The 144,179-nt window shown below is 40.0% G+C and overlaps 2 protein-coding genes across 10 annotated transcripts; both read right to left on the bottom strand.

Moving 5' to 3' along the window:
* Window positions 1-31,572: 31,572 nt before the first annotated feature.
* Sdhaf4 (succinate dehydrogenase complex assembly factor 4) lies at window positions 31,573-42,129 on the bottom strand. Its single transcript, XM_059281735.1, has 3 exons — window positions 42,026-42,129; window positions 39,349-39,498; window positions 31,573-31,956 (listed from the first exon to the last, which is right to left on the bottom strand). Exons 1-3 carry the CDS (start codon window positions 42,078-42,080, stop codon window positions 31,847-31,849), a joined length of 315 nt encoding a protein of 104 aa, XP_059137718.1. The 5' UTR covers window positions 42,081-42,129; the 3' UTR covers window positions 31,573-31,846.
* A 7,989-nt stretch (window positions 42,130-50,118) lies between these two features.
* Window positions 50,119-130,089, bottom strand: Fam135a (family with sequence similarity 135 member A). 9 transcript variants are annotated; one of them, XM_059282254.1, is made up of 23 exons: window positions 129,923-130,089; window positions 128,321-128,409; window positions 114,470-114,561; window positions 113,207-113,322; window positions 103,327-103,406; window positions 93,535-93,674; window positions 93,373-93,443; window positions 91,677-91,850; window positions 90,177-90,303; window positions 89,307-89,460; window positions 84,917-84,994; window positions 81,559-81,608; window positions 79,327-79,482; window positions 73,552-73,625; window positions 71,724-71,878; window positions 69,160-71,506; window positions 67,589-67,749; window positions 65,493-65,584; window positions 64,957-65,054; window positions 62,641-62,792; window positions 58,833-58,943; window positions 53,646-53,759; window positions 50,119-51,534 (listed from the first exon to the last, which is right to left on the bottom strand). In XM_059282254.1, exons 4-23 carry the CDS (start codon window positions 113,281-113,283, stop codon window positions 51,329-51,331), a joined length of 4,617 nt encoding a protein of 1,538 aa, XP_059138237.1. In that variant the 5' UTR covers window positions 113,284-113,322; window positions 114,470-114,561; window positions 128,321-128,409; window positions 129,923-130,089; the 3' UTR covers window positions 50,119-51,328. The 9 variants fall into 9 exon arrangements, with proteins under 9 accessions (XP_059138237.1, XP_059138236.1, XP_059138240.1 ...); XM_059282253.1 differs by lacking the exon at window positions 129,923-130,089 and adding an exon at window positions 129,609-129,717; XM_059282257.1 differs by lacking the exon at window positions 129,923-130,089 and adding an exon at window positions 129,609-129,717 and having other exon boundaries at window positions 69,160-70,918.
* Between the last annotated feature and the right edge of the window lie 14,090 nt (window positions 130,090-144,179).

The following is a 144,179-nucleotide window of genomic DNA, read 5'->3' as shown; positions in this document are numbered from 1 at the left end:
ACAACAACAAAAACCCACTATGATCAAAAGCAAGTTGGGGAAGAAAGGGTTTTGTTTTTTATTTTTGTTTGTTTGTTTATTTTTGTTTTGTTGTTGTTGTTGTTGTTCGTTTGGGACTTAAAAGTTGCAGTCCATCATTAAGGGCAACCAAAGCAGGAACTCAAGGATGGAGGCATGAACTGAAAGGTCAGACCAATGAGGAAAGACGCATACTGGTTTGCCCCCTTCCTTTCTTCTACCTTGCACATACAGTTCAGGTAGATGGCTTAGGGATGCTACTTCCCACAGTGGTCTGAGCCCTTTTCTATCAATTAAGACAAATTCCGAAAGGGAGGCTCTCCACCCCAGGTGATTCTAATTTGCGGCAAGTTGGAATTAAAATCAACCATCACATTAATCAAACCAAAAGAGAGGGTGGTGGGAATTCAGACTTAAAGGTTGGTAGATCCGAAACACAAGCAAACCATCCTAGGGCTTGCAGCTGGCATTTGAGGTGTTTGTGAAGCAGTCTTGGGACCTGACACTATTTCCAACTACATAGTATTAGAACTGAGTAGGACAGCTGGTGTCCATGGCAGAATTGCTTGCTTCCTGGTGCAGAAACCCTTTGCTTTTAAGGTCATGGACATCTTCTTTGCTGGCTGTTGTAAGAACAGAGGAAATGCATGCATTTTGTTTTTCCCAACATGCTTATTTATCCCCACAGTAGAATATAATTCCCAGCCAAACACGGACGGTGCTTTCTCTACTACATTCTGACCCATTTCTCAGTTATAAATAGTTGCTAAATAACAGTTATTAAAAACTGGGTACGGTGGCACCCTGTAATCCCAGCATGCAGTGGGTGGAGACAGGAGGATCAGAAGCTTAAGGTTTGATTTTTGGATCTCCAGAACCCACATAAATGCTAGGTAGGTATGTCAACTAGCCTGTAATTCCAGCCTCAGAAGGCAGAGACAGGGGATCCCCAGAGTAAGTTAGTTACAGCAAGACTAACCATATCACTGACATGATTTAATTGAAAGACCTTGCCTGTAAGAATAAGATAGGAGAGCCATAGAGAATGAATTTTCTGTCAACCTCAAATTCCACACATGTGCACATACACAAGTACACCCATGCACATGCAGAACACGCATGCATACCACACACATAAAATGGACAAAGAAAAGGCAGTTATTGAATAAGTAGCTGATTATTGAATAAAATGAAAGAATACTTAAATGAGGAAGAAACACAACAAAGCAGCGGTAGACCCTGGCCTTCAGAGCTGGCATGACACCCAATGTCTGAGCCTCAGACTAGGTTACTCTGAGATAAGACTAAAATGAAATGCAAAGGACACTTTACAATCTTGTCTAAGAACAGACAAGAGTAGGCTGTGGTGAAACTGTCTGGGAGAGTGCTTGATGAGCTTGCACTGAGTCCCTGGGTTTTATCACTACCAACACAAAGGAAGAGGGAAGAAGAAGAAGAGAGGAGGAGACATGAAGACAGGGAGGAGAGGAGGAGGAACAGCAGGAGGAGAAAGGGAGGAGGAAGATGAGAAGGAGGTAGAGAAAACAAACACAGAGTTAATGTACTACGCCAAACACTTCTCTTGAACATGATGACATAATGTTTTTCTTTTCAAGTTATTACTTCATTCTCACTCCAGCCTGGCCTTCCTTTGAATAAGATTGACATAGATACCAATTACAAGAACTGCCCTGCTCTTGGACAGCAGCCAACATGGACCAAAACCCCTTCCATTCATCCTTCAGTTCTCTCTTAGAGCATTCAACCAAGGTGCAAAGTCTACACCTCTCTCTCTCCATATATATATATATATATATATAATTTATTTAACTTTATTTTATGTGTGTTGATATGAAGGTGTCAGATCCCCTGGAACTGGAGTTACAGTCAGTCGTGAGCTGTCATGTGGGTGCTGGGAATTGAACCAGGGTCCTCTGGAAGAGCAGCCAGTGCTCTTAACCACTGAGCCATCTCTCCAGCCCCCATCTACCACACATTCTTACTAAGTCCCTCTTACCTAGAGACCCCATGATTCTCCATGGTACATGATTTCCCTCGTAGCAATGAGTACCACACCCACCTTGGTCATGGATCTTGGTGGTCCTGGGTAGATTGCATCGTTAGCATAATGATGCACCAACTAATCTTTGAATTGGAAATAACGATGATCTTTTCTGTATATGCCCCTGCACGTCTGTCTTTTCCAAGGTTTCTATAAAAAGCAAGAATTAAATTGGAATCTGAATATTAACATATATTTAAGCCCACTGTAGTAGTGCCTACCTGTAATTCTAGCCTGAGGGGGTGGAGGCAGGGGCATTAGGAATTCAAGGTCTAACCTTGACTATCTAGCAAATTGGAGACCAGCTTAGGCCACATCAGACCCTGTCTTAAAACAAACAAAAAGAATATTAACACATATTTATGTTACAACTGAAATTTGTATTTAATTGAAATTACAATGAAAAGAATTTAAGAGATGCATAAATTTTTGTTTGTTTGTTTGTTGAGACAGAGTTTCTCTGTAATAGTCCTAGCTGTCCTGGTGTCCTGGAACTCACTTTGTAGACCAGGCTGGACTTGAACTCACTGAGATCCACCTGCCCCTGCCTCCCAAGTGCTGGGATTAAAGGCATGCGCCACCACCACCCTGCTGAGATACATGAATTCTTAATAAATAAGAGACCTGGTTTCAAAGTCAACAGTTACATGTTGTAGAAGTACACTTAGGCGAATTATTTTTCTGTTTTGAATCACTCTGCTAAAAGGCAGAAGGGCATTTTTTAGGCTGATTTCAGCTTTAGGAGCTTTAATTAATACTAGGTCATAGTATAAATGCATCAATTTTACTATAAGATGCCATAATTTTTTTCAGTGTTATATTGATGTACGCTCCCAACAGCCATGTGAAATTTTTCACATATTCCACACCACGTTTTGCATTTAACAACTATTCCATTAATTCTTGCCCATCTGATAGCTCACTTTAACTTTAATTTGTATGCCACTGAATTCTCGTATGTTTAAGTCATTAATGTTTTTAATTCTTTCCCTTTCTGACCTTTGCCTATTATCTACTGAGTGGTCTTTTTGTCATTGTCACAAATATTTTTTTATTAAACACATATTCTGGTAACCAAAAAAAAAGTTTTAATTAAACTTCTTCCAAATAATGTACTTAACCTGACATAATACTATTCAGGAATGGGACAGTAAGTCGCATATTAAAATACTGTGTATGCTAACTTTTCTTACTTTTTTCCATAGTGTTGGACAAATTATTTTGAAACCTTGATTCCTTCATCCTTATGAATAAATTGTGAGTTGTGAAATTTCCCCTAACAAAGCTTTCCTTGGAATTACTTTGTAAATACACATGTCAGTGTTAAGCACGTTTAACCTGTTTCTGTCCACAGCTGCTACTATGGGAGCCAGTTAGTGTGTGTGTGTCAGTTAGTTTTCTCATTGTCGTGACAAAGTTCCTGACAGATGCCAGTTAAGGAAGTGACAGGCTTATTCAGTTTCACAGTTTAAGGGTACAAGTCCATCAGGGCAGGGAGGCACAGCGGCAGGAGCATGAGGCAGCTGGTCACAATGTATCCACAGTCAGGAAGCAGAGAGAGGGGAAGGCTGGCTATTCAGTCCAGGACTTCACCCCATCCAAGGCGCCACCCACATTTGTGATGGGTCTTCACCCTTCACTTGAACACATCCAATCCGGTGATAGTGAAGATCAACCACAACTCTACCCCTTGTCAACTTGACATTCAAGCACATCACTTTAATGTGTGCTCTACAGTAGCCACTGCCTCTAGACTTTTAAATCGCAACAGCACTTAGTAAACATTGCATTTGCAAAGGGAAGCATGAGCGTAGCAAAGAACTATCTGCTGTGGGATGGTCTGTATGTGCTCTGATTGGTCAATAAATAAAACACTGATTGGCCAGTGGCCAGGCAGGAAGTATAGGCAGGACTAACAAAGAGGAGAATTGAGAGAACAGGAAGGAAGAGGGAGACACTGCCAGCCGCCGCCATGACAAGCAGCATGTGAAGATGCCGGTAAGCCGTAGACATGGAATAGAGCTGGTCCAAGAGAAGAACTGTGGGTGGCAAAGCAGGAGGATGGGACTGCCTAAGCTCTTTGGAGCCCAGGTGATTCCATTACAAGCTCAGGCAGTCCCATCCTCCTGCTTTGCCACGCACAGTTCTTCTCTTGGACCAGCTCTATTCCATGTCTACGGCTTTCCTCAGCAGGTGTCTAGTGGTCCCAGCAGCTTCAGTATCATGGCCTTCACCTTTATGGCTTCACACAACGGCCTTTCAGAGAATTTGATTCTACCACACATTGTCCCACACGGGTGGCTTTCTGGAACTTCAGGGCAAATCTCCATGTCCTTGGTCTTCTTGCTTTAGTCTGATCATTCCTTGTTGAGCCTGTATTTCTCCCTTTTAGAACCAGCATGTGTACTCTGTGCCATTATATAATGGAAGTGGTTTTTTTTTTTTTTTAATTTTAAATAGGCTCACAGTTAAGAGGTTGCTTTGAGTCTCAGAAGAGACTTCGGGCTTCAGAACGCCACCGTTGGCCCTATTATAGATATGGACTACATGTATTTTGCATTATGAGATGGAAATGAGACTTTAGGTATGGACTGTTATAACTTAAAATGATGTGTCAGGTGTCAAGTTGACAAATTATAGAGTTACAATGTTATCTTGATTGTCAACTTGACTGGATTTAGCATCACTATGGAAACATAAACATACCTCTGGGTGTGTCTACAAGGGCAGTTCCAAAAAGGTTTAACGGAGGAGGTGAACCCCACTCTAATTGTGGGCAGCAATATTTCACAAGCTGGGGTCCTAAAGGAGAAAGCAAGTCTAACATCATCATTCATCACTCTGCTTCTTGACTAAGGCACAATGTGAGAAGGGCCATTATAGTCTCAGCCATCATGCCTTCTCTGCCATAAGGGGCTGTATTCTTTTTTGTTGTTGTTTTTGTTTTTTTTCAGAGCTGAGGACTGAACCCAGGGCCTTGCGCTTGCTTGGCACCACTCTACCACTGAGCTAAATCTCCAACCCCATGGAGCTGTATTCTTAAACTGAGACAAAACAAACTGTTTTGTCCTTTAAGAAAAGAAACTAGCCGGGCGGTGGTGGCGCACGCCTTTAATCCCAGCACTCGGGAGGCAGAACCAGGCGGATCTCTGTGAGTTCGAGGCCAGCCTGGGCTACCAAGTGAGTTCCAGGAAAGGCGCAAAGCTACACAGAGAAACCCTGTCTCGAAAAACCAAAAAAAAAAAAAAAAGAAAAAAAAAAGAAAAGAAAAGAAACTAAAATGTAAGCAATTAGTATTACTGGAGTGAGTTACCAGAGGGTAAGGAAGCAAGATGAGAGGTGTTACTTGGAGGGAAGGTAAGAAAAATTCTTAGGGGCTGGAAAGAAGGCTCCATGGTAAAGAGCTCTAGCTGCTCTTGTAAAGGACCCAAGTTCAATTCCCAGTAATAGGTTGTCTACCTTCAGATGCTTCATTTGTCTGGTGGTCTCTGGGATGCTGTCCTGGTTGGATGCATCCGAGCAGGAGCCATCTGGGATTTTGTTCATTTACTGGAAAGACATAAGCATAACCTCGCCTTGATGTTAGACTGTCAGGCTCTTTCCATTGGTCAGTTTCTAGATCTTTCCTTTAACACACACTTGAAGTCATGCCTCCTTTAGGACAAAATGCTTTTGGGCAGCAGAAAAAGCATTATCCTTTAAAGTGAAAAAAAATTAAAAAATTTAAAGTTAGCATAGGTAAATGCAGCAGAGAATATGGGGATTTAGGTGGGTACATATAACCCCCTTTTTAATTTTTAAAATTGGTCATTTAAGTATCTGACTGTGTTGTTTCACAACAGCTTGATCCTATGGATAGTAAGGAATTTTAGTAACATGATTAATATTTCATAAATTCTTTAAAGCATTTGTTAGTATACACAGGATCATTATCGGTTTTTAGTTGTAATAGGAGTTCTTAAAAGGACACACAGAAAGAGCTATTTGACAAAGTCAAGATTCTGATATGACACCTGATATTTTTCTGGAGTCTCCGGGGCCCCACACCACGCCTGGGGCTGTGCTCTGACTAGTTAAGGAGAGGCACTCTGCATGCCTGTAGTGCATTCCAGCACAGATTTCTACATACCTGACCGTAGAGAAGGCCCCAAACACAGACAGCCCTACTTCCAGATGTCAAGCTGATGTGAGAATCACTCACTAGTAATTTCACACTAGGAGCTTGGAATAAAAATCGTCTTTTTACTGGAGGATAGGCACCTCATGAGCTTCCTCTAGCTTCCTCCCTTGTCAGAGTCTGATCATTTATCAGACCGGGCCGAGCACAAAACTAAGAAGCAAACAAAATCCACTTAATTAACAACGGCCATTAACTTTTAAAGATTTAAACTTAAGGCTATAGGATTTGAGATCTTTAAAATTCAGGGCAGTTTTAATTCTGTGCTCAAGAAGACACAATCTTTTTTGTGAAGCATGTGGAATTTTATATAAAACATATGCTCCCTGTCCTTCTGAAGAGCCATCTGAAAAAGCATTAAAAGCAATCTCTGTAGGATTTTTAGATGTAATTTTAGGCACTACTCATGGGATATCTTCAAAAAAATCTTAAAAGGGGATCTTTAGGATGGTGGCTAGCTATTACCCCCAGTAACATGCTAATGCAACCTGCCAATTACTATCAGTGTGGAAGAAATAATCAACATGCATTTTATTTCATGGAACAATTATTTCTACAGGCTCCTTACCACTAAGTGGTTTAAGATGTGCCCTTCCTATCATTATTAGGTCTACAATTTCCTGTAAATAAGGGTTGCAGACTATTGTGGAGAATTATGACTTGCATAAATTTCTGTAATACCATTATTTTTGTTGATACATAATTCCAGTGGGTGATGAGGAGGAAGGAAGGATAATTGATGTGGAAGGGAGAGATTAATTCTATGAGCTACAGATTTAGCAGCATCATGATTTAATATGCTAATAACCCACTCTGCTTCAGATGTTATATTTCTTATAGAATTTAACTGAGGATCTCTAGAGGGCAACTTAAAGGGTGGAACTAAATCCTTAGTAGTGATAGGCAGATAAAAGTATACCCAACTGACATGCCCCAAACTTATAAATTTTGCTCTTTTAGTTTATTTACCATCAAGCAATCATTTAAGTATCGATTAGATGAGCAGGAGAATGTCATCCATATAATGAATAACCAATACCTCAGGACATTTAAACAACACCAGCTCAGGTGCTTTATGTTTTAATTACAACTGTTCCTGTATTAGAAGTGGGGCCTGCTTTAATTTTTCCCCAGGAAGGGACCGTTGATCAGTTTATACTGAGTCATTCGTGCTGGGAGGGAAAACAAACAGAAACATAAAAACATACAAACAAAACCTCAGCTCTGGGCAGCCATGGCAGCAGAGTCCCATCTTCCATCCCCTGGAACTCAAGTGTTTTGCTACTCCAAGCCTGGTTTGGGCAGGAAGCCAGAGCATCCACAACGCCCACTCAGCCTGCCTTGACAACTCCAGCAGAAAATTCTGTCTGTCTGTCTGTCTCTCTCCTTTCTGAGAGGGTCCAAATAATATATTACTGCACTCCAGCTTGCAAAATAATTGACAGGGATTTTATCCTCCTTTTCATGGGCTCTATTTACATTAGTTCCTATGCATTTCCAATGATTAACATCTATGGTTCCTTGTTCAGGAAAGCAAGGATTATGTTTTATAGTCACTTGTATAAAGCCTCAGAGCTGTTGCTCTGAATGTCCTGCTCCTTTGGATCTTAACAAATATCTCAATAGTTATATAAAATGCTTAGTCTCAGAGGACTGATTAGAATCCGTGTTTATTTCCACTCTCTCTCTTGTGGTCACAAACCCTTGGGTAAGAGAACTGAATTCTGGGTCTCGGCAAACACCGTGGCCAGCAGGGTAACGATCCACATGAGGCAAGAGGAAATTTGGTTTAACATGACTCAGTAGCAAGCAGTGTTGGTTCAGACTTCTAGAGTCTGACACTGGGCAGTTTATTTGAGGCATTTTTTAAGTATGGTACAACTTGGAAAAAGATTTCTTGGTGTAGCACAATCCCATATGCACCAGGAGGCATAATTACATTGAAACTTTTCTCAAAGTACATGCCACTTCTTCCATGAAGATGAGTTCTTAACGTAGGCTACATGTGTTATCTTGAGGGCCTGGGAAAGGATCTGGTGTGGTCTCCATTATACAGACAGCACAGGGGTCACCTAAGCTATTAGCCACCTCCATTCTCAGCCTTCTGGGTAGAAAATGGGTTATATACATCTATCTCTTCCATTGAAGAGACAACCCTGCATGTTTAACATCCCTGGTTTTCCTTGTGCTTGTCTGTGGGCATTAAGGCCTCTGCGCTTCCAACAAGAAGGACAGGTAGAAAAGAAACAAAGGTGCTCACACCTGGAACCCCACCTTAGTAAGATTTCTTCAGCATCAGCGAGCGGATACATCCCTGAAGAACAGCACATGGCATTCATGGAAATTACTGCTTTTCACACTAAAAAAAGGAAAACAACCCCCAAGTCAAATGAAACCTGACACATTTGACCAAACACACATGCCAATTCTAGTTTCTAGATTATTTCATAAAATATCTACCTTTATTTTATAAATACTTAATAAAATATCCACCCACATAATAGCTCCTAGGAACTATTTCAGGCAAACGTTCTTTCAATTCACGCATGAATCCATTACACTGTTTAAAGAGTTGTTGCTAATAAGCTTTCTTCTTCTTAAATAGAAAAAGAAAAAAGCTTCGCTTACAGGTCTCACTGAGAGCAAGTACACATCCTCAAGTAACCTACACAGATGTGTTGGAGCTAAAGAGAGTGGCCCATCACTGAAACTTCATACAGAATGATGCTCTCCAAGCATTACAGTCAGATGCTTATCATCACTTCACAAGTATTGTATTTATTTCTATTCCTAAAGATTACATTTGTTTTTAATTGTGTGTGTGTGTGTGTGTGTGTGTGTGTGTGTGTGTGTGTGTTGAGTTGCCTGAAGCGTGTGCTACAGGCAGTTGTCAGTCATTTAACATCAGTGCTAGGAACTGAACTCAGTGTTGCCAAATATTCCTTTACACTGTGTGAAGATATGTCACTGTGATTGGTTTAATAAAGAGCTGAATGGCCAATAGCTAGGCAGGAAGAGGTTAGGCGGGACTTTGGGGGGACAGAGAGGTCTTAGGGAAGAAAAAAGGCAGAGTCACCAGCCAGACAAGCAGAAGAGATAAAAGCCACAAGTCCTGTGACAGCACATAGATTAATGGAAATGGGTTGATATAAATTATAAGAGCTAGTTAGAAACAAGTCTAAGCTAAGGCCAAGCTTTCAAAATTAATAATAAGTCTCTGTGTTGTTTTTTGTGAGCTGGTGACCCAAAGAAAAATCCATCTACAACTCCGATTCTCTTCAAGAGACATATGTGCTCTTAACTCTGAGCCATCTCTCCAGTCCCTGCCACTTCACTCTAAAGAAAGTATTTGTACTTGAACTCTTAATCAAAACAAGTCTGGTTCCACCTCAGTGTAGAAAAGAGCAACCTAGCCCCTCTGGACAGTGCTGGATGCCACTGACCAGGTGTGGCTGCCATTGAGAAAGACATGCACCTCAATGAGCAACACTCAGGGGGTCTGACTGGACTCAGTAGAGCCCAAAGTGCTGCCAGGTGTGACAAAGTTCCCATGATTCTCAAGATTCTCCAATGACAGGGACTGGAGGGATGGCTCAGTGGTTAAGAGCACTGGCTGCTCTTCCAGAGGATCTGGGTTCATTTCCCAGAACCCACATGGCAGCTCACGGCTGTCTGTTCCAGAGGATCTGACACCTTCACACCAATGCACATAAATTAAAAAAAAAAAAAAGATTCTGCAATGACATTCCACCACCTCCAGCAGAGACCAAGCATCTTCCTACATCTTACAGCATGTTCCAAACAACGTCAGTAAGGACTACAGGGGCAAAGACCTCACTGACGGTCAGCAACCCTCCTCTGTGACTCTGGAGAACACTACTGCTGGAGAGCTGCCCTTCTAGAATGAAGGAAATCTGTCCTCCAGACCAAAGAGTGATGAAGTGCCTTGACTGCAGCTCATGGATAAGCCTTTGGGGCATCATCAAAGGGTCTGCATGGTCTCTCTGAAGAGGGGCCATCATGGTGCTGTGCCTGCCAAGTGGTATTTCTCAAAGTGTATAAAGTGGACAAGAACTCAAAACTCATAAAGCTATGCAGTTCCTGGGAGATGAAGAGGCTGTGCATGATGCCACTGAAGCCATGCCTCTCAGGGCAAGGCTAAGAATTGAAGAGAGGCAGGAAGGTCACTACCCCAAGGAACACTTTCTGTATTATTAAGTTTTTTGTCAACTTGATATAAATTAGGGTCATCTAGAACTAGGGACTCTCACGTGAGGAAATGCCTCCATAACACTGGCCTGTGGAGGCATTTTCTTGATTAATGGTTGATGTGGGAGGACCCAGCCCATTATAGACAGTTCCACCCCTGACTTCCATAAGAAAGCAGGCTGAGTGAGCCATGGTGAGCAGGCCAGTAAGCAATATTCCTCCATGTTCGCTGCTTCAGTTCCTGCCTCCAGTTTCCTGCTTTGGCTTCCCTCAATGGGGTGTCCAGTGGTAGTTGTAGTAGAGTCTCATATATGTCACCAGAGTAAGCCACTGCTCTTACCAGCCCAGGTTAGGCTCCTTGGCTTCCTAGGACCGGATGCATCTCCTGGTAAGCATCTTCCAGTCAATCCTCTGCCTTGTTTGTGACAAGGAATTGCCCTTTGACCATGCACAAGTGTCTTCCACTGTATCTTATTCATGAATCAGGGTCCAGTGGCTTGATGCTGCTCAGTACTGATTTTGAGCCTAACTGTACTGCTGTGAATATGTGTTGCTCTGATTGGTTGACACATAAAGCGGCATTGGTCTATGGCAAGGCAGCTTAGAAGCAGGTAGGAAGTCTAAGTGGAGACAGAAAGAGAAGAAGGTCGAAGAGAGAGAGACGCCAGCCCACAGCCCAAGGAGCAACAAGACGCCAGCAGACCGGTGATGCCACGGCCACGTGGCAACTTATAGATGAATAGAAATGGGATAAGTTATAAGAGCTAGCTATCAAGAAGCCTGCCATAGGGCATACAATTGGTAATTTATATAAGCCTCTGAATGATTATTTTATAAATGGCTGCTGGACTGCAGGGATGGGCAGGACTGGAGAAAACTTAGGCTACGCTGTATTAAGTCATTTTCCAGCTCAATATAATAAAGGAGTGTTGTACAATTTAAAAAAAAAACAATAGAAAGTTTCTCTTTGTAAAATACTTGTGTAAACATAAATGTATTTATCTGTCCAAGATGGTTTGAGTACGTGTATTACATATTACAGTTATATTACCGGTAGTGCGAAGTTACTAAAATGTTGTGATTCTAAGAACAAAACTGAGAGGTATAAACTGTGTGAAAGCAGTAGTCAGTTTTTTTTGTTTTTGTTTTGTTTTTTGGGTTTTGTTTTGTTTTCAAATTCATTTGAGCACCCTCACACAATAAGGCTAGAATCTGCCTGGAGCAGATGAGGCAACGAATGTGGGTGTGGACTGGTGACCTGTCACTCATTTTGAAATGGTCATTAAAGCACCAGGGCCAGCAGTTTGAAAGTTCTGTGCTAGTCTCCATAGCAGCCCATCAAATACATACACGAGGGCCCAAAAGGTGGCTCAGCCGGTAAAGGCCCTTGCCACCAAGCCTGACAACCTGAATTCCATCCCTAGGACACACGTGGTGGAAGGAGAAAACTGATTTCTCAGAGTTCTGCTCTGACTTCCACAGGTGCACCATAGCATGAAACTTTCCCCTGCCCCCTACACACACACACACACACACACACACACACACACACACACACATTAATTAATTAATTAATTAATTAAATCATTTACTTGGAAGGGGTTATTTGATGATTACTTATGTAAAGTCAACAACACTGTAGCAATCTAGAATCCAGTCCAGTTTGTGGAAACGCCCTGGAATATGGACCTTGCGTCCTTTGGTAGGTGATCAGCCCCTGTCTCCCAACTTCCTCACCCCTGTGATGGACGCTCCAAAGGTGGAAAGCCCAACAAGCCCTTGGATGGGTGTCACACTTGTCCCTCCCTGGAGGCTGGGAGGATTAGGTGGTCTTGTGCTTGCCTTATTTTCCTAGAGTCTCATTCTCCCATCTGTGAGGCAGGACTGTGAGGGGACTAGACATGTTCATCCTCAGGTTTCCTCTATATGCAAAGCTCTACGATTCTTCTACCAATAGGATCATTTATTGTCTCAGGTAAGCTCTTGCACCTCATCAGAAGGCCTCCCTGCTGAAATGAGTTGATAAACCCAAGTTTCTGGTTTGAAGCGACTGACCAGAGAAGTCATGAGTAGCACATTACTTAGTTACAGCTGATTGTCAAAAACCTGTAAAGCTTCAAGTCCCAAACAGACTTAAAACACTAATTATTTTCTTCTGCTCTGGATATACCTAGAATTTAAAAAGAATGAGCAGAGCCCTGTTCTGCCTTCAGAACCCATTTTAGGGAGGGTGGGACCTTTCTCTCCTATCTTTTTTCCTCCTTTCCCAGGGAAGCCTTGTGCCTGCTGAGTGAGAATCTGGAGCTGATGGTGATGTTACCATCTGCCAGAAGGAGTTGGTGCCTCTGAGGTCTCAGTGGCTCCAGGAGCTCTGGTTACCGCTTCCCCTCCTCACCATGCCGCAAAGCTCCAAATGCTCCCCAAATATAGCCACTCCTTCTGCTAACATCTGCACGCCCAACTTCCACCAACCAGAAGTCCCCAAAGTTGTCATTAAGATGGAAACAGATTAACTTCAGTTGCTGTATTTTTTTTTTATATACTGCATTCTCCTTGCTTTGCGTATATATTGTGCAATCTATATTTTTCATGTCCTTTGTAGACACGGTCAAATTTTAAACTATTTAACATGTTAATCATAGTTGTTTATAATCTATCTCTGAGTGTTGGACAGTTGAAGTAAGTGTGAGTCAGTTCTGGTTATCATCTTTACTGGGGTTTATGACCTTGGGTCTTGGTCATCTTTGCTAGTCATTGCTTAAGGAATATTATTTGTGGGAGATCTGGGGATAAACATGTCACTTTAGTGGAGATTTTTCTTTGCTTCTACAAGTATATGAAGGAATCAGCCATTGGGAAACCACATCATACTAATTCATGGCCTAAAGTTCCATAGCCCATGCAGTATTCCTTTTTTTTTTTTTTAAGATTTATTTATTTAATGTATACAATGTTCTGTCCACATGTATGCCTGCAGGCCAGAAGAGGGCACCAGATCTCATTATAGATGGTTGTGAGCCACCACATGGTTGCTGGGAATTGAACTCAGGACCTTTGGAAGAGCAGCCAGTGCTCTTAACCGCTGAGCCATCTCTCCAGCCCCCCATTCGGTATTCCTAATCTCTAATATTTGACCTATGGTCCTATCCAATTGACATAAAAGAAAGTCTCTTTAAATCCTGAAAGAACCTGGTTTGCACAGAAAATTATTTCATTCTCCTTAAAGGCCTTTCACCTGGTACAGATATTAGGTACTATTTTAGTTAGAATTTCTACTGCTGTGAAGAGACACTATGACCACAACAATTCTCATCAAGGAAAAACATTTCATTGGGGTTAGCTTACAGGTTCAGAGGTTTAGCCCATTATTGTCATGGTGGGAAGTATGGTGGCACACAGGCAGACATGGTGCTGGAGAAGGAGCTAAGAGTTCTACGTCCAGATCACAGGCAGCAAGAAGAGAGAGAGAGAGAGAGAGCAACTGGGCCTGGCTTAAGCACTTGATACCTCAAAGCCCACCCCCAGTGACACACTTTCTCTAACAAAGCTACACCTTCTAATAATGCCACTCCCTATGAGCCTCTAGGGCCATTTTCATTCAAACCACCCCAGGCACTGATAACAGCTTCAGGGGACAGTGGACTCCCTGCCCTTTATCCCATTTCTTAGTCCAGTCATTCTCCAGGACACTCACGGCAGTTTGAAATTTTGGGGGCAGCTACCTATGGGAATATGCGTGTTACATTTTTTTTTTTTTTGATTTTTCAAGACAGGGTTTCTCTGTGTAGCTTTGCACCTTTCCTGGAACTCACTTTGGAGACCAGGCTGGCCTTGAACTCACAGAGATCCGCCTGCCTCTGCCTCCCGAGTGCTGGGATTAAAGGCGTGCGCCACCACCGCCAGGCGTGCGCCACCACCACCCGGCGCGTGTTGTGTTACATTTTTACCTAGAGGTGTCTGTCTTTCTGCTGCTTTGAGTGGATAAGTAAAGGGAAAAACCAAAACCCCAAAGCAAACTCAAGCTGGTTAATACAACTATAGACATGTCTATGTAACTCTGAGCTGGAACTGGGAACCAATCTTCTCATAGGAAAAACAATGCTACAAATAGATCCTCAGGCTCTATCTACAAGTAAAATTCTCTTACATGTTAAAAAGTTTAGTTTTTTTCTGGCCACTGATTCTTCATGCTGTCTCAGTGGCAAAACAAAAAAATCAACTTAATTATTATTAATTAAATTATCAACTTAAAAATAAAATGATTCTCATCAGAGGTAACCCCTACATACAGTTTCATCTTTTAGGCTTGTCCTACCTCATGTTTTCTTAAGAAATTTCCTTTTAAAGTTAGTTGATACTTATGTATTTATTTGTTTGTTTATTTTGACCAATTGTGTTTGGTTTTACCCTAGGTCTTGGGCTTCCTAGTCTCTGGTTCTTGGTTACCCAAACAGTGTCGCATCTGATTCCTTCTCATGGAGTGGGCCTTAAGTAAAACCAGACGTTGGTTGGCTACTCCCTAGCATATTTTGCAGGCAGGACAGGTTGTCAAAGGTTTTGTGGCTGGGTTTGTTCCGTGCTTCTCATTTGGGAGCCTGCAGAGGGCCTTCCTTCAGCAAAGAGACTAGAATGTAGGGGTGAAGGCTCCATGTAGGCACCAGCTCCACTTCTCCATGTTCAATGAGTTGTGTGGACGTTGTCCTTGGCAATGGGGCCTCTCTGTCTGTTTGTGGTGAGTAACCTTTTGTCTTAGCCTTAGCCTGGGCCGTTAAGGGATTTCTATGGGATTGCCTTGGCCAACAATTCATTTGAATACAACACAGACTGGAAGCTTTGCCTGGCTACAGAGATGGCCAGTTGAGACTCCGTATCCCCCATTACTAGAAGTCCTCACCAGGCTCACTTCATAGATTCCAGAAAGTTTCCACTGCACTAAGTTTCCACACACACACCCAAATGCACCCCAATTCCAGCTATCTCTTCTCTCACTTTCTTCTTCAATCCCACTCCCCCAACACCTAATCACTCCCACCCCACCCCCACCACTCCCAGTCTACTAGTAAAATCTATTCTATTTCCCCTTTCAGGGAAATCCATGCATCCTCTGCTAGACCACTCTTTACCTAACCTCTCTGTGTCTACAGATTGTAGCTTGGTTATCATTTACTTAATGGCTAATATCCACTTATAAGTGAATACTGTATTTGTCTTTTTGTGTCTGGGTTACCTCACTCAGGATGATTTTTTCTAGTTTCATCCATTTGCCTGAAAATTTCATGATGTCATTTTTTTTAATAGTTGAGTAATACTCCTTTGTGTAAATGTACCACATTTTCTTTATCCATTCTTCTGTTGAGAGACATCTAGCTTGTTTCCAGTTTATGACTATATGAATAAGGCCATTATGAACATAGTTAAGCAAGAGTCTTTATGGTAGGATGGAGCATCCTTTGGGTATATGCCCAAGAGTGGGGTATAGCTGGGTCTTGAGGTAGATTGATTCCCAATTTTCTGAGGAACCACTGTATTGATTTCCATAGTGGCTGTCTATTAGAGTTTCTATTGCTGTGAAGAGGCGCAATGATCACAACAACACTTACAAAGGAAAACATTTAATTGGGGTGGTTACAGTTTGAGAGGTTTAGTCCATTATTATCAAAGTGGGACATGGTGGTTTGTAGACAGACATGGTGCTGGAGAAGGAGCTGAGAGTTCTACATCTTGATCCGCAGGCAACAGGAAGTGAACTGTGTCACTGGGCATATGTTGAGCATAGGGGACCTCAAAGCCCATCCCCACAGTGACACACTTCCTCTAATGCCACACCTACCCCGACAATGCCACACCTCCTAATAGTGCCACTCTTTGGGGGGCCATTTTCTTTCAAACCACCACATTCAAATCCCTGGTCCCCAGAGGCTTGCAGCCATATCATAATGCAAAAATGCATTCAGTCCAACTTCAAAAGTCCCCATAGTCTGTAACAGTCTCAAACTTATTTAAAAGTCTCTTCTGAGATTCATGCAATTTCTTAACTGTAATCTCTTGTAAAATCAAAATAAAAAAGCAGGTCACATATTTCCAACATATAGTGACACAAGGTATATATTGCCATTCCAAAAGGTAGGGAAGGGAGCATAGTGAGGAAATACTGGACCAAACGGGACTGAAAACCAGCTGGGCAAACTCCAAACTCTGCATCTCCATGTCTGATCTCTTCAGATCTCCAACTCCTTTCAGCTTTGTTGACTGCAACACACTTCTTTCTCAATTTCTAAAACTGACTAATGGATTTCTATTTGATGTGGCTATAGAGATCATTTTCCTACAGCCTTATTGCTTTGTTTTAAAGGGGATTTTTTTTTTTTTAAAAAAAAAGTGGTTTGACAATAATTTGATAATTAGTTACATTGTGAAATGTGTAACATGTATAGATACAGTTTGCCTATTCTGTCTTGTTTCTTGGGCTTTTTCATCTGTGCATCTGTGTCAAAATGGCTTGGCGACAGAGCAGTATACACAGGTTTCCATTTGGGATCTAGGTGGGAGGATGCTATTTAGGGAACTTAAAAATTATAGACAGATTTTAGCTTTAAGTCTAAGAAAACCTTGTGATAGCAAGTGAATTTTAGCAGAAATGGAGCATTTAAAAATGACTTTTGCGTAACTGGGAAGAAAAAATATCCATTTTTGCCTAGCCTTAGCCCCCCCTTAGGGAGTTACGCACGAGAGTGTTTTTCTAGCCCTCCCTTACTGACTGTGGAGACCAGAAAGGAGGTAATTTCTTCCCAAAAACTGTAAATAGGGGGACTGGAAAGATGGCTCAGTGGTTAAAAAATGCACTTATGGTGTAATTACGAGGACTGGAGTTCAGATCCCAAGAAACCCTTGTGTGTGTGTGTGTGTGTGTGTGTGTGTGTGTGTGTGTGTGTGTGTGTGTCTGTGTGTGGTAGCGGTGGTAATCCATCTGTAATTCCAGCCTCTGAAGGCAGAGACTGAGGATAACAAGCTGGGCTAGAAAGACTAGTCATATCCATGAGTTCTGGGTTTGATTGACATACCCTGCCCCAGTAAAAAAGAGAGTGATCCGAAGATTATTCTGGATAGCAACTTTGGGCTTCCATATGCATACACACACACACACACACACACACACACACACACACGTACCCACCAACTTGCAAACATGCATACATATACATATACACACCACACATACAAAAACAGAAAGAAATATACCGGATGCATTAGTGAAAACTTACAAGTGCAGTTTATTTAATTTGTAAGCCTGATGATTAGTGGCATTTTGAATGATAGCTTTGACCTTACTCTTTTGGGGGGACTATGCACATATATTTCAGAAGTGTTTAAGCACAGAAAATAAAAGGAATGTGACTGTAAAACATTAGCAACTCAGAAAAGTAAGAGTGATGTACTGCAGAGAGAAAGTAGCCTGTAAGTAATGGCTGGATATATGAATGAAGATACTAAATGTAATTGACTAAAAACACCCTCATGCACTCAGGTATCCATCAATCCCCCGGCTCATGGAGGCCTATTCCCCTCTTTGAGTTAGTTAAGACTCTACAAAATTTTTGGAAAGGACCTCTGCTCTTTAGTTGATTGCTACTGATAATAGAAAATAACCAAGCCTACCCAACCTGAGAAAAGACCCCTCACTATCATGTTTATGACAGTGATTTTGTGCTTTATTGTGAGTTGAAATAATCCAATTCTGGAACCTTAGAATGGGACAGTAAAGGTTAGTCTTGATGGAATTGAGAATTATTATGGAAACAAACCTCTAGGCTTGTCTGTGAGGAATTATCTGGATTAGATTAACTGAGGGGGAATGACCCTCAGGACTCTTCCATGGCCTGTAAATCTGGAATGAATATAGAAGAAAAAGTGAGCTGAACACAAGACTTGCATAGCTCCCTGCCTTCTGGTTCTGAGTCTGATGTGACCAGCAGCTTCCTGCTGTTGCTGCCATCCTGTGCTGGTTAGGTTTTGTCAATTTGACACAAGTTAGGGTCATCTGGGAAGAGAAAACCGTAACTGAGAAAAACTTCCCTCACATTGGTCTGTAGACAAACCTGTGGAGGCACTGTCTTGATTAATGATAGAGGTGGAAGGGCCAAGCCCACTGTGGGTGGTGTCACCCCTAGGCAGGTGATCCTGGGTTGTATGAAATAATAGTGCAGACCAAGCTAGAAGAAGCAAGCCAGTTAAGCAGCATTTCATCACAGTGTCTGCTTGAGTTTCTGTCTCCAGGTTCCTGCCCTGCTCCAGTTCCCTTCTGGGCTTCCCCCAGTGATGGACTATGACTGAGACTTTATAAGCCACATAATCCCTCTCCTCCCCAAGTTGCTTTTGGTCATGGTGTTTATCACAGCAACAGAAAAACAAGCTAACACACATACTTTTCCCACCACACTGGCCTATATATATCTTCTGACACTGTGGAGCCAAACAAACCCTCCCTTCCTTATGTTACTTCACCAAAAAGATTTACTTTTGTGTATATGTGTGTCTATGTATTTTATGTGTGTGGGTGCCTGTCAGGATAGAAGGGGGGTGTTAGGTCACCTGGAGCTGTAGTTACAGGTAGTTGTGATCTACTTAATGTGGGTGCTGGGAACTAAACCCAGGTCCTCTGGAAGACCAACTCACGCTGACTCCAGCCGCTCCTTAAATGACTTTTGTCAGCCGGGTGGTGGCAGCGGCAGCGGGGGCGGCACATGCCTTTAATCCCAGTTGGGAGGCAGAGGCAGGCGGATCTCTGTGAGTTCGAGGCCAGCCTGGGCTACAGAGTGAGTTCCAGGTTCTAGGAAAGACACAAAGCTACACAGAGAAACCCTGTCTCAGAAACAACAACAACAACAACAACAACAACTTTTGTCAGGTATTTTGACAATACAAGGAGACAAGTAACCAATGCAGTAACTTATATAGAAATAGGGTGGATGCACACTGTACTGGGGTGTGTTCCTATGTTAGTCAACCTTTTATTACTGTAATAAAGTACCCAGGAGCGGTGGAATCACAGATGAGTGGTTATGGGGGGGTGTTTATTTTATCTCTTGCCATCACAAGGCTCATTGCAAGTTTGGCTGGCTCCATTTCTTTGGGCCTGACGTCCCACGGACTATCACGGTGGTAGGAACGTGTAGTGAGGGAAGCTGTTTCATGGAACCGAGGAGGCAGTCAAGAGCCAAGGACAAGATCTACCCTGCAAGCCACGGCTCCACGCGCCAAACCTTCGGATGTGAAGAAACAACCTGGAGTAATCATGTGAACGAGGAAAGTAAAAAGGGGCCATGGAGGGAGGGAGAAGGAGCGGTAGGGACGGGAACAGCAGGATACAGGTGAAGGAAGAAATGGGAAAACAAGAGGGGCGCTTTAACTGGGAAGGAGGAGGGAAGTCAGTAGAAAAGAAGAGGAAGCCAGGGGATAAATACTAAGGGTGCTTGCAAAGAGTCGTAAGGAATATGTGTGTGTGTGTGTGTGTGTGGAGAGAGAGAGAGAGAGAGAGAGAGAGAGAGAGAGAGAGAGAGAGAGAGAGAGAGAGAGGAGGGAGAGAGAGAGAAGTGGGAGTCTCTGGGTCTCTCTTTGTAGCCCTGGCTGTCCTGGAACTCACTCTGTAGACAAAAACTGGCCTGGAAATCACAGAGATCCACCCGTCCCTGCCTCCTGAGTGCTGGAATTAAAGACATGCACCACTACACCCAGCTTCATATTATCTTATATTTACCAAAATAATGCATATAAATTTATGAATATACACACATATATATATTACACATATATACCCTATAAACATATGTGTATATACACATATACATATATACACACCCATATATATAGGGTATATATATGTAGGGGTTATGTATATGTAGGGTGTATATATATATATATATATATATATATATATATATGTATATGGTTTAAATGAAATTATAAATTATGCCACTTAGGGTAATCATATTCCCCCCAAGAGCCATAGAGTATCTAACAAAATCTATAGTACCAGCCATGAGAAACGGGATTCTAAGAGATTCCAAAAACAATATAGGCTATCAGTTGTCACCGAGAAGTTGAAGGTAAGTCCCTGTTGCTGAAGACACCATGCACTTCAGACCCAGGATGCAGAGGAACAGAGCTGGATCTTACCCCAAAGCCTCCTCACTCATAATACTGGAAGGGTCCATGCAAGCTGCCTGGGGGGGGAAAGCATTCAATATCCCTACCCATCTGTAGTGCCTCTGAAGCGCAACAATGGTCTGCAGGTGAGATATTCCTAAAGGTTCACAACTAGTGAACATTTAGAGAACAACTGACTATGGGCTGCCCAGCTTCAGTTGTTACATCAATACACAACTCGTACTGGTTCTTGGATCATCGGGGACGATGAGAATTGTAAGAGCCAGAGGAACAGGAAGTCTGTCGAAAGACTGAGTCTTCTAGATATGACAGGGGAGTTATACCCCATTTCTACCTGCCCAAGGGAAAATAACCAGATATATACAGATATATGGTACAGAGAGAACGAAACTGATAATAATGTTTCTGATGCAAAAGATGACAAAAATGTGAGTGTATTTCTTTCTTTCTTCCATTTTGTTTCTGGTTTTTGGAGAAAGGATTTCTATGTGTAGTTCTGGCTGTCCTGGAACTCACTCTGTATAGCAGGCTGGTTTTGAACTCACAGAGATCTGCCTGTCTCTGCCTCCTGAGTGCTGGGTTGAGTGTATTTCTTAAACTTCATGAAACCCCTCACCATGGTCTTAGGCACAATGCTCTTCACTTAAGATGACTCAAAACTAGCAGGCAGTAAGAACATTTAGGAAGCTTGCTGTCACATTTAATACTGTTTGTAGTAGCATGTATTAATTATACATAATAGGTTTCATTATTATGTTTTTTACAATGTGTTTAGATGATATTCACCCGAGACCCCTTTCTACTTCTGTGTTGCGTCTTATGCGTGTGTGTGTGTGTGTGTGTGTGTGTGTGTGTGTGTGTGTGTTGTATGCATGTATGTGTAATCTAATGAGTTTCATTAGGGTTTTCTTATGGAAGCATGGACACCTTACCAGTGTCTGTGGTATAACCACAGAAGGAAATATCAACTAGTGACTGTGTATTAATACTAAGGGCAGGACCCTGTGAGTCTCTTCCCCTTCAATCAGTTTTTTTTAATTAAAATCTAATTAACTTATTTTTTGTGCATGTACTTACATGTGCACATGCCACAACACGTTGTTTGGAGATCAGAGTTGGTTCTGGTCTTTCACCATGTGGGTCCTGGGGATTGAATTCATGATGTCAGGCTTGGCTGCAGATGTCTTTACCTGCTGAGCTATCTCACTGGCCCCACTTTGCTTCCTCATAAAATAATACATTTCCACGATGCAACGCATTACTTTGTATGCTAACCTAAAAAGCTAAATAAATAAAATATCACATAAAATGTAATTCCTCCATGATAACGATCACCTCTTTTCACCTTCTACCCCAGACAGCCTGCCCAGGCAGGAACTCATCTCTAGACATGTGTTAACTCCTCTGTATCAAAACATAGAGAAAAAGTATAAGAACATGAATGAACCAAGATTAACAGCTTGATGAATACCCATATTTCTTACACGTGGGTAAATACATAGAGTGGGGCATGTATTATGTTCTTTTCTATTTTGTGTATTTATAATTTCCATAGTAAAAGCTTAATTAATAACACAAAGATGATATTCAGGAACTTGCTTAATTTCAAGTGGTAATGAATCTATTGATATAATTAGCAGTCTATTGAGTTACTACACATTAACATGCACCTTAATGTCACAATGAATCTATTAGGTCAGTGGGCAGGAACTCTGGTATGATGGATATTATGCAGTTAGAGGAGGAAAGAAAGTTTTATGAAAGAGTTGGGGTCATGATTTGAGCCTTGAACTGGTTCTCAGCATGTCCTAAAAATGTACCTTCACACATTTTGAAGGGAGAGTAAGGAAAGCCTTGGCTCCTGGTTACGGAAATATTCAATCCATTTCACACATCAGCATCTCTGCGGGGGCCTGTCCTTGACGTGGTTCCTCAGCTCCTGCCGTGGGGACAAGTGGAGTGGCGTGGGAGGCCTGACAGGAACCAGGGGCAGCTCTTTGTGTCACGGTGATCCTCTCAGGCAACTGAGCCATGCCAGAACACCAGAAAAAGCCAATCTACCTCCTCTCTAACTATTTTAGCTTTTCACATTTTTGTTATTCTAAACTTTGGAAACTATCTGAACATGGGAAAGAGTTCAGAATCTTTTTTCTTCATTCTGTTACTTTGGCACTTAATGTACTTATAGAGCCGTTCCTATCTCTAGTAAATTTGCTTCAGATTTCTCAGTAAAAATGAAACAGAAATAATTTAGGATATTCTAAGAAAACTGAATGGTTCTCAGAAGTAAGTTCAGGGACAGAAAGATGGCTCAGCAGTTAAGAGTACTTGCTGCTTTTCCAGGGGACCTGGGTTTAGTTCCCAGCACCCAATTTACCCAGCTCACAACTGTCTGTGACTCCAGTCTCAGGAGATCCGATGCCCTCTTCTGGATTCTATAAGTACCAGGTACAAGTATGTTATACATACATACGTGTGGCAAACACTCATACACATAAAATAATTTTTTAAGTAAGTGGTCTCAGCTTCAGATAGTGTGAAATTCTTGACACACTTAAAGAAAACGTGGGTAAAGGTTTTGTGACAATTTACGTACTTAGAACAATGTAGAGTCCAGTTAGTCTCAGGCATCCCCACATGTCACCTCCCTGTCCCCTGCAGAGCTTTCTACTTCCCTCACACAGGACATTAGCCTGACCTGGCCCAGCCTTATCTTCCTTAACTATCTCCTATACCTATTTATTTGTTGGTTCATTTGAGACAGAGCCTTATGATATCATCCAGGCCATTCTCAAACCTCCGTCTCCCAAGCAGGGAGACCACAGGTGCACATCCTGTGACTTGGCTGACCATTAGTCACTTGCCACCTCTGACCCCAGGTAGAACTTGATTTTTTCATTCTTAGAAGATCCCAAGGCCAATGAGGTGGCTCAGCAGTTAAAGACATTGCAAATAAGCCCGACGACCTCATTGGTGGAAGGAGAGAAACTATTCCCGAAAGTTGTCCTCTGACCTCCACATACATCTCGTGGTATGCATGCCTTTCCAACCCCGCCCCCCAGAAATAGAGTAATAAAAATTCTAGAAAAGATTCTGAATCCTTTCGTATTTTTGAAAAACACTCATTGTACAAAAAATAATTTCATTAGTAAATTTGTAAAAGAATTAAGACAACACATATGTAGGGCAATTTAAAAAATGGTAAGCTACTGATGTTTCTAAATCAAAGCAAGGAGCAATACACATGTTGTCAAAATGTTCTGTGAGTGACAGGATTATCTGATATTATTGACAGGTCCAATGGCTCAGCTCTAAGGAACCAAGCTCAGGTCAGGCCGTGGGGAGACAAGGAAGTTCAGCCCAGTAGACTTAATCACTATGTACAAAACCATAATAGTAAATAAATAGGCATTAGCTCACAGACATGGGAGGCTACATAGGGGAGGAATCCTCTCTAAAGCAATAGGTAGTGGGTGGGATTCCTATTATAAATCAAGATAGCAGGAGTCTGGCCATATTTCAGAGGGAATTTTGTATGAGCACGCGCGCGCGCGCGCACACACACACACACACACACACGCACGCACACACACACATTCAGTTTACAAGGAAAATGTGGTGGATGCTGGGTAGAACACAAGCACTTAAGGCTAACCCAGACATTTATCTAGAGATTTGAGGTCAAGGTGCCAGTGGTAACAACTTGGATTCTCTACTAGTTTTCATTGTTGCCTAAGAAATTAGTAGCATGGAGTAATAGAAATTATTACTTTCCATTTTTCTTGAGTCAGGAGATCAGATACTGGTCAACTGAGCTGCTTCCCCTGGCCTCACCAAGCTAAACACAAAGTATTGGATGGGCTGTGACCCCGTCTGAGGCCTAAAGGCCTTCACAACATTATACAGATTAACAGAGATGACGGGGATGGAGGTACATCTCCAACCTGTTGCCTGCACCATCCTGAGGAGGTCCTGTCATCTCTTAGGAGCTTGGACTCAGGTAAAGCCAGATTTCAAGACCAACCAGTATGAAGGAGAATTAAAGTTTATTAAAGACATTTTTAAGCACCGGGTTAAAATAAAGAAAGGCACTTGGAAAGAAGAGCATGGGTGTGGGCTTCTCAGAGAACAGTCACAATGATGGTTGCCATTGTTGAGGTTTTGGGGGCTTCTGAAGTTACATCTTGAAGGGGTTTGAAGGAACCTGAACAAGATCACAGGAGGTTCCTATGCACTGGACAGAACTGCAGCCCACCAGGTCAACACACCCTAGAATACAGAGCATGCGGGGAAAGTTAAGATTTTTTTTTTTTCTATAAACAGAATTTTAGTTTTGTGAGAGTCCCAGAAAACATCTGTGAAAGAAGAAAGGTCATAATGGGGAGGGACAGAAAGACAGGAGCCTGCAGGAAAACCTGGGAGGAAGAGCATTAGAAGGAAGCCCTGAGGACACATGCCCGTCCTGCTGCTGAAGTCAGGAATTCAAGGCACCACTGATTAAGCCAGCCTTGTCCCCGTGGAGACATCTGGTCAAAGACAGTAAGTAAACTGCGCCCTCTGAGGGCCAAATGGTGTATAACCTTGAGTTTCTAGCATGCCTCTTCCTCATAAATCCACCTCACAAAAAAAGGATTCTTCAACTTTTTTTTTTTTTTTTTTTGAGACACAGTCACACTATGAAACCCTGTCTGTCTTGGAACTCAGTTTGTAGACCAGGCTGACCTCAAACGCAGGTATCCATCTGCCTCTGCCTTCCAAGTGCAGGATTCTTTAATTTTATTTATTTATTTATTTATTTATTTATTTATTTATTTGGTTTTTTTGAGACAGGGTTTCTCTGCATAGCTTTGGTGCCTGTCCTGGATCTCACTCTGTAGACCAGGCTGGCCTCAAACTCACAGAGATCCACCTGGCTCTGCCTCCTGAGCGCTGGGATTAAAGGTGTGCACCACCACTGCCCAGCAAGATTCTTTAATTTTTAAGCTTGTTATATCATGCATTCTGTAAGCTATGTAAAGGGGGATAAAATTCTTAGAAACCTGTGGTTTACTTTTCTTCTATTTGATCAGTCAGAATGGTTGAACTAACAGCTTGTGCCGTTCTTGTCCTGCACTTGGAAAATTCCAGTCCTACTATAAAACTACCATTCAATGCTAATAAATGGTTAGTAATTGCTGTCACAAACTTTTCTTTCCCTGCAAACTAATAATTTAAAAAATTCTTTAGGTACAGTGTTGTATAGTATAGTCTATTATTTAGTTGTGGTATGTGTGTGCAGACAGATGTATGCCATGATGTGTGTAGAGGTCAGAGGACAGCTTTTGGGAGTCAGTTCTCTCTTTTTACTTTTACGTGAATTCTGAGATTTGAACTCAAGACATCAGATTTACATGGCATGCGCTTTTACTCCCTAAGCCATCTCACCGGCCCAAAACCAATCTGTAGCTAGAGTTTTCCTGCCTGGCCCACAGTCAGGACAAATCTCTTTCACCTGCCAGTCCCACAGCCATCAGACCCAACCTAGTAAACACAGAGACTTATATTGGTTACAAACTGTATGGCCATGGCAGGCTTCTTGCTAACTGTTCTTACAGCTTAAATTAATCCATTTCCATTAATCTATACCTTGCCACGTGGCTCGTGGCTTACCAGCATCTTCACATGCTGTTTCTCATCATGGCGGCTGGCAGTGTCTCTCTGACTCAGCCTTCCACTTCCCAGCTTTATTCTCCTCCTTGTCCCGCCTATACTTCCTGCCTAGCTAATGGCCAAACAGTGTTTTATTTATTGACCAATCAGCAACACATTTGCCATACAGAACATCCCACAGCACCAATCTTTTCATGCAATGAACATTTGTTTTTTACTAAAAGAGCATGATCTGAGGCTTATTGTCACAAGTTCAATAATAGGTATATTTGGACCCACGGTAAGTCCAGCAACAGATATCAAAGTAAATAAAAATGCTGGTCATAATTCAGTTCAACCAAAGCCAATGAAAACATGCCCTGGTTTAAGCCTTAACCTAAAACCTCAGCTTATAACTTTCCAGAGATCCTGCAAGTCACCTAAAATTATTTGAATTATGATTATGCTACAAATAGCCACATGCTTTGTGCCACATTTTCTGACTGTCTATTATCAGTTGTTCTTTTTAACTTACTCACGTTCATTTGGATTCTCTAAGAAACAGATGGCAAGACAGGATTGAATCCTAAAGAGTTTCATTGGGGGAGACATCTGTGAGCTGTCACAGGGGGACAAGTTGTAGGGGTCTATGCGATCTCCACAGTGGCAGAGTGATGGCCAATCCACCGGAGAAAAGAAGACCATGTCTGTTCACCATACTCAGTAGCTGGTGTCGATTCAAACTTCCAGAGTCTGATCCAGAGTGCCTTGTTTTAGGCGTATTTAAGCATAGCAAAATTTGGTGAACACTTCTGGTGATAACTCAATCCCAGGTGCACAATAAAGCATACATAAACTGAGAGGTGGTGGTGCATGCCTTTAATCCCAGCACTTGGGAGGCAGAGGCAGGTGAGTCTCTGTGAGTTCCAGAAGAGCCAGACCTGTTACACAGAGAAGCCCTGTCTCGAAAAAACCAAACCAAACCAAACAAGCATACATAAATCTCTTTGAGGAACAAAGTAAACTAAATATAGAAACTACATCAAAATTATTTGTAAAGCACGTGTGACAGCTAAAAGATGGGTTCTCTAGACTGACTACGTATGACAGCTTCCATAAAGATGAGTTCTACAGATGGACTGAGAAAAACTAGCTTAGGATAAGGGTCTTGGGGCGGGTCTGGTGTGGTCTCCCACCAGGCTAGAATGCACATTCATTCCCGGCCCTCTGGGCAGATAACAAGCATAGCATTTCTTCCCTTGAAGGAACAAGCCTGTGTACTAACAATCCAGTGTCCCCTAGTGCAGTGGTTCTCAACCTGTGGGTTGTAACCCTTTGGGGTCGAACAACCCTTTTACATGGGTTACCTAAAACCATCAGAAAACACAGATATTTACATTACAATTCATAACAGTAGCAAAATTACAGGTATGAAGTAGCAACGGAAATAATTTTGTAGTTGCGGTCATCACAACATGAGGAACTGTATTAAAGGGTCACAGCATTAGGAAGGTTGAGAACCACTGCCCCAGTGCTTACCCAGAAGGATCTTCATACCTCCTACAGCAGGAATGACCTGACACCAGTGAACAGAAGAGTAAGGGCATGGAGGATTGGGTACAAAGGACCTCAGGGAGGAGCATAGTATCAAGAAATCTGGGCAGTCAATGCGGTAGCCTAATAGAGATTCTGCTAAAGAGAGTAGAAGAGAGAGCTGTATTAACTACCCTATGTATTTGTTACTTTTCCTCTTGAGGTGTTAAAATATCCTGATAAAAGCAACTTCTGGGAGAAAGGGTTTATTTAGAGTCACGTTCATAGTCCATCATGGTGGAAATCATAGCGGCAGCAGCTTGGGGCAGCTGGTCACATTGCAACCACAGTCAGGAGGCAGGAGAGCAAAAACGATGAATGCCCATTCTACTAGCTAGTTTTATGTCAACTTGACACAAGCTAGAGTTATCTGAAAGGAGGGAGCCTCCGTTGAGAAAAATGCCTCGGTAATATTGGGCTGTAGGCAAGCCTGTAGGGCATTTTCTTAATTAGTGATTGATGGGAGAGGGTCCAGCCCATTGTGGGTGGGGCCACCACTGGGCTGGTGGTCCTGGGGTCTATAAGAAAGCAGGCTGAGCAAGCCACGAGGAGTCAGCCAGCAAGCAGCACTCCTCCGTGGCTTCTGCATCAGCTCCTGCCTCCAGGTCCCTGCCCTGTTTGAGTTCCTGTCCTGACTTCCTTTGATGATACACTATGATGTGGAAGCATAAGATGAATAAATCATTTCCTCCCCAAGTTTCTTTGATCATGGTGTTTTATCACACAGCAAGACACCCACGCAGTCAGGACCCAAGCCCACGTGACGGGGCTGCCCTCTTTCAGAGTGAGACTTCTACCTCAATTGACCCAATCTAAGTGGTCCCTCCAGGTGTGCCTGAGAGTGCGTTTCCTAGGTGATCCAGATCCTGTCAGGTTGACATCACCCTGCATGCTCATTCGCTGGCTGGAAAGAAGGATCACAATGGCGGATCCCATGGAGTGGCAGAGGGGTCTGTGTCAACTCTGCTTCCTTTTTGATATTGAGAGCTGTTATTTTCATGGCTGCCACATCATCTTCAACAAACATCAACCTGATAAGTCTTTAAGTTTTCTCATTAATGTTTGATGGATGTGAATGCAAATATTTTCATGCCATCACTATTACCTGATAGCTGACATAAGCTATGTTACTTAAAACAAAAACTTGTATACTCCTTTATTTTGTGTGTGCATGTGGAGGTCAGAGGACAACTTGGGGTGGTTGGTCCTTTCCTTTTACCATGTGGGTCCAGGGTATTGAACTAAGGTCATTAAGTTTGGCAAGTGCCTCTAGCTGCTGAGCCATTTCACTGGCCTGAAATATGTTATTAGCAAAGGGTTTTTGTTTTTTTTTGGTTTTTTTTTTTTTTTTTTGGTTTTTCGAGACAGGGTTTCTCTGTGTAGTTTTGCGCCTTTCCTGGGACTCACTTGGTAGCCCAGGCTGGCCTCGAACTCACAGAGATCCACCTGGCTCTGCCTCCCAAGTGCTGGGATTAAAGGCGTGCGCATAGCCAGGAGGGCTGAAGGCCGAACCTCTGCAACAGAGGAAACAGAGCAAAAGCTGTTTCCGGTGAGCCCAGAGGCTTGGACCCTGTTATCAGAGAGCTCTGGGGCAGAAGCTTTGAGTTATCGGCTCACCTGAAGAGAATCTTCTATCCCCCGCTTTTCTACATCTTAATTTTATGTCTCACTGACTAATATGCATTTCATTCCACCTACCCATATTATCACTATCTTTAACTAATGCTTCTTTAGTGCATTCACATAAAAGTATTTTAATTCAAATATTTCAAATTTTGCTTTTCTTAATCATTCCCACAAGAAGCCACTAGGATTTGGAAAAATACATTCATGGTTAAGAATAGTGAACACAATGAATGGCGTGTGTTATGTTCTGCAGAAAATGGAATACATGCTGAAATAATTGCCCTTGGACAGACATCTATTAGGTTGCTTTGAAAGAAATGACCTCTTCTTGCTGGTTTTTGTTCAGTTTTTGTTTTTTCTTTAAGGGAGTAGACTCTTACTGTGCTTCCCAGGCTGTTTTCAAATTCAGTCTTAGGGCTGCCAAGATGGCTGAGTGGCTAAAGGTGCTTGTCGCCAAGTGTGACAACCTGAGTTCAATCCCAGGAATCTACATAGTGGAGAGATGACCTATTCCTGTACTAATTCCTCATAATCTCTTTATGTGTGTGCACGCGCGCACACACACACACTTCTCCCCCCAGTGGATCTGTTTCTTTCAGAAACCCTAATGCACACCTATTCATTTAATCTGTCCTGTCAACTACTATTATCTCCAATTAACACAAAAGGATACAGAAGTACCAGGACATTTTTTTTTAAGATTTATTTATCATATATGCAGAGGGCACCAGATCAAATTACAGATGGTTGTGAGCCACCATGTGGTTGCTGGGAATTGAACTCAGAACCTCTGAAAGATCAGCCGATGCTCTTAACCTCTGAGCCATCTCTCCAGCCCATACAAGGACATTTTTAATAACAGGTTCAGGGTTATATAAACAACAAGAAGTGCAGCCAGGACTGAACTCTTAATTCATTTGACTCCAAATGAAATATTCTGTGTCATTACTGCATTCTTCATTATTAGTTAACCCACATTTTAAAAGCAACCATTGGGCCGGTGAGGTAGGTGGCTTACTGTGGTCAAGGCTTACTGCATAAGCTCGATGGCCTGAGTGGTTGATTCCTGGAACCATGACTAACTCCCAAAGTTGTCTGACCTCCTCACATATGCCCACATACACTCTCTCTTTTGTGCGCGCGCGCACACGCGCACACGCACGCACGCGCGCACACACACACACACACACACACACACACACACACACACTTTTTAAAAGCTACTATTCTAATGTCTTAATTTGGTTTCTGTTGCTTTAATAAACCACTGACTACAAGCAACCTGGAGAGGAAAGAGTTTATTTCATCTTACAGTTTATAGTCCATCACGAAGGGAAAACAGGGTAAGCGGATCAGGAACTGAAGCAGAGGGAAGAAGTTTGGCAACTTGCTCTCTATGGCTAGCTCAAGTTGCTTTCTCCTACAATCCAGGACCACCTGTCCAATGGTAGCACTGTCCAAAGTAGGCTGGGCCCTCCCACATCAGTCAATAAGCAAAAAACAAAAAAACAAAAAATGTTTCACAGATTTGCCCACAGGTCAATCTGATGGAAACATTTTCTTAACTGAGGTTCCCTCTTCCAAAATGACTCCAGCTTACGCAAAATTGACAAAAACTAATCAGCACACGTAGTCATAGCAACAGTCATGGAAAAGTTATTTTCTTGGGGCTGGAAAGATGGCCCTGCGGTTAAGAGAGAGTACCGCTTTTGCAGAGAAAGTGAGTTTGGTTCCCAGCGCTCAGGTCAGGAGGCTCACAACAGCCTGTAACTACAGCTCCAGAAAATCTGACGCCCTCTTCTGGCTTCTTAGGGCAACTGCACTCACATGCACATATACACAGACATACATATATAAACATAGTTAAAAATAACACACATAAATGTCAGGGGCTGGAAAGATGGCTCAGAGGTTTAGAGCACTTGCTCTTGCACAGGACCTGGGTTCAGTTTCCAGCACCCACACGGTGACTCACAACAACCCATAACTCCAGTACCAGGGGATCTGATGCCTTCTTCTGGCCTTCATGGACACAAAGCTCATACTTACATGCATGAGAAACACTCACACATACAAAATAAAATACCAATCTAAAGACAATCTTCAAAAATTATTTATTTACATGTGCATTTTATAAGCAACTGATTGAATCGATAAAGATCACGGCAAAGGCTTGCAGCTCTCTCTACCCCAATACACTTAAAGTTAACATGTGCAAACGGACAAGTGTTTCCACTTCCTAGATATAGCTTCACAGCTGTCATGTAATTTAAAACACACGATGAACATCACATGGCTTAAAGGATACAGAGAAAGAACAATGTGAAGTAAACCATTCAGAAAATGATTCTGCAGTTAAAGAATGTGACTTAAAAGTCGATACAGCGTCCTTTCCGTTCCCAGTCCCCATAGCGTGTGGGCTCCGGGCCCCTGGGTCCACCTTTTTCTTTGGTAACTGGATTAACATCATCTGGAAACTCTAAGGAAGACAAAAGATAAGAACAAGGCAGTCAGCAGAGATGGAAGAAAACCGTACGGTCAGTTTTGGGGACAGGATTGCACAAGCTGGTTATGAGTGCCTGGCTTATCATACAGTCTTTGAATGAGTCATGCATGTGGTTCTTCCCCTTTCATCCCCAGAACTTGAGATATGCATTTTTCATATTCAATCAACTTCACTAACACTGATGACTTCCAACCCTTGGAGTGCTTTCAGGTCTAGAAACTACTAAAAGGCAGTTTCATATGTGGTGCTGGACCCAACAGGAGGGAAGGAGTGAGAACAGAGTACAGCTTCACTGAACTTGAAGGGTTTAGAGACAAGTTCAGTGTCTCCGTTTTCTTTCCAGTAAGAAGTGTGTGGTGTGTGCATATGGGGGGGGGGTCATACTTGCCTTATAGCATTGAACTGAACAAGGCAATGTATGTGAAGGGTCTAGCACAGTGACAGGTATGTACAGGTGCTGACTGGTTTTACTTGTGAGCACTATTTCTCCTTAACACAGGCTTTGGCTTCAGCAGATGGGTTTTACGATCATAAGTGAAATCATTGGTCTTAACACTGTGTTCATGGGCTGGGGATACAACTCGGTAATAGAATGCTTGTTTTAGCACGAGTGAAGTTCAGTCTCCAGTAACAAACATGTGCACATTCAATGCATGCATGCACACGCACACACACACACACACACACACACACACACACACACACAAATGTGCTGAGGAACAATCCTTTTCTATACTATGAATAGGCATTACCTTCATTGGTTAATAAAAAGTTGACAGGCTGGTAGCTGGGCAGGAAGTTAGGTGGGAAAGCAGAACTGAGAATGATGGGAAGAAGGAGGGTGGAGTCAGGAGAGACACCAGCAGCTATCCAGGAAGCAAAACATGCTAGAGGACAAGTAAAGCCTTGAGCTGAGTGGCAATACAAAGATTAATAGAAATGGTTTAATTGAAATGTAAGAGTTAGCTAGTAACAAGCCTGAGTTATCAGCCGAGCATTTATAATTCATATAAGCCTCTCTGTGTTTATTTGGGACCGGGTGATCAGGACAGGAAATGTCTGAATACAAAAATGCGCTACATTTTCCTGATAGGAGTCCTCACTGTGAACTAAGCCACATTCTGAGGATTTTAATTTTTAATTAATCAATTAATTTGATTGATTACTGTTTGATGGTAGGTGTCACTAATACTGCCTGGGTTGGTGTTAAATGCTGAGGGTCAAATGATCCTTCTATTATAACCTGATACTGGGCTTTCAATTCTCAGCACTTTACACACGTTAACTCACTCAGTCCACATAATAACTCTATGAGTCAGGAAACAATACTGCCCCCATGTTACAGGTGTACAAAGTCGTTCAGTGGCACGCAGTGAGTGAACTGAAACCCACATGCTGTAGTGCTTTGTGTATAGAGAGAACAGATGAGGAACCAGCTGTTAGAAAGAACCTCCAATCTTAAGTGGTGTATTTTTGGAAAACTAAAAGATCATTGCTCCAAATTATGCAGCCCCTCTACAGACTAACCAAAGAAGATACAGAACTTCACCTTGAAACTTTGCACATATTTCTTCAATCTTTATCTTTGCTGCCCTGTGCCTAACTCTCCCATACCCATGTTATCATTCTGTTTTCAGGGAACTTCTGTGATCCCCCTGAAAGCTGGTAATGGACACTCTTATTTGCACCCCCCCATTCCTGGGACTCTGGGTGTGGTAGTTAGCTGGGAATGCTGAGACAAAACAGACTTCGTGGCTTATGCAATGGAAGTCTCAATGGGGTGTGGTTGGTTGGAGTGAGGGCCCTCTTCCTGACTGTGGATGTCCCTTCTTTATGAATTGTCACATGGAAAAGAGGGAGGCAGCGAGGTTTCCAGTGTCTCTCTCATAAGGATACTAGTCCCACCATGAAGTCCTCACCCATATGATCCGAACTTAATTATCTCCAAATACCCTCCATCTGGGGTCAGGGCTTTAACAGTACCAGGAAAAAAGAATATGCTGAGCCAGATTCAGTTGTATGCTTGTAGACCCAGTTATTCAGGAAATGAAGGCAGGAGAAGTTCCTGAGCCCAGTAGTTCCAGGTTAGTCTAGAACATGAGATCCTTACCACACACACACAGACTCTTACTACACACACACACACACACACACACACACACACACAGTGAGACCCTTAACATATACACACACAAGGCCCTCACTACACACACAAATACACACACATTTACTACACACACACACACACACTATACACACAGTGAGACCCTTTAACACATGCACACACAAGACCCTTACTACACACACACACACACACACACACACACACACACACTTATTATACACACACATAGTGAGACCTTTAACACATGCACACACAAGACCCTTACTACACACACACAAACATACAACATACACACATATTTGCACACACATACACACATGACTGTATGCACACATTGAGATGCTCCTTCTCATTGCTGACCAAACCTTGATACACTTTCCTCTGCTGACTCCCACTCCACTACTCTGTCCCATTCTTGCCTCTAGTTTGTAATAACTCATAGACTTTTCTATCTTGCTCTGGAAAGATGAATATCAGATTATACTGTCATCCCTCCCAACCCCATTCTCCATCATCTCAATATCCACGTCAGGGACCATCAAACACAGAGGTCACAGAGGTCCCTAAACCTCCTTATAAGGAGGCTCCTCTCACTTGGGTCTCCCCCTGGACTTTCTTATCCCCGGAATGCTTCTTCTTCAGATCTCACTCTTGAGCTCTCCTCCCTGACCACACGTCCCATCTTCCCTTTCTCCTCTCCTTTGTTATACCCGGAAGTATCCTGACTCTTCCTCCTTGTGTTACCACCAGCCTGACACTCTCAGCAGCTCACTCTTAACACTGCGGTGACGTGCTGTACCATCTGTGCTCTGTCTCTTACATCTCCAGCCATGTGTGCACGGAAGCAAAGCATCTTTCTAACCGATCTCTTCCGCAGTAGACTGAGTGAAGGATGCCAGGCACGAAAGACTATGTATTCTCTCATTTACATAAAATCCTATAAGAAGCGAAACTACAGGGATTGAGAATGGATCAATGGTTGTGGGAAGAGGTGGGGATAGGGTTGATTAAAAATAAGCAAAAGATAACTCTGTAGGGAGTAAGAAAACTTATACTTAATGTTGTTTACATGACCGCAAACATTTGTGAAAACTCACAGAACTGTATATTTAAATCACACTTTAATAGAGCTGGCTAGACAATCTCCAGCCCAATATATTTTTTAAAATTTGCCTATATGTGGTGGTGTATGCCTCTAATCCAAACACTTGGGAGACAGAGTCAGGAGGATCTCTGAAAGTTGGAGGCCAGCCTGGTCTACATAGGGAATTTTAGGCCAGCTAGGGCTACACAGTGAGATCATCTAAAAAAGAAAAAAAACAAAAAACAAAAAACAAGACTAAACAAGACAGACAAACAAACAAAAACCTCACCAAAACATCTTTATTTACTTCCTGAGACAGGACCTCATGTAGCCCAGGCTGCCTGCCTTCAACTTCTAACCCTCCTGTCTCACTAGCGCTGGAATTACAGGCATGTGCCGCCATGTTGGATTTATGGACTTAGAACGAGGCCAGGGCTCCATGCCTGTTAAGCCAGCGCTCTTCCAATGAGCTACCCTCAGTTCCCTTACTGACCACTCCCAGATTTTTTTTTTTTCTTCTCTGAGCTGAGGACTGAACCCAGGGCCTTGCACTTGCTAGGAAAGTGCTCTACCACTGAGCTAAATCCCCAACCCCACTCCCAGGTTTTTTGTTTGTTTGGTTGGTTGTTTTTTTTTTTTGAGACAGGTTTTCTCTGTGTAGTTTTGGTGCCTGTCCTGGATCTCGCTCTGTAGACCAGGCTGGCCTCGAACTCATGGAGGTCCACCTGCCTCTGCCTCCCGAGTAGCCCACTCCCAGATTTAAAAATGGTTCTAATTACGTTTATTGCTTGTGTGCATGTGTATACGTGTGTTGTGTTTTGTGTAGGTGCTGTGATGTAAGTGCTGAGGTCAGATGGAAATATTCAGGAACTCTTCTCTCCTACAGTGGAGTCCCTGGGACTGAAGTCAGGAGGCTGTCGGGCTCAGCATAAGCATCTTTATCTGCTGAGCTAGCTTGCTGGCCTTTAACGCTCAGATCTGACATGAAAGAGCCTGACATTCTATTAATCTACTATTTTCACTTTATGCTGAGGCCACTCAGCTGTGCCTGACATGTGCCATGTTCTCTAATCTCTTCTTCTATGGCCATACCTTTCTCTCTCTTAAACATCTCCCTAGCATATTTACTTGTTACAGTTTTATTTTTCCTTTAAATTTCATTTGCCCCACCTTTTATGCTAATTCCCATCAGATGCTCATAGACAGCTATGTATCTCATCTTCCATTTACCCTGTCTATCTATCTACCTACCATCCACCATCCATCCATCCAACCATCCATCATCTATCCATCCATCCATTCATCTATCAATTATCTATCTATCATCCACCTATCCATCATCCATCCATTCATCTATCTATCTATCTATCTATCTATCTACCATCCACCCATCCATCATCCATCCATCCATCCACCCATCCATCATCCATCCATCTATCCATCCATCCATCTATTCATCCATCCATTCATCCATCCATTCATCCATCCATCCATCCATCCATCCATCCATCTATCTATCTATCATGAGACAGAGTCTGGTAATGTATCCTATGTTGACTATCCTACTGTGGCAGCCTCCTGGAATCCAGGAAGAAATGGCAGAAACAATGGATGAGAAGACGAAGAAAGCAAAACAGAAGCTGAACTGGAAACTTCTAGAAGCAGTAGTTAACACTGCCTAAGGTCGCTGACTGTTCAGGTCAGGTTGAACGGTGTCTACTGGCACCGGGTTGTTAGCATTTTCTAAGGAACAGTGGTTTTTAATGTGATCACAAGGCATTAAAAAATGAAGATGCGTATTTACTGACGCACACTGTCCAGGCAGCTTTGTCTTCTGACCTCTATCTAACTGGGTTATGCTGAAGCCCAGATGCCAGCACTAGGCTTTGAGCATTTCGGCCTCCAGAATCGTAGGCGAGAATGAACTCCTTTCCTGCTTTTGATTGGTACATATTACTGTAAGTAGCCCCATGTGATCGCTTATCTCAACCATCAACTGGACAAGATGGAAAGTGACCCAGGAGACATTTCTGGTTGTTTCTGTGTGAGAGCTTCCAGAGAGGAGGAGGGACCCACCCTGAACATCCAACCCATCCTATGCCTGGGATCCTGAAAACCAGAAAGCAAGCTGAGCACCAGCACTTGCCTCTCTCTGCTTCCTGACAACAGACACGATGTGACTGTCACCTCACGCTCCTGCCACCATGCCTTCCTGTCACGACGGGCTGAACCCCCTCTTAAGCTGTGAGCCAAAACAGACCCTCTCTTCCCTTAGTCGCCTTTGTCAAGAATTTTGTCACTGCAGTAAGAAAAGGTAACCAGTACATCCCCTTTCCCATGCTCCTGTCGGGAACCCCAATAAATTCATTGACTTGGCAATTAGACAGAATCACTCTTTTGGCCTACTGGTGCCCCATCTGGGATGAACTGATTTCTTAAATGTCTGCCCATGAAAAGTCACCCAATACAATGAACATAGGCACTAGGCTGGAGCCAAGGCTTAAAGAACCACAATTTGGTTCCTAGTGTCCATGCAGGTGACTCACAACTGTCATAACTCCAACTCCAGGAAATCCAATGGTTCTGGCTGCATGCATAGACCCATACACAAAGAAACATACACAAACACATATGCATAAAATTATAAAATAAAAAAACAAACAATGATAATTGTATTTAGTCTATTACCTCCCTCAAAAAAAGAAAAAGTACCAGCTCAGGACCTCCAAGACCAAGTTCTCAGCACAAAGGAGATTTATTTGCCCCAGGGGACAGAGGTTAGGGAATAAGAGACAAAGTCAGGAGACAGAGGACGAGGGAGAAGGGAAAGGTTACAAGGGAGAGGGGGAAGGGTATTTGTCCTAGAGGACCAAGGACTGCCTTTGGATAGAGGGGAGACAGATGTGGCACATAGGAAAATGGCAGTTTATATAGGTACAAGGGAAACCCGTGTTAGGATGAGGTGTTTAACTTTAATTGGGCAGGTTAATTAGGGCAGCCAAAGGGGGCTTTTGACAGTTGGACTTCAATACTTTGATAACTGGACCTTAGTAGTCAGCCTCAGGAGGAGGAAGTGGCCAAATAAGGGAATAGACCTTGGGGGCCAGCTTCAGGAATGCAAGGCTTTTATCAAGGCAGAGGTAATGGGGAAGAAGGGCGAGGCCGGCCAGAGGCACGTGCTCCAGTGTCTCTTCAGATGCCACTTTCTGTCCAGTGGACAGATGACAGGGAGCTAGGAAGGAAGGTTATTAGAGTTGAGAGAATGAGAGATGTCTTCTCTTCACTATGCAGTCCTGTGTTCCATCCTTTTCTAAGGCCCAGCATCTTCACTGTGCCCTGACTCCTCGGCTTTACCCCGTACATTCAGGACGATCTACTGCATGCTGAAGCTGATCTTTTCACAGCAGATAGTTTCATCAACAAACAAAGCCTTGTTATTTGTATCACAGAGGATACCGATTTCTATGTCTTACCTTTTGAATGATGAAAGTATAGTAAAAACAAACAACCCCCCCGCCAATAACTAAGTAAGTACTAAAACTCAGAAACCCTTCCTTTGAGACAGTCTATGTTGCTCAGGCTGGCCTCACGTTCCTGATTCTCTGGCATCAGTTTCCAGAGTGCTGGTATTCCAGACATGGGCCACCATTTCTAGCTTTAGAAACACCTTTTTGGTGGGGCTTGCATGTGTATGTGTGTATGCTTATGTGAATGCACGTGTGATGTACATGTGCTCGTGTGTGCGTGTGCATGCAGAGGTCAGAGAATGACTTCAGGTCTCTCCCTTGATTGCTCTCCATCTTACATATTGAAGCAAGGTCTTTCATTTGAGCCCAGAGACTGTCAATTCAGATGGTCTAGGTAGCCAGCTGGCCCCAGGGATTCCCTGTATCTTCTGTGGGCTGCCATGGCTGTCAGCACAAGAGTGCTGGAATCTACACTCTGGGAGGCATCTCACCAACCCAAAACCTTTTTAAGGAAGTTAACAACCACACATACAGGTAGTCCACGTGGTATTTTTACTTACTGAAATATCCTTTATAACTGGTAATAACACTGAAGAGCACATTTCACTTCTTGCATCCATTTTCTAGTAACGGACATTTTCTTTGCTATGTTAGGCACCCACCCACCGACAGCGGTTGAGTCTACTCACTCTTGAGTGGCTCCCTCTCTAAGTGCGAGTCCTCGGGCGCATCAAAACGACCCACTGGCAACTTGGACTTCTTAAGAGGTTGCTTCCCAAGTTCAGATTTTCCTTCTCCATAACTCACCTTCCTCAAAGAATGATTCAGAAGGGAGGATCCTAATGGAGAAAAAAAAAAATTTTACTTTTAGAAAATTGACTAATTTTGCCTACTTGCGTTTTTGACCATTTAGCATTAATTCAAAAGGGACAAATGGCATTCAGCGAAATCCTTTCCTGAATGCCCACATTCTACACAGCTATTTCCCTTCCTTCGAGATAACCAGTGCTACAAGTCTGCAAAGAGCTATAAAGTAAGGGGGTGGGCAAATACAGGGAATAGTTTAGTAACCTAGGACTCCGTCTGGTTTGGAATATGCACACGGTCCTCTTCCAATAATGCACTTGGCAGCCTAATTTCCTCACCTCTACACTATGCACACAAATCTTTCTCCAAGAGATGCACCTAGCAACATAAGCCCCCCTTTCCCCCAGCACCAACAGCACCAGGATGCATGCACGTACATCCCTCTCTGAAGCATGGGATTTTCCTCCTTTCTCAACAGGAAACTTATACAGATTCTATTTAGTTGTACTCTCCTCATGTTCCAGTACAGGACCAGAAAGGCCCATTGGTCCTACACTGGGTTTGGGTGCTTCCCCAGTAAGGTAAAACTGTGCCCTATAAGTGATAGATTTTAAAAAGGAAAATCTTCTATTTATCATCTTATGTTTATTTTGGCAAGCATGACTGAAGTAAGATGCATTGTAAGAAGGAACATATACAGAAAATGATTGTGCTACCTAGTATAGTATATCAATTTAAATGAGAACCACCCCAACTCCTTAGTAACCAGCCCCCTCTTCCCTGTACACCCCATTAAAGAGACCCTAGGCAACACACTCTGGCCCTTCTTCATTGTGGCTTGTGTTGTTGGAGGTTTTTCTTCTTTTTGCTCTTTTGGGGGGGCCTGCCACTCAGCTCCCAAATAAATTTACACACAGAGGCTTATTATTAATTATGAATGCCCGGCCTTAGCTTGGCTTAGTTTCTAGCCAGCTTTTCTTAACTTATCCTGACTACCTGTTGCCTCCGGGCTTTTCCTTTTCTATTCCTGTATATCTTTTTTTATTTCTTAATCCATGGCTGGCTGTGTAGCTGGGTGGCTGGTCCCTGGAGTCCCCCTCCTTCTCTGGCTGCTAGACCTAGCCCTCCTCCCAGATTTCTCCCTCTATAAATTCTCTCTGCCTGCCAGCCCCCCCCCCCAATCCTTTCTCCTGACTTGCTATTGGCCAGTTCTTTATTAGACCATCAGGTGTTTTAGACAGGCACAGTAACACATCTTCACAGAGTTAAACAAATGCAACATAAACAAAAGTAACAGACCTTAAAATAACATTCTACTACAGGCCTTCTGCTCTCTGCAGTGTAAGAATTCAAACAAAGTTTCATTGCTCTTCTGCAATCTGTGTGGGCTTTAATTTCAATTCCTTGGATAAGGAAGCGGTTGGCTTGCCCCAACCCTGACAGGAAAATCAATAAAACAGCATCCTTTAGGAACTTACATCTTGTGCTGGGGCATGGGGAATACAAACCAGAAGGTGTAGCACTCTATGCTAGTGTTTCTAGTACTGCCCAAGCATCCATAAGGAGAATGGAAAATTTGTCATACACAGGTAAAAGATACCACCTCACATTTCTGTATGGAGTGAAATACGAGTAGTTGAAAAAAAAAAAAGCAATGATTGCAAACTGCATGGAACCATTTCCATGGGAAAATGGGTTCATTGATGTTCCTTTTGCTTTATACTTCATACATGGGTCATGTGTGTCTATACATAATTTCTGGTATCAAACATAACATAGTTGTTTAAAAACAGCAGAATGCTGGATAAACACTAAAGTTATCACCTAAGGGTTTGGAGCGAGCCTTTCGTTTTCTATAATATTTACTGTATAGATCATTTAAGATTTGAACAACCAACAGGTATCAAGTATTTGAAGGGAAAAACTAGAAAGTTTAATAAAAAAAATGGGGCCACTTGTTAAGAAAGCAGTAATTCTGTCTTCAGTTCACGTAACATCTCAGGGATGTCATCAATTAAACTTACATTCTGCACCCTCTTTGGGATGCTAACTGAGGAATATACTGAGAAATAATGCAACAGTTTTGAAAAACGTTAGTTTCTACAGAAAGCACGCAGGCATCTCTTCTAACGGCTCTTGGCTTCGTGTACTTTTCGTTTCATGTACTCATCTATCTGACTTTCGCTTACGGAACATTTAGACCAGGCTGACCTTGAACTCAAAAGATCCTCCTGCCTCTGCAGATGCTTAGTGCTGGACTAAAGGCATGCACCCTCTGCCGGGTACAAATTATTCTTGATGTAAGCAAACAAGTAAATGAATGACACTCATCCCCGAAGGGTCCTTCTTCTCCATACGTTCCCAGCGGCATCGAAGTGCGAGCCGCTCCACGCAAACCACCCGCAAAGTCCGCGTCCCTCCTCCAAGCACACCCAAAGGCTCGGAATCCCGCGGTCCTAGTGCACCGCGGTCGGGTCTCCGCACCGGCGTCTTCCCCTATCAGAAGCCGGCTTCCCCCGCGGGTTTCCGAGTCTCGGGACCCCGGGCGGATCGCCTTACTTGTTGCTCTCCAGAGGGAGGCCACCGAAGACCCCGAAAGCACCGTGGAGCTCATACCGCCGCCTGCCGCAGCGTCTGCGCACGCGCAGCTAAGTGGGCGGGGCTACCACCGACCCCACCGGGAACCCGCGCGGTCTGCGCAGGCGTCAGCGAAAGCAGAGTTGGGCGGAGCTTCGCTGTGTCCGCCAGATTGACTGGCCCGTTATGGGTGCTTCCTGTGATTTGGACAGGCATAGCCTCTTCCTCAACCTTTATCCCGCGGAGTCCCTGGCGATCGCTCCTAGCTATTCCGATGGACTTAAGGACAAAACTGAAAGTCTGCCCGGAAGTAACAAGTTCTATCTAGAAGAGGGAAGTTCCAAGTCCAGCAAGGAGATGGACACATGAATCACCCCAATCTGATCATTACGTTTTTTAGACATGTATTAATATTGATAACTAGATACTAGGGTTTTTTGTTGTTGTTGTTGTTGTTTTGGTTTTGGTTTTTGGTTTTTCGAGACAGGTTTTTCTCTGTGTAGTTTTGGTGCCTCTCCTGGATCTCGCTCTGTAAACTAGGCTGGCCTTGAACTCAGAGATCCACCTGGCTCTGCCTCCGAAGTGCTGGGATTAAAGGCGTGTGCCACCGCCGCCCGGCTGATACTAGTGATTTTTAAAAGTTTCATCATCACATGCCACATAGGTGTGCCAAAATATTACTCCATAAATCTGTAGTTAAAAATACCAAACACATTTAATTACATTGAATGTTCCCATATTTTGAAAATAAAATTTTAGTAAGTTCAAAATATCCAGTCATGCAAATTGTTATTGAGACTGTTCCACGTCAGGGATCTTTTTAAAAAAAAATTAAAAATACTGAGGGACTAGAGAGATGGCTTCTCTTTCAGAGGACCTGGGTTCTAGTCCCAGCACCCACAGGGCAACTCACAAGTTTGTAACTCCAGTTCCAGAGTGTCTGACAGCCTCTTCTGGACTTTGTTGGCAGTAGGCATGCACATGACATGCATACATATATACATACATGCCAGCAAAACACTCATACAAAAAAATCTTTTTAAAAATATTGAGGTAAAAACCTTTATACATGACAAATAATGCAAAGTGTCCCCTCCCCCACCCCATTCTTAGAAAACAAACCAAATCCATGGCTGGTTAGATGAGTTACTGCATTAAACCCTGTCTTGGAGTCAAAAGCATTGCCACCAAGAAGAGCTTACCACAGCGACTTTCTCTTCCCCCAGCTGTGTTTGCTCTGTGGATCCACTAATACAGTAGCCATGGTGATAAGAACAAAGACACACATGTACACTTAACTGTCTTGCCCTTCCCAGGACTGATTGGTTAGCACTACTGCTTAGTAATTCTAATGGCTGACTTGACCTGTGCTATAGTATTAAGCAGCCCAAAAGACTGTTCTGATTACAAGGGCATCAATCCAACTATCACGAAGAAGGTAGCAATTTGCTCTTAAATAATTATTGTGTTTGGACTGCTTTCCCTGAATTATCTGTCATACACTTCACTTCATCTGTGGCCTTCCTGAATGCAGTGTCCCACACAACAGTTCTTATCAGAACCTTTTCCCTGTGAATGTGAACCTGATACCAATCCTATCAAGTATTCTTTTTTTTTTTTTTTTTTTTTTTTTTTGGTTTTTTGAGACAGGGTTTCTCTGTGTAGCTTTGCGCCTTTCCTGGAACTCACTTGGTAGCCCAGGCTGGCCTCGAGTTCACAGAGATCCGCCTGGCTCTGCCTCCCGAGTGCTGGGATTAAAGGCTTGCGCCACCACCGCCCGGCTCCTATCAAGTATTCTATCTTCCAGACTCTGGCCTTGTAGGATGATGGACAGTTCTACTGCTTTGGTTTTGGACTGGGTGATGAAATACTTTGCTATGCTGTCCCTAAAAGATGTCATATGCTCCAAATAAGTTAACAGTCTTGAGATCACGTGTGTCGACAGGAGTCCAGAGCGTAGAAGAGGGCGACACCCATTTACTTCTACACGCTGCCTATGTTTTGCTTCCCACTTGAGGAGACATTCTACCATAACCTGTCACTGCCTATTATTTCCTAGTGTACCAGTGTTGCAGAACGTTGTCCACTAAGAGAACAGGTGTGATTACCTCAAGTACAAAACACCCCCACCCTACACAGCTAGGGCTTTTGAGGCTCTCCTAAGATTCTAGTCACTCCCTCTGATGCCTCTCCCAGATGCCCGTAATTCTGCCCCAGCTACACAAGGTCTTGGAAAATGTTAAGAGAATACAGAAATAGAATGATAACTAGATGGGGAGTCCATTCATGCAGCTATGGGAACATTGTCATCCATGCTCGTGTGGGGCATTTCAGGGATGTAGCTGTTTGGGGGTTACCCATGCTCCGTTGGGCGCCAATGTTGTGATATTGTATGCTAGGCGGCAGGTAGAGAGCCAAGGTGCCCCATGGCGGGTGAGAGACAGAGATGTCATGCAGACAGAGCTCAGTGAAGAGTTTTATTTGGTGGTGGTGGTGAGGGAGAAGGGAGAAAGGAGAGAGAGAGAGAGAGAGAGGGAGAGGGAGAGGGAGAGGGAGAGGGAGAGGGAGAGGGAGAGGGAGAGGGAGAGGGAGAGGGAGAGGGAGAGGGAGAGGGAGAGGGAGAGGGAGAGGGAGAGGGAGAGGGAGAGGGAGAAAGGAGAGAGAGAGAGGGAGAGGGAGAGGGAGAGGGAGAGGGAGAGGGAGAGGGAGAGGGAGAGGGAGAGGGAGAGGGAGAGGGAGAGGGAGAGGGAGAGGGAGAGGGAGAGGGAGAAAGGAGAGAGAGAGAGGGAGAGGGAGAGGGGGAGGGGGAGGGGGAGGGGGAGGGGGAGGGGGAGGGGGAGGGGGAGGGGGAGGGGGAGGGGGAGGGAGAGGGAGAGGGAGAGGGAGAGGGAGAGAGAGAGGAGAGAGAATGAGGGTGCACACCTTATGGGAGGAAAGCAGAAGAGAGAGAAGGGACGGAGTTTTTCCTTTTGCACGCAGGGCGGAGCCAAGGGGCGGATCAGAATATTAACACCTGGTTCACCAGTCTTGACAGGAGTGGAATCATTCCTTTGGTCTCTCATTGATGTATGTATAATGCCTGGCCAGAATTTGTATTTTTTAATAGTTTCTCATCAAGGAAGATGGCAAAACACCATACTATATTTCCTTTTCTACTGGCTCATGCTGTGGGATGGTCTGTATGTCAAATGTGTTGCTGATTGGTCAGTAAATAAATCACTGATTGGCCATTGGCTAGGCAGGAAGTATAGGCGGGACAAAGAGAAGAATTCTGGGAAGTGGAAGGCTGAGTGAGGGAGACACTGCCAGCCGCCATCAGGACAAGGAAGATGTAAAGTACCGGTAAGCCACAAGCCATGTGGCAAAGTAAAGATTAATAGAAATGGGCTAAATATAAGAGTAAGAGCTAGACAATGACAGGCCTGAGCTAATGGCCAAGCAGTTTAAATAATATAAGAGTTTGTGTGTTTATTTTATAAGTGGGCTCTGGGACTGGCGGGACTTGGTGGCGGGAGCTGGAGAGAAATTCTCCAGCTACAGGCTCATACATGTTTACAGATTTTTTTTCATTTTTCCTACCATAGTCATTTGTGGCATTTGAATGAGAACACCCCCATAGGCTCTTCTATATGAATGTCTAGTGCCAAGTTGGTGGATTGTTTTGGGAAGGGTTAGGAGGTGTGGCCTTGTTGGAGGAGGTTGTCACTGGCAAGTGGACTTTGAGGTTTCATGAGCCCATGCCAGGCTCAGTGCCATCCTCTGCTTGTGGATCAGGACGTAAAGAGAAATACAAAATGTACAGTTTGGGGAGCAAAAGAGCACCAGGGAATGTCTTGTTACAGCCAAGCCCTGTGCTCAAGGACATAAAAGGTTTAAAGGCCTGATTCAAATGGAATGATGGGAATGCCTTATTGCCTCAGGGCAAGACTCCATCCAGCTAAGCTTCCAACTCCTGAAAAGTAACTAAAGCAAAGTTTAAGGAACAAAGAAAATCATCAACAATGGAAAGTTTATGCAAATATAATTCAAGGAGGGACCAGGTTCCAGTCCCAGAAAACAGAATTTGGCAGTTTGGGTCATGTGTTTTTGGTATTGGTGTCCAGGATACAGAAAAGAGATTATGGAATCTTCCTCCACAGCTGAGAAAGCCACTGAGGCCATGCTTGTGGCAGGGGAGTCCCTGCATGGAGGCCTACCTAGAAAGACCAGCCATTTCATGAAGCTGTGAAGGTGAAGCCTAGATTGCCTTGGAGATGCCTGAGCTGTGGGAAACCTGTCAAGGAAAACTGTAGAATCAGCCCAAGAGAGGGAATGTTGTAGTCAGCAAAGATGAGGGAAGAAGACCTAAGTCCTTTGCCATAGGACACAGAGAGACAGGATTTGGAGTTTGCTCTGCCGATTCTTCGTTATGTTCCCTTGCCTCCCTTGAAGAACAGTAATGTATATTCTGGGCCATTGTATGTTGGACTATGTGATTTGCTTATTGCTTTTACATGGGGTTACAGTTGAGAGACTTCCTTGAGGCCCAAGAGACATGGACTTTGCATAGTATTGAGACTCAAAGACTATGGAGGATTTTGAAGCTGGACTGAATAGATTCTGCATTTTGATATGGCTATAAGCCTTTGGAGGCCAGGGCCTGGGATGCGGTGGTTTGAATGAGAATGGCTTCTATAGGCTCACATATCTGAATGCCTAGTCTGAAACTGGTAGACTGTTTGGGGGAGGACTAGGAGGTGTGGCCTTGTTGGAGGAGGTGTGTTGCTGGGGTGAGCTTTGAGGCTTTGAAAGCTCATGCCAGATTCAGTGCAACCCTGAGACCCATGGATCAGGATATAAATCTCTCAGCTGCTCCTCCACCACGTCTGTATGCTTCCTGTCATGATGATCATGGACTCACTCTCTAAAACTGTTAAACAACTCCCCAAGTAAATGCTTTCTTTTCTAAGAGTTGCTTTGGTCATAGTGTCTCTTCAAAGCAAACAACAACAACAACAAAAAACCAAAAAAAAAAAAAAAAAAAAACCACCCAGTAACTAAGACTATTATTGTACATAAAGTGATGGTTAGATGGTTAGGGTCCTAACTTTATGAGGTCCAGTTTGTTGTTTTAGACTGATCACTAAAGAAAGTGGATGAGAACAGTGGATGTGAAAGACAAAAGAGGGGCCACAAATCTGATACTATTTTTAGTGATCTTAGTAGTTGAACCCAGGGCTTCACACATGCTTTTGAGACAGGATTTCGAGTATTTCAGGAAGGCCTGTTTACCCTATCTCAGCCTCCTTGGCAACTAGGATTATAGGCATGCATATTTGGCTGATGCTTTATAATTGGTGCTATTACCAAACTCATTTTATATGGTTGGTGAATCTTAGTATTAATGGCTCCCTTTTCAACTTCAATTATAATAACAATTCAATATATTTAAATGTTACTTCAATGTGATCAGCACAAAATTATTAAATACAGTTGTTACTAAGCCTTGTGGTTAGTGGTGTACAGTGTGATCACTAGCACCAAAACCTATGTACATGTCTACATGCGGTTCTTTAGAATAGTTGTTCTCAACCTGTAGGTCACGACGCCCACGTTACATATTAGATATTTACATTATGATTATGATTCATGACATTATAATTCATGACAGTAGCAACATTACAGTTATGAAATAGTAACAATAATTTTATGTTCGGGGGTCACCACAACATGAGGAATTGTTTTAAAGGGTCGCATTAGGAAGGTTGAGAATCACTACTCTAGAACTAAAATATAATCTAACAGGATTTAGCACTAATATAAGGAAAAGGGAAACTGGTATTTAACATGCAGAGTTCTTATGAAGGTAATTTCAAGTAAGTCTTGGCATTCTATATGCACTGGATTATTTATTGGCTAGCTGTTAAGCATACCAAGCCTTCCTAAAATACATCATTTGTGATGGAACTTTTCCAGTTTAAGATTGAGCCTGGATTGGGATGAACCCTGATGGGCGTGTTCCTGCTCGTCTCATACTGGTTGGCACAGCTCTGCTTCTTGGTAGAGCTTCCCGTCTACTGAGACACTGTGGCTCTCTTCTCATGGTACCTATCTCATCCTCTTGCAGGCTAACACGGGACAGTTTCAGGCAATGGCAGAGGTGGGCTGGGGGGCAGGTATTCAAGATCTTTGATTAGGTCCACAGGGAGAGATGGCTCAGCAATTAAGGGCACTATTGGCTGCTGTCCCAGAGAACCCAGGTTTGATTCACAGTACCCCCAAAGCCATTCACAAACATCTGTAACTCCAGTTCCTCAGACTGTACACCCTCTTCTGGCCTCTGCAGGCACCAGGCACACAAGTAGTGCACAGATATACACATAAATTAATTTAAACAAACAAAAAAACTAGGCCCATAACTTGTACAGTGTCATATTCACTGATTTTTTTTTTTTTTTTAAAGTCTAGGTCTCATATATCCCAGGCTGGCTTCAAACTGACTATCTAGGGATGGCCATGAACTTGTCTCTGGCTTCTGAGAGCTGAGATCAAACCGGCATGTGTCACCATGCCTGTTAGGCAGGCACACTTCCAGCTGAGCTACATCCCCAGGCCCCTACTCACTTTTTCTATTCATACTAGAATATAACGACAACCTAGTTGTTTTTGGACAACTTAGTCCTAAGACTTAGGAAACTGATTCTGTCTCTCCCTGAGAGCAGTTTGTGGTGGTATTTTGTTTGTGCTCTAACAAATAAAGCTTGCCTGGAGATCAGAGTGCAGAGCTGGCCACTAGAGGCCAGGCAGTGGTGGCACACACCTTTAATCCCATCACTTGGGATCTAATGCCTTTGATCCCAGTACTTGGGAGGCACATGCCTTTAATCCCAGCACTAGGGAGGTGGAGACAGGAGCTCATCCCTTTCAATCTGAGGATTCCTAGAGGTAAGAAGTCTTTCTAGTGGCTGGCTGCTCTGTTTCTCTGATCTTTCAGCTTTCACCCTGATAGGACTCTTGAGTTTTTATTAAGACCAATTAGAATTCACACTACAGTAGTTGGCAAGGCTCACTGGCAAGGTCACATTTACAAGGGAAAGATCAAACTTTGGGTTTTAGCCTGGTGGCAGTGGCGCATGCCTTCAATCCCCACACTTGGGAGGCAAAGGTAGGCGGATCTCAGTGAGTCTGAGGCCAGCCTGGTTACAAAGTGAGTTCTAGAACAGCCAGAATATACACAGAGAAACCCTGTCTCAAAACCCACCCCTGCACCACAAAATAAATAAATAAAATAAAAAATAAAAATTGTGTTTTGTGCGCAATCAGTATCATTCTGTTTTTTCTTAGAGATGAGGTTTAAATGACTGTTTTAAATTAAAGAATTTGTCCAAGGTCCTCCAGACACAGAGACATCTGTTTATGCTATGGCTCAGGACCAACTTTTGTTTCAAAAGCTTAAACACCTTCAATGGGCCACAATACTCACACAGTCCCTATAGGTCTTGACACAGCTAAAAGGTGACACTTTGTAAGAAAAGCAGGATTCTCTTTAGAATTGCCCGTTTCCTACTTTGGAAACTCAGAGGGTCAGATACACTTGCCATCCTTCATGACCCTAGCACTGGCACAAAACAACCCTGGTCAGCGGGTTTTCAGTACTTGATATATATGATTAGAATATCTACTAACGGATGAAAGCATGGGCAGCCACTTATCACTTAACGATGGGGACACATTCTAAGAAGAGATCTGAGTGCTGCACAGTACCAGGGCATTCTTTTTTTTTTTTTTTTTTTGGTTTTTCGAGACAGGGTTTCTCTGTGTAGCTTTGTGCCTTTCCTGGAACTCACTTGGTAGCCCAGGCTGGCCTTGAACTCACAGAGATCCGCCTGGCTCTACCTCCCGAGTGCTGGGATTAAAGGCGTGCGCCACCACCGCCCGGCTGGGGCATTCTTATATAAACCGAGATGGTATTAGCCTATGACACACCAAGGCTGAATGGATTTGCCACTGTACAACTCATCCATTGTTGACAGAATATTATACAAGACACTGCTGCATATCCAAACATTCTAAGAGTAAGCAAAGCATTACAAATGTTACTGCTATTCCTCCAGAAAGGCATTTGCTCATTTATTAACATCAGAGGCAGTTAACATACTAAAAATAAACATGCACCAATTATACATAATACAGACTTAACAAAAACCTTTGTCCACTACAATTGGTGAATGTAAACAGACCTTCCATCCACCCATAGAACATTATTATTTTCACAAGTAAAACAGGAGGGGAAAATAGTGAAGTGAATGCTGTTCAGCACCGTTTGTAAAGTCAAAAGACTCAACATCTCCATATATCAAAAAACATCTGCATCAATATCACCAAACATGTAAAGTTAATCATCTCTCAATTTTAAGTCTATTTACATGACTCTGTAGCTCGATAAACTTTAATAGTATGTAAAAATTATCTGAATTCATAAAAGTATTTCATAAATTTCAACATTTAATTATTACATACAAGGAACTCTATGAAAAGGGTTAAAGACCTGCTGTGAGAAAATTCAAGCAACATTACTAAATTTAACAAAATTCCAACCAAATCAAGGCAGAGGGCATTCAAAAATCTTTATAAGCTCCTAATGAACAAGAAAAGTTCCAGTAATAAAAGTCAGTATGAGAAATAATGTTGAAATCACCAGTAAAAATATTTTAATAAGCACGACACATGTTAAATAGCAACAATAATGACTTCATAGAAAACTTTTAAAACATTGGCATGGATGAACCACCCGGTCTGAGCAAATGTAAAGTTAGTATTTTAGGATTAAAGAAGTTGATTTCAAAAATACATTTTAGCAGCCATTATTTTACTTCCAGTTAAAACAGAATGAAGTGTTAAAAGTAAAATTTATTATTCATTAAAAGCCCCAAACTAGAAAAATTAAAATACTATACTATTCTAGCAATAACGGTCTTTGATGTGATGTAGTCTGAATAAGGATTGTGGAAGCCAATAATAAATGATCAGACACATATACGGGCTCAAAGTTTCACTGAAATACTTAGGTAGCAAAATATATGAAAAATAGAAAAGTAAAAAGATAAAATTAAAAAAATATTGCACAGCCACATTACCTAGAAAGTAAAGTTGATGTTTAAAAGGCTCTATACATGGATGATATAAATTATCTTCCATATAAAAAGGTATAAATATGTCTTGGAACTTAACATCTACACACTATAATACATTATTTCAATCGCTGCTGAATGAGGTAATTGGTAAGTCTCTAATGATGCCTCTGCCCTACTGGAAATATTTGAGGGCAGCAACCAGGAAAAACTTCTCTAAAAATATTTCCGAATCCAGAACAGCTATGTGCGCAGCCCTTCCGATGAGGGAATCAGCCGTGTTGGGCAAAGCATTAATGACATTGTATCGAACCAAGTTACAGCCTTTGCTTTGCAGAACTGGGCGAAGCAAGTTGTGGATCATTTCTGAATAGATTTGTCCTATAAAGCAGACAAAAAGGAAAATTATTTGCATAACTGAAAAAGCCTGTCAACTTTCCTCTAATTTATAAAATTTATATTTTTTCCACATAAGACAAAAAAAAAAAATCAGTAGATTTTCTTTTCTTCAGCTATTATTTTGAGATTGTTTTACAGGAAATATTAGTAATCATAATACCTTACCTGGCCAGTTCAAATTTATTATACACTATTTTTGTCAATTTTTAACTCAGAACAATGCATATAACGCAGTTTTCTTTAAATTTAGTCACTTATAATTTGCTAAGCAAAGAAAATAAGCTCATAATGATAAAATATTTTGATAAGGTAAAATAAAACACGTTATATTGTAGCAAATACTTTAGAAATAATTGTATGGCAGATAACATTTCTACAATATTTTGACAAAGAACAGCAGCTTCCTCTTGTCAGCACAACATGAGCTGGCCTGAAGAGTGCTTTTGTGGTCTGACTGGTTATTTAGGGTTTTTCATGCTCTACACCATATATTTAAACTTAAAACTTGATTCCTCCTCTTTTCTTGCTCTCTATCTTATATTTAAATGGAAGTTTGACCCCTCATGAGAGGAAAACATGGTGCTTTTCTGTTTGAACCGGCTTATTTCACTTACATGGATGTCATTCTTTTTTATAGTTGAATATGCACCATATTTCCTTACTCTCCTTTTCAGAAAGGGGACTGTGAGAGGTGAGAAGAGGTCAGAAGAGGAGGGGAGAGAATGAGAGTAATGGAGTAAGTCTTTCACAGAAAGAGAAGGGGGTCCTGTTTGGAGGGGAGGAAGGGGCCCATAAAGGGTGGAGAGGAGGGAGGGAGAGGGTATGTGCGGGATAGATAAGAACGAAGCATAATGTATATGTAAGAAAATGTCACAGCAAAATCCACTTCTTTGTATGCAAAACAGACAAACCCCAAATATGCTTTAATACAAAGCTCTACTCTCTTTCTCCCTTCCTTTTTTAGTTAATTCTTACAATGGACTTAGAAGGTCATGTTAAGCAAAAAAGATAAAGATTAGATATATCACGTTTGTACACATATAAGTATACTAGTATAAGGTGTAAAATATTGCTTATAATGCTTATGTACTCCTTATCACTAATGGGTAGGTAGCTAATGTGTCCAGGGAGGCAGGAGACTTCGTGTTTCAGTAGGATGCAGTCCTGAGGAATGACAAGCAGGAAAGAGTATACAGAAGAATAAAGACAAAGAGACAGGCATTTGGGGAGACTAATAACACATAAGTTAACCAAAGGAAAGCAAAACCAACAACAGGAAACTACAACCAAACCTCTTCCCTCCTTCTTTCCTCTTAGTTCACTGGGAGCCAAACTGGCTTTCTGAGTCCTTGCTATTTCTCAAAGTATGTTTAAAAAGGGAGACTTTTAGCACAGAATCTCAGTTAAAAGACATTTATATCACTCTGACTACCCATCTGAACATCTTCTGTACGTTTCCCTTATGTAGGCTCAACTTATTCTGATGTCACAATAAGTGTGAAATGGAGTACCTTTGCTAGACTCCGCCAATACACGTGTAACATTAAAAGCCCCTACTTTAAGGAGCTGTTTGCTGTCACAGTGTGCAACAAGAAAAGGACCAAGTGTTTAAAAAAGGAGCCGAGACAATCCTGGGAGGTAGAAGACCCAGATTCTTGCTTTAAGCCTGTATTTGTCAACAGTGACTTTGTAAAAACCACGAAATGTCTTTGGGCTTTAGTTGCCTAGCAGCTTCAACTAGCTTCGACTTAAACGTTAACAAGCAGCAAAGGAACCAAGACCACTGGCTGGCATTACAAAGGGGCGGTCCTTGCTGCCATCCTCACCTAAGTGATACACAGACAAGCATGAAGCACAGGCCCCACCCTAACAACCAAGCCCAGCAATGCAGAGGGAACCAAAGCTCAGGGTCCATCCCAGAAAGCGGAATGCAGAAGCATTCATCACACAAAAGACAGCTCACGCAGCAGGAGAGGGAACCAGCCTTAGATAACAGGAGGAAAAGGAAGGAAAGGGAAAGACGTGACTGCGTGACATATTTTGGGACTAGTTCACTCAGACACCATTCGCTGAAATATCTGTTTCCTCATTACCTGACTGCTTGTCCTTTAAAGCTGTTTTACACATTTCGATGCGGGCAGAATGATAAGGAACATAGCGATCCTGCAGAGATCCCACCAGCACAACGTTCTTGAAATAATGCAGCCCTAAAGGTGGAAAATAATTAATTATAATGCAAAACTTAACCAGTTTCAAATTTACTAGTATCATAATAAATAAAATTAAATTTCCTCAGCAGTACTAATTTCACGACTTTTAAAATACACCATGAATCTATCCTTCAAATTTCTAGGTACTCTGTAGAAAAGCGAGCTTCAGCATACGCAACTGCTGTGTTAAAGGAGAAGTATTTGTTTGCACTTCATGACAGCCAAAGGACTCTGGCATGGTGGCATGAGGAGACTGAGAAATCAGATGTGGGCATCTACATTCTTTGGGTAGATGTTGGCCTTACCTTCCAGAAGGTAATAGTCATGGATCATCCAAAGAAACAAAATAACATCTGTCCATAAAAACAGCCCGCTCCATTTAAAATCACTTCAAGACTTTTCTTAAGTTTTTCCTTGTAACATGTGTCCATCATCACTCATACATTCTGCTTATTTGACTTTGTGAAAGGGACATATGCTTTGGTTTTCTTTCTTTAAAACTTTTTTAGACAGGGTTTCTCTGTGTACCCTTGGCTGTCCCTGAACTCAGAGAGCTGCCTGCTTCTGCCTCCCAAGTGCTGGGATTAAAGATGTGCACCACTGCCAGCTGCTTTGATTTTTAGTGACAATAATAACGGATACCGTGATCCACTCACAATTTGTCACTCCCACACACTTTTTCTTTATAAAGAAGGTGAGTTCAGGCTAATTCCATGGGATATTTCTGTAATTGAACTCTATAATACTTAACATCATTAATATTCAAATTTGCTATTTGGCTTGATTAATAAGTAAAAATGTATGTGCTTATTAAATAAAATAATGGCAATATATTACAACTGGGGTATGCAGACATGGTGCTTTCTTCTAGACTATTTCACAGTAAAATTTTGGTACTCTATGCTGAGTTGGAGTCTCAGGACAAGCTAATTGTGAAGGTAACTGTTGACTCTGAATGGAGTTCTTTGGAGACACCTCTTTTTCTCTTGGAACTCAAAGACCATGATTCTGAAGAGGATAGACCTATATAATGGCCAGCAACACTCATGGCAGATATCATGTTTACCAAAAATAGAGCCATTCTTCCCCTTTCCTCATGAAATGCTATCACCTGTTTTGAAGGACAAGTTGAAAAAGAACAGAATACTCAAGTAGTAATGTTAAACAATCAAATTATCTATAAAGGAATTAATCACACACATATATTTCATAAAAATAGAGACAAAAATGATTCCCTTCTTCATTGTCACATACGATGAATCCAATTTGTTCCACCTTTGGCATCATATGATGAGAAAATATACCAATGCCCAGGTCTGTAGACCGACTACAGTCACTCCTTGGATAACCCCAGTCTCTTCATGGGCATGCAGAGCATTATAAACACTCATTTCCAGATCTCAACCTTTTCTAAGGATAATCTGTTCTTTTCCCACTTTAAAAAAAAAAAAAAAGAATTTGTTTTTATTTGCTGCGTGTAACTATCCCAGCACATGTATATATCTACAACACATTTATGTCTGGTGCCCCTAGAGGTCAGAAGGGAGTACAGATTCCCTGGAACTAGCCTTACAAATGTCTATAAGCTGACATGCTGGTGCTAGGAACTGAAAACCAGGATCTACAAGACCCTTGACCCTTAACTGGTGAGGTGTCTCTCTCCAGCCCTGTCATGTTCTTTGCCTACTCTGTAAGGGCAAGGTATTTATCAGTTTTAGATTTTTTTTTTTTGGTTTTGAGACAAGGTTTCGCTATGTAGCCCTGGTTGTCCTGGAACTATCTCTGTAGGGCAGGCTGGCCTTGAACTCACAGAGATCCACCTGCTTCTGCTTCTCAAGTGTGAGGATTAAAGGTGTGCTCCACCACCGTCTTGCTCAGTTTTAGATCTAAATATTGTAGACGACTCTAGGGTATAGGTCTCTGGAGATTCCAGTACAATGTGAAATTTTCTTTCAAAATTAAGTTTGATTTGACTTTGACAATGAAAAAGGGCTTCGCCAATTGATATTTTGGGGGCACATTTTCCATAAATTGAATGAGTACTAGACCTGTTAACTCCAATAGAATAAGTGGAAACATTGTATTTTTACTAATACATAGGTAAGGTAACACATACCACCTTAAAGCCAGAAAATATATCATGTACATTTACTTCTGGAAAAAAGGTTAGTTGTTTTTCTACAATTATACATGAGCATATCCACTTTCCAATTCTTTTTAAAAAGAGGCAAACAAAAATATAAAAATTAATATCTTAAATGTATCACTCATATGTGGAAGCACTTGTAGAGACCATTCATTTTGAATATAAAAACATTACTGAGAAGTTATTCCAAGCTACAAAGACACTGTCATGTACCATCAGAACAGTTTACTTTGTTAACTTATCTAAAGGTTTTCCACACAGGGTTACAAAACAAGGTACAAGTACTAATGATTTTATGTGTAATCCACAGGGACATCATTCTCGGAGCTGTGCATTACACAGCTTGTGGCAGGCTCCAGTCAGCCACGCTCACTTCTGTGGTTTGTCTCAATGGCTATTACATTAGGAAGTACAAACAGGACGGGAAGAAGTCAAAGTGTCTTTCTCTGCAGATGACACGATTTGATATATATAAGCCTCTAAAAACACCACCAGACAATTTCTACAGCTGATAAACACTTTCAGCAAAGTAGTAGAATATAAAATTAACACACATACACAAAACAAACAAACAAATCAGTAGAAAGAAATTGGGGAAACAGTACCTTCCACAAAAGCATAAAAAATAAATTCTTGGGATTATTAACTAAACCAATCAAAGAATTTTATAATAAAAACTTTGAGACACTGAAGAAGAATCTGAGAAAGACACCAGAAGAAGGAAAGCTCCTCCAAGTTCATGGATCAACAGGATTAATATAGGAAAGATGGCCAGCCATCTACCCAAAGCAATCTACAGATCCAATGCAATCCCCATCAAAGTTCTAACACAATTCCTTAGAGAACTGAAAAGAAAAATGTCAACTTCATATAAAAACACAAAAAACTCAAGATAGCTAAAACAATCCTGAAAATAATAAAAGAATTGCTGGAGGTACCACAACCGCTGACTTTAAGTTGTACTACAGAGCTATAGTAGTAGTAGCAGTAGTAGTAGCAGTAGCAGTAGCAGTAGCAGTAGCAGTAGCAGTAGCAGTAGCAGTAGTAGTAGTAGTAATAAACATGGTATTAGCATAAAAACAGACACATTGATTAATGGGATTAAACTGAGGACCCAGACGTTAAGTCCACACACCTATGGAAGCTTGATTTGTGAGAAAGAAGTCAGAAATAAACACTGGAGAGCCCAGTGTCTTTATCAAGTGGTGCTGACCAAACTCAACAGCTGCATCTAGAAGAACCCAAACAGAACCCTAATTTTCACCTGTACAAAACTCAACTCTGAAAAGATCAAGGGCCTCAGCATAAGAGCAGATACCCAGAATCTACTGGAAGACAAACTGGGGAATAGGCTTGGATTCATTGGCACAGGGGAGGACATTTTGAACAGAACACTGACAGCACATGCACTAAGACCAACAGTTAATAAATGGGATCTCATGAAACTGAAAAGCTGCTATATGGCAAAGAACACCACCATTTGGACAAAGTAACAGGCTATGGAATGGAAAAAGATTTTTACCAATACGCATCCGTAGAGGGCTAATATCTAAACTGTATAAAGAACTAAAAAGCGACTATCCAGAAGACAAGTAACTCAATTAAAAATGGGGTTCAGAACTAAATATAGAGTTCTCAAAAGATGAAACACAAATGCTGAGAAAAACACTTAAAGAAATGTTCAGCATCCTTAGTCAACAGGGAAATGCCAAGTCAAAACTACTTTGAGATTTCATCTTACCCCAGTTAGAATGGCCAAGATCAATCAAGCACATGACAGCACAAGCGTGGGGGATGCGGGCAAAGCAGAACACTCATCCACTGTGGCGGGACTGCAAACTTGTGCAGCAGTTCCTCCGGAAGCTGGGAACAGATCTACATCAGGATCTAGCTACACCACTCCTGGGAATACACCCAAAGGGTGCTTCATCCCACTTCACAGGCATTTGCTTAACCATGTTCACTGCTGCTCTATTCATAACAGCCAGAAAATTTAAACAGTCTAGATGTCCATCAACAGATGCATGGATAAATAAAATGTGGTCCATTTACATGAAGGAGTATTATTCAGTTCTTAAGAAAAATTAGCAGGTAAATGGATGGAGCTATTGAAAAAAAAATCCTAGGTGAAGTAACCCAGTCCCCAAAAGACAAATATTGTATGTTTTCTCTTATATGTGAATGCTAGCGTTTAAGCTTTCAATGTGTGCTGTAATCCACATAAACACAGAGGTTAGGTACTTAGTACGGAAGATCTTCAAAGAAGGAGAAATAGAATAAATATATTGTCATGGAGGGATAAAGGAGAAACTATAACGGAGAATTAAATAGGAAGGGGTTGGAAGAGAAGACAAAGAGTGGAATATGGGGAAGAATAACGAACACTGACCATTAAAAAGCCCTATGTAGAAGCTTTGTAAAATATATACATATATAAAAAGAGTCCTAATAAAGTGACCAAAGAACACCCCAGGAAATATCTTTTGCTACCAGGTAAAACCTCCAGTGCCGAGAAGGAGTTAAATATTGTTGAATCACTGACCAAAGGAGACTCATGGAAGCCCTACACATCATAGACTATTGCCAAGGGTACTGGATGCTCTCCATAATCCAATGGTAAAGCCCTACTGTTGAAGACAATACTTATATATGTCATCAAACACAGAGAAGTCAAGCTGGTGCCTTTCTAGAGCCTTCACCTCCACTGATTAGTGTTCATGGTACTTTAAGGTACTCTGCACACTACCAGAGGAGAAAGGTGATCATCAATATCTCCTGTTAAGAAATTAAAAACTAACAGCTTAGCATCAGATTCTGCTATTTCTTTCCAAAGTTATAGCTGAATGATATATGTTCATCAACAGAAAGACCTGATAATCTGTTCGCTTACAAGCCCATCTTCCAAACTGTTGCTACATACTTACCCGCTTTATTACTAAGCTTATATAAAAATGTTTGGCGAGGGTCTGAATGATCTCGGCATGTCAATTGTAAAAGAGAGCCTGATTTTTTCCATTTCTGCATAAACCAGAGACCTAGAAAGTTGAATATGATACATTAGCATATATAGAAAGATAGTAATACAGGCTAAAGTTATTAATGCTCATATATATTCATTTAAGAACAACACTTCATACATTAACCTCCTGTTGGCTAATAAAAATTTATTTGCAAAGTACTTCCACTCTCTGATAAACATATTTACAAGTAAGTTTAACCACAGTTTAATGGTGGTTCACAAAGGCTTGGTATTTAAATTATGTCAGTAACAAAATCCAGCATAATATACAAAGAACAAACTTGGGGACACTGTATCATTAGATATCTACTTAAAATGATAAGAAAGCAGAGGGAGCGCTGGGCAGTGGTGGCGCACGCCTTTAATCCCAGCACTCAGGAGGCAGAGCCAGATGGATCTCTGTGAGTTCGAGGCCAGCCTGGTCTACAGAGGGAGTTCCAGGAAAGGCACAAAGCTATACAGAGAAACCCTGTCTCGAAAAACGAAAAAAAAAAAAAAAAGAAAGAAAGAAAGCAGAGGGAGCAAAACCTGAACCACAGCAGATCCAAGGCCTATGAACTGAGTTTTCAGTCCGTTGGTCATTATAGGGAAGGTACGGGAGACTAATTTAAACAGCACTTGGAATGAACAACTTGTCAACATTTTCGAATAACAATTCAATTTTATTTAAATCCCATATTTAATTGTACTTTCTATTACAAATAAGACATTTTTACATATTTTGAAAGATTTATCTTTATTTAATGTGTATGAGTATTTGACTGCATATATATATGTGCATTACATGTGTGCTTGGTACATAAGCCAGAAGGGGGCGTTAGATCTCGACACTGGGAGTGTCAGACAGTTGTGAACTGCCATGCTGGTGCTGGGAACAGAACCTAGGTCCTCCACAGGAGCAGCCCTTGCTCTTTAACTGGTAAGACATCCCTTTTGTCCCAATAACCCGTATTTAATGAATCTTCACCACAATGCAAATTAAATAAAATCACAATCATTTCAAGATTGTGCTATTCACTTCCAAATTCTTTGTTTCCTGTTTTATACAAGGAATAGTGAAAAAAAATGAAGGGAAAACATTCTTTGATTAAATCTGATAGACACAGGAAGCTGGGAGAAAGTATAGAGAAGAAAGAAATCCAACATATCACATCCTATTCATGTGGAGTTGTCTCTCATGTTATTTAATAATTTATCTCCCTTTCTCTTTCCCTCCATGACAGGGTCTTACTATGAAGGCCAGGCTATCCTCAAACTCTCAAATTCATCATCGTCCTGCTTCACTTCTTTTTTTTTTTTTTTTTTTTTTTTTAAAGTTTTTTGAGACAGTTTCTGTGTGTATCCCTGGCTGTCCTGGAACTCACTCTGCAGACCAGGCTGGCCTCAAACTTGCAGAGATCCGCCTGCCTCTGCCTCCCTAGTGCTGGGATTAGAGGCATGTGCCACCATGTCCAGCTCTGCTTCAGCTTCTTAAATGCTGGGATCACAGGCACATACTACCTTGCTTGGCTTCATAAGTATTTATTTATTTATTTATTTATTTATTTATTTATTTATTTATTTATTTATTTAAAGTGTGTGTGTGTGTGTGTGTGTTTGTCAGTCTGTCAGTCTGTGTGTATGTGTGTATACACATATGTATGTGTACACATGTCAGTACAAGAGCCCATGGAGTCCAGGAAAGGGCATTAGATCCCCAGGAGCTGAAGTTACAGGTGGTTGTGAGCTGCCAGACAAAGGTGCTGGGAACTGACCTATGGGTTCTCTGCAAGAGCAGCTCCACAGTCTTAACCACTGAGCCATCTGCAGCCTCCCTCTTTTTCTTTTTGAAACTATAAATAAAGAACTGGCTGTGCTTCGAAATCATTGGTTGGAAATGGGACATAAAAGAAACTGGAATAATTTATCAATAAAAGGAGGTAGAGATTAGATTTTTTTTAAAAGTTTTAAATTTATTTTTGCAGTGGGGAATCTAACTAAACTATCACTATAAAAAAAAAACAAACAAAAATAAATAAATAAGGGAAGAATAAAAGCAGCCAGTAGGCATACTAAGGTCCTGTCAGATCTCAATAAAATGTTTATACAGGTTGGGCACTGTGGCACATAGCCTTTAATCCTAATCCTAAGAACACACAGACAGTCAAGGCCAGCCTAGTCTATATAGCAAGTTCTAGGCTAGATACAGCTACACAATGGCACCTGTTTCAAAGAAAACAAAGAATTAAAAATTAGTGTCTTTATCATTCATTTTAACATCTATAGAAAATTTCTTACAAATAGCTTTCTTTTGTAATTTCTTACAAATAATTTTCTCTTAATCATTATCAAACCAAAAACAAAGAGTTAACCGTCTACAGAAAGTTCTTTAATAACTTTATACTAAACATATTGACCTTTTCAACCAACAGAATGATTAGAGCAGTTATTTATATGATAAAAATGTAATGAAAATAGAGTTTAATGAGGGAAACTTCTGGGGCCTCTGACAAACATGACCTCAACTATTTTCTGAAATAATTTTTCTGTTTGAAGCTTGAAGACCATTTTATTAGAATCTGAGAAAAAAAAAAAAAAAACAGGGTAGGTAAGCTATAAATCTCAGCAGCTTCTGGAAAGAGGGAGGAAGCCATGTCTTTTGAGTTAGGATCTGTGACGGTTTTGACTGACATTTGACATGATATAGAACTGCAGGGAAAAGAATATAAATGAGGGATGGTCTAGAATAGGCTGAACTGGGGCGCTGTCTAGTTAATTCTTTATTGCATTTGTTTGTTTGTTTGCTTGTTTATATGTCTGTGCATGCCATGCTGTATGTGTGTGTGGGGGGGGTGAGGGTGGGGTCAAAACATAGCCTGAGGGAGTGAGCTTTCTCCTTCCACCATGTAGGTCCCTGCTGAGCCCTCTCCTTGGACTGTTCTTCTCCTAAGTGGGTCAGCTGAGGTGGAAAGAGCCACCCTGAATGTGGGCAGTGCCATTTGATGAGCCAGGCCTTGACTGAGTGAAAGGGAGGGAGCTCAGCAGAGGTATGCTGTGCGAACTGACTGTGGACGGCAGCTGCCCAGTGGTTTCCAGTTCCTGCTGCCCTGATCCAGGCAGTGACAGACTGCCAGTGATGGACTGTAACCTGGAACAATGAGCTAGTGAAGCCCTTCTCCCTTAAGCTGCTTTTGTCAGGGTATTTTATTGCAGCAATAGGAAAAGACAGAGCCCAAGACAGCAGGCACACTCAGCAATGCCATACAGAGTCAGGGTGGACAATGGGAAAGGCAGGAACAGCGGAGAAACATTTGGGTTTCTGACTGGAATTCAAAGATCAAGAATGGGAAAGAGGTAAAGTTATGCTTCTTGAAATTTTTTAAAATTTATTTAATTTTATGAGTATGAATGTTTGCCTGCATGTAGGTATGTGCAAGAGCAGAGTACCCTTATTAACTGTTGAGCCGTTTCTCCAGTCCCTAACTTATGCTTCTTGAATTAGAACTCAGAAAAGTGGCCAGGCTAGCTAGCAGGTAAGATCTGTAAGCAACCATTGAAATGATGTTTTATAACTTATTTCATATACATAACAAAATAGACTAGCTTTATCTTCTACGTTATGAGACTTCAAGTGTGGGGCAAACTGGCTCTAAAAATAAATACAAGAACTTCTAAAACTGTCTTTAAAGTATCTGCCCAGGTCCTATTTTTTGATACAGAACAAACCTTTTTACCTGTATTGACAAGGGCACTGCTGTTGTAGAGTGTGCCGAGGTGAGGTCCAGAGAGAGAGAGAAAAGTATGAAGTTTGCTGAGGTAATATTTAAACCTTGGCCTTGTGAGCACTGAACGGATTATTAAATTGCCCAATGAATGTCCAATAAAGCTGCAAGAAAGAAACAGAAACATTTATTTCTCCCACAATGTTTGTTTTAAAAGAGAGAAACAAACCAACAACAACAAAAAACTCACAAAACCCTCCAAACCTGACACACCAGAGATTATTCTGAAATACTAAGAACAAATTTGAAATGTTCTGTTTTTTAAATGATAGTTTAATATCTGAAATACTAACTTATAAAGAAAAAAAGTAAGAATATGGATCTCAATGACTGTTATTTAAATCACTTTAAAAATAACTTTTAACAACACCTATCATAATTAGTAACTGTGTAGAAATAAATATATTTAAAAACATTTGTAGCAGCTGAATAGATGACATATGGCTCAGCAGTTAAGAGTACTTGCTGCTCTTACAGAGGACCTGGTTCAGATCCCAGCAACTTCACAGCTGCTCACAACTGACTTTAACTCCTGTTCTTGGGGATCTGGTGACCTCTTCCAGCCTCCATGGACATAGGCATATACATGACTCACATATATTCATGTAGAAAAACATTTGTATACATGATATAAAGTCAAATAATGACTAGGTCATAATTTTGCTTCTTGAAGTACACATCCAAATTATTTACTTGTTAAACCTCAAATGTAACAATGAAATTATACATATAAGACAACGTTTAAGAAATTATCTATTTGCTGGTCTTATGCTGTTGACAGTCTAAAAGTAAGGGGATGGGGAAATAGTGCAGGTGATAAAGTACTTGCCTAGGACTCATGAGGACTTGAGTTAAATTATCAAAGCCCACAGTTTAAAAAAAAAAGCTCGAACCCACCGGGTAATTAACTTGTAAAGGCAAGTTAGCTGGTCTGAGTTTAATCCCTGGACCCCACATGATGGAAGGGAGAACTGCTGATTCCAGCTAAGTGTCTTCCTACCACATTGGAAGACACACACATACACACACACCCCAAACATTATTTAAAAAAAAAAAAAAGATGGGCATGTGGGTACTCGCTTGTAATCTCAGTGCTGGACAGGTAGACAGGTGGATTTCTGGGTGTTTGCCAGCTAACCAGTCTGGTCTACTTGGTAAAGTGAAGAGAGCCCGTCTCAAAAACAGGGTAGACAGAGCCCGAGGAGGACTGACACTTACAGTTGTCCTCTGGTCTCCTGTGTGTGTGAATACACATGCATGTGCATCTGCACGCACATATACAGACCAAAAAATTTAAGAAAAATAATTTGTACGTGTTAGCTGACATATATTATTTATATGTATCTGTGGGTTGAAATGTGGTGGTTCAATACATATATGTAATGTATTATCATCAAATCAGGGTAATTAGCATTTGCATCTTTTCAAACACTTATCATTTCAATCTTTTGGAAACTTCTGACTCTTCTAGTTATTATATATGAAACTAGACTGTTTCAGAAAGGCATAGGTATAATATCTGTCTTTAATAATATAATTAATCTAGTTTCTGTTTCTAAAGCTTATTCGGAACACTCTATACAATAAGACAATACAATCTTTCCTAAATGGTAAACGCATGTATAAGTGTTTGTACGCATGCACACAGAGGTAATATGTGTGCATATATGTGTAAAGGTCAGAGACTGACATCAACTATCTTCTTTTATTGTTCTCTACTTTATTTCTTGAGACAGGATTTCTCACTGAACCCAGAGTTCACAAACTGGCTAGACAGACTGACCAGCAAGTTCCAGCATCCACTCACTGTCTCTGGTCCCCCAGCACTAGACTGTGCAACACCACCTGGCTTTTACATGGTGTTGGGAATCTGGCCTTAGATCCTCACTCTTGCATAGCAAGCATTTGACCTGGAGCCAATCTCCCTAGCTCTAAAATATTCCCTCCTCCCTTTCTTTAGAGTTACAGCTCCCTAGATTTCATTATATGAAAATGAACTCTTTTGTGTGGACATCTATGTGTGTATGTGTGTGCACAGTGTGCATGTGGACATCAGAGGACGACACGTGGATGTCAGTTCTCGCTCTCAATCGTGTGGGTCCTACATACTGAACACACGGGGTCCCACTTGGTTGAAGGCACTGTTATTAGCTGAGTTGTCTCTCCAGCCCCAGTTCCTATACCTCAGATTAGGTTAACAGCACCACAGACAGGTTAACTCTATTAAGTCAAAGAAATATAAAAACAGACTGTGTAATAACATGTTACCTTATTTTTGAGACTGTTAAACTATATATCTGAATATACTGTATGATCTCATCCAAAAGGCGATCAGTCATAGAGTCAAAATCAGCAAAAGTATCATTCTAAACAAAAGGAAAACAGATTATATACTAAAATGCGTACCATAAAACGAAAACCCAAATTAAAGTCATATTATTCTTTACTTAGGTATTATCAATATAGTTAAGTTCATTTTTTAGGCAAGTTAGTGACAGTAGCATTCATTGTATTAAAATGTATAAAAAAGTTCCTAGGGAAAGGAGTCTCGGTATCTGTAACAGTTCTTGCTTCATTTAGTTATGTTTTAGGCCAGCAGTATATAATGGCTTAGTTAATGCAATTTGTGTACAGAAATGTGAACTCTGAATGTTTCAGATACAAAAGAGAACTCCTAAGTCAAATCTGTCATTTGTACGTCCTCAGCATATAAACTGGTGGTAAACTTCACAAAAGTCACAACAAGCCAATGCAGGAACTGGCACAAGAACGTTTGCTACCACTGAAAACACTGCCTTATTTACCTGGTTTCTCTCAGACATGAGAAAATCAACTCTTCCCCCAGGCAGTCCAAGTTCAATGTATGTTTTCACTAGTCGGAGATCTGCACTGTTTCCTAGAAAATGAAGAATGATGTTTAAAGGAAGAGCTGAAGAAAACGGTGCCACATACACTATCATGCACTTTTAGAGTTTTTGGAGACAGGAAGTTCATGTCTTAATCCACTTGCTGATAGACAGTAAGCTATGTAAAAGAGTTCCCAGGCAATGACTTTGCAAGTTCATTAAAGTTTCTTGCTTAAGAAGTTTTGGTTCACTTATCTACGTGACAGCACACTACTGCAGAGACCAAGTGGACACAGCAGCCATCAGTGACTGACTTGCTCTCTGTCACTGCCCTAGGGCTCATCTAACAAATCTTGAAGGTAGTTTAGATTTAGATTGAGTCTGGTGACTTTTCTCTGGTGGTTACGATAGTTTAATAACTGTTAACTGAAAATACACTGTAAGCATATTTATAAGACAGATATAAAACAACAAATAGGTATAAAATATAGAACATCTTAAAAAAACTAGTGTATTTTTCTGATTCCTTTGGTTTACTAGCAATATATACACACTATTATCAGGTGTTCAATTTTATTTTACCCCTTTAATATTTATCATTTAGATATCATATAATTGAGATATTGTATTTTTTTATTCTTAATTAAGATGAACACCTCTTCTGTTCACTATTAAGTATAAGTTTTACATGGCTTAGAAATAGATCTGATTAGTCACATTTATGGGTTAGAGAGTAGATCTACTTACTAACTAATGTTTGGTGCATACACATTGACTGGGAAAGGCTACTGAATCTCAATCAATTTTTTTTTTTTTTTTTTTTTTTTTTTTTTTTTTTTTTTTTTTTTTTTTTTTTTTTTTTTTTTTTTGAGCTGAGGACTGAACCCAGGTCCTTGAGCTTGCTAGGCAAGCGCTCTACCACTGAGCTAAATCTCCAACCCTTTTTTTGGTTTTTCGAGACAGGGTTTCTCTGTGTAGTTTTGGTGCCTGTCCTAGAACTCACTCTGTAGACCAGGCTGGACTCAAACTCACAGAGATCCGCCTGGCTCTGCCTCCCAAGTGCTGAGATTAAAAGCGTGCGCCACCACTGCCCGGCTCATCAATTATTCTTATTAATTTACTTAATGTAGTACACTTTAAAGAAATGTCTTTATATTTATTTTTGTATTCTAGAAATTTAAATTTTGTTATAGTAATACTAGCTAGAATATAGTAATATATTAGTAGAATATAGTAACTACTAGCTAGAGTTTTATTCACCATGTCAAATAGTCTTTGTAGGGAAGTGCTGGTATGTCGTTGTTACCAGATTTGGTACCACAGTTGGGGTACCTAAAGGATGGGCCACATTCTATCTTTTCCTTTTTGTTCTGAACCAAGGTATGTGACAGAAGGACAATCTGCAGTTTGAAAATTTCAATGAAGGAAGGAAATCTGCCAGGAAATTCTACTATCAAGAAGTCTTATTTAGGAGATAATTCTTTGACATCACATTATTTGAGGATAGGGCTAAAAGGTTGGTATTGAAGGTATTTTATTTCTTGAAGGGCCTTTAAAGAATATCTTTGTTTAATATTTTTATATCTCATACAATTGTTTACTGTGGAATTACAGTAATCTATCATGCTGATCTAGAAACTGTTGGCTTTTTCTAATCAACCCAGAAAGACGAATCTGCTGAGGAGCCGTGGCTGCTGCTGTGAAGCTACAGCATGAAGTTAGCGATGCCTTCAATTAGTAAGGGTATCCATCTTTTTTAGTCTGCAAGGTTTAAGAAGCAAGGTAAAAAGACTCAGTCCTGAGGTTATAGCTGATAAAACCAATGAGAATACAGAAAAATTAAAAATTAAAACCTTTACATCTAAGTGTCAGATCCATGGCAAATTTACTTAAAAACCAACAACAAAAAAAGAAAATCTAATATTACATTTGGTAAAGTAAAGCATGTTTCTGTTTCAAAATGTAATATACAACTAATTTATCAACTCCCCATCTTTCAAGTTCAACAGAAAACTCAATGTTCTATTAGGAAAAGCCACTGAGCTGCTACATACCATCTAAGCCATGGACACAGACTATGAGATGCACGCCGTCCTCAGAGCCAGCCTCCTCTTCCATGCTGAAGTAAGGCGCTGAGGGTGCCAGCAGAGGAACGTCACTGTACATGAAGCCAGGCAGCTTAAGCTGCTTCAGCTCTTCTTTGGCCTGAAGGAAGCTGAGGTGGAATGTTAGAGAAAATCTCCATTACTAAGACAGTAGAAAGCGAGAGAGAACACGACGACTTTAGACAAGAGCAGGGGGAAGACGAACAGTATCTGTAAAATCCATGGAACCACTGGGGTCATCTGGATGGCTCTATCCGAGGACAGCTTTTCCGCTACTCTTAGAGCATGTTCTCATTACACAGAGACCACTTCAAGCCTCAAGCAGCTTATGTCAGAAGTGGTTACACTTTATGGATAATTTGATATTGCATGCACAGAAAACTAAAACAAATACTGCAAAGTGGCAATCTGGCATTTATCATGTAATCACAGTCTTTCTTCTTTGCTCTATTACAATTTAAAAGAAGCTCTCATAGAAAAGCAGTGAGCATGGTATTCAAGCAGGGTGGGTTACTTGGAATTTTCTCTCCAAGTACCAAAAGGAGCAGCACCAAGAGAAGCATGTGACTGTAACTGGCAGCATACAGTATTTGGCATGCTAACAAATCTAACTTGAATACTGTAAACATCAAAACTGCTATTTAACATGACACCCATTTGGCTTAGAAAGCTGGACATGAAGGAGACGGTGAACAGTGGTCTGTGTGGTATACACTGGGTGAAGACACACAAGACTTTGCTTTCTGGTACCTCAGAAAAAGTGAGAAGAACCCAAAAGGTGGTAGCAGTTTTTGTTTATTTGTTTATATGTGGTCATGATACTCCCTAGTAGGGCAAGCTGGCCTTGAACTCACAAAGATCCCCTGCCTCTGACTCCTGAGTGATGTGATTAAAGGCATAGACTATCAATCTATGCTAGTATATAAGTTTTCAAATCAGTAACTATTACCACATTTTAGCTTTAGGTTTTATAGATAAACTTTATATATAAACCAGATAATCTGTGAACTTTAAAAATCTACTGTACACAACGCTCAGACTTCTCACCTCACAGACCATGATTTGGTCTAGGTTGAAGTAGATTTTAAGAACCAGTGCACACAGATCAATCTGCTACTGCAAACAAGTGACTCAAGCAAGGCGACTAGGGTTTGGTGGGTTTAGGAGTTTCTATAAAAGTGTCATTCATTTACTTAACATTACCCTCATTTCCCATATGCACTCATGAAGCCCAGCTCTTTTCCGAAGTTATAGGGGAGAAATGATGTCCTAACGAATACACAGTTCTACCCTTAGCTTTTGCGCACTTCTAACATAAAACTGCTGAAAGAAAATGTCTAACCTACACAACAGACCATTTGGAAGCAGTTTGCCCATATTGTACCCATTTCACCATTTTAACAATTCATCAAAGGAGCATGTTTTATTAGAGGAAACAACGAAAAAGGTTCCACCTTTTGGCTCTATATTTGCTGTTCTAGATATACACTTAGCACACAATATTGAGTTCCATCACTTACGCATGTATTTGAGGCTTTGGTGAATTTTCATACCAGGAAGCTGAAGAGGTGAAGTTGTAAGAAATGCTGCTTGGTTGCTTTGTAATGGCATCAAATTTACTTCTAGAATATTTACCAGCACAAGGAGACTCTCGTGGAGCAGATGGGAAAGACAAACAACCAGAAGTACAAACAGCAGGAACGGTCACACCAGCCCTCAGATAGTCACTGCTTCCTTTTTCCAACTGTGTGTGTCTCTCTTCTCCTAGCACATCTCCACTTGTATAGTGAACACTGACTGTTCCGTCTGTTTCTTCGTAATACCCATTTTGAATCATCTGTTGATCCTGCTCCTCCTCCTCCTCCTCCTCTTCGCCTTGCTCCTGCTGAAGATCACTCATTCCTTTTTCACAGGTTTCCTTCTGAGAGCTAACTGAGCTGTGGTAGCTAACAGCACATCTGTCAGAAATATCTGGATTGCTCTGAGACCCAAAATAATCTTCCACAAGCCCTTGTTTGACCACATCAGTACTATTGGAAATGGAGTCACCTGTACTCAGATGGGGGTCATTTTCAGTAACAGGGGCTTCTGAACACACTGGATTGTGATTCAATGGCTCACTATTTGTTCTTTCCACAGTTCTATCTTTACTACGCTCTGCGTTAGTAGAAACGGAACCTGAAACAACACAAGGAGTACCTAAGCAAATCAGTCTTGAATTTAGTGTTGTTGCTGTTTCTGCAGAGTAGTTATTGGATGTATCGTAGCTCGGGGAGCCTTTAAGCACAGTATCCAAATTAGGTTTGGAGTCACAACTACTTTTCGCATCACTGGAAGTATCTTCTTCACCTGTGAAAACAAGTTGTAAAAGGTCCTTACCACTTGGATTTAAGGAATGCACTGCTAAAGTGTCATTGTCCAAATGCCCTGAAAATACAACACATTGCTGTTGCAAAATAATACTTGACTTTCTGGAATCATCACACTTGGGCAGGTCCATCGTTCCCAGATTGCACACAGTTTTACTGTCACTCAGATGGCCCTCAGGTCCCACGGACTTCTTACAGCTGTCATCAGGTGACAGCTCATCGTCAGAAGGCAGCGAGTTTATGGACGTCAAAGATGACTGGATTTCACTGAGAGCACTTGTGCTCTCCGTGTGATGACTTCCTAGTGAGAACTTGACATTGTGCTCAGGCTTCATCAAAAGCTGAGGAAACAATCTTTCGTTAGTGTAAGGACTTGGTCCTTGGAGAGTTTCAAAGGGTATTTCTGGATTGGGATGTGTTGCAAAAGAACTTGGTTCACTTTCCACACCTGAATCTGAAAATCTAGAGGAGGCATATGTGGCATTAGTGTCTGGTAACTTAATCGTGTCACCACTTACGACAACATGATATTCTTTTGTAGAGGGAGCAGGTAGATTACTTCTTAATTTAGTTGATGATTCTTCAGTGGAATGACACTGTGCTTCCTGTAAAGCATCCTTTCCTGTTGTTTCTACAGACCTGGATTTACCATTAGATTCCGAGGACTCAAAACTGGGTAGTAAATTATCCACAAATCGTTCAGCCTCTCGGAGCTCTGTCCAAGGTCCTATTTGAACAGTTATTTTCTCTCCACTGAAAGGCTCTTTACTGCTGGACTTAACTTCAAGTGTTCTAACTCCCGAAGACGGAGTTCTGTGATAGTCACCGCAATCACCTGATGAACTTCTAGATGCCAGATTGTGCTCCATATGTGAGATATCACTATCGTCTTGGGAGATAGCAAGTTTACCTGAAATGGACAAATTTGCACAAAGATTTAGGCTGCCAGAGCTCAAGAGATCGAACTGGTCTGGTTGCATATGTTCAGTATCTGGAGCCTTGTGTTCAGTTCTGTCTGCATTTGCTGGCAAAGAGCTAGCTTCCTTTTCACTTGTCTGTCTGATGTAGGTCTTTGGGTCAAAATTATGTCCACATATTGTGGGATCCAGACCTTCTTCCTGACTATGTGAAGGATTGCCTTCAGAGCATTTAGTGAGATCACTGGATGCTGTATTTTTCAAACATTTGTAGCTCACTAAAACCACAGAATCTTTAGAGTTCTGTTTTATTAGCTTTTTTGTGTTTTCTGGTTTCATTGTTTTCATGAGCTTAGTGACCTTAACCTTGGATTTATTTGCTTCTTCATTCTTTCCTTTTAGAGATTTTGTTAGCTGCTTTTCACCTTCTGTATGGCAAATACTGGAGGCAACAGCAGGTCTGACCTTCAGCTCTGGGCTGGAAAGTCCTGCTAGAGAGCTTTCTTCAGTCTCATGTTTATCCACTCTACTGGCCTCTGATAGCTGAAGACTCTGAAGTCCCATCCAGGGCGCATCTAAGTCTTTTAGCCAAAGAAAAAAAGATTCAAGTTTATCACAAGTGTGAGAACTCGAAGGATGGAGACTACTTTTTCTAACTACAACTTTCTAATTTCCTCAAAAGTAAATGGAACTAGAGGGGGCAATGATTTAATATTAAGGAATGGCTTTATGTACAGTTGGAAGACTATGCTGAAATTGACATACATAGTTTACGTATTTTAGTTAGATTATACTTACCTTCAATAACTGAATCTAAATACCTATCTTCAAAGATTATAGGTAATGAATTGAGATCTCCATCTAATTCACTACATTCAATAGGTAGGGGTGGAAGAGAACTGCAGAAGGAAGTATTTTTGATAGCGGTGCACATCTGTAGATGACTCTGAGCACTGAAAAATATTCTTAAGTCAGATTGTAGTGAAAAAATAATTACGCCCACCTCTACTTTAAAATCTACCCTGTTCTCTTCCCCCACCAGTCCTAGCCCCTTTCCTCAAGAACCAATGTCCTTGGGAAAAGCTTCTTGGTCAGAGATAAAAACTGGCAAGATGAAAATTATGGCTTACTGATAACAAATTATTGACATGAAATTATAGTTTGTTGACAAGCTAATTCCTATTCTATGGTATGAATGTCAAAGCACAATGTTTGAAGTTCTAAATTTGCTATAAATAGCACACAGAAGTAGTATCAAAAGTTCAATGCTTACTAATTATTTAATGAGAACACAGGAAAAGTGTGTTTCACATGGCTGCTTTACTAATACATATTGATAAACACATTGAACAGCTATTTAAAACAAGATATACAAATTTCTAATATAAAATAGTGATCAGAAAGATTTTCTAGGGCCTGGACAGAAGGCTTTATGGTTAAGACCATTTAGTGCTCTGGCAAAAGGACCAGTTGGATTCCTAGCACCTCCATGGTGGCTCTCAACCATGTAACTAGTCTATAACTAATCTACCATAGTTCTAGGAGACTCCTTTTTCTGATCTTCAATAGCACCAGGCCCACACATGGCAAACATACATGCATTCAGACAAAACATTCAGACACATAAAAAAAAAAAATCCAAACATTTTTTAAAGAAAAAATTTTCTAATAAGAATTTCAAAAGAATCAAACTAGTGTAGTTAACTGCATTTACTTATTACCCAGTCTGAACAGCTAATATCTGCCCTTTTTTCATACTTCAGTACTGACTACCCCCTATGCCCACAGTTATTGTTTATAGTTTTTATGAGGCAAAATATATATGAGCTGAAATATATCCTGTATGATTTGGCAAACGAATACATGACACAGAATAAATATATCCATCTACTCACATTTTCCCTAATTTCCCAGCCCTGTCAACCTCAAGAGGACCACTGTTCAGACTTCCTTCACCTTAGTTTTGCTTCTTCAAAACTTCACATATATAAACTCATACAGCATTCACTTCTTTGTGTATGCTTTATTTTTCTCAGTGAAATGACTTCAAGCAACTCTTTAGAGCCAAATAAAATCTTTAAAGCCAAATAAAACAAGTCCGAACCACATTCAGTAGGAATGATGGAAAGCAATTGTTTTGGATTTTTTGTTTTAAGAATTGTTCTGAAATTCTCTCTGTAGACCAGCTGGCCTCAAACAGAGAGATTCATTTGCCTCTGCTTCTCGGGTGCTAGAATTAAAGGTGCACCACTACTGCCCAGCTATTTTAACTGTGTATCTTTCTGTCATGGAAGGTAGTACCAATCACATCTAGACTGTGAAAATATGCTATGAAAATGATGACTGTGAGCTATTCTGACCCGAGGAAGCAAAGACAGAAGAAGATGGTATATGAACAACAGAGCTGCTCAGTGTTATTAAAGTGGGACAAAGCTTACATCGGGGGACACAATGCAAGTCTATTATATTTTCCTTTGAACAGAAACAGACTGTTTCAAAAGATAATTTCTAAAATTAAACCTCTTCTTCTGCTTTACACACTATGAAGTCCATCATTAATAAATTCTGATAGACATCTGATGTAAAGGAACTAGAATGATCTGCATTTTGGATTTGTGCTACTTACTGAAGTTCCTGGTATGCAATGGCAGCTTCTCTTGGATGTTCAAAACAAAAGAATGCCTCCGAAAATCTGCGAACCTAAATAATTTCAAAAAGGAACATTGGTAACATAGTGTGTTTCATTAGTCAATCTGGCACACGAGGAAGTAGAGATGCTGATTCCACTAGGCATTCAAAACCCATTCCTGTGAGAAATTAAACTGCTTTCCTTCAGTGTTCCTAAATCACTGTATTTCTATATGGTGTAGAATAAAAAAAGAAAGAACTGAGAAATTCAAGTTTACATTTGGATCTCATTTTTTCCTCCTTAAAGGTAGAGATGTACTTGTACCATTTGCTTTGTCTGCAGTACCCAGAATAGTGCCCAACACATGGGAAATGAGGGGGCAATCCCAGGTGGCTAACTTCATCTGCGTTACTGGTCAGACATTCAAGCATATGACCATGAACGAAGTGATTTATTAGCATTGTGACTTTGGGCATTTGACTATGAGCTTCAGGTGATGCATTTTTCAAACTGCACTCAGTACCTGTGCATATGGCATTGCATGTGCATATGTGAATTGTGGAGAACACAGCAAACATGCAACAGTAGTTTCTAGTCTGGACAGACAAACACACACTTTTCTAACTGCTGTCCTAGCAGTCACTGCATTCTGCCTCAGCAGAACCATGCACAAATCACACCCCTTCCTAGTATATGGCGTTCTTTAGAACAGGAACTAGGTTTTATTTTCCTTCTTGAGACTGGGTCTCACTGTTTAGCTCTGGTTGGCCTGGAACTTGCTATGTAAACCAGGCTGACCTTTAACTCACCAAGATCCACCTGCCTCTGCCTCCCAAGTGCTAGGATTAAAGGTTATATGTTATGATGCCAGAGGAGGTATGTTTTGATCGACTTTTAATATATTTTATATAATATATAATAATAGATCGGCTGTCTAATATATTTTGGCAAGTTTAAAAGAATGTACTTGATAAGTATATATTGAGTTTGTTGACTACTTCTTCCATTGTGTTTGTATTTTGACAATATTTTTAATAATGAAAAGAAAGGTTTTGTTAGGTAATGGAACACCAGTAAACCAATTAAGAGAGGGAAAAGATATTTTGTTTGGGTATACAGAGGGAAAAGAAATATGTCACATGTTCAAGTCATATTATGTTGAGGACACTTTTCGTGTGTGTGTGTGTGTGTGTGTACCTGTATGTGCCAGAGCACATGTGTGGAAGTCAGAGGACAATTCTGTGGTGTCAGTTCCCATGGTCCATCCTTACATGGATTCCAGACATGAACAGGAAGCTCTTTTACCCACTGAACCATCTCTCTGGACTAAGGACACTTTTCTAAGGGAAATATGATCTAAGATTCTTTGCTTTTTAAATAGAGAATTTTAGTAAACCAGACAGAATTTAATGGTGAGTAAAACAGATATCTAATCCAGACCTAGAGACAGGTGTGAGGTACTGATGAGAAGGATGTACTGTGTTCTTTACTTTCAAATGTGGTCGAATTACCCAATTACCTCCTGTTTCTCTCAGCACTAAAGGAAGGATGAAGAAAAATTCTGCCTGTCTGGAGTTTGTTTTCCCTGGTGACTATAAAGTATAAACATGCACTTTTATCATATTAAGTGCACAAGTAAAGAGGTTTCATTAGGTCATTTCCATACTGCATTTTCATAACATCCACCCTTTTCCTGAACCCCCTTCTCCCTTCTCTGCCTGTTCCCCAAAGACCCCCTTTCATGTCCTGCAACCTTCCTTTCTTTGGCTTCCACTGGATTTCTGGAGTCAGCGAGCTGCTTCCCTTCTCTCCTTAACTGTCCTGACTCTTACAGTGACTAGCATTTCTTGCCAGTCTCCTACCTAGGAAGCTCTGTGCCAAGACTAAGGTTGATTTCAACCTCAAGAGTGCTATGGAGAAGCTATCTTCCGTAGTCAGTGAGGAACTGTGGCGAAAGGAGTCAAGGAGACACAGCCAGTGGGTGATGAACCCAGGAGTCAAGGACAGATTTGGGAAGCGAAAGCTTATGCTCTGAAGTTCTTATTTCGCTCTTTCTACACCAAGACTCTGTAATTAGAAATCTTTCTAAGCCTCTATGTACTCATGTGAGGTTCTTTTTATAATTCTCTTTCAATTATTAGCACACTCAAATGATATGCTAGGAATGAGACTATTCACTGTATTGTGTCACCGTAACTAATGAATGACTGCCACCTGATGGCAACACATAATATTAAGATTTGTTAGGTTTACAAATTTAAATTTAGAGGATACAAGAAATACATATCATTACTTTGTTACAGTTGCTTATAAAAGTGAGTTTGGTTATATACTCTAATTTCAAAATCATTTACTTGGCAATATCACAACTATGAAAATTTTAGCAAATAGAAAAACGCTGAACTTTCAAAATTGCTATGTAATATTAATGCTTTAAAGAACTAAACGATCTTTTTCTGGGCTTACTCTAATATGTTGTTCAAATTGTTAAGAGTATGTTATAATAATTTTATATGTGTTCATGTACAGTAGAGTCTAATGTTGAGTACAAAGTCTCTATCTGATAGATGACGTTTATATTACCCTGAAAAATGTAGACACTTTACAATGTTTATTTGAATATATGGTCTTTGCTCTTTGTGTTGTAGGAGGATACCATATTGCTTTATTATACAAAACTGATTCACATTTAATATTAGATACAAGGCTAGTTCATTTAAATGAATTGATTTCTTAATATACATCTCTTCTAAAAGAGCAATTTAACAAAGGAAAATTTTTTGCATGTGTGACAGGACATTTTCTTTTATGATCTTACTTTACTAAGGTTTTCAAGGCTGTCCTGCTCTTCCTGGTACTTGGAACTGCTCCCAGCACACGTGTGAGACAGTGCTTTCCCACTGAGCTAGATCTCTAGCTCACCTTTGTCTAGTTCTCTGGAGGTATAGCTGAGTCATGGCATTACACATTTACAGTGCAATCTGAGGAATTTGGACACGAGAGCATCACCATGCTAATGACATGAAGATTTGCAGAGACAATTGCACAGAAATTGTCAGAAGACACTGTAAGAACCAGAGCTTGCTTTCTTTGCTTTTAATTTGGAGGCAGGGTCTTACTCTGTAGCCTTGGTACTCACTATGTGTCGTTCACGTTGATCACAAACTCACAGCAATCCTGACTCTGTCATCCAAGTGCTGGGATTATAAACATGAACTACCATGCCCAGCTATAACGATTTGATATAGAAAAATCCACCTCAGGCATGGTGACATACATCTTTAATCTCAGCACTTGGGAGGCAGAGGCAGGAGGATCTCTGTGAGTTCAAGGTCAGCCTGGTCTACAGAGTGAGTTTCAGGACAGTCAGAGCTACATAGTAAGACAGTGTCTAAATAAATAAAAAAAAAAAGAAAAAAAAAAACACTGTAAAAACAACGCCCTTCCAAAAATACTTGTACGTAAAGGATGAAAAAGAAATAAAATTGGGACCTTTCAATATTGAATCTAATATTCCAATAATTTTCACATATTCAGGTTGAGTATATTATCTGCATTTTGCAATAACGAACTATTTGAAAAGGAAGTTCTCAAAAGAGATCTATGCAGTCAATACACACTTGAAACAAGTGTTCAACATCTTTAGCCACCAGGAGAATACAAACTAAAACTGCTCTGCAATGTCCTCACACTCCAGCCAGCATGGCTAGAGAACAATGACAACAGACGCACTGACCTCCTGAGGGGGCACCCAAGTCCTCACGGAAGTCCTAATGTCCAAAGAGCACTGAGTAAAGGCTGTAGTTCTGCAGTGTGAGCACACCACCAGAGCTGGCCACACTTCTACTAAAATTCACCACTGTTCAAATATTAATGAAAATTGTCTGAGAGACTCACATTGCATTTATTGAGCTATTCAATTTTAAATTACTATAGGAAGCTAAAGAAGATCATTAGTAAGGTGAATACTGTAATTATGCTATCTTATCCACTACAGAATCTCATATTAGGCCTTTTAGAGAAGCAACTAATCTTTTATTAAAGGACCTCTGAGGAAGAACCCTAAAAACTTAATTTTCAGTATGATAACCCTACTTACTGAAATATAATAATAATAAAACAGAAAACACATCAAAGAGAGAAGTAACATGAAAAATAGTCCATTAAATATACTAATAAAATGAGAGACTTTCTTTAAGGTCACTCCAGAAAAAGATAAGGGCACAAAAATATTAGTAATAAATGGTGGAAAACACTACAGATCTGGCAGATATTTTTAAAAATGAAATATTCTGTTAATTGATAATAGTAAATTTAAAAATGCAGACAGAATGAATAGAAAAACTCCTTAGAAAAATGTAATTTATCAAACTGTTGGAAGGAGAAATAAAGACAATATCTCTACTTATACTTTGTCATTTTACTCTATGTACTAGGAAGAACAGATCAAACTGAGAGGATTCTATGCAAGCACTGGGCAATACTCCACAAAACCCAATCAGTCACAAAAGATAAGAGATGTAAGATTACACCTTCGGTGAACTTAAAGGGGCCATTAAAACTGAATGTGATGGGTGACTCTGAGTTTGACTCTGCAAATGTGGGCTGGGCTGGGGTATCAAATAGGACATGACAACGGTAAAATTTAAACACAGGCACACTGTGGTTTGAATGAATAATGTCTCCTGTAGCTCATGTGTTTGAACACACGGTCACTAGATGGTTGACATGTTGGAAGGTTATAGACCTTCTGGGAAGTGAAGCCTTGCTGGAGGAAATATGCCACTGGGGGCAAGCCTTGGGGGTTTATAGTCTGGCCCACTTCCTGTTCTCCCTCCCACTGCTGTCAGACTGCTAATGCAATGTGACTGGCAGGTCTCATGTTCCTGATGCCATGCTTTCCCAGTCATGTGGGTTGTATCCTCTCTGGAACCTCAAGGCAAAATAAACCCCTTTGTTCTTATGTGCCTCTATCAGTGTTTTATCACACCATCAAAACTTTAATTAAGATAGGCCAGATACTACACATCATTATTATATCAGTAAAAAATTTCTAAATTTGGCTACTATAATGGATAATTATTCCTGATCTTGGGAAATACATACTGAAGTATTAAAGATAAATGGTCCTCTTCAGAGAAGCTGTTCATGGTTTACAAAACTTACAAACTAAGAAAGAATCCAAATGTCTATCAACAAGAGTAAGTGGTGTACAGACTCAAATGGTGCATAACACAAGAGGAAATCAACAACTGGCAGGTATTAAAAAATTAGCATATAAGAGGATATGCACACAGTACCATCCGATTTACACAGAATTCAGTAACAAGAACATGCTATATAATAAAGTATCTAACTTTCTGAATAAGGGCCATTGTAGGTCTATATTCACCTTGTAAAATTCCTAATATATAATCTCATGAGAGGTTAGGGAAGGAAATGGAAAACTGAAACCAAGATAAAAGAAAGAGAGACGATCAGAGATGCTTGTTTGGTTACTGATTTCTAATTCCTGCTTTTGGGTTCCAGGAGCTAACTCATAGCATACGTATTCATGTTTTATTCACCTTTAAGTGGTTGTCTTACTAGCAGAGGTTGTTGCTGAGATATAATGTTTGCTGAACTGTCTTATTTTACTATTAGCTTTAAAATCTAACACATGGTGTCTCTCATCTACATTTATCTACATTATCACATAAGAATACTTTTAGTTATAAGAAATTCCTAAAGATGCATACTACCCAGTAAAAGTACCACATTTCTTTAACTTACCCTCAAGGTATGGTGTTCCTGTGCTAACAGTACTCTTAATTCTTCATGCAGTGTTATGACTTCCAGAAACTGTCCCCATAAAGCCATGAGAAGGGAGCAAAGCTGTGCCAGGTTCATGTTGATCAGTTCTGCCAGTTCGTCAGGGTTTTCTACTTTCTGAAACAAGGACAGAGCGTGTCACTGCTTCCCGAGAATGATGGCATCATACTTCACTACAACACTATGGAGAATATCAGCAGGAAGGCACGTGTGTACATGTGTGCTGAGGGAGAGAGAACAGCGGAATAGGGGTTTTTGTTTTTGTATTTAACTGATGGATATTGAGGCAACTTCAGCAAGCTAGCTAGTATTTTACTATCATACACATAAAACCAAACAATAAAAAGAAACTAAAGAATGTTCACCATGGAAGTGGAGGTTGACTAGCTGGAACAGACGGTGAGTGGGGAGTGAAGGAGACCTACCAGGAGCTGACTCGGATATGGATCACAAACAGTCTATGCTGGAACCTGAAATCAAGACTAATCATCTGGAGCCGGCAAAAGAGCCAACTCTACTGACTGAAGAAGAGAAAGGTGTGACAGACAGCACATGAAAAATCTCACATGCCAGAGTCACAAAGAAGTGGATTTAAAAAGAGGTTCGGCAACATGTCTGATGTTGGGGGGACAGGGGTGCTAAAGGCAGACGGAGGTTTCCTTGAGTGAAAAGATCACGATACCTTTCATATGGGAGAAAAATATAAGAGCAGATATCATCTGAATAAAAGTCAGCCAAAAGAATGGAATGGGAATAAAGAGATTTAAATACTAAAGACCAAAACCAAACCAAACAACAACAAAACCTAAAAAACAAAAAACACTCCCCCTTCAATTTCTAAATTCAAGACTAAATTTTTTTTATATTGACTGCACATTTCTTATAACTATTTTTAAATGAATATTACCCCTTGGGTAACATTTAAGGACTATATGTAAAACCCTCTATTTATTTACTTATCTATTTTATGTAGACTAGTATTTTGCCTGCACATGTATGTGTTCAGTGCCCATGGAGGTCAGAAGAGGGTACTGGATTCCTTGGAACTAGAGTGACAAATCAATGTACACTGCCATGTGAGTGCTGGGAATGGAACTTCCCATCCTCTGGAAGAGCAGCTAGAGTTCTTAACTGCTCAGCCACCTCTTTAGCTCTACACTGGTGACGTTTTAAAGAAAATGGTCATTTGAATTATAAAGAAACCCTATGACAGTAGCGAAAATTACATCCTTGCATAGCCTGCATACTTACAATTATTAAAGAGATCCTTCATGAAAAGAATCCAGTTTTCACCGGAACTTACATACAGAAGTACATTCCAAACCAAATGTATACTTTCATTTGATTCATGCCTCTGATTTCTCTCATTAACACAGGTGGTGAGCAGGGAATAGACAGTGAACTGAAGGGAGTCAAGACACTTAGTTTCCTGACCAAAAAAAAAAAAAAAAAAAAAAGTACCTAATTTAACTGTAAGAATGAACTGGGCTAGGTGGCAGTGGTGAACATCTTTAATCCCAGCACTCGGGAGGCAGGGCCAAGCGGATCTCTGTGAGTTCGAGGCCAGTCTGGTCTACAGAGCGAGACCCAGGACAGGCACCAAAGCTACACGGAGAAACCCTGTCTTGAAAAACCAAAAAAAAAAAAAAAAAAAAAAAAGAATGAACTGGAAAACTGGCTTAAGATACAAGTTGGTCTGTTGTAGTAAGAGTCATCACTTTAAAGGACTGCTGTGCAGGAGAGCTAGCAAGAGTAGAGATGAAAGGGGAGAGAGAGCAGTGTGGAGGAAGTAGTAAATGAGAACAGGATGTAGTGATACTTGTAAAAGACTGCTACAATGAAACCGATTTCATTGCACACTAACCAAAAAAGTTATCAGATGAAAAAATATTGTTATAATACAAGTGTTTTAAAAACCTGTCCAGAAATTCTTTAAATAAAATCACAGAAGAAAGGGTATGTATTTGCTCAATTAATTGTTCTTTATGTGCAAAATAATAAATTTTTCAAAGGATAAGTTAGCTGTATATTGAGATTAGATGCCTTTGACCATCTAATCCGTGGTTCTACTATGATTATCCAATTTACCTTTGCAGTTAAAAAAAAAGATAATTCAATTTTCTTGGACAAAATATTTAGAATAGAAAATAGAAATCACTTAAACAATAAGAATTAAAAAAATTTTTCAAGTACCTTAACTTCTTCACATAGTTCAGTAAGACGAGCTTCTATATCCATTTCCTCTGAAAGGGGTAAAAACTAGTTAGAGGAAAGATTTCAGTGTTAGATCTGAAAACTACCTTTGATATTCTATGAAGGACAAAATCTTTTGTAATAAAAAGTTAATCCTTGGTTTAACAAGATATTAGGTATTATTAAAAGTCAAGTAATCTTTGGTCATATAATTCTGATTTACTTAGGTATGCTCTAAGCATCTAGTAAGAAATTTATAATTAAAATAGCAATAACAGGGAAAGACTGAAACTAACAATATAAAGATTAGTTATTTTTAAAGGAAGAGAATTACATTAAGGTCTCAATATAAACTTTATTCTTAACATTTAATTAGGAAAATATAACTAAAATGAGCTCATTAAAAAAACATTCTCACACAAAAGCAAAGATACATCCTGACTTGCTGCAATCGACTCTTTAGCTCACTGATTTCACAAATAATTTCACTGTCAGAAACATGAGTGGCTTCTGATGTTACGTTAAAAACAAACCCAACAGCAAACCCTGCATAAATTCCATATACTAACATCTACTTTCACATCACTTATCACCTTTTCCTATGATACAAGAGAATCATTCAAATTAGATTGAGGTTATACATCCCATTTCAGAAAATAAACTTAAAAATTCTGATACCTTTTTCTAATGTTTATATCTAAGAGTCCAAACGCCTATTACAGCTAGTGAGCTACTTCAGTGAAAACATTCTTTGTGTGTGTAAGCCAGAGGGCAGAGCTAGAGGTGTTCCTGACTCGCTGGCCACATTATTCTTTGAGACAGAGTCTCCCACTGAACCAGAGCTCACTGCTTCAGCTAGACTGGCTAGCCAGCAAGTCCCAGGAGTCTTCAGTCTCCGCACCCCCACAGCTGGGGTTCAGTGAGGGGTCCTAACTCAGGTCCTCAAGCCTGTGCAGCAAGCACTTTAACTACTGACTGGGGTCCTCAGCCAAAAACACCTTCAACAAGGAGTAAAAGCTAAATTTAACTGCTGAACTTAATTACAACGGTTTCAAAACCACGTACAGAATTTTATCTCACTTTAAAGATTTGGCTGGAGAGATGGCTCAGTGGTTAAGAGCGGTAGCTGCTCTTCCAGAGGATCCAGGTTCAATTCCCAACACCCACAAGACAGCTCACAACTGTCTGTAATTCCAGTTCCAGAGGATCTGGCACCCTCACACAGACATGCATGTGGGCAAAACATCAATGTACATAAACTAAATTAATAACTTTGTTTTAATTATGGTTTTCTTTTCAAATGATACATTATGATATAACAATTAATAGAGATGGAAAATTATACCCACTATTTTACTCAAATTATCTTGAGGACACTTGTTCCTGCTATTGTCGACTGTTACAATCTAGAACATATCCTCCATGGTTTTGAAATCTACGTGTACATATATGAGTTTCAGTACATATATGGTTGTCAACAGTGGAATTCTATCTGACACACCTTCTGAACTTTGCACTGCCTTCTCAGCACTTCTCTGCTGAAACCTGCCACCTAGCTTAAGCACTTTTAATAAAAGCTACTTTTCATTCTTTGATGTGAGTACACCAAAATTTTTCTTTATTCTACTCTTTGCTTAAATACTGGTCATTATCTTTTTAGTGTTTTACTAACTGAAAGAAATAATGTAATAAGCTTACTTGTCCATGTCTGTTTAAAAACATTATCTTTGAATGCAGTAATCAGAGTTTGGGCTACAAGGTGAAGAGAGATACTCAGGCAACAAGTATTTTCTAGATCTGTCTATCTACACACTCAAATGGTACTTACAACTGACTTCTGTAGGCTTTAGGGTGTTGTTGCTGCTGTTTTGAGACAGGGTTTCTCTGTGTAACTCTGGCTGTCTTGGAACCTGCACTGTAGACCAAGCTGGCCTCAAACTCAAGAGATCTGCCTCCCGCCTCTGCCTCCATATGGCTTATGCTTTAGTTTTAAATCAAGTCTTTTCTCCAACAAATCAAAATCTACTCCCCTTTTAAGACAAGCTTTAGTTATATTAAGCAACATTTTATAAAACCAGAATGCTCACAGGCTAAGCAGATAGGCTGGCAGTACACTAATTAAACTAGAAATAGATTTTAATCACTATAAAGAATGCTAAAGCATGCCACAAATGGCCATAATTTCATACTATGAATTCTTTAATTTTACAGTAACTTCATATGAGAATGAAACACTATGAATAAAATTTCAACCTTAATTTTTTCCATGGTGATAAACAAATGCATTTTAAAAATAGTTTTAGTAAAAATTAAGCAACTCAAATCTTTCTCAGCTAGTATTCATCTGAAAAATACTATGAAAGATTATCTTCTTTATTTCATTTTTTTCATCTGACAACTGAGAACACAATTTATTTCATTTGAAAATTTCAACAGCTATCTATAACTTAAAAAAAATAACCATTATTCAATACCAAGTAAAAACTTCCAACATATTTACAGAAAGCTAGTAAACTAGTTACTACTGCTATACAAGAACAAAAGTCTAAATGGAGGCTGGGTGTGGTGGCTCACACCTTTAATCCCAGCACTTGGAAGTAGAGGCGGTCAGACCTCTGTGATTTGATCAAAAATTATATATATATATATATATATATATATATATATATATATATATAAATAAAAATAATATGGAAGTGTATAAACAAAACCAGACAATTAGACCTCTTCCTTTAATGTAAGCAGTATTTAGATAGTAGATATTTAGTATCATTTTTAAAAGTCTAGAATGATGAAAAAACGTGCAAATTAACTAAAACCATGAAACCAATCCTGAAGGTGTCCCTCTTCTTTATCCCTCCAAAGCACAAAACAAGCTTCAGTTTTTAAACCACATTTCATTAAGGACTAGGCCTATCCAAAGATGAAATTACTTAAAGGACATTAATGGTGATTATTATTCAATCAGTAAATTTTGGCGATAAAGATGATTTTGAAAAAGTGGTCGTTATAAAAACTAGAATGTGTGAAAAGTCAAAGAAAGCCGGGTGGTAGTGGTGCACATCTTTAATCCCAGCACTCAGGAGGCAGAGCCAGGCAGATCTCTGTGAGTTCCAGGCCAGCCTGGTCTACACAGCAAGATCCAGAGAAAAAAAAAAAAAGTCGAAGAGATCTTCAACCTATCACTTTCACTTCTAAAGAAAAACTTCAACATTACAAATCAATTAAATTAACCCAATTTATCTGCAAACCAAACTGATTATATACACAAGCTCTTAAACAAAAGCGCTGGGAATATACTACATTGTTTACCAAGTTTAATTAACAGAATATTTAATGAACCTATTCGTAAACATACCTACATGCGTGTCGTTCTGGGCTCTTGGCTGTGCTCTTCTGAGGAGGCGCTCATAGAGGACCTGCATGCTGGCCTTGGCTAGTCATAAGGGTTGCACACAGCACTAGTTACTACACTCCTTTTACAACAAAACTTACTTGAATTTTCCAACTTGTTAATAAGAGGCTTAGTGTTGATAGGGCAATTGGTTAATTAGCTTATTAGAATTACAAATGATGTACATTCAAGTTTACATTATTTTCTTTTTAGTATTTAAAGTATGCTGCTTGATATTTCTTATTCCATTATTATTTTGACGTTTTAGTTTCATAGAGACTTTTAGTGTTGGCAAGAGTCTCAGAGACTAGCTAGCTCAGCTCCCCGCTTTCCCAAGTGTAGATGTCAGGCTCGGACAGGCTGTGCCACTTGCCAGAACCTAGATGCCAGAAGTCCTGCCTCTTGTTTATGAGCTTCTTTACAGTGGAGCTCTTTGAATCCAACCAATATTTAATGATACGTCCTCAAAACACAATGTACATCATTTATCTAGGAAAGAAGAAGAGGGCAAAAGAGCAGAAAGGAATTCAAAGTATTATTTTAAAAGAGGGAAGAGTTTACATTAGTTTTCCAAAGCATGGTGCTTAAGAAATTTTAACTCTATGCTTATTTGAAATGTAACAAAAATATTAAATGATAGAAAAACATAATATATTCTCTAATCAGGAGCTACTTTATATCCCCTTATTAAAACTAGTGATCATAATAGTACCATGGAAATATATTAGTGTCCTCAATTCAATTTTACTAGAACAAAAATATTATTGATAATCTCAAAATGTGAAACATTTTTATTTTAAACTATTAATAGTATTTTTAGATATTCCTCCAGAGGATGTACTTAAGAGTAAACTACAATCTACAATAAAAAGAAAGTATAAATAGTAAAGTGTAAAGACACACAGTATTACTAATAAATATTTATTGAAAATTAGTCCTAATTTTAAAAAAATCCCTAGGAAACCATCATAAGCTGCACTGACTAGCTATACTTTTCAAGTAACACAATAAAAAACATATTGTGCTATTTTACCAATTAATTCATTCAATAAATATATTTTCAGTTAGTATATGTAATATACTAATAATTTTTTTCTTTCTTTATTTTTTTAAATTTTCAAGACAGGGCTTCTCTGTGTAGTCCTGGCTGTCCTGAAACTTGCTCTGCAGACCAGGCTAGCCTCAAACTCACAGAGATCCACCTGCCTCTGCCTCCCAAGTTCTGGGATTAAAGACGTGCGCCACCATAGCCCAGCAATATACTAATAATCCTATTCTCTAGTATTTTTATTTCTAAAATTGAAGTGTGGGCTTACTTTAGAATTTTGTTTTCTAATATTTTAAAGCAAGTGATTTTGGAATAATGCTCAGGCTCATTTAATAACTAACTTAAATTTAAATAAGGGCTTTTTAAAATGTGTAATTTTTTAAAATTTACCTATTAGCCCAAAGTTATACAACATAAGAAATTTGAGGATATTATAACTAAATGAATTATTAAGCTAAAGTTAGATTAATAAAAAGTGCTAGCACTGTCCAAGCTATTTGACAAGAAAACTGTTTTTGTTTGGTTACCAGTTAGACATTTTGCCAACAAACATGTTTCTTAGTTTTTGAGAAATACTTTTTCCTTACTTAAAATGTGGCTCATGTGCACTTTCATTTGTAAATATCCTATGTTAAATCTACTTGAACACTGCATGCTGATGAACATCTTCACGCTGATCCTGTAAGGGCCCACATCATCTATCAAAATCAAAAGACGCTGAGAGCTGCTGTGTGAACTTCTCCTGCTCACCCTAGCAACAAGTTGGTTTGTTACCACTGCTGCTGGGAGGAGAGAGAGGAAATAGGAGTTGGGTGGAGTTATTTAAGATGTAGCTCTAGCCAGGCGGTGGTAGTGCACACCTTTAATCCCAGCACTCGGGAGGCAGAGCCAGGCAGATCTCAGTGAGTTCGAGGCCAGCCTGGTCTACAGAGGGAGATCCAGGAGAGGCACCAAAACTACACAGAGAAACCCTGTCTTGAAAAACCAAAAAAAAAAAAAAAAAAAAGGATGCAGCTCTGTCTTTCACCTGCACCTAGCACTGCGCCTGGCAGTTAGTTACTTTCAAGTCCAATGAAATCCCTAAGAAGTGCCATCGCTAGTGCAAGTGCACGCCTCTGGCTTTCCAGTGCTCTCACCCCACGTTTCTGACCTGCCGTACACAACAGTGATTTCCTTCCATCTCCTTACCTGGAGGATCCAAACCCGCTGGTATTTAATAGATCCAAAGACATACCTTCAGATGCACACTCTTATAAAAAAGCCTCTCTTAATCTGATGCCGACTTCACGTGGACCCTACTAACTTTGTCTTGTGAAAACGGCATCATCACACAGTTTTGATTTTAATGGTATGGTGGTACAGAGGATAAGCCAAGTGCCTCACGCATACCAGGCAAGCACTCTAGCGCTCAGCAGTTACACAGCTAGCCCACCGTTTCATTGTAGGTCACAAATGCTCCCTTTTGGCACATAGTGCCCTTCACCAATACTATGGTGAAGTATTTTGTGGTCTGGTCATTAATCCTACCCAAATTTATAATTTCCTTTCAAAAATACTTTGAGTTCCAAGTTATCATATTTAGTACATAACTTTGCTTTTGTTGGAGGTAAAAGGTGGGCTAAATTATTAGCTCTACTTTAATAAAAGATGCTTTCATTCTCAACAGAGAATATCATTTCTGTCTGAGGCAGCAGCTTCATACAGAGTTTTCCTAAGGGAAACAAATACAGCCTAAATACTTGAAATAGCAAGAACAAAAGGGCATTTCAGAGAATAATGATCCAAAGGCTTCCCTTCCTATACTACTATTTCTGTTTTGAGGAAGAATATATGGTTAGTATACCGTCCTACCTAACCTAGCAAGGAGGCAAGCATATTCTCCTCCTGTGTGTGGTAGCTGCCCTTGAAGTTACAGAATCAAATCAACAGTTCCCTTAGTGATAGCTGTGTTTTGTCAAGTGAAAGCAGAGTGAACTGAACTGACAGAGTAACACCCTGCACCAAATCCACTGGACTACAGCCTGCTAAGAAGTGGTGCCCTGCCCAGCATTTTCTCATAACTGAACTGAAGTGAGCTTACAAAGCCTTACAATTTCTTATAATGTTCCTGAAATTTTCCTATTTTCACTGTTTGTGCAAGGATATTTTGCCTGCATGCATGTATTCACAGCACATGTGTGCAGTGCCTTAGGAGGCCAGAATAGGTCAATGGATCCCCTGGGACTGGAATTATAGAAAGTTGTAAACCACATGGTAGGTGCCGGGAATTGAACCTGGATCCTTAGGAGGAATAGCCAGTGTTCTTAATCACTAAACCATCTCTCCAGCCCCCCTTGCAATGTTTTATAACCTCAAACACACAATTTAAAAACAAAACAAAACAAAAACCTTCATCTAGTCTCAAATCCAAAAATATTTAAGATAATAGTTATCATCTTAGAGAATGTATTGGTATTGTTAAAATAACTAAACCCTTGAGGTACAAAGGAATATAACAGGAATAATGTCTAAGTAAAATTTCAAACATTCCTAACTTATTGAAATAAATAATAATAAAAACAACTCATTCTGTCAAAAATAATTAAATAAGCTTTTTATAAGCTAATATTTGAAAATCGAAGTTTATAAACTGGTCATGAAGCCAGGCAGTGCTAGAGCACACCTTTAATCCCAGTATTTGGGAGGCAGAGGCAGGAAATCTTGGTGGGTTTGTGGCCAGCCTGGTTTACAGAGTGAATTTTAGGGCAACTAGGGCTACACAGTAGAAGCCCTGTCTCGGAAAACTAATAAACAAACAAACAAATAAATAAATGATAAACTGTCCATGAAACATCTGAGAAAAACTGAAGCTTGATTTAAGTGATTTTGAAATGTTAAAATACTGAATAATGTTACTGTTTCTTACAATACTTTGAAAGAAAAAGAGCCCTGGTAGAATTTACAGCCTAATACGTACAAAACAGTCCGAGTGTCTATACCTGCTAAGTTACTGCAGTGTGGGCTTCACTTACCTTCCCTAGACTCTGCTTTCTAGTATACTCTTAAACTAAACTTTAAGAGAAACGGAATACTGACATATGACTTATTTTTAAAAATCTACTTAAATATTCACTTCAATCTTAGCACAATGAAGTTATTTCTCCACATTCTAAGAAGCTTTAAATTTCAAAGTGATTGTCAAGGGTAGAGAAAGACAGAATTGAGAGAGAAACATGAAGCACACAATACAGAAAGCTGCGGCAAAGCTGGTCACTAGCGAGAGCGGTGAAGAGAGTGACTAAGAGAGTCTGGCCACTTTTAACATACCCAGGTCTAGTTTCTGACAAGAGGGAATCTCTTCTGTTACCGTAATGAAGTAGCTGTGCAATCCCTTGAAGGCTAGCAGCAGAGTGGCACAAAGTGTGTAATGAAAATGATAGGCATGGTGGAGGAAGGATTCTGCAATGAGGAAGCTACAACCCTAAAGAGAACACATTTGTAATACAGTGTTAGTAAGCAAAGTCTAAATGGACTACAATGTATTACACTCGAAACCTTGAAAGGAAACAAAAACCACACACACACACACACACACAAACACCCCACCAACCAACCAACCTATTGCCATAAAACATGTAAGAAATTCATCAGTATTTTGCTCATCTAAATGACTTAAATATAAACTGTGACCATAGCAATCTCAGTCATTAGGGATTTGCACAAACACACTGGTGAAACTGTGACTTTATGTTACGATGAGGTCCTATTACAACTGTTTTGGAGACACTACTTTCACAATCGTTAGAAGTATCACTTCTCTCCTGATAATGGCCACGATCCTGCTACTCTGAGCCTCCTCTCAAGTCTGCCATTCTTCCCAAAAGGTGTCTCTGGATGTTCCTGACAGTTCTGCTAAAGGAAAAATGGGTGACCCGAATAGGTTTACAAAGGTCACTGGCTATCAAAATCTCTATTCACTAAACCTGGTAACATTTTGAAGTAAGAGGCTGATATTCACAATACATAACTAAACTAACCAATTGGTATGATTCTACTGAACTAGATCTTTCAGTTATTGAACTCAAATAATTCATCAAGGAAATTACATTCACTTACAGATAAAATACTCAAGACGTTTCTTTTAAAATAGGGGAAAAATAAAACATGAAAAAAGTTACACATATATTCAATGCTTACATCTGGTGATAACTGTTTTGTGTAGTTAATACCAAAGACTACACTTTCCAAAGTAGGAATCATGGAATCTTTGCTTTGTGCTGGTGCATTTCTATTTAACCAAGTAGTCTTCACAGGGCGAGGAAAGCTGGAGGAAGAGGTAGCACATTGTTACTGCCTAACAGTCTATTTTCATGTAGGATACTTATACATACTACAAAAATGAAAAGCAAGGGTTGTACAGCATTCTAAGTTCTATAGCATTCTTAATTTTTTTTAATAATTAGAATTTATGAAAAATACAGTGAATATTAAGGACTCTAAGGCTAGCTACTTGAGATTGCTTCTCTCTCTTTTTGAGAAACAAGAGACTGAACCAAGGACCTTACAAACGCCAGGCAAGCGTTTAGTATGCCAGGCTCCAGCAAATTCTGAGGGCAATTCTATAACTCACCTACTTAGCTGGTAAGTGAGATTTTTTTGTGTATGTGTGTGTATGTGTGTATGACATAATACATATGCTTAAGTATCACCCATAACAGTTGTTACAATCATATTGTGTCAGAAATTGCAGACAGTTCAGAATTCAATTCTATGGGGTTATTTTTAGGTAGTTATTGATTTGAGAGTTTCATCTCCTGCCTACATTACCAAAGATTTTTATTTTATGAACCATAGAGCATGATTGTATCTTACACTGATGAAACAAATTTTTCTCTCCATGGAAGTAGTTAGAAAAAATAATTACATAATGAATTTGTCACCTAAAATATTACATAGTATTTAAAGATTTATTTTCATTATTTTAAAGATTTACTTTAATTATATGTATGTGTATGAGCAGGTATGTGCACATGAGCGCACGTACTCCCAGAGGTATCAGATCCCCATAGAGCTGGAGTTACAGGTGGCTAAGAGTCATCTGATGAAAGCTGGGTATAAAACTTGAGTTCTCTGGAAGGGTTTATGTGCTCTTGACCCCTGAGCCATCTCTAAATCCCAAAATCACACAATTTCAAATTGGAAATATTGTTAAGTTATAATATAAAAATGTTAGTAAAAATTCATAAAAGTGTTTAAAGCCTTAGAAAGCAATGACTTTTGTATGATAGTTAAAAAAGCAGAAATAGAGGATCTAGGAAAGAGATAAAGAACACTAAGAATGCATCCATATTCTCTTACACAGTACAAGTTAACAGTACAGCAGATCCACAAACTAAAATAAATTAAAAATTAAACCAGGTAGAGACTAAACAATATTACATGATTATTTCTGTATTCTATTTTACTTAATTAACTGAATTATAAAAATCACTCCATACTTCTGTAATAAAAATGTCATTGATACTAATGGTCCCGTGCTTTTGAGTTATTTTATTATATTAGCATATAATGAAAATGTATCAATAATTATGCACTTAAAAATCCTTTACTATTTCAGTTACCTTTGTCAGAGTATGTTTTAAGTATAAAACAGAAAGATATTACACTAATAAGTAGTAAAATCTTAGTTAAATTTACCTTATTAGTGGCTGGTGTAGTGCAACCAATGATGCATGGACTGTAACGGATACAACAGAAAGGTGGAAATAATCAAACATAACATTCACATGATGATGAAGTCCTCTATAGAGGCTATAGTGCAGCTTCAATGTTCGACTACTTATTAGTTGTAAGGCGTTCAGGTCATCGGCCCTATAAAAAAGCGATAAATTTTCACGTAATTAGGGAATATTTAGTAAAGGCTAGTATTTTATAAATCATTTAAAACTATTTTTTAAAGTCTTAATTATTTAAGCTTACAATGAGAGTAATTTGCAAGCATCAAACTGATGAGGCAGCCATATAAAAACAGCCAGATTCACAGCTTTTTAACAGTATAATCTGATTGGGCTGTTTTCACTAACATACCTATAAAAACAAGTTCTTTTTGATAGTCCAATAATTAATAGTCATCTTAACTTTTACTTCAGGGAGAATTCTATTTCTTACAAGGTCAAATCCTACTATAATAAATCTCCCAAAGTATGTCAAATTATTTTTACTGCACAAAATTTTAAGTGTTGCTTAGTGACCCTTAACATTTATTAAATGTTTAGGGAGACCCTGTCTCATAAATAAACCACTTCTTAGTCTGTAAAGATACTTTTATTATATAGTCTGTCATATTACACACACAAAAACCCTACAAAAAGGTCATGAAAATTATATCCAGAGGACCTTGGTAAACAAGTGGTATACGACTGCTTGGTATTACACAGTCAAGAAGTATTTTGAATTGCTGTGGGATATTCTGTATGGCAAATGTGTTGCTAATTAGTCAATAAATAAAACACTGATTGGCCATTGGCTAGGCAGGAAGTGTAGGCGGGACAAGGAGGAGAATAAAGCTGGGAAGTGGAAGGCTGAGTCAGAGAGACACTGCCAGCCACCATGATGAGAAACAGCATGTGAAGATGCCAGTAAGCCACGAGCCATGTGGCAAGGTATAGATTTATAGAAATGGATTAATTTAAGCTGTAAGAACAGTTAGCAAAAAGCCTGCCACGGCCATACAGTTTGTAACCAATATAAGTCTCTGTGTTTACTTGGTCGGGTTTGAGCGGCTGTGGGACTGGCAGGTGAGAGAGATTTGTCCTGACTGTGGGCCAGGCAGGAAAACTCAAGCTACATTGAATACTTGCTTAAAACGAAGAAAAAGTTCTCAAAAATACCATCCTTGTCTTAAACAAATAAAAGCACAATGTGTGACTATGTCTAGATGTGTGGGCAAGTTCTGGGTAACTGGTATCTCAGAAACTTTGAGGGTTAGAATTGAACTAGAAATGCCCATTACATGTGTCACCAGTCTTGACCATTCTGAGTATCAATGCAGTCCCACCTAGAGAAACTGTAACTCATGCCAAGAAAAATTCACTAATGACCAATGGAAGAGAAATCAGTTTAAGTGCCTTGTGGTAGTGTTACTATAGCAACTGTACAATTATTAGAGTCTAGGGAAAAAGTTCATAATTTTTCACCTTATCATTTCACTTCCTGGAGCATGGGTATGGAAGAGTAGCCCCAGCTTTCTCAATAGACTTTCTCAGAAAAAATACAAGCACTTTATAATAGGCAAGAATGGAGTAGAGGTTCCAAAAAACAAAATGGGAGTACATAACACATAAAGCCGTAAGATCTAAAGATGTTTAACTCTCCAAACAGCCAGCCTACTTACGAATAGTCTCCATCTGTGAAATGTAGATCCAAGGATAACAGAAAATTTATTTCTTCAAGAGTTTCCTCAATCTAAAGAGAAATTTATAAGATGCCTAGTATTTATAAATGTTACAAATATGCATTGAAGTCTCACAGTAAATAGAAATGAAGAGATGTTTACCTTTCTTTCATCCAACAACATTTTAACTTTGAAGATCATAACATCATTTAAAACAACTTCTTCATTTTTATATAGGATCTGAAACGTTTTGCTGCAAACCAGAGCATCATGAACTGAAGCTGGAAAGGCTAATGTCATGCCTACAACAGATGAGATATACAAACGAGGTAAAAGACAAACAGGACAAGTACTTACATACTAGGTTGAAGTACTATAATTTGATGTCACCCCACTGTCATTACCATTTCATATCGAAGTGTTAACACATTTCTGAAAACTTAACTAATTTCTGATAAAAACTACACCATAACCATCATGAAAATTCTTGTACAGACTTTACTTGAAAAGCAAGTGAGAAAAATCTTAGATATTTTAGAGTGAACACTGATCTGTTAAACACAGAAAAGGGGCAACTGAGATTTTCACAACTGAAGTAAAAAGAAGTATTTTTGCTTTTGTTACTGGGACAGAAGACTCCAGACCTCTGTGATCTCAGATTTCTTTTGCTAAGGTGACTCATGATGGTGCTGCCACACCACCATGAAGACAGACCATGTGATCAGAGAACTGGTTTTCAGCCACAGGAAGGAAGATTACTATCTAGGCAGGGGGAAAAGGCTGGAGATTTGAAATTACGCTGGGGGATAATTCAATCAACTGTGTATACCTAATAACATATCAATAGAAACTCTGGACACAGAACTTTGGGTGTGCTTCCCTGGCTTGTAATACTGCAAATTCTTATCTACACAGGTTGGGCATGTGAGTGGTGGTAATGTATCTTGGTTTTACAGGAAGAAAACAATGGAGGCTTACATATGGGACTTTACATATTCAGTCCTACATATTTCTCTAAACACTTTTAAAGTTATTGATTTATTGGTTTACTTATTTGGTGTGTCTGTATGTTTACTCTTGTGTGTGTGCACGTGTCACAGTGCATGTGTGGTTGTCAGAGGACAACTTGAGGGAGTTGTTTCTCTCTTCCCATGATGTGGGTTCCAGGGATTCAACCAAGTCACTAAATTTGGTGGCAAGATCCTTTAACCACTGAGCCATCTTGCTGGCCTACATTTCTTTTTTTGACTGGCTGTGATGGGACACACACAATGAATTTAGAATAATAAAGCTATACTAAGTATGCACATGCTTGAACTGAGTGAATTCTTCTAGTGAATTATCAAAATTAGCAAACAGCTGGAGCTCCAAATTTGAACTCAGTTGGTTAGAAGTGAAGGCTGCTGCTGGCCACTGAACTTGTGACTGGTATCTGAAGGAGGGCTGTCTTCTTAACCTATGCAATCTGGTTTGCCTCCAGAAACAGTAACAGATGAGAAACTGTGTCCAGACGGCTCAAGAAAGACTTCCATATGTGTAAGGTGATGGAGAGAACGTGGCGGCGGCAGCGGCTTAGCACTCTACTCTGATCAAAGGAGGGTGAGGACATTCTGAAATGATCTCCTGGCGTAAATTCTTCATCAAGGTGAGAAGGACTCAGATGGTCACATTAGGGGGTGAGTGACATAAAGGGAAGCCCAGCAAGACAAAGAATGCATTCTGGGAAAGAAGGTAGAGTGACAGATTGGGACATGTGAAGGGGTGACCAAAGAGAAAATAAGCAATGGATCACTGGAACAAGATTTCTGTAAGGGAAGTTATATGCACGCCCTGACAAGTTCCTCACACTCATAGGTTGGCAAAGCACTAATGCTTCGTAAGAAATGATCTTAGGCTGCTCAGCTGAGTCACCGGAAAGGACCCTCTCCAACCTGCTGAACTGCCTGCAGACTGTGCAGTGTGCTCCAGGTTCCCCAGCTTCTGTGAGCTGTCGCTGGTTTTTGTGGCTATTTCCTCTCCTATATGTTCCTTTGTATGTGTGTATTTGTTGTGAACATGCGTGTGGGGGGGGGGGCGGGGGTAAGGATTGGGAGTATGTATGAAGGTTAGAAGTTGCTCTTCAGTGTCTTTATCAATCACTTTTCACCGGATTTTTTGGGATGGGGCCTCTCACTGAATTGAGGGCTCACCAATTCAGCTAGACTGGCTTGCCAGTGAGCTCCTAAATTCTGTCTTTCTCCCTTGTGCTAGGATTACAGGCAAGTGCTGCCATGCTCACCTTTGGATGGGGATGCTGAGCTTCAAACTCAAGCCTTCATGCTCACATGGCACGTACCTCACAAACTGAGCCATCTCTCTAGCCCCTTTCTACACTCTGCCACCAGGACTGGGCCGTCCCGTTCCTTAGTTCCTTACCGATGCTTTCAGATACCGTCTCCCTTTAAGAATCACCACTATTAACAACGTTGAGTTTCCTGTCATTAGACAACTGTATACCACTGACCACCCCACTCTTGTAGTCACCAAGAACCTAATTTCTTAAAGATTTTATTTAATTCAGAATTATTCCCTTCAAAACTACCTTATATATTATCCTTATGAATAGCAATACAAGTAAATCCTGCACCACCAACTTTGTAGGTGCTTTTCCTCTTTGTGTGTTCCTGCCCCACAGCCTTCTGCTGTGGGATAATGCTTTTGTATACTGATTTAATAAAACGCTGACTGGCCAGTAGCCAGGCAGGAAGTATAGGCGGGATAAGCAGACAAGGAGAATTCTGGGAAGAGGAAGGCTTAGTCAGGAGACGCCAGCCCGCCATCTAGGGAGCAGCATGTTAACGGCACACAAGTAAAGCCACAGAATACGTGAGGATACATAGATTAACAGAAATGGATTGAGTTTAAACGTAAGAGCTAGTCAGTAGTTAGCCTGAGCTAATGGCCGAGCAGTTTTAATTAATATAAACCTCTGTGTGTTTACTTGGGTCTGAGTGGCTGAGGACCAGGTAGAACACAGGAAAACTACAGCCTTCCTTAGCTCTTCTTTCCTATGGTCATTTTTCCATTACTTCTGACTGCAATTCCTCTGCAGGGCAGACTTGAATCAACTTCTTGTTATAACTACACCTATCTTCCCAGCTTACTTCCTCAGATAACAAGGTCTAACAATCCTTGGGGCCATTTAAGAGTAATTCTATGACTCCTGGGCCTCTTCTGTTCTCTCCATTTTCCTCCAAGTGCCCACTTTACTTCTTACCACATTTTAAATTCTGATTTATCATTATCACACCCTTTACATACATACAGCCTATTAAGAGAATCTAGGAACAGCAACATGTGCCAAGAACACCGTGACTCTCAAAGCTAAAGTAAAAGGAATGACAATTCTAGTCTAGCCTGGGCAATTCAATGCGACTGCTTCAAAACACAAAAACCAACCAACCAACTAACCAACCATCAAACATCCTAATGTGTGTATGTGTATGAATATATGAACACATATATATGAATGATATGTGTGTGGGTATGTGTGTGGCTATATACTACCTTGCTTTAATATACTGGCTTATATATCTCACTTTTGCTAAATCCAGCTCTTTTCCCAATCCATACTTATATCTACAAGTCATATGTGCCTGGGAACAGTATACAACTCTTTGGACTGGCTGTGCTTTACATTCATGACTACTTATCTCAAGTGGCCCTTAGTGTCACCTAGCATTCATGTTACTTATGAACCTGTTTGTTACTCACATTGCTAGGTGACTACTTCACAATTTATTTTCTCTCCCCAATTCTACCCTTCAATTTCTGATAATATTGGTTCTTATTTCATGAAATAACAATATCTACAACAACAATAATAATAATCTACCAGAGAATTTCTATAAGCTCCACTACCATATCTACCTGTAGATGATCCTAAACAAACTTATTATTTCTCTGTTTCCTTTTTTGGCAAACAGCTCAAGTTCTTGGCATTTAGTATATTTATTTAATTCATACCCTCCCCTTCTTCCCTATTCAGCCTGTTACAGCCAGAATTTTAGATGGCCCACTGATTCTCACTTCCTGGTGTCCATATTCTCGTATAAATTCTTCCCTCAAAGTTATCAGGATTAATGTTTGTGAATAGAGCAAAAGAAATGGTATAACTTGTGTAAACACAGCAGAAGTAGTTGACTTTAACTCATGGGAGACTCTGAACCAGAGGTATGGGGCTAAATTCCTGAGACACAGAAACTGTGATAATGTGGTATTTAAAACTAAGTTGGGTGGCAAATTTTTACACAGCAAGAATTAATTCACATTCCAGGTAGTCTTTGACCCATGCAACTGTGCATCAAGACCAATGAATTCTGAACTATTAAATCCAATGGAAATATTCTCAAATCTCATTTACTTGTCAGCATCTGCTACAGTTATAATTTGTCTCAGTCTTGAACACTTCTTAATTTGCCTTTCTGGATAACAGACTCTTGTAGTGTTCTTCTGAGAAATTATTCCACTCCTAAGCTACTAGCTAATCTGCTACAGTTTCACAGACACTGGAAGAAGACACAAGACAAAAGATTTTATAACTCCCAGCACAGACAGTAGCTGTATACCTCACGTCCCCAAGTCCCATGGGAGGGATGGGGAGACTGCCGAGAGCCGTCACAGGTGCCACGAGTTTTTGGTTGCTTCAGTCTTTACCAGAAGAGATATGTAACCCTGTCAAACCTTTGCATCAGCAGGAGGCATTCTCATTATCAGACTAGACAGTAAAAAAGTTTACCCCATGCTGCAAACTAAGACTTTATAGCTTCCAAAGCTGTCCAAGAGAATTTTTTTAAGTCTGTAATAGGCTTTCCAGATATCTCTGGTCACAAGATGTACAGAAGCAAGAGGAAGCACAAAAAACAAAAACAAAAACAAATTTTTATGCACAGGTCAAATATTAAGATTCTTCACAATTCTTGACATTAGGACACTGACTAAACCAATAAAACAGATCTCCAGGAAACTGGGAAGCCAGCTCATGGGCAAAATATGTGCTATGCAAGCATGAGGACTTGATTTTGGATTCCCTACCACCCACATAAAAACCAGGTATGGTGGTAGTCACCTATAAGCACAGCTCTGGTGGGGGACAGAGACAGGAGGATATCCAGAACTTACTGGTTAGTGAGCTTTTGGTTCAGGGATGTTTCAAAAAAAAAAAAAAATGGTGGGGGACAGAAAGAGGAAGACCCAATGTCAACCCCTCCCCCACAACATGCACACTACAGCTACAAATACTATCAAGAGTTTCTTAGCAATCTAAAATGAATCTCAAAGAGATATGTTCCAAGCTCTTACAATATCAAATTACTCCCTTCCTTCTTACAGTCATGGTTAAATCTAAATTAAACTTTTAAGCATGCAAGCTAGAAACCAAAACACTCTATCTGCATTGTTCTTAGAGGAAAAATGGGGAAAATACCAACCCTTTCACCAGTAAAAAGAACATCAGTTAAAGGTTTTCATGTCTTTTACTAGGTCTCAAAGCTCAAAGTCCTTTACAATTTCAGGTGGAAAGATATTTATCACAAATGGACAGAGTTGTGTTTTATATGTGTGTGTGTGTGTGTGTGTGTGTGTGTGTGTGTGTGTATTACTTTCTAAAATTTGACTTTAAACTAGCATTTTAACCCTGCACTCCTGTGGGTATGGTGTAGTAGCACGTAACTAGTATTCAGTGGTCAAACCAAGGTAGTCAGCCTTGGTGACCAGCACTCAGCTCTACTTTCATTTTATGCTTTTTACACTACATTCACAAAATGACTTAGAAATAGGCCATATACTCTCGCTCTGAATCAGAAACAACTTTTCAACATGCTAAAATAAAAACACCTCCATTAGGCCAAGAATCACACAGTCCTTTAGTTTTAGATTGAGCACTGTTATCTTAAACACAATAGACATTTCATGAGTCTATTTGAATAAATTACCATCTAACTTCTTAATTTAGTGACCTATTTTCTTGTTCAAGTGACTATTTGCATTTTGCTGATCAGCTATTTTCCAACACACCCAAGACTCTAGTTTTAGACAGTTCAGATGTGGAAACTTAGTAGTTACATTAACTTACATCTTAGTACTATCACTATCTATCTACATTTTCACTTCTTCAGCTAAACAAGTAGCTTTGATATCTCTTACTGTACTCTGTGAACAGGTGAGCTTTTATTCAACCTCACCTTACTGTCCCTAGTATTACAAAGTAAAACAGCAGCATAAGCAAGCACCATGCCTGTCCTGAGTTGACAGCACAGTTTGGACACAAATAGTCAGGCAAGTAATTTCAGTCTTTCCTTGACAGAATGAAACTGCTCAAATGGGAGCAAGCAGAACAGAAGCCTGAAATGCCAAATGAACTTAAAAGTTTCATCATCCACAATACCCGATGAATTTTCTACTCATGGCTGTTGAGACTAATCAGTTATCAGTTACAGTAAATAATTAGAGACATGATATGAATTGCCTCCAGTTACTTATTTCCTTAAATTATTTTTAAAGTGCTGTTCTTTATTGTGTTTGATATTGGGTTATTACAATTTTATTTCTGGGGAAAAAAGTGAGTTTTCCCAGGGTGCATAAAAGGAAGCTAGTCTCTGCTTTGGTCTACCTACATTGTTTACTATTTGAGAGTGGCATGTCTAAATCAACAGTTAAACCACAGCTATGTGTGCCTGTCTATCTATCTACCTACTTGACTAGATCAATTCTCAAATAACTGGACCTTCCTGAATTGTCTTCTAGAAACTTAGGCTGTTTTTTCATGCTTGACACTCATTTCAGTTGAATAAATCCCTGTCCTCTTATGCTATAACAAAACCCACAAATGCGCGGACAAGTTTTCAACCTATAAATCCAACCAAAAGCACATTTATTACCGTCATATGAACCAGGAAAAAGTAGCGGAAAGAGAAAATTTGAAAAAGAGGTAGGAATGTAAATATTTTTGAACTAACTGACCTTTTAGCTATTTGCCTGTATGTGGACAAAAACATCTATCAGAAGAGCTGGGGAAATTGCTCAGCACCTAAGCGCTCACTTTCTTACTGACATGAAAAGTAGCTTTTGCTCCAATGTTCAGGACATAAATCACTCTCAGTGGTCCAGAAAGGTTGAATGGCACATCAGTTCTGACACTCCAACTATTGAATCGGAAGACCCCTAACAAGATTTATAATTCTGATTTACTGTCAATCAAGATGATGGATGCCATTACTATTTTTGATTAGGGACAGAAAAGGATACTCTTGGCAGGAATATATATAACGGAATATAATACAAATAGTAGTCAGCAAGGCACTTAAGACCTACTAGAGTAGGAAAAGTAATCATGAGCTATTGCTAAATCTTTTGGTAATTTATTTCTCATGCTTTTCTTAGTCCTTAACTTATCAGCCAAGAAGCAGAAGCAGAGAAATGTTCTATAAAGTTTAGGTCCAGATGACATATAAGAAGTTATAGCAATCATAATGCAATTTTCAACACATCAACCAGATGTAATACTTTGACATCTAATTCTATCATCTAGATCAATCTAAATACATAAAGTTTTGCTTCAAATACTAGATGTCCATTTAACATTGACTCTACTGCCTACTGATTCTGGCATCCATAATGTTTCTTATCTTAGAATTACTACTAACCATAACTAGAATTTCTAGTCCTCCCAGGGAGTTGTTTAGAACCCAACAAAAATTAGGTAGAAGTAATTCCTTGAATTACTAAACAGGTTTTAATTGGAACAAGTTTTAATCTCTTAAATATGAAATTTGCTTCTTCCCCCAAACAAATCATACCTAACATGAACAAAGAGCTATTTCTGCTTGATACAGTGACACTATATAATAAACATACTGGGTTTGCTCTTTCTACTACATTCCATTCTGGCAATTCACACAGTAATTTTGTTAGGAATCCACAACTTATCTAGTTTTGTATATGTTCTACCATTTTCTCATCTTTCGAGAATTCTTATCTTTCCCTTATCCCCAATCAGTATTTTTTGGATTAACTAAATGATCTTATACCCAAATATTTGAAAAAAACAATGTTTTTAAATTAATTCCAAATTAGAATGACTACAATACAAAAATGTTAGCTCAGCATAAATTAATTCACTCTCAAAGGAAAAAAAAAATCTCATGTCCTTGTGAGGAAAATATCAACTGTAAAGAATATTTACAATTGTCACATTTCTTACCTGTAAACAGTATTATATTATACTAATATATAATATATACTGATAAAATATAGATATATAATATATGATGTTATAGAAATATATTGTTTTTACATATATTTATAATATACTATATATCAATATTTATATATATTTATATATCATACTATATATCAATATATTGTTATTTTTATTTGTATATTACGTATTAATAGAGTATATTACTATTTACATCTATTAACATTACATTTACATTTTTACATTATATTAGTTCTTGAGATTATGAGTACTGCATTTATGATTTCTATCCCCAATTCATCCTGTGTGTCCCCAACTCCCTCTCAATTTCATAACTCTTCAATTATTATTCCACACACCATCCACACACATAAATAAAAATACAAAATTTTGCCTTAGTTCTCTGCAAATTTCATTCTAATACAGTAACTGATTCTATTTAAGAAATTCAATTTTTAAAAGCAGTTAACTTTAGTTGGCCTTTTTGAATTTACATAAACTTTACTGCCAGCTGGAAAAGTATTTCACAAACTCAAGTCTAAGGTTTTTGCAATGCAACCTCAAGAGATAAGAGAGCAAGACATGCCACCTGTTAGACTTAGGGAAGCTCACCAAGGAGCACCAAGTGTGTGTGGAAATCCTCAGGGCTCTACTACCTGTTTCTTTGAACTCAGCCTTGAACGGCCGAGCCGTCTCTCCAGCCCCTCTGTTTCTTGAAGGTAAACTTACAAAAGGCTTTGTTATGACAATAAGCGTGTATATATATATATGAGATACATGCTAGGTCAAGAAGAAAACAGTCTTTTTCTTTTTTAAGACAACAAAGCTATTTTTCTTTTGTGATCATAATAGGCTCCCTGACTATCTTGATAATCCTTTGAAAGACAAACTCCTATTAAATACAATAACACAATTCATTAAATTTAACACAAACTAGTATGTTAATATCTACAGTATGATAAAAAAATGACTCTAACAATTCTAATTTCCAGTAAATTGCTTTTATGATCAGCATAACTGTAGGTTTGGTGTATTATTATTTTTATAACGCTTTGAAAATTACGATATCAGGTTTACATGACAACTCTTTAGAATTTTTTACTAACGGTTTCACTTCCTAATTACATGGAATAAAAACACATACAAATTGAGTATTTCTTATCCAGAAGGTTTTGAATTTTTTTAGGTTGTGGAATATCTGGATATAAATAATGTGCTGGGGATGAGACTCAAGTCTAAAGGCAAAATTCATATGTAGCTTATATATGAAGGGTGGAGATAATTTCACACAGCATTTTTAGTGTCCTCCTATAGCTGGGCATGATGATATGCAGCTGAAATACTAGTTCAAGAAGCTGAGTCATAAGGATGTAGAATTCAAAAGCATACTATAAAATTTCATTATATATAATAGTCCAGGAGTTCCAAATCAAGTTTATATATATTTTTATTGTGTACCCTTTTAAACCTCAACTTTCACAACTAATACTACACATATCTGTTTATTTTCATGGAATTTTATAAACATCTTATGTATCTATCTGTAAGAAATCAAGTAAAGCCTGTTTTACTGATTTCTTGAGAGGGAAATCATAATAATCCTATTTGGTAACTCATGCTTACAAATGGAAAAAGTAAAAGTAGTTATAAAATAGTATCACTGACCAGTATGTTACTTCAAATTCTTATTTTTAAGTTGAAAATATTCCTTTACTTACCTGTGGCATGTAACAAACTGGCCTCTACTCTGTGGGGAATTCTCGGTGGAATTTTCATTGATGCACGTATTTGGTAAAAACTAAAAGCAAAATAAATAAGGAAGTCATTTTAAAATATGTGTTCCTGTCTCTACAGTTTGTTTGTATTAAAATAAAAATTTGGCCTAGTTCTACTAGTTTCCCTATAACATTTCATACATCTAATTATGAAATATTAGCATAGCAAGAAACCAAGAGAAATGTAGCAAGTATAAAGATGAACAATAGAAACAGAAGCAAATATACATGGTAGCTTTTCCTTTACAGCAGCAAATGTGACAGTAACCTACAGGATTAGAAAGAATGTCATCAGTTATTTATTTTTAAGAAGATAATACAACTGGGCTGGCAAGAAGCCCAGTGGCTAAAGAAACTTGCTGCCACTCCTGGTCTGATGACTTAGGTTCAACCCTTACAACCTTCATGTAGGAAGGAGAGAACTGACTCCCAAAGGTTGTCCTTTGACTTCCTTATGCAAATGTGCACTTATGCATAATAAATGTTAAAAAAGAAAATAAAATGTTCTTAATTGTGAGTTTAAGAAAGACATTAGATTAATTTTAAATAGCTTTTCAAAACTGTCTTGACACATGCCTGCAATGTTAATGTGTAGGAATCGGGGAGCTGGGGCAGAAAAGATTGTAACTTTGAAGCCAGCCTGGACTTTGGAAGGCCCTTTTCTCAGAAAAACAAACAACAAAAATCCTTATATTATAAACTAGAAGGTACTATGCATACTATTGCAGGAGAAAAGAACTGAACAGTCTGATCCAGCTGTGAGTCCTGTAAGCTCCAATGATGACTTGCACAAGATCAGCTAGCTAAAATCCCAGCATCAACAGGGGAGGCACTCACCAAGTCAGTCCCACCTACAGCTAAAGAGTTATTGACAACTGATGCTTGTCGGGAGAGGGACAGTATCAGTGTTCACTAGGGATGAAACCTCTGAAAACAGTGTCTGTTTTCTAATGAAACAGAAGCAAAACACAGTATGGCCTTAGGAACACACTGGCTGTACTAATCTGACTTGGTGGGCTAAAAAAAAAGTACATGATGTTGGGAGAAAAGGTGGCAGTGGAGCGGGGAGTAGAAGACGAGTTGGGTAGATCCAAGGCACATTGTATACATGCATGAAATAATAAATTTATTATATAAAGAAATAAAACTTTCTATGAATACAGTATTTCCCAAAGTGAGGCAAACATTAAAACTCAAGGATAAGCTGGGTAGTTGGGTATGGTGGCACGCACCTCTAATCCCAGCACTCAGGAGGCAGAAGCAAGGAGATTTCTGTGAGTTCAAAGCCAGGCTAGTCTACATAGTGCTTTTCATGACAGCCAAGGATACACAGTGGTACCTAGCTTGGGGGTGGAGGTAGGGGAGGCAGTGGCACTGAAGGGGATAACACTGTGGTCATGCTCTCTGTAACCACAGGAAACAAAAACTCCCTAAGCAGTAGAAGTGGTTAGTTTTTAAGTAGTTATTTAGATGTATTTATTTTATGTGTAGGAGTGTTTTGCCTGCATACGTGTATGGGCACCACTGTGTGCAGTGAAGAACCCTCTGGAGTTACAGAGGGTTATGAATTGTCATTAGTGCTAGGAATTGAACTGTGATCCCCTGCAAGAGCAGTAAGTGTTCTTAACCCCTAGCCCAGTGGTTCTCAACTTTCCTAATGCTGCCACCCTTTGGTACAGTTCCTCATGTTCTGGTGACCCCCCCTGCCCCTGTCATAAAATTATTTCTGTTGCTACTTCATAACTGTAATTTTGCTACTGTTATGAATCATAATGTAAACATCTATGTTTTCCAATGGTCTTAGGTGACTGTGAAAAGGGTGTTTGACCCCTAAAGAGGTCACAACCCACAGGTTGAGAACCACTGCCCTAACACATCTCTTTAGCCTCTATTTTATTTTTTTGAGATAAGGTCTCACTATTTAGTCCTAGCTGGCCTGAATTCCATCTGTAAGCCAGGCTGGCCTTGAAGTCACAGAAATCCACCTGCTTTTGCCTTGCTAGTACTAGGATTAAAAGTGTGTTCCACAATACTCAGCTTTATTTTACTCTTAATTATGTGTTTATGTGTGTCTGTGCACATGCGTGTAGGTGTCCATGGAGGCCAAACGGGGAGTGGATCACCTGGAGCTGAAGTCACAGGCAGCTGTGAGCAGTAGCCCAACACAGGCGCTGGGAACTGAACTCAGGTCCTCTGAAGAGCAGTGTGTGTTCTTGACCACTGGGCCCCAGCAACAGACATTAGTAATTAACTTTCAACCTGTGACCACATTTAACGTTTAGTGATGAAGCAGTTCACATAATGTATTCCTGCTGCTTAGTCAAGTGTGATGTGATTCCTATAAACAGCACTGCATAACTGTTTGAGCGGGGCTGAACTGGCCCTTTTCAGGACAATCATTCCTACTTGAAGGAAAGACTGACAGACAGGCTGTACAGTACTTGGCAGACATTCCTGCCACTGCAAGGAAAACAAATGACAGTGCTGGCGGCCAAGACACAGTTAGGCCTTCAAATGAGAACTGTCGATAAAACAGGTTCTAGGCCCGTCAGGGTTATGTAGGGAGATTCTTCTCTCAGGGGAGAGGGAAAAAAAGACAAATTTAGATGTATACTGGGGAGCTGAATATTTGATGTTTATTTTTCTTCAATAATTTATTAGAGTAGTTTAATTTATTAAACTTGTAAAGAACATGAAGATGGGAGAAGACATGGTCAAGTCAAAGAGGCAGAATTATTCATAGTGAACGAAAGTGTAAAGTGCCTTAAATGCACATAGCAAACTCCATGGAGATAGAGGGCAGACTAGTAAGAGTAAGACAAGGTCTGCTTGCAAACAAGAGTTCAGAAGTCAAAGCAAATCAGAAGAGACTTCAAGTCAGACTGCAAAGTGTTCTAGGAGCTCTTCAACCTCCCAGTGAAGAACATGGTTCAATATTAAGTGAAACATTGTAATTTTAAATATAAGCATGAGACACAACACTTATTAAGACTAAACAAACACTAGGTGCTGTTTCATTTTAAGTTTCTGAAGCAGTACTATATGTTAAGCATCTAACCATAATCCTATATTTAACAATTTACACAAAGCTAAGCATCCAATACATGTTAGCTGGAAGAAAAAAAAAACCCCAAAAGTCTAAATAAAATTCATAATTATTTGCCACTGAATGACAAATATCTAAAGGAACAAGGATTGGTAAGGCTATGGAGCAAAAGGAAGCTCTCTATACATGGCTGGTGGGAAACAAATTATCACAGTATCATGGAGAACAATTCAGCAGTTACCCAAAAAGGTAAAAATAGCATGATCATTTATATGATCCAGCAACTGAAATTCCTATGTACACTCCCATACTGTAGTATTACTGACAAGTTACATAAGCAACCTGTCTATCCATGGATATTGAATATAAAGAAAATGGAATGCATACCATGAAGTGAGCTTTTAAAAAGGAAATTGTCATTTGAAGTAACATAAATGAATCTGGAAGGCATTTTGATATGTTAAATAATCCAGGCACAACAACATTCACAGCAACTTAGTTATGTGTGAAATCTAAGAAAGTTGAACCTATGAAAGTGGCATGGAGAATACCAGTAGAAGAAGGAGAGGTAGGGAGGATGTGGTAGGGGTAGGAGGGCTAGGGGGTAGAGTGTGTTAATCAAAGGATACAACGTTTCAGTTGCAAAGGAAAATTAAGTCTCTGGTGAGATTGCATAGTATGGTGACCACATTTAATAACAATGTATTGCATACTTCAAAATTTCAAAAGAATTTTAAGTATTCTTACCACACACTAAAAGATAAGTAGGTGAGGCAATAGCCAAGCTCACTAACTTAGATCCAAAATCTTCTATATCAAAACATTACACTGTATCCTATAATATATAATGACTATAATTTTGTCTAAGTATGAAAATGTCCCAGTTAGAATACATTAGGAAAAACCTATTGGATAGTTGTAAAGGATGGGACACTATCTCAATATTCTGCATCAAAGACCAATGAACTTAGGGCTCGGTAATACACATCTCTTTAATTGTGGGCCATACACCCTGCTGTGACTACTTTTCCCTGTGCTGGGAAAAAGCAGCCATGGATGCAGTGAACCAACAGATAGGTCTGGATTTGGCCCAGGACTAGTTTCCCACCCTGTTTATGTGTTCCCATAATTAGCACTATCATATACTGTCATACTATTTTACCTAGTATTATATAAAATATTACCTTAATTAGCAAATATATTAGTTTGTTTCATACTTAGATTTTTTTGATAACAACTATAATTATCACCAGAAAAGTAGAGATTAATATGGAAGAAAAACACCAAAAATAAGTAAATAAATAAAATACTGTTAGAAAAGCCAATTCCAAGTGTATCCTATGATCACTGGTTCAAAACAATGTGAATAGATATTATGTGAAGCCAATATGAAATGAGAGGTGTCCTAGGAACAAAAAAGGAGAAAAATGAGACGATATCATTAAACATGCTAAGAACTCAATCTATGAGCTTATCCTGCCACTGAATAAAAACTGTAACTGAAAGAGACTAGGGCACAAGACAAAATCTTGAAAATAACTAAACAAGAGAAACAAAACCTTATGCCCTTTCTATAAGGCTGCACTTCACAGTAACCAAATAGTTAATCAAGTACTGTTTCTCTTCCTAGAATCCCAGTTAATAGGGCCAAAAGGAGGAAGAGGATTAGAATGGCACTGTTTTGAAACTCCTAGTAAAATAATCACTCTGGGCAAACACCTTCAAAGGACACTATCGATTAGATTACAGAAAACTTTATAAGGGTCCACCAGATTGATAACACTTGAATCAATCTTGTCACAAAAAGCAACAGTCAGACACTGTGTGTTCTGTAATATCCAAAGGACACAGCATCACTTGAGCATTCTTCTTAAAAACTACTGGAATTTTAGCCTTTAGATTAAGTCAATGATTACAGCCTTAAAAAAAAAAATCTAAGAGATATATAATCTAATGTAACCTGTGAATGCAATTTTTTAATAGAATAAGAATGTATTTTTACGGTCCATTTTTCCTGGAACTCTTATAAACAGAATTATATGAGGTGAGTGGTTAAAACAGGGCAGCAGGTGGTAATGATGGCACAGTGTGTTAAGGTTGCTTGCCACCGAGCCTGATGGCTAGAGATTGGTATCTGGAGACCACAGGAAGAAAGAACTGACTCCTGCAGGCTGTCCTTTATCTCCACGTGTGCTGTGCCACATGAGTCCCCACATGCAGGCAGACATGCACACACACACACACACACACGCACACACACATGTATATACAGAGTTAAATTTTTTTTTTATTTTGTGTACTCATCCATTTGTATGTATGTATGTATGTAGGCGTATACATGCTACAGTGTGCCTCTGGCCAATTCTAAGTGTTAAGAGGTCTCTTTGAATGGTTTCTTTTTCTCTTTGGATCCTTGCCCACTCCATGACAAGATGTAAAATGAAAAACTAAAAGAAAGCTGTGTCTGCCAAGCCGAGGCCATTCTGCATCAGCTAGTAGTCACCCAACCTGTCAGCTGACTGGATTGATGAGTGAATCCAGCAAAGATTAGCCAGGCCAAAACAGCTTAGCAGAACTATTGAGCTAATACAGCTTTAGGAGCAGAAACATGTTTGATGCACTGTAAGCTCTGTGCTTGTTATTAGCTGTTTAGAGCTGCAGTGCCAGAGCAATAAATAAAAAATACAGAAACCAATAACTAGGATTGGTACTTACTATAACACAAATTTAAAACATAATGACTCTGTGGACAATCTAACTTAATTATAGGAGGCAGAAAAATACAGTAACTACAGAAGATTAGAAAAATGCTAAGTAACTCTTATTATGGAATAACAAAATATGCTGTTTATAATGACTTGGGATGAAATTAGACAATATCCTAAGAAACTTTTGGACATGAGAAAGCAATCCTACATGGTTGCTACCAGCTAAGCAGTGTAAGATGGAACAGAAGAGAAAAAGTCGAAGAAAGGACCAGTCACTTTACAACTAGCTTCAGGACTGGAGAGGGACTAGGACTTGAGAGTTGGAAAATAAAAAATGTCTCTATTTGTGTCTCCTAAAAGATATGTAATATAAGATGAATCAAAGATTATATCAAGAATGGAGATATACGTTTATCTTCAAAATTCACCAAAAGAATTAAGGTAGGTTGTAAGCAGGCATTCTTAGATCGACAAAATGCTTTTTAAGAAGTTTATAGGCACGATCCCACAGAACTCTGATCCCCAAGTGGTAGTAGTGATTATATCTAGCGAACAAACATATTTCAGAAACAACTACAGGTATGGACTTTAAGGTATGGACTAGGCCATGGCCATATCAGGCATACAGAATGCCCACAAAATATAAGTGAGCTGGGTCCCAAAAGCCAGTAGACTGGACTCCTGGCTGTGTCCTGTGACTTTCTAAACCAACAGACTACAGTGGCAGAAACAATGTGACAATTCAAGGGACCTTGTATCTTCTGTCCATTTTTTTGACTTCTGTTGTGAGAACTAAATCAGGCTAGCCTATGGATGAATGAGAGGCTACATGAAACAGATTGGAGCAGAGAGAAGCATAGCAGCTTATTTATTTATTTATTTTAATAAGATGGTAAAATCAAGCTAAATCCTCTCAAAAACCAACTCTTTAAAGCTAGGAAATTTCTTCCTGTACTTACATAGTTACCAACCACCTACCACCGTGGCAGCCCAAGACCTGGTGGCAGAGGAGACGATCTAAATTCTACAAAGACACTTAGTCATGACGGGTTTACCATAACTCCACCACCTGATTCCACCCCTCCCTTTGCCTTTGCCCAAGGTGTGATCAGGAAGCAGGCTGAACTCAGCAAGCAGGCTGAACTTGAAGCAAATCTCCGAAGAAAAGATACAAAAGACTCCCTCCCTCCCTGCCCTATATCTGTCAAAGGAAGGGACTTAAGGACAAAGAACTCTATGTCCCTGAAAAGGTGGGAATCTTAAACCTACATTCCATAAAACCCAAGAGCTTTTCTTCAAAAAATGGGGGACTTTTAACATTTAACTCCTTTTCCCTAGGCCTGAACTCCTACAGAAAATGAAGAAACCAGAAAAGCCTGCGGCCCACTGGCCTTCTCCCTAGGAAAGGGTCTGTTAGTCAACTGTTTTACAACTGATCTGCATATCTTCTGGACTCTATTGCATGGTTTTCTATAAATTGTTAGACTGCCATAGGAACAGTGGAGAGGAATAAATTTTTTTTCTCTTCTTGTTCGGATAGACTAGAAATAGATGCAGTTCCTTTTACCAGGTTTTGTTTCCTCATTTCTTCTGGGATACAGGGGACTGAGTCAGCAGGCTATGGACCCAAGCACTGGACAGCCCAGCATGCTGAACAGCCCTTCAGTTACAGCTGAGTTACTGGAGATGCCTCGCTGTGCTAATTTCTTTTTGTCTGTGAAGGTGTTTCTTGTGTCGTGCAGCTAGCCTGAAACATTTATATAACCCAGGCTAGCCTTACACAAATGATCCTTTGTGCCTCTTTCCCAAGTGCTAGGAATTACACAGATGAACCACTATACTAGACTGTGCTTCTATCCCTTCCATGTAACCATCAATTTTACCATGTGGAGTGGGGTTTCAATGAGGATGGCCTTCATAGGCTCCTATGTCTGAAATCTTAGTCCCAGTTGGTAGAACTGTTTAGAAAGGGTTAGACGTGGCCTTGTTGGAGAAGGGGTATGTCACTGGAGAGGGCTTGGAGATTTCAAAAGACTGAGACCAACTCAGAGTGTCACTTTGCCTCCAACCTGAGGTTCAAGATATGAAGTGCTCAGCTGCTGCCATGCCTTTACTCCATCACCATAGACCCCAATTCTCTGAAACTGTAAGGCCCAAATTAAATACTTTCTTTTATAGCTAGCCTTATTAATAGTGTTTTATCACAGCAATAGAAAAATAACTAAGATACCATGCTAACAAGTACTTGTAGCAGTAGTAATAATTCTATTCTCACTTGGAAACAACTGTTACCTAAATTCATACTATCAACTCATCTCCAGGCACTAAAGGCTATCAGAAACATAGCTTTGCCTTGCTTTATGACTGTTTTTTCTCTAGAATTCTAGGAAATATCCAATTTCCTAAATACCCTTAAAAAATAACATATTCCTTGGTGGTACATACCCATAATAATCCCAGCACTTGGGAAACTGGGGAACAAGAACTGTCATGAGTTTAAGGTCCCTATCTAAAATAAACAAACAAACTAACTAACTAACTAAATAAATAAATAAATAAATAAATAAAATGTTCGTATTTCCAAGACTTGGCTCAAGCTGCTTTCCTATTAAAAGAATCTTTCACTTCATCCTTTGCCTATTTAAGTCTTACCTGGATTTTAGTCCTACCTATCTGAGGTAGGTTAAACAGACATTAAAAAAAGGAACACAGGGAGAAAGAAGTCCCTCACCCTAGGATCTAGTTTGTTTTCCTGCTGAAAGCCAAGAAACTTCAGTATAAAGTCAAAGCTGCCTATAGAGACAATGCCTGTTTTCCTAAAGACCTTTCAAACAAGGATACTAAAAACAAACAAACTGGAGACACGGTTCTGTGGTTAAGAGTGGCTAGTGCTCTTGCAGAGGACCCAAGTTCAGTTCCCAGCTCTCTTATCAGGTGGCCCACAGGCACTTTAACTTAAGCTCCAGGGGATCTGATGCCCTCTTCTGGTCTCTGTAGGCCTTACATACACATGTGCGCACACACACACACACACACACACACACACACACACACACACGCACACAGGCACGTGAATGCATGCACAGACATGCAAATGAGAATAAATCTTAATAAACTATGATTATTTAGGGTTAGGGTCTTTATAATCTTAAAGTTCACTATATTACTACTTCTTTCACACCACTAAACCTAAACAAAGTACCTCAAAAACCATCTTAAATTTTGATTTACAAAAAGAAATTCTTTAAGATAACAAAAAGTAAACAAGCTCATATAATTTTCCTTAATTTTTAACTTAAATTTTAAGATTTGCTTAATCTTTAAAACTTGTTATAATTATACACTTTGCCTATACCAATGAGACACAGAATCAGGTAGACAAGATGGTAATGGCACTGAAATGAGACTGTCTCTTGAGAACCTCACACCCATGTCTTGGATTATGGACTGCGATTTTCCTAAACAATTCTCTTTCTTTGTTCTTAAATGCTGACTCTTGAAAGCACACCATCCTTTGTCTTGGTAAGCAGTTGCTGTACCCTGGCTCACTGTGAAATACTTTTCTGTAGAGCATCAAAGATATGGCTTTCTCTGAATGCAGATCTCAAAGGGGAAGGAAATGCCTCAGGCTGCACAACGGTGCTGGGCTGTGTTTTCCTATTGCTGCTAACATCACTGGAATGACTTCACTAATAGACAAATCCAGAAAAGTGTTCTGCTTGATTTCTACACTTTCTTATACCAACTGAAGCTTCATCATATATGCTTTGTATAACTACTTAGCTGTTTCTTTGTAAATATCTTTCCTCTATTACAACAATCTGCTTTTAAACAGTAAAAATGAAATAGTACATTTTCATTAAAGTACCCCCTCAATGATCAATATAAATTCATAAATATATACTCAATAGATTCAGCATTATCACTAAATTCATGTGCACAATCCCTAAATATCTAGTTAAATGAAATTACTTAGACTATAATCACCTGAATACAGCTCATTTTTTTTATATTATATATATATGCTGAAACAAAATCTGTAATTAAATTCTTACTATAAAATACATACCCTCTTTGGAATAAATCCACGTTGTAGAACTTGTTTAGCTCCACAGAGAATTCTACCATTGCTTGAACTTCAGTCATTTTTAATTTATACCCAGAGGACAAATCTGGTAACAGCACCTTAGTTAAAAAGGGGAAGGGGTCATGAGAAAGACAACAGAAATGCCACTTTATATGCCTAACTTAGCTTCATCCACCTAAATAGTACCAGAATCCAAAGACTGCCAAACAGCAGTACAATTTTCATCACTGAAGTCTGGTTGGTTACGACGCTTTTCTAACATTTGTTCCCCCTCATGACATCCATGTGATCACCCATAAATAGATTTTTTTAAGAAAATATTGCTTAAAGAACAAAGCACTTTTGAATAAAAAAAAAAAAATTCCCCTTCATTATAAAAGCCTAAAGGCATTCATTTTCCCAGAAGTTAAAACAAGAGGTACACAGGCAAGTGAAAATTAAAACATTCACATATTCATTGACATATATAGATTCATATAAGTGCATTAGTACAATTTCTATAAAACTGGCATCAATGGCAAGCATGGTTTCTAATCTGCTCATTTTAGATAATTTTCTGAAGAACATTTAAGCCAATAAGTGTACAAGGAACATGATTTTAAGTGTAACTACTATTGTGTGAGCATGTTACAGTTTAAACAGTCATCTAGTACTGTTGTTTCAGTGGTTTCTATCTTCACTGCTTCAGAAAAATAACAAACATCCTTACCAAGAAGCAATTTAGAGAAAAGAAATGTTGGGAGACAATTCCCCACTGACTCTTGGTGTCTCTGCACCTCTTCCAACCAGAGAAACCGATGATAGCTTTTATTCCGGGCTGTCTCTTCAGGGACATTTGCTACAGTTTTAAACATCAGACACAGTGTCTCACTTTAGAACAAAGAGCAGATCTGCAGACTATTCTACACAGTAAAACCTTCCAAAGCAGAAAACAGATGGTCCACTGTCCATTATCAAAGTTTCAGGACCCTTTAGTTCAGGATTGCTCTTCTAAAATACAATTTACTCCTATGCAGATGTCACCTGGCACTCTAGTTCAAATGCTGTGTGTAGAAACAATTTTTATCTTTGATTGGTGAGTCCAGTGTCTTCTGCCAACCTTATGGTACCATAGTAAGCAACTCATTAGCATGCAAGCACAGTAAAAGTCCCAGTTTCACAGCTCTTGAAAAAGTATTTCCCTGAAATTCAGCAAATATTCTAACCTATGACAAATTCTGTGCAAAGGAAATGTCATATGCTTACCTCTGCTGATCAAATCTTCATTTTACATTATTAAATAACCAATCTTGTATTTCCAGTTACTGATTCTTGTTGTTAAAAATATATTGCTCCCCCTAGGAGAAAGAAATAGTAAAATCTCAAATAAAATTAAGAGATACAAAATCTACCTTAAAGATACCTACATTTCATTACTTAACAATCACAATTTACACATAGGACCTACATCCTCCTCAAGGCTTGGGAATGCATTATAACTTCATCACTATTATGCATTTCTATTAAGGATTCACTCATGTAGACTGCACAGTACAATACAGGATACTTTCTTAGTTCAGTGGTTCAGAAATGCTTCTCAATCAACACCTAAAACACTGTAAGCTTATCATTAATTTTTAAGTGTAGAATTCCGCATTTACAATAATGAAGTAGTGATTTTTCAAATTTCATTAATATGCACGCATGTATTTCATAAACACATGTGCATAAAACACAGTATCTAAAATAATGACAAAAGGCTGACTATGCTGTAGTTTTCCTTACACTTCAAATATTCACATGAAAAAACTTCTGCCTTTAATGTAATTGTGTTCCAAAAACATTAAAATGAGGAACATGTTCATTCTTCACTTTTTTTCTTCTGTCATGATGGTGTAGATTCTGCCAAGTCCTTTAGTAATCTCATCAACAAATAGTAAAGATCAGTATAGATCAAATCAATATATCTTTAGATAAAAGATTCCCCATTTCATAGAAATAAGTGTAGGTCAGTTCTGGATCACAATGGGCTCAGTAATTCCAAGAAAAGCAGTAAGCACATACAGTACAGTAGAAAGGTAACAATAAGGCTTTAAGATTTCAGTCCCTAGATGTTGCTCCCTTACATATTCAGTCCCTTTAAGGTATACAGCACCCATCTCACATAAACCAGTAGGAGCCTATTACATGGGCGAGAGATAAACTTAGTTCTCTCTTAAGCTCCTTTCATTTTGGGATCTGTTACACTAACTGGCTTTTCTTATGCACAGAATTTAATAAGGAAAGTAGGGTACATCTAGAATAGAACCCTAAAACATATGAATCAATAATTACCAGAAGTAGGGTACAGTTCCAACAAAATCCTAAGATACATGGCATTAACTTAGTAATTACATACCAGGCAACAAGGAAACATACTAAAATACTGATAAACTTTCTTACATAGAGCATAACAACTGATAAAAGATCTACAATAACCTGCAGAACTAGGTGTCCATATGGCTATGGCCAGAGCCCCAGAAAAGTAGTTGAAAAGAATCACAGCACCAGTTGTGTGGGTAGTTCTTTGCTGTGTTTACTTTGGCTGGTTTGTAAGTAAAGATGAAAGGAAATAAAGGGGCAGAAACTGGGGTCTTGCAGCCAAGTACTTCAATATCCCAAAACAGGATAAGTACCTTTCTCAAAAGAATTCTAAAAATTGTTGAGAAAATCTTGCGGACCGCAAGAATATATCATAGAGATTCAGCTGTGTATTAAAGCTGAACTTTGACCGGCCAAGGGTCCGTCAGAAGGCAAAGCCATTTATTATGACTATTTGGTGTTATCCAGCCTTTAATATTTCAGCTGTCTTCTGCTACGAAATCCTTGTGTGCCCAGACCAATTGGTCAACAGTTCAGCTCCCCAGACCTGCTGAACTACTAAGTTACTAACTGCCCTGCTGAGCTTAGGAGACAAGCTGGCAGAGACACGTAGCTTTGTTTCCTGTGCTAATGAAGCTCAGACCATTCCCCTTGCCTTGAGGAGGCCTAGTGGTTCTCCAGAGCACTTTGACTGAGAACAAAAGAGGTTTTTACATATCAAGGTGAGAGATGAAACAACCTTCCTGAGGAGGCAGGAAACCATGTGCCCAGGGAAAGAAAAGGCAGGTATTTTCTGTAGACAGAGAGAGAACAGCTTGGAGAAGAGAAAAGAGAATGGAAGAACTAGATGGGTAAGAACTTGAGAGGAACAAACTGAGATGGGGAAGAACTAGACTGAAGGGCTAGAAGAGAGTACTAGAGGAACGAGATGGAAGATGAGGAAGAGCCAGATGGGGAAGAACAAGATGAGGAAGAACAAGATGAGAGAGGAGCTGATATGGGAAAGAACTTGATGGATGAGAACCTAGAAGGGGCAGAACTAGATGAAGGAATTAAGATAGAACCTAGAGGGGACAACGGATAAATGCAAAGAGAAATTGGGCAAGAAAGGAGCTAAAAATGAGAGCAGAATATGAGCTTGTAGAGAGAGAACTGACAGAATAATAAAGTGTATGGACTAAGGAATTTCGTGTACATAGATTCATTTCCTTTCTTCAAAGATTAATTATCAGCTGGTTGTAGATTCTTCCCGGACCCTGGGAGGGGACGAGGGGCTGGACTCCCCTAGTCCCCAATAACAAAACAAGATTAGGTCAAAGGTACTGCTGACAAGTGCCTGTTATTACACATAGTTTAAAGACAATGTCCACTAAACAAGAGATAAAGATGAATCTCACTAAAATAAGGCCATTAAAATGAAGCAGGTATACAGAGAGGAAGGGCAATCATATGAACCACATCCACAAAAGAAGTTTAGTGAGTCACTGTTGCAGAAAATAGAATAGAGAAAAAAGTCATAAAAATCCTATTTTTTTTTTTTTTTACAGAACAGTATTTATCAAAGAAATAACCTACAAAAGCCTGTGACTATGTAACTTGCAAGTTATAGAATCTGCAATAGCAGGAAGCTATGGAAGGCTATGAAAACTGTACCTTTGAAAGTAGACAAACTTTCAACATGAGCTTTAATGTGGCTATATGGAGGTTAACACAGGGAAGAAATATCCAGACAGCAATCAGAGGGCTCCCAATGCAATCAACACAGGTATTCCTCCACTGCCAGGACACAGTCCAGCATTGCTCTCAGCTAGAAAGTGTTTCCTACTGTTTGTTTTCCCAAATGATTTTATCATAAAATACTGGCACATGTAGGAGGGGTGGGGGTAACGGGACTTGCAGATCTCTTTGTGACCTAGGATGAATGGAACACAGAGGGCTCTCTGGTTTGGTTTGGTTTTAGGAAGGGAGATAACATGTTCTGACAGGTTCCACATGGGCTACCTGGATGGCTAGAGTAGCAGACTGGTTGGTACACTGCTTGTCATTTCTTTTCTCCTTTCCAAGTGAATGGTCAACCAGCCCGAGACTGAAACAATCTCCTGATGCCAAGTTATCCTACCCATGGAATGTGGCCAACTGACCCTTCTCATTGGATAGAAATGGAAGTGATGCATGTAGCATCTGCCTTACTTGTTTAAAAGGAAATTCTTTGCCCTGAACATCACCTTCCTTTGATGGGGGAATGTCTTTCTGTATGCTGTGAAAATATGTTGCTCTGACTGGTTGATAAATAAAGCTGTTTTGTCAATGGTGAGGCAGAATAAGGTTAGGCGGGACATTCTAACTGGAGAGATAGGGGAGAAGAAAAGAGAGCTGAGGAGACGCTGACAGCTGCCGCCATGAGAAGCAAGATGTAAAGTACCAGTAAGCCACAAGCCATGTGGCATAGTATAGATTTATAGAAATGGGTTAATTTAAGATATAAGAACTAGATAACAAGAAGCCTGCCATGGCCATAGTTTAAAAATAATATTAGCCTGTATGTGTTTATTTGGGTCCGAGCAGCTGCAAGCCTGGCAAGTGAGAGAGATTTGTCCTGACTTTGCCAGGTGGGACACAGGAAAACTTTCAGCTACATTCCTTCATTTTTTTTCTAAGCTGGAATACTTTCTTGACAGTGATCTAGTTTTGAGCCCACAGATTAGGACCAAACTCTTAGACTGGCAAAGAAGGGAAGGGTTGTGGATTCCAGAGTGTCTTAGCTGCTTAGACACTGCTCAGTTCTTTAATCTTATGATTCTTTGATACAGTAAATGCACTTCATCTATACCCTAGTGTATGTGGATCTCTCATAACTTCTTTGACCTCATCTCCTAGCAGTCTGCCCTCTCCAGTCATACTTCCCTCCTCTCTATTCCTCAAGCACACTAGATGGCCCCAAAGTCTTTGTGTTCATTTTTCTCTAGAGCACTTCTCCCTCCAGGTGTGCACATGACTCACTCTTTCACCTTCTCTTGGGCTAGACTCAAATACCAGCTTCTCAATTAGGCCTGCCCTGGCCACATTTTCCTGCTACAGCCTATTTGTTTTCTGTGCACTTATGTCTCTTTAAAATATTAAAGACTCTACTGTAATAAGCTTTTTTGTCGGCCATCAGCTCACAAATAATGACAGAGACTTATTACTAATTATGAAAGTTTGACCTTCAGCTTAGTCCTGTTCCACTAGCTCTTATAACTTAAATTAATCCATTTATATTAATCTATGTTTTGCCTCATGTTTTTTTTACCTTTCTTTCATTCTGTATGTCTGATTCCCTCCATGTCTTGTTGGCATCTCTTTGGAGTAATTCATGCACCTAGATTCCTTCTTCTTTTCCTCCTTCTCCCTAGAAATCCTGCCTGTGTCTGTCTCCTGCCCAGCTACTGGCCATTCAGCTCTTTATTAAACCAATTACAGCAATATATCTTAGTATACAAATAACTCACAACACTTTACCTACTACCTTTTAAAAACAGGGTGTTGCTACATAGCCCAGGCTGGTTCTGAATTCCCAATCTTTCTACTTCTTCCCCTAAATAATTCAACTGTAAGCAAGTGCTACAAACCCAACTTTTTTACTCTTTTACATCTAAAATATAAACTTCTGTAAAGTCGGAAATTCTGGTTACTGTTTACTGAGTCATATCTATGGCCAGACACATGGAAGGTACTCAAATTTAATTATTAGTAAAATAAATTTAACTAATATTAAAGATTCCATAAATAGAACTGATCATTTTTCTTCTATCTGAAATAAACCAATTTGGAAAAAGGAATTATGATACGGATATGTTGAAAACAGGTACTGATGAATAAGCTCCTTTATTAGTGTACATTCAGAAGTTCCCTTTACTCCAATTTCTATATCCTGCTGTGCTTTTTGTTATGTTATTACTATCTCTTTTATTTACATCCTTCCCTTTTCACTAAGTAACTTTAAAAAGAAATATGTATGTGTACAAATACGTAAATGATGCTTATATATCACTGTGACTTTCACTGTGACCCTCTAAAGCACAGGCAGTTTTATTTTTATGAATTGCTTAGAGGGGGAAAAAAATAACAAAAGAACTTAAGGAAAAGGTAAAGGGATGAAAGGGGAAAGAAAACTTTGGGACTCTCAGGGTCATTGAACATGTTTGTGACTCTCTTGTCACAAACTAGTCTTTCTCCATCTATTAAATGCTAAGCAAATGCTGCTTGGCTCCGTCAAATCTTGCTACCTCTCTGCAAGAGGAACCAAACATTTTCTGTGATCTCCAGTCCAGCCTTGGTGGCACAAAATTCAAGAGGAAGCTGGAAGCCATTTTTTTCCTCCTTCATCTGCCTCCTTCAGCAAATCCTACCTATGTGCACCACAACCGGCAAAATCTTATTTTTAAAAGTTGTCAACTAATTAAAAAACAAGGACAAAAACTATGCACTGCAAACCAAATTCAAAAAGTGCAAATTCATTCTACAGATTAACAAATTGATTTCTAACTTACATAGATTTTTATGCCACTCACAAGAGAAGTCCTGATCCGTCCTTTCTCAAGAACTGAAGAAATTGCTAGGAAGGATTTCTTTCCTTTTACCTCCATTATGCATAGGGCATTCTCCAGTGCAAGTACCTTTCTGCCATCTCCACAGCCATGAGCTTCCCAGCCTTTTGGACAGTCTAGGGCTGGCTCAGAGTCTATCAATTTAACCCTGGCCTCTGATGCTACCATAATCAGCTGTCTTACCCAAGACTAAATGATTAATTCTTCTAGCCCTGGCAAAGCAGAATATAGAATTCAATAATCTGGAGGCCAATCAAACAGGAATCCATTCTGCACAATTTCCTAAGTCACCAACAGATAATTCAGTTGAGCAATCTACAAACCCCAATCCAGACAAGATGACTATAGTACTCAGTGAGAAATTCGTACTGAAAAGCCCTTATGGAGACAAGAAAGGATTTCCCCACCTCTGCCAAGCAAATCTGATATGCAGGGAGGAAAAAACCTTGTAATACTTCAGGAAGTTAGTTTTCTCTCCAAGAAAAAAAAAATTCAGTGATAATCTGAAAGTCATTCTCATTCTTTCTGAAATGCTCTGTCCAACATGGAGATCACAACAAAGAGGTGTCTAGTGTGACTGAAGAACTGATTTCTTAATTTAATTTCAATTTAACATGAAAGCCATGTTAGATTTCCCTACTGAGGTGGTTTGAATAGGTATGGCTCCCACAGACTCATATTTGAATGCTTGGCCTACAGAGAGTGGCACTATTAGGAGGTGTGGCCTTGTAGGAGGAGGTATGTATTGTGTGTGTGGGAAGGGGAGTTGAAGTCTTATATGCTCAAACTACACCCAGTGTGAGTCATGGTTCACTTCCTGTTGCCTGCAGATTAAGATGCAGAACTCTCAGCTCCTTCTGCAGCACCACATCTGCCTGCCTGCCTGCCTGCGTGCTGCCATGCTTCTCACTGTGATGATAATAGACTAAATGTCTGAAACTGTAAGCCAGTCCTAATTAAATATCTTCTTTTAAAAGAGTTGCCATGGTCATGGTGTCTCTTCACAGCAATAGAAATCCTAAGATTCCTATTAAGCATAGCTTTATTGTGCTGATACTACTTTAAGTATTATACGTAGAGTATTAAAAATATTAGGGCCAGACATGGCATTACACACTTTTAATCTTAGCACTCAAGAGGCAGAGGCAGGAGATCTCTGTGAGTTTGGGGCCAGCCTGGTTTACATGGCTAGTTTAAGGCCAGCCAGGGCTATACAGTGAGCTCTGTCTCTAAAAACAAAAACAAAAAAGGAATGTACTTAAATATACTGACATACATAATGGATTTTGAAGATTTAGTGAAAAAAATCATGTAAATATTTCATTTTTATATTGACATGTGTCTTAGTTAAGGGTTCTATGACCAAACAGCAAGTTGGAGAGGAAAGGATTTATTTGGTTTACACCTCCATATCACTGTTTATCATCCAAAGGAACTAGGACAGGAACTCAAACAGGGCAAGAACCTAGAGGCAGGAGCTGATGCTGAGAAGATGGAGGTGTGCTGCTTACTAGCTTGCTCCCCATGGTTTACTCGGCCTGCTTTCTTTTTTTTTTTGTTTTTTGTTTTTTGTTTTTCGAGACAGGGTTTCTCTGTGTAGCTTTGCGCCTTTTCCTGGAACTCACCTGGTAGCCCAGGGTGGCCTCGAACTCACAGAGATCTGCCTGGCTCGGCCTCCCGAGTGCTGGGATTAAAGGCTTGCGCCACCACCGCCCGGCTTCGGCCTGCTTTCTTATAGAACCCAGGACTACCAGCCCAGGGAGAGCCCACATTGGGCTGGGCCCTCCCGCATCAATCACTAATTAAGAAATACCCTAGAGCTAGATCTTATGAAGGCATTTTCTCAGTTTAGGTTTCCTCCTTTCAGATAACTCTAGCTTACATCAAGTTGACATAAAACTATCCAACAGGCTGGGCGGTGGTGGTGCATGCCTTTAATTCCAGCACTCAGGAGGCAGAGGCAGGTGGATCTCTGTGAGTTCAAGGCCAGCCTAGTGTACAGAGTGAGTTCCAGGACAGGCTCCATAGCTTCTCCATAGAGAAGCCTGTCTCGAAAACCCAAAAAAAACTATCCAGCACATGTCTTTTAAAAATATTTAAAACTTTTGATTTATGTGTATATATGGGTGCCCACAGGGGCCAGATTCCCTAGTGGCTGTGAGCTGCCTGATATAGATCCTGGCAACCAAACTCCAGTCCTCTGCAAGAGTAGCAAGTATTCTTAACTACCAAGCCAACTCTTCAGAACTTATACTGACATATCTCAAGGTAGTATTTTAGATAGAATACCCAAAACTATTATTAAAATTAATTTTACCTGTTTTCCCCATTTTTTTGTATTTAATATGCAGGGGCACACAATAATGGCATGCATGAGGAAGTCAGAGTACAATTTGCAGGAGTAAATTCTTTCCTTCTACTGTGTGAGTCATCACACTGGGAGCAAGTGTGATGTCTCATCTGCTGAGACATCTCACCAGCCCCTTAAAACGAATTTCACTTGTGTCTAAAACATGTGGTTACTAGAAAATTTTAAATTGCAGGCACTCACAAATTTCTACTGTGTATCAGTCTATTCATACTAAGCTGTCTCATTAACTGGCTAATGTATACACTAACTGCCCCAGAAGTAGTACTAAATACATAGTACTGCCATGCATAGCTTTTAAGAATACCAAGATACCAACCTCCCATCAGAGCAGTTGAGACATCAGTACCAAATAATTGCCAAGGGATGAACTTAAGAAAGTGCAAGAGATGCTCCTACATCATCCACACCGATCCTAAAACACTTCCTCAACTCACAAGTCATTAGTGTTTTACAACACTGTGATGTGGAAGCACCTGAAAGTGAGGCAAAGTTCAGAAGTCCCTTAAGACGGACTGGAGACCACAGAAACTAACTGCTCTCACAGAAATCAAGGAGCAGCCTTAACTCTTCAACTTCGGGATCACAGACGCCCTTGGGACATTCTGTTCACTAAGGCAGATGGAAAAGGAGCTGAACAAATTGGAGATGCCATACTTTTTGTAAGCCCAAGGAATACAGGGGCCACCTTTGAGCAATGCTGGAGGCAACAGCCAGTTTCTGAATTCTACTTGTAATTTAGGGACTGTAAGATAAATGGAATCAGAACCTGTAATAATGACAGTACAAGCAATGATACCACCTACAGAAGAGAAAAAAGACAAAAAACCTCCTCGAAAGGCTCCTTGTTAGCATTTAATATATCATTTTCTCATAAAACATGAAATACTTCTTCCTTCAGTACCGTGAAAAAGTTCATTTTTTTTCCCAGCTAAATACTATCTAACATAGTTTAGCTTGCATTTAAGGAGCCATACTGTTATTAATGTTCATAATCCCTATAGTGAGAGGCTCACATGACAGACATGAAAACTGATCTCAAATGAAAAAACAGCAGATTCCTTCACATTCTAATAGATAAGTGAGAACTGAGACTGATATTTGGGATTTACAACCAACATTAGGAAGAATATCTAAAATGCATAGTTAAATTTAAGTATGTTAATTAGAAATATGGTACAGAAATTTTCTAATGAGGTTAGAATGGAATTACCTCAAGGCATCTAATAGCAATGAATATAAAGTCCGTGTCAATTTCCTGGGTTTCTCTAAAGAAATAATTAGGAGACCTTAAGTAGGAGGAACCCTAAAAGTCTTCAGAATGCTGTTTTCTTTGAGTAACACAGAATAACTCTCAGGATAACTAATGCTTTCTATTGTATTGTATTAAAAGAACACAAAATTCTTTTAATAATCCAGGCTTGTAGTCCACCAAGCAGTAAGAAGATGGGCCTCCTGATGGAAGGAATGCTTAGCTTTCCTGAGTTTCAGTCTAAATTTAGAACTCTAAATTTACATAACTACTTTGAGCTAATCTTGACCAAGTCATAAACCACAGCAGATATATTGAAAACAATCAGCCAGTGACATCTGGATTTGCAGTCTTTGTATCAAGCCTGCTATCTCGTGTAAATTCTGGTCATGTGATTAAGTATGCACTGGCTGGCTGATTCTAAATATCTGAGCAAATCTTATTTCTTAGGTTTATGTTCCTTTTTGGTTAGCTGAGGCCATGACATCCTATTTATCTTTTTTACTTCTTACAGGAGCTAACCATGCTCTAAATGGCTCAGCCAACCTGGCATGCACCAACCTGCAAATATCACCACCACATAGATAGCTTTTAACCTTTTCTTATTTTACTCAGAATCATTTGCATGTACATAACCTCAGCAGGAAAGCCACTCAGTTAAAAGGGTGACTCACAGCAAATCCGAGCTCATGGGAGTTGTTACAATAAAGAGGATACATTAAGTAAGGAAAATCATATATCTAGAAAGTTTTGCTGGCATTCACTTATCAAAAGTAAACTCTCAACTTAGCATCTTACCAGCCATTTGCACACTGTGTGAATTACACAATATTTAAAACTATGGAATTTGATTCTCTTCTTTGGGGAGGGGAGAGAGGACAGACCTTCCAAAAGAAAGGGAAGAGGAGCTTGACAGACATGTTTTGGAAAGCTTTGTTCTAAAAACAAAGAAAATCACTTACAACTTGGCACAGCAACTCCTGCACTGGTAGCTTTAATTATACTATTTGATTTATTTCTCCTATAAGTCTAGAAATTGAGGGTCAAAATGTTTGTTTCAATGTCACATAGAAAGGAGACTATTTCAAAGTCACATAGAAAGAAAATAATGAAAAAAGACAAAGAATTAAAATGTGTTCAACCCCATTGCCTGTATTTGTACTTACAATACTCTAAAATCCATAACAGTACTGCTGTAAAAACAGTTAATCATTATGAAGCCATAGATCAATGTTCCCACTAGAGCAAAAATCAGAACACAACACTAATGGGAAAAAATTACACTCACTAAATTAACTATATTCAGTTTCCCATGCATTGAACAGTATTTCCAATGAACCCTAAAGTTCCCACACCCACAGATGCACAAACAGAAGTATACTTTGAAGAGATTGTCTCTTTTGATTTCTTGAAAGCTTGTGTTTAAACAGCTGAATATTAGAAAGGAAATGCATTATTACTAATATTAGAACTGACATATTATGTACGCTCTCTTTTAAAAACAACAACAAAAAGAACACTGTTGATACTAGAAAACTGTGTCAATGGCATAAAAAAAGGGCAGCAAATTTTAAGAAATACAATACAATAGGAAGCATTAGTTATCCTGAGAGTTATTCTGTGTCTCCTTCTGTACATGAGAACGGAGTGAACAAAGAACTTTTCATGTGACGATGGACAAACCCTACCTCCACTATTATTTGTACAATAGGAATTATTCAATTTATTAAAAGCAGTTCATACAAACTTTTTAAGGATACATTAATGTAAACACAATTCTGCCAACACCATAGGCTAGAAATCCTTTGAATATGTCACACTATCATAAACCTTTAAGACTTCAGAAAAGCCACAGTTACAAAAGCCTAGTGAACCACAGTGATCATCTAATGTCTAGTTCAAGGGTGTGTTCAACAGTGCTTGAAATATTTGTTTGGTTATCTCAAGAGAAATCAAGACTCAGTAAAACGAATCACAACTTTCTAAAAATATTGTAAGAAACAATGTTTTCTTGACATCCTATGCCTCCTTGTAGTTGTTATTCTACTAGCAACTTTGATACCAGATCTGGACTCTTAATTCAGATTTAAACCTGTTTTCACAAATGGAAATAATTTTATAATCCCAAGCTAGAAAAGTAATGTTTAAAAGATAATATACACAAAGCACTACACTGGTTTTGGTACATGATCAGTGAACAGCTGACCTTGTGATTTTTATCATAATTTTTAAATATCATTCTATTCAAGGAAATATCTATTCAAAAATAATACAGATCAAGTAAAACTAGTAATAATTGTATTTTTCAAGTATATGGCTTGAAAATATCTTCCTTTATAGGACAGGGAACTTTAAATGGAGAATGATTAGCTCCAATTAAAATCCAATGAAGATCTTTGTAAAGGCTGAGGAAATCTACTGAAGATTTCAATTAGATACTCAAAGAATCTTTTTTCCTGATTTCATGCCTAACATTTCCCTGGCTCACCTGGATGAGGATTATTTCAAAACTCCTCTACAAGCATTACATTACTTTCTAACCTTGTCTACCTGAATAGGGAACTACTTTTAAGTCTTAAAGCTGAGTAAGGATGAGAGCAGTCTAGAGCTCTCAATTCCCAAAGACAACAGTGATAGCTGGGGGTACTCAGGCTTCCACAGAAGTGTCAGTTGGGAGTACACAGGCTTCCATGGTCCTACAGTGAGGTGATAATCCCTGACGGTGCTACTTACACACGAGGGGGAGCAGCATTTCCAAGTCTAACTTATTGGCAACTAGAACATATCAATGACCATGTGTTCTAAAAACAATTAAGAATGCTGCACTTGCATTCTATAGGGCAACCTCAAGGGATTCAATAAAGGAATACCAATTCTAAGTCAGACTAAATTGTTGCTAAAGGCAGCAACAGAAATATTCTAGATGACTACTGAGAACCCACTGTGTTTGGTCAAACCCAGATTTCTATATTCACAAGATACTTTAGAAATAATTTCTGTATTATGATTGGTCTGACAAAACTCCAAAATAAAATATACACTATAATTTTCTCAGAATGGTTTCTTGGTTGAGAGATAATTCACAAAGTTGGTTTCATAAAAACAAGAACTGTGTAAGAGGTTATCTAAGTAGGAGATATCCTTTAATGGCACAGTACACCTGGCATCTTTATATATCTACTAAAGAGGTCAATTTTTATATTTAGCATGCCCTTAATAACTAAACAAGTGGTACATGTTAAAAAACTCCCAATCTCTGAAATATGCAACCACTGTGGAGGTGCCTCACTGATTCCTGAAAATACACATGCCAAACAACATGTGCATTTGAACTTTTTTGAAAGCCTCTGGATCCAGTAACAATGCCCTCTATATCACCACTCTGCATCTGCTTCCTATTCATTCCTCAACCTTCTTCCTGACACTCAACACAAGATGACCCTTCTCACTTTAAAAATCTATTCTCTATCTCCATTCACTTACTTAAATAAACACATGAGCAGATCACAAGTTCACTAAGTAGTTTTTTCCTCAATATCTCAATTCAAAGCAAAGGAAATCCTTGCCCTTTATATCTCCTAAACAATCTTTCCTGACCCATAAGTCTCAAGGGACTATAGTTTACAGAAATTAAAGTGAACATACAAGACAAAAAAACTAGAGAGTAACTAAAGATAAAATTCTTCAGTTCCTTTGAGTGTCGGCTCCTGGCAAATAAAGCATTTATCTGTATTATATACTGAGTGATCCAATGTCTGCTCATTGTGTCTGAACATTAACTAATCTAATGTCCATAGTTCACTAGTATTCTACTAGATATTACATAGAAACCTGGGGAAGGGGGATCAAACTGTTTAGCTTGATCTTAAGGGATTTAAGTAGTCAACTTTATTGATACTAGTATAAAATTAAACAAACAAACAAAGTTATGTATTTACACGGTAATTTCTGTCTGTGGTGGCCCTAAGCATGTTCAAATGACAAGGGCTGACTACAGACAGATTACTGGGTTGCCAGCATTATTACTACACTCTACAGGCAGAGACACTGAGGTAGAGGTTAAGTGGCTTCTACAAACTACTACTGAGTTACACTATGGGTTCGACTCTGTTGACATTTAGTCCTGTACATGCTGTATTAATATAGACCCCTTATTTAATTTTAAAGAAAATAAAAGTAGCTCACTATAATACTAAGAATGTATAGATGGTGACTTTCTAATGGATAATTCCCTACAAACGAAAAGACCTGCTTTTAGGGGATAGCAAGCATCTTTGAGAAACAGCAATGATTTACTTGCATTTGAAAAAGCATTTAAAATGTTACAGGTAGGAAGAATTCTTCACTTCACCACACATGGGGAGTGCTAGCTCTTCTAAGAGAAATGTGGTTTACTAACAACAGGTCCTTCTGCATTCTACCTGTGAGCTACCTTGAATAAGGGGCTAAACTTTTTTTCTTTTCTTTTCTTTTTTCTTTTTCTTTTCTTTTTTTTTTTTTGCCTTGGTATTTCCCTTCTCAAAATAGAAATTGAAAAATTTAATTCCTACCTGGCATAGATAACACAAGGAAGAATTTATTGTCTGTGGTCTGCTTTGAGATTCCAGAATGAAATACATAATCCGGTTGGTCTTCAACCCTAGAATAAAGGCAAACTTTACTGAAAATAATTGCCTCAGCAGATGCCTCCAGAATACGGTACTACACCATTATCAACAGAAACAGAAGTTTTAATTAAATTAGATCTGGCTCGAAATGAAGGGAAGAAAAGCTCCCAATTTTTTTTATTAAGTTCTTTTGCCCAATTCAAAAGATTAATATTTCTATTCTCCACTGTTCCTCCTCAGTGAGCAGTTACCCTATTCTTATTAGCAGAAACAGACATTAAGAGAACTTAAAATGATGCAACCAACAGTAACAGTGAGTATAAAGACCAGATCAATACATTTTATATAGTAATTTCTGTTAAATTTCATTTCAGATTTGTTCCTGGACAACTGTATTTACTGGAGCATTAACCTTTGCCAAATCTTAACTCTTTATAAATGGCCAGACTGTTTCTCATAAAATGAACTGGTATATGTTTCTTAAAGATTCAATAAAGTGTACTGCCGAATGGCATCTTTAGATGATTTTTTCAGAAGAAAGATGAAATTGATTTCTCTGGAAGCTGCACTAGGGATACTGAGCGTGTGTAGAAAGCAGAAGAGACAACAGCATGTTACAACTCTTTAGGGATGTAATAAAAAGTAAAACAAATGGACTGAATGAAAAGGCTCCATCCATACAAATAAGAAAAAGAGATTTTAATGGATGAAAAAAAAAAAACCACCCAAGATTAGAGAATAGAAATCGGTTCAGCACGGAGGTTTAGGGGCTACTGGACAGAGAGCAATGAGTCAGGGTACCAACAACAGAGGTAAGAGAGTGGGGGGCCTCTGATGGCAAGGTGGAACAGAGAACCCTAACGCAAAGGGATGCTTAAGCACAGCAACAAAACAAGCAAAAGCCCACCCTCCCACGAGTCAATAACTGACAAAAGAGCTAGGATGAAATACCAAAGGAGGAAAACAGTGTTAACAGTGAGAAAAACTGGTCGGCGATGGCCAAGCGGTATCGACCGGGGGATGCAGAGTCGAGGGGAGCAAATCGCGCAGAGCAGGACCGACAACGAGGGACCACCGGGACCAAAGGGCACGCTGGAGCGGGTGAAAGCGAATGAGGGTCCGAGGGCCAGGCGGCGAAGGGCGGGCTGGACCCCGGCCGCGATGTACGGGGCGGGGAAGGGCCGGCAGGGAGCCCCCGGCTGCGCGCCGCGCCCCTCGCGTCCCCGCCGACCTTCAGCGGGCCCAGGACCCGGCTCCGATCGCCGGCAACCGGCTGAGGCCAGGGCGTGAGAGCCGGACCAGACGACGAGGCCGCTTCCTGTCCGGCCGCCGTCGGGGGGTTGGGGGGGAGGGGGGAAAGCGGGACCCGGACCGGGTCGCGCGGGGCCGGGCGTCGCGCGGGCGGTGAGGGGCTCTCACCTCTCAACCCGCGCGGCCTCGGCTGGCGCCTGGGCGATGGAGGCGTTCTGCGTCCAGCGCGAGGGCGTCCTCACCCAGGTCAGCACCATCCCGCCCCGGGCCACCCACCCCCTCCCCGCGACTCACATCGCCATCGCAGCCCGCCGCCGCCGCCGCCGCGACCACCGCACGAGCCGGGAGTCAGTTCGTCACGGGCGCTCAGGCTCCCGGCCCAGCAGCGCCGCCGGCGAGCATGCGCAGTGGCCTGGGTCCCGAGGGAGCGCAGCCAGCCAGCGATACCTGCGTTCAACAGGTCCCGGCCCGCGGCCCCGCCCCTGCCTGGCGCTCTCCCCTCCCCCTCCGGCTACGGCCCGCCCCCTCAAGCGCGAGGCCACGCCCACGCCGGGCTCCGTGCCCCGCCCCCTAGGAGCCGCCGCCGCCGCCGCCGCCGCCGCCGCCGCCGCCTGTGCCCGCGCCGGCGCCAACCGAGATTTCAAGATTTGGTCTCCTTTCCCGGCTCGCGCTCCCGAGTTCCCGCGAGAACGGGAGGCTTGCGTCACTAAGAAGCGCGAGCCGGGTCCGGGTGGGAGTCGGAGGGGCCAGTGCGGAGCGCTGGTCAAGCGTTAAAGGAGCCCGAAGAGGCCAGAAAGGAGAGTTTGAGACTGTAGAGATGGCTCTTGAAGTCATTCTCTCTCCAAAGTCACTTCTTCTGCCCTTGCAGCCCTAGCTGGGTTCGGCCCCTGCGCCTCCTGTTAAGGGCAATAGGCAAGGCAGCTGCTGAGGGTCCCCGCTGCCCTTTCGGGGCTCATTTGTGGTTGATGGGGCGATGCTGACCCATTGGCTTCTTGATTGATGGCATCTAAATAGAAGCCTCCGGATCTGAAATTCCATTAACAGAAGCTCGTGTGAAACAGTCCTTCATTGATTAACTTCATCCCCTGCGTCCCGCTGTCCCAGCAGAACATTTTATAGCGCGTTAAGGCTTCTGTGTGACCAGAGCAGGATTGCAGAAAATTTCCTAAATGGATTGGAAGGACGGATAGTGGCGATGGTTTTATATATAATGTGAGTGGACGTGATGCCACTGATCTAAAAATAGTTTAAAAATGGCAAGTTTTGTGTACATTTTGCTGCAATAAAGATGAACGAAACCTTTCTGTTCACTTGGCAGTGTTGATGTTGCCCTATACCTTAGGCCCTTTTTGAAATCGAGTGTTAAATGTGATTTACCCACTGGCTTTTCTTCATTTTTGAACAAATTTTAAACAGGATTGGAATGCCTCAGTTGCCCTATGATAACCAGTCTGTTGACATTTGCATAAATGACTCTTGTCTTATGTAGACAGAGTCATAGATACTAAGTGGGTGCCCACAGTACACAGTATGATTTTTGGAAGTTGTATTTCTTTAACAACAAATATGAGACTGAAACGGAGGAAAGCGAAGTTTGAGTATAACACCTCCTTTATGGGTACAACAGCTGTAAGTCCAAAGGGGAAATACATGCTTCCTAATGTCATGATGTTATTTCATGACTTGGTGGCTGGCCATGGTCTTTTTGGAAAAAGCATGAAACAAGAATAACCATGCTAATTCTCCAATTAGAAAGAAAGTGTCCGACTGTGTTTTGTGGTTCTCACCTGTAATCATTGCACGTGACAGGTGGAGGCCAGCCTGGGCTAGAGAGAGATATCTCGTCTCAATAAGTGAATGAATGAACCCCCCCCTTTTTTTTTAAGCTGATGTTACTTCCATCTTGTTGTTGATTGGAGATAGGAGTGAGAATCTAAGTGAATGCTTGATCTAAGTGAATGCATTAAAGGAGAAGATTGCAATCTATATAGAAGACTTACAAGTTTGCCGGGCAGTGGTGGCGCACACCTTTAATCCCAGCACTCGGGAGGCAGAGCCAGGCAGATTTCTGTGAGTTCAGGGCCAGCCTGGTCTACAGCGTGAGATCCAGGACAGGCACCAAAACAACACAGAGAAACCCTGTTCCGAAAAATAAATAAATAGATGATATATAGATGATAGATAGATAATAAATAAATAAATGCAGGTTTATAATGCATGTACCATAGTCTCTTTAATAATACATTACCAAGAAAACCATGATACTGCATAATTGATTAAACTGCAAAGTAGTTTTTACTATACAGTGTGAAAAGGAGCAAACAGTTACTTCTGGATTGCAACTCAGATTATTTGGGTTTTCAAGTGACAAAGCATTTGCTTGCATCTGATCTGTCAGACAGGAGACATTCCTCCCACCACCGTACCTCTGAATCACTCCTGTAAAGTATAATTATCTAGTATCAAGTGACAGCCATGACATGACTTCATGAATTATGCTCTTCTTTATATGCCTAAAGCTTACCATGTTTTTTGGTAATGTTGTATTTATGCTAATTATCACTAGCTGTGTGATAGCAAACACTTCTGGGCAACTGTCTCATTCTTCTAATGACTCATGCCTTATCTCAAGGCCTGATCTTTTAGCCAATTCCAACCACGAATCTTCCCTTCCCATCAGACTGCTTTTCTTAGGTAGCCTGATGAATCTTCGTAGCTCAAACAGAATCCTGACCACTTCCCTTTTCCCTTTGTGCAGAGATCTGTCTCTCACAATCTTGTAGGTTCTAGCAGTTTGCAGACTCACTGACCAAGCCTAGAACCTCCCAGTCATATTGGATGCTGTCCTGGATCTCCCATCTATTTCGTTTCCATATCCTGTTTCAGTTTCCAAATACTTCTCTATTTCAAAACGGTTTTCAACTCTAAGGAAAAGTCTGACTTGGAAAAAAAGGAAATCACTTCTAGTAAGACTAGAGAAAGTGATTTAAAGCAGATTGTTAATGGAAATGAAGGAAATTTTGTCAACTTTAAATTATTTGCTGCATGAAAAGATTATTTGATAATATTGTCTAAAATAATCAGTCATGCAACAAATAATTTAAGGTTATTATTTAAACATTCATTTACTATGAATTAAAATCTGCATAAAATCAAACTCTTACCTTTATCAAATAAAGCCATTGTTTTTATGTGTATCACTTTTCATATTTGCTTAACATCAAAATTAATGTTCTTGCCTTTTTCAATTATAGAATTTTTTAAAAGTTGTTTTTACCCTTTTACAGTTCATGAATTCATTACTTAATTTAAATTTTTAAATGTCTTCTGAAGATATGTGACTTTGTAAATTTTTTTAGAACTTTCTGATCTGTAAGCTGAGTCCAATAATTGGCTACTTCATGGTTATGTTGGAAAACTTATTCTTTTTCTTTTTTTATTTAATCTTACTTTTACATGCATTTGTGTGAATATGTCAGATCTCCTGGAATGGGAGTTACAGACAGTTGTGAGCTGCCATGTGGGTGCTGGGAATTGAACCCGGGTCCTCTGGAAGAGCAGCCAGTGCTCCTAACCCTTGAGCCATCTCTCCAGCCCCAAGGAAAACTTATTCTTACAAAGACCTTTTCACAAAAGAAAAGTTCCATGCATCTGAATATTTCTGTCCCAAAATAGATTAATTGACTTCCTAGGCAATGTCTATAGTTAATGCTGGACATCCCTTAAAAATGCATACAACTCTAAACTCCAGTGTCCATACAGAATGCAAAATTAAACACTTAAAAATTATTTTCAATAGGAAAGTTCTTCTTTACAGTTCTAGATTTTACATTGGAACCATCACTATAAACACAGTAGCCAGACAAGCCATAATGATAAAACTACATTTTTATATTCCAGCTACCATTGGGCTTAATTTCCTTTATTGTCAATTACAAATTTGTTTATCCTTATGTTTCCTGTTTTTTGAAATGTCTTATGAGTTGCTGGATTTACCTTGGGTGCAGAGAAAGAAAACTATACAGTATCATGAAAAACAGGAATGTAATTTTTCATTTTTTCCAGGCAGATACTAAACAGACCCTGACCCTGCTTAGTTTCCAAGATCAAAGGAGGTTGATCAAGTTCAGTATGGCATGGCTGTTGACTAAAAATTCAGTTATATCTTGAAAGGCCATTTAAATCACTTTTCTAATAAAAAAAAGCAATTTAAACTAATCTAGGTCAGTAGAAATTGTCAGCTTTTGGGTGATTGTATTTGTTGAAACATCTTGAACAAGAAATTTGCAACATGCTTACTTCCGCAGGTTGAGGGAAAATAGTCTTGGTGATGGGTTTTCTTTTTTGTATCATCATCAGAGAATGTAAGACTACTTAGCAATTAGGTGCGTGCGTGCGTGCGTGCGTGCATGCGTGCATGCATGCATGCGACAACATTCACCTTTAATCCCAGCACTTGGGAGTCAGATGCAGGCAGATCTTTGTGAGTTCAGGACCAGTCTGGTCTATATAGAGGGTTCCAGACCAGCCAGGGCTATACAGAGACCCTGTGTTTAAAAAAAAGAGAGCGAGAATTAAGAGTAATGATTTTGCTGCCCATTTAAAAGTATTTTTCCACCCATTTCTATGTTGGTTTTACATGATTCTATGAACACTGTTGTTGAGATTGTAATGTATAGATAGGAAAATTTACATGTGTCATATAACTAATTCCTCTCCATTTTCCTTTACCTGAGAAAGTCCTGGAGCTCTAAGGTGCCATAGTGATGACTACAGGCGATAATAATTTATATGCTTGAACCTTGCTGAGATTATATCTTCAGTATTTTTATCATCTACACATTTGTGAAATGTTGGTTAACGTAGCTGTAATCACGTTTCTATATGTTAAAATATCACATTGTATACCTTGAATACGTATATGACTTCTATAGGTCAATTATACCCAAATAAGATTCCTTGCTTTTTTTCTTGCTTTTATCCCTCTCCCCTGCTCTGTGCCCTTTCCCTTCTTTTCCTGGCATTTACCGTCTACTGATACCAGGTTTATACCGACTTTATCAAATAATTGGAAGTGTTTTTTTAGTTATATAGTATTTAAGATAATTTACCGCTTTACCAGTATAACCCTAATCATTTTTTCATTTTCTTATACTACCTAGCACTTAATTTTTCTTCCTATATCTGAATATATCTGTTAAGACATAAAGCATATGTTTGTAAAGAGCATAGTCAACGCGCATAGGGATTATGGCAAAAAGTTCTACATAGGCAATACTCTGTGACTTAATGAATATATTTCTATATAAAATCTCATATGTGTATATACATATATGTATGCACAGTGAGAGCCCTCCAAGCCCAACTTTGTTCAATCTGAAAACATTATTTTTCCTCTTTATGGCTTTCAGCAACATCACCCACTACTTTGCCACTGAATCTTAATACTGCTTAGATTATGAGTTTTAACTATGCTCTGATGGAATTCTTTATTGCTCATTGTTTTTGAAATATTTGCTTTGAACATTTTGTATCATTTTGTTTCAAAAATTGTAAACGACCAGTTTTGACATCTGTATGTTGTTTTATGAATGTACAAACCAGACCAGTCGTAAGTTTTCTGTGCAGGGTAGATGCTAGTAGTACTAATTTTCTTTTAAAAACAATACCATAGGGTGCTGGAGAGATGGCTCAAGGGTTAAGAGCATTTGCTGCTCTTGGAGAGGACTGAGGTTCAGTTCCCAGCACCCACATGAGATCCCAGCAACACAACCATCCATCATTCCATTTGCAGGGGATCCTGATACCCTCTTCTGATCTCTAAAGCAACCAGGCATGTACTTGATTCCCATACACACACAGGCAAATACCCATACCCACAAAATTAATAAATCTTAAAAGAATTACTGTATATGCAATATACTTGTCAGTAGTTTTGTCTCTTCCAGACAAACTCAACATACTTTAATAGTTCTTCCGAACAAATGACACCGTCTAAGTTTGCTTCAGCTGTGCAGCTCTGAAATAATCACAATCTAAAAGCTCAGCGGTAAAATGATAAAATATTGGCAACATATTGTGATGTTGTGAGCATCACCATGCACCACAAAAAGCACACATGTTGTGTTTGGCTTAGCACATATCACATGGAAAGAATTCAATAGAAAATTAACTATCATGGGAGAGCAATCGAAGAGATACCATGATAGAGGGAGACATCATGGGGATGAGGAGAAACCAGGTGCTAGGGAAGTTCCCAGGAATCCCCAAGGATGACCCCAGCTTAGACTACTAGCAATAATGGAGACAGTGCCTGAACTGGCTTACCCCAGTAATCAGATCAGTGAATACCCTAGCTCAGTAACTAATGGAAGCAGATGCAGAGATCCACAGCCAAACACCAGGCCAAGCTCCAGGAGTCCAGTCAAAGAGAGAGGAGAGGGATTCGATGACCAAGGGCATCAAGATCATGATGGGGAAACCTACAGAGACATCCAAACCAAGCTAGTGGGAACTCATGAAACTTAGATCAACAGCTGTGGAGCCTGCATGGGACTGTACTAGGCCCTCTGCATAGTGAGAGAGTTGTGTAGATTGATCTGCTTAAGGGGCCCCTGGCAGTAGGATCAGAATCCAGCCCTGGTGAATGAGCAGGTTTTGTGGAGGCTACTACCTATGATGGGACACCTCGCACAGCCTTGAGGCAGGGAGAGGGGCTTGGACCTACCTCAACTGGATTACCACACTTTGCTGACTCCTCATGGGAGGCCTTACCTTCTTGTAGAAGGGGATGGGGGGTCGGTTGGGAGGAGGAGGCTGGAGGGGCAGGAGGAGGGAAGAGGAGGATCTTTGAATGGTATGTAAAATGAATAAAATATTTTCTTAATTAAAAAAAAGAAAATTAACTATCATTTGATTTCAGGAGCACGTTTTCCCTAAAATAAATTTCCTTATGTCTTAACCTTTAGGAAATTTATCTGTGTTTGTGTTTTTATAAGTTAGCAGAGTTCTTACCTCTAAAGACTCTTTCATGGTTACTCCTGTGAAAAGGTGGAGCAGGGCGGGGTGGGGGGTAGGGGCTACGCAAGCTGCTGTCTCTCTCTCTCTCCCCAGCCCTTGATTCTTCTCTACCTGCATGTTTGTTAGGAGAAGGGTGATGGAAATTCTGTCACTTGGCATGCTTGCAACACCAGCTGCTAGAAGGAAAACAAGCCAGTGAGTCAGGCGGTTTAGACAGAGAGGCACACGGTCACGACTCCGATACCAGGAGAGTCGGAGCCGCTCACTTTGCAGTCCTGTTTCATGACAAACTGTCACTGTGGCTTTCTCTCTTCATACTCTCGAAGTCAGAAGGCGGCTTTGTGAATGATGGCCAGCCTTCCCAGCTTCATCAAGATCGAGGCAGGCGAACGTGACCTTTTGTAACAAGCAGGGCAGTGCCATACAAAAGAGCAACACAAAAACAATTGTGTTGAAACAAACAATGCATCTTTCTGCGGGTTGGGCCCTCCGAGGCCTTTGAAGTGTTGGAAACCTGAAGACAGATTTTTTTTTTTTTTTTCCCAGGACGTTCAGCCTTCAGCTGCAGCACTCAGGGCAGATTACTGGTTGCTAAAATATGAATATAAAAACACCTGACTCACCAAATTATTTCCTAGAATAGTTAGCTGGGTGGAGGCTCAGCCAGTTAATAACTAAACCCAACCCTCAAGTCTGTTGGCAAAGGGCATATTTAAGCTTAATGATGCTGTATCCACCCAGAAAGATAAACGAGGCTTTGATAGCCTGTTCTGTCGACCGGGGAGAGGAAAATGACTCATTAGCCACCTGGGACACAGAATGAGTGGCCTGCGTTGGAGATACTTTGAAAGGTGAGTAGATGTGCTAAACCAGTCTTCCAGAGGTGGCTCTAAGTAAAGCCCGAGGCACACGATGATTCAGGAGATGAGCCTGTCAAAAACTGTGCAAGAGAGTCATAAAGTGGAGCAAGCTAACCTTTCCATTATGAATATGCAAACCAAGTGTTAAGCTGGCTTGGAAAAAGAAAAACTAGTTGAACATGTCCACAGCCCTCGAAGGTTTTCTATCTGAATGCTATTATGCTAAGTCACCTAAAGTACGGGAAGTGTCTGCCTCAATGTCTGGCCGGCACATACCGTACACATTTCTCCCTTTGTCGCTTATCTTTGCCTGTTGGCTTACTCAGTTTTGAGTACTCTAAGGTGGTATTTTGATAGAATTTCATGCATACACATAGTTCTGAGGGGTCACTGTGTCACATCTAACTCTCTGTGTTGGTTTTTACTATTAATAATTAACAAGTGTGACAGCAAGTTTAGCCATCTGTATCAAATTTCTGCCATATGGTTCAGAATTATTTGGGGGCATGGAGCAGTTTAGAGTAAATAGTCTTAGCTCACTTGGACACAGTCAGTGTAATTTTGCTAAAGCAAAAGGCTAATTGTATATAGAAAGAATTCAAGTTTTTAAGATATTACTGGTAATCGTATATAGCTATAATACATACTTTTTAATATTCAACTGGCTGTGAGTCAGGTATCATAAGTATCAAAACTGACATTTTTAAATGTAGAGCAGAAGTTGGGCGTGGTGGCATATGCCTGTCATCTCATCTAGCACTTTCGGCAAGAGGGTCAAGAAGTCAAAGTCATCCTTGGTTAGATCACTAGTTTGAGGCTAGTCTGGGATACATGACATTCTATCTCAAAAGAAAATGAAGTGGACAGAATCTTTCTGGTCCTACTACTGAGAAACATGATACGCTGATATTATAAACTGGAATAAGTTCCCACCCCTTTTATAATAAATTTTCCCCAGTATAGAAGAAATAAACCCGTAAGTATTATTAAAAGTAATTCTTTCTGAATCAGGGTAGCACATACTCTAATGCATAACATATGGATAACAAATGAGCCATCTAGCATATGTGGGTGTCTCCTTTCCTACTCCATCTCCCCACATATTTCATGTTTACTCAAGCTACGCGTGAAATCATTCAGAACTTCATTGAACTTAAGTGCACGAGATAACCAAACATCCCATTCAGCAGCATTTGATCCTGAATCCCCTCACTTCGTATTCTACTGAAGTAAGGATCTTCATTTCTAGAATAAGCTAGAATCTTATAAATCAGGCTATGCTTAAGACCTCTGAGATTTTATTTAACTGAGTGTGCATGCCATTTTGATAGGTTTCATTCTTAAACTTTTGAGCGTCTAGTTTCCTATTTCACATACCACTGTGCGTCCCTCTCATCTAACAAACACCCTTTGGGGCAAGTTTAATCACAACAGCTGTAACCCAGTAGTTGGGCCAGTCTAGTTACAGACAGGATGTAACTCGTACGGAGAAGTTCTGTTGTGCTGGACAGACTGTTTGCCAGCTGAAGGGCACGTCTGCCTCCTTCCTTGGTTTCCCTACAGTAGGTTTCCTATGCATGCCTGTAGTAGGCCCTGTAATGTAGGACCTCCAGAGGCTGTGGTTGGCACCAGGTTCTTTGTAAGAAAGAGATGCAGGGCGTCTGGCAAGGTACAGGGTGTAGGATAACTTACGGTGAAGGGATGCCTCCAGTAGACAGGAAAAGGATAGTCAGAGAATTCAAGGGCTTAGGAACCGTATTTTCTTATGCAGTGCCTGTGTGCTTGTGTGTGGGTGCGTGTGTGAATGTCTACACAGGAAGGAACTGCATTGTGAAATAACCCCGCGTGCTGCCTGTCATTCTGTGAAAGACAACAATGACAAAAAGACTATGTTAAATAATGTCATAACAGGAAACAACACAATGGAAGCTAGAGAATTATGATGTGGAAAAAACATCTAAGAACTTAGAACAAAAGAGGCTAAAAATTGGCTACAACCCTGTGTAACTGAAGTTGAGAATAAATATAAAGAGAATTTTAGGCATTAAGGTAATAAAAGATTCAACCACTTGCCAGATTTTCAAAAGTGTCTATAGATTTTTAGTATCTTTCATCTATATATTATTTTAATATTGCAACTCTTTTTTTTTTTCATTTTCTTTCGTTTGTTTTTTTGTTTGTTTTGAGACATGTTCTCTCTGTGTAACCTTGCCTGTCTTGGAATTCACTATGTAGACCAGGCCGGTCTCAAATTCTGAGAAACTCATCTGCCTCTGCCTCTTGAGTGCTGGGATTAAAGGCATGTACCACCCCATGCTTAGCTGTATTAAAACTTTCTTAAAGTCAAATAATAGCAGCAAGTAACTGAAAAATTTGGTGGCACAGGTTTCAGAGACTTCAGAGTGTTACTAGTTTAAAACAGTTGAAAGAGTGCAGAGGAATTTTACCACAGGATGAAGGGTATGTGTGTCATGTTTTACTTTAGTCACATTAGAAAAAGGCTTTACTACTATTAAGACATAAAGATGCCATATACATGATGATGTATCGGAGAGCTGTTGATTTATTTTGGGATAATATTTAATAGGAACACTTCAGAAAATCATCTGTACCTTCATCTAACCTACGTGTATACAGGAAGAGGCTACTGAAGCCACAAATTGTCACACAAGGTGAGCCATGCCAGAAAGTGTAAAGGAATAAAGTTCTTTGCCACAGTATCTAATTTCTTATAACCGTTTCCCATGACCTGCATGGGCTATATTTCCCTTTTTTGCTTTAGGCACAAAACACCTCTGTTGTCGTCTTATCATAAGCTTCTTCCTTTTTTCCTTCCTTCCTCCCTTCCTTCCTTCCTTCCTCCCTCCCTCCCTCCCTCCCTCCCTCCCTCCCTCCCTCCCTTCCTCCCTTGTAGCTAGAGTTTTCCTGCCTGGCCCACGGTCAGGGCAAATCTCTCTCACCCGCCAGTCCCACAGCCACTCAGACCCGATCAAGTAAACACAGAGACTTATATTAGTTACAAACTGTATGGCCATGGCAGGCTTCTTGCTAACTGTTCTTATATCTTAAATTAATCCATTTCCATTAATCTATACCTTGCCACATGGCTCGTGGCTTACCAGGATCTTCCCATGCGGCTTGTCATGGTGGCGGCTGGCAGTGTCTCTCTCTCTCCGCCTTCCACTTCCCAGAATTCTTCTCCTTGTCCCGCCTATACTTCCTGCCTAGCCAATGGCCAATCAGTGATTTATTTACTGACCAATCAGCAACACACTTGACATACAGACCATCCCACAGCACTTCCCCTTTTCTTTTCTTAAAAAGGAAGGTTTTAACCTTTACATATCTCCAAAGTCAGCTTGGTATATTTGGGAATTTGGGCGTAGTTTCTCTTACTACTTCCTGCTGGAGGGGGGCGCTGTATCTTATGGGGATACAAAGAAAATTTTAGAATTATGGAATAGTCCATGAGGGTATGTCGTCTGAGCCAGTTGCCTTGAAACCATTCTGGATGTTGGATCATCAGGGCCATGGTGTCATCGGAGACCTTTCAGGGGGTCTTGGCTGGTCAAACCTGATGTATCTTAATCTTGAACAAATCCATAGCCTCTGGCTTTCTGTGGAAACAAAATCAGAGCCTCCTTTCCAAAGCAACATATCCTTACATCCAAATTTTGAAGTCAAGGTACCTTTAAAATATACATTTTGGCATAACTCAACAGCTTTTGTAATCAAATGTTTTTCTTTAGTTACAAATATCAAAGAGAACATAATCCAGATTCTCTGTGTGGTAGCCATCTTTACGTGGCTTATTTTTTTTATATTAGCTTGAGCCTATTGCTTTAAACTGCAGCCTTCTAAGCCTGAAACGGCACTGGCGCTATGGCTGCTGGCTCCGCCCACTTCAGCTTCCCAACATGGCGGTAGTACGTTTTCCGCCAGTTCTGGGAGCCATCAACTCTCAGAAATAGTGGGTCTATGCTTCTATCAAAGTAGCGTGTAGCCCAGAAACCTCTTTTTTTTTTTTTTGTACTAGCAAAGGCTAAATCCACCACACAGCTTAATGTGCCACTTGCAGAGGCCTCATTCCCGCCATACTGCAGGTCGAGCATGCACGCCAGGAACCCGCCATAGTAGCTCAAACACGCAGGCTGCCGCTAGCTTGAAAGAGACAACTAGGAGCTGTTTTTAGCTCCATTTTAGAATCTTTTTACTCAGGTTTTAGGTGGAAACTCTTGCCAACACGTTGGACACCACTCCCTCCCTTCCTTCCTTCCTTCCTTCTGTCTGTTTTTCTTTTTAGTAGTTGAAGAAAGGCTTTTACTGGGGGTGGGCAAACACATGCCGCAGACACACAGAGAAAAAGATGCTCTCTCTGCAAAGCAGAGGGGGGGCTCTGGAAGCCGAGAACTCCAGTCTCCTCTTGAAGACTGGGGTTTAAGCCTCTGAGGAGCTTCCCTCCCCTACTTTAGGGTTAGTCTGTTAGAAGACAGATAGGATGGTTGATTGGCCCACAACTGTTGAGTGACTCATCCTGATCAGGCCTTCAATTTGTTGAGTCAGCCCATTAGCAGGGGGTCACCTGGTGGGTGACAATAGCCTATAAGGCCTTTGCTTTCAAGCTGCCAGGCTTTGTCTCAAATCAAGAAGTTGAGGAAGTAGCCAACCATCTTGGAAATTTGTCACCTTTATTACCCAGCCAGCCATGGCCCCTCTCCCTATCTTTCTGCCTATCAAGGAGTGTTAGATTATTAAAGAGGCAACTGTAGAGAGACAGAAAGCAGACAGAAAGCTAGAGTCTGTGTGTAGGTCCATACTGTAGTATGCTAGACACAGGGGAATTTAGGGGACTGTCTCTCTCATTTACAGAACATTCCTTAAGTGTAGGATGGCATTATAGTTAAAGGGTTCTTCCTGGGGGGCACTTTTTATTATTTTTTAGAGGATATTTAGACAATGCATGGATTGAGAAACAGGCTGAGACTCCCTTCCTAAGCACCAGAGTCTAGGAGGCAAGCTGGTGGGGAACTTGAAGGAATGTTGGAGGGGTTTGTCCGCATCTGTAAAGTGAAGACGAGGTTAGGAGAGACCAATAGAGGTTCTGTTAATCCCAAAGATGGGAGGAGAAAGACCACTGACCCAAATCATTATGGCCAAATTAATTACAGCAAGCAGTTAATTAAAGCAAGCATTTTTATTCATGTACATGGGCTGCCTTCCCCTAAGGCGGGGTTCCAGAGGTCAGCATTGGATGTGAGGAAGACAAAGCTTTTGTAGCTCAGGGATTGGGAGTTTCCAAAGGGGGATTTGGCAGGCAAAATAGTCGGGGTTACAGGAGCAGAACATAAGCATCACAGGTTAATCCTACGTGGGCTCCTGAGACATAGACATGGTTGCCGGGTGGGCATAACCAGGTAGTCATCGGTGGTCGTATAACCTCCTGAAATAAAGGGAGGGTTCAAGATGGTTATAAACAACTTTGTGAAACAAAAACCACGACTGCCATTCCTGGAATAGACAGTACAGAACCATCTGTAGTTAAGGTTACAGGTGGGGCATGGCCCGATCCTAGAGAAACAGAAATTTAATTATAACAGGAATGAGCCTAATTTGTCTTTCCTGTAAGGTAGCTTTTACTCCTAAGATGGAGACAGGCTGGTTCTTCAGTTCTCCTAACCCTTCCTGAGTCTCTTACTCCAGCATCAGGAGAGGGTGACTCCTAGCCAATCGAAAGGGTGGTTTCCGGGGTGGGACTGATTCTAGCGTAGCACACCTGCAACCTTCGTCCCCAGCAGTTTCCACTTCTACCCCGGGTATCACTGTTAGAAGAGAGAGACGAGCTCCTTCCGAACCTTCTCCGCAGGAGGCACTGAGGTGGAGAGCGTGCTAGTTCAAACCTAACCTTCCCCGTTAGGACTGATCAAAGTCAGGGATGACATGGACTCTGAGCGAGAAAGCCTTTTTTCCGTTTCCAGAATCTACACAATGGCCTAGTTTTTTTGTAATACAGACTTAAGCAATCTCTAGCTCCTGCAGAACGGACTTGGAACCTTTTTGCACCTCAAATAGTAGCCTAAACAAAAAGGATCAGTTTTGGTCTTAGGGTCCCCCTGATCTCATGTCTGTCCTTTCTCTTAATTATTTTTTTTTGAATACTACTTAAATTAAGAGAGTCCATATGTAAACTGGGTTTAAATCTCTGTAATCTAGGATAGTAACCAGAAAACAAAGCAGAACAAAACATTTAAAAGAACTCAGGTGGCAATCATATTAGGTTTGGCTGTTGTTGGTTAAATCCTTATTACTGTAACCTAAAGTCTCAAAACAAAAACTTGGATGAAAAATAAATAAATAAATAAAAAGGAGAGAGAAGGACATGACTGCTCCTAGGTATGGTGGAAGAGAAAGTTTATTATAGATAAGTGGGAGAGCATAGCCAGAGGCAGAGACATCTGGGAAAGTCCAGAGTGGACATGTGTTGTAGAATATTATTATTTTAAGATGTGTTACATTTATTTATGCTGTAGAACCTTTGTTTAATGATGCAAAGATGTGTTGCATTCTTTTGTGTTACGTTTGTGGAACTCTGTGAAGCTGTGTTACTTTGCCTGTCTAAAACACCTGATGGTCTAATAAAGAGCTGAACGGCCAGTGGTGAGGCAGGAGAAAGG

Source organism: Peromyscus eremicus, chromosome 16_21 (genome assembly GCF_949786415.1).
Source record: "Peromyscus eremicus chromosome 16_21, PerEre_H2_v1, whole genome shotgun sequence".
Classification (NCBI taxonomy): domain Eukaryota; kingdom Metazoa; phylum Chordata; class Mammalia; order Rodentia; family Cricetidae; genus Peromyscus; species Peromyscus eremicus.
Note: the sequence above shows the minus strand (reverse complement) of the source record. Positions and strands in the feature narration are given on the sequence as shown.

Excerpts from the sequence above, each read along its gene's own strand:
- Sdhaf4 (XM_059281735.1), bottom strand. The coding sequence starts at position 42,080 with ATGAGCTCCACGGTGCTTTCGGGGTCTTCGGTGGCCTCCCTCTGGAGA. Across the intron at positions 39,499-42,025 it reads CTCCCTCTGGAGAGCAACAA|GATCCTCCCTTCTGAATCAT; the intron begins GTAAGGCGATCC and ends TTTCTCCATTAG. Across the intron at positions 31,957-39,348 it reads AGAGAGGGAGCCACTCAAGA|AGTTTCCAGATGATGTTAAT; the intron begins GTGAGTAGACTC and ends TGTCTTCCTTAG.
- Fam135a (XM_059282254.1), bottom strand. The coding sequence starts at position 113,283 with ATGACTGAAGTTCAAGCAATGGTAGAATTCTCTGTGGAGCTAAACAAG. Across the intron at positions 79,483-81,558 it reads AACTATGTGAAGAAGTTAAG|AAAGTAGAAAACCCTGACGA; the intron begins GTACTTGAAAAA and ends TCCTTGTTTCAG. Across the intron at positions 71,507-71,723 it reads TTTAGATTCAGTTATTGAAG|ACTTAGATGCGCCCTGGATG; the intron begins GTAAGTATAATC and ends TTTGGCTAAAAG.